General features: G+C 40.4%; 1 protein-coding gene across 1 annotated transcript; it reads right to left on the reverse strand.

Moving 5' to 3' along the window:
- Positions 1-11,240: 11,240 nt before the first annotated feature.
- On the reverse strand, positions 11,241-106,292 carry COL5A2 (collagen type V alpha 2 chain). The gene is made up of 54 exons (XM_077830400.1): positions 106,238-106,292; positions 98,572-98,799; positions 95,785-95,798; positions 94,090-94,122; positions 93,012-93,044; positions 88,688-88,741; positions 83,606-83,716; positions 81,179-81,256; positions 78,331-78,375; positions 77,551-77,604; positions 75,291-75,344; positions 73,679-73,732; positions 70,879-70,932; positions 70,084-70,137; positions 66,905-66,949; positions 65,544-65,597; positions 64,353-64,397; positions 60,136-60,189; positions 55,681-55,779; positions 55,178-55,222; positions 54,977-55,075; positions 53,878-53,931; positions 52,107-52,214; positions 51,343-51,396; positions 50,533-50,631; positions 49,542-49,595; positions 48,190-48,288; positions 48,016-48,069; positions 47,863-47,916; positions 46,328-46,381; positions 45,514-45,567; positions 45,075-45,119; positions 44,477-44,575; positions 43,380-43,487; positions 43,212-43,265; positions 38,289-38,342; positions 38,107-38,160; positions 36,866-36,919; positions 34,996-35,103; positions 34,838-34,891; positions 34,557-34,610; positions 33,081-33,242; positions 32,404-32,511; positions 31,127-31,234; positions 30,886-30,939; positions 30,422-30,529; positions 30,229-30,282; positions 28,467-28,574; positions 26,103-26,156; positions 24,362-24,469; positions 18,594-18,885; positions 17,319-17,506; positions 13,858-14,097; positions 11,241-11,387 (listed from the first exon to the last, which is right to left on the reverse strand). The coding sequence occupies exons 1-54, from the start codon at positions 106,290-106,292 to the stop codon at positions 11,241-11,243; spliced, it is 4,461 nt and encodes a 1,486-aa protein (XP_077686526.1).
- Positions 106,293-144,179: the final 37,887 nt, after the last annotated feature.

A 144,179-nucleotide genomic window follows, 5' to 3' on the forward strand; every position in this document is an offset into this window, starting at 1 on the left:
ATGACAGTTACCATTCCTTTTAACATCAAAAATAAATGGTCTGATAGACTGTGACTTGGATTAGGTGCCTGTGCAAGGAATAAGAACACCTTCCATACCTCTACATGTGTGTGTGGGAATCAGTGCGGCTACTCACCAGCTTTATTGCTTCCCTGGAGCAGGTGATGGCGGGGGATCCACCTTCCCCAAGGCAGACCAACTGAGTGGGTGCATCCGAACAGGATGGATAGTAATATGGCTTCTGGTATAGGTCAGCAGTAAGTTACTAGCCATCACTAGTAAAAGAGAACGCAAAGGAGGAAATGGGACATATAAGTAGGTCTCTGCATCACAGTAGTGCCTGGTGCACTTCCCTTTGCTCAGGGCTGCGCCTAAAGGGTGGGATTTTCTAAAGTGATGAGCATTAGCCTAACATAGCTCCATTAATTTCAATGGCCACAGAACTGAGGCAATGCGGGGTGCTTTTGAAAAGCCTGCTTTATAGGGTACTTTTAACATTTTCTGCAACTATTAAACCACTTATAAGGGAACCAACTTCTGCTCTGTGAAATTCCTTCAGTGGGTTGCACTGGCATAACTGATGGCCGTACTTGGACTATTACTGTTAAAAATGGTTGGTTAACATAAGAAATGTATTTGGCATACTCATTTGTCCCTATGAAACTACAAGTGACCAATTCCATTCAAAAAGGAAGACGATTTTGAATTAAAACAATTAGACAACCAAATAGGATAGCTTTGAAGGTGTGTAATTCATAGTTTTTAAAAGTGTAACCTTTTTTGAATGAGTAACCCCTGCATATATTGTTCTCTACTCAAATCATTTCAGTTTCTAGCAGTACCTGTCACCCTATATAGCAAACAATAATTGGCACATCAGAACAGAAGGAAAACACTAAAAGCAAAAATAGTAGTACCTGTGATTAATAGCAAATATAGGTCATCTCAGGAAAGCTGGACTGATTTTTGTCATTTGTGAAACATTTCGTTACATTTATTATACTATTGGAGTAGCACAAAAACACTAGTGTGCAAACCCAGTAGCCTTAGCCTATAGGGAAGGAATATGTTTTTGGAGCCTTAATCTCAGAGCTGGAATCTTGTGAACCTGGCTGGCAAGAATGGTGTCAGTAGGCCCTTGGCCTTTGTCATCACTACAGTCTGCTTGCTGCGCCTATATTCACTCCTAGTATGGTGCTAAGAAGACAGAACCAGGTCCGGCCAGCTAGAAGAATTAAGTAGTACAGTCACAGTGAAACAAAATATAAACTAGGGGACTGGTTCCTTGCCAGGGCAGAACCTGTGTTTTTGGAACTGAAGATGTATGGACCCTGTGCATGGGGGAAGCCTCGTACAGTGTAGTGGCAGGCCACCAGGGGCTTTTCTTACAGCCACAGCCTCCTGGGTGATGATGGGTGGAGGGGGGAGCAGGGCAGCAAGTAGCCCCTCCTCCCATGGGGCTGCCAGCAGGGGTTGGTCCCTGACCCTTTCTAGTGCCACAAACATTGTAGGAGCAGGCGCCAGTGAGAGTCAGTTCTCCACCTTCATGGGGTGGTGGGGCTTAGGCTTTGCGCTTCAGCCCTGGAGTGGTGGGCAGCAGGCTCTGGCCATGCAGTGGTGGATTTCAGCCCCTGAGCTCATTCCCCCTGGTCCCCCATCACCCCTGGTCCCTGCTGCCTGCTCCATCCCCCAGCCATGCAGCAGGGCCCCAGAATGCAGTCCTGGACTCACCTTGCCATTGCCCTGACCGCCGCGACCTCTTCCAGCCCCCACCCCCATCCCCCAGAACCTGGCCCTCCTTACAGACCTGCCCATCCACGTTTTAATTTGCCCTCCAGCTTGCTCAGGATGAGTAAGTCTGCTGTGGGAAGTGATATTAACAATCACTTTTCACTAGCTAGCAAATTAAAAAAAAAATCAACCAAAAAAGGCAAAACACACAAAGCACTTTATTTGTATTTCTTTTCTGTTTAGGTCCAGCAAAGATTAGAGACATCTATACATTATTTTTATTGACTCGGCAAAAAAACCCCGCCATAAATAAATTACAATGATCTGGTCATATATATGTGCATATTTATTTGTTTTTCCAAAAATTAAGTATTTTAGGAAAAATTGTCAGAACGGCCACCAGCAAGAGTTGGTAGCTGCACTCTGAGGCCACCAAAAATTTGTTGTGAGAACTCTTGCTTATGCAATCCACCTCATAGTCCCTAACATGCGGCGGGGGAGGAGGGAGGAGGCATGTAGGAAACAGGCTCCACATATGTCCCTTGATACTAGCTGCTAGGCCCAGCCCACTGGAAGCACTTGGAAGGATACATGACACCAAAAAAAAAAAAAAAAAGACTTACAGAACCACTAGCTTTCAGGCAGCATTGAGGCTGAACGAATAATTGGCAACAAATTCGTGTTTGTATGAACTGAAAATCTGGTTTGTGTGAACATGGACTGAAAATTCCAAAATAATTTCTCTCCTGAACCAAAGCATTTTGTGTTGATAGTGTCAAAACATTAAATATAAACTACTAAGATATTTACACAATTGGAGCTGACACTTTTAGTAATATACAAATAGGACCATAAAGAATTTTGTGGGAAATTGAAACTCGTATCATGAGCACTTAAGGTAAAGTAGCCAGCCATTGACGAGCGTGTTAAGGAATCATAATGCAAAAGCAAGTGTATACGTTAAGGGGAAGATTAGATAAAGGGCAACATTTAAACAGCTTATCTACCGAATTCATCTTGTACTTTCTGTTAAGAAGTAGATATTTTAGGACTAGATTCACAAAGGGACTTAGGCACCACTGGCAGTCATAAAACCCCCCACTGAGCGATCAGCCAATGCTGTAGGCATCGGGTGTGTCTACACTTCAAGCTGGAGAGGTAAATTGCAGCTAGAAGAGCCGTACCCCCACAAGCTCTGATTGAGTAGGAGCAGCTAGAGGTGCTAGCCACCTCAAGGACGTACCTGTCCAAGACGCTAGGCCCACATTTGAGGCAGCTAACTCCACTCGTGCTGCTATGGCTGCACCCTATTCTTAGCACACTCGCCCTATCAAAGCTAGCATGGGTATGTCTCCTCAAGCTGGAATTTACACCTCCAGGTCTAATGCTGACATACCCTACATTTCCACCGTTCAAGGCCCGAGGCACCTAAATTTCAGTGGCTGGGCTTGTGCGCAGCCACCTAAGTTCTGACATCACCCAGAATCTTGGCACCTAAGTCACACCTAAGCCCCTGCGGGAATCACAAACTAGGCATTCTCTGCCTCTCTTGTCTTCAGGGCCTGATCCAGCAGGCATGCTCTGAGCACCCCTAAACCCACACAAAAACAGGAGGTGGTGGTGGTGAGGCCGCCATCGCCACCAACACCGTCTGCTGCCGCCAGCTTTTGTGAATCCCATTCTTAGGTACCCAACTCTCCCAAGGCACCGTATAGGGAGCCCAGGCACCGAACGAAGGGTTTGGAAGTCCACTAAAAGTTAAGCGCAGCAATGTTGAGTATTGCAACACCAAAGTAAGTCCCTTTGTGAATCTAGCCCTTAGAGTCAATATTTTGCCTGAGTAAGGAAGGACTAAATGATCAAGCCCTTTGAACTTGAAAAGGAAAGATGGAATCAAAAGACAGAGTTTAAATTCTTTTAGACACCATAATAGAGGCTAATTTAAATGTAGACCCCATATTAAAAAACATAGTAAGAGGACCAAAAAAGTGCCACCGTAACTAAACAACAAAGTAAAAGACACAGTGAGAGGCAAAAAGGCATCCTTCAAAAGTGGAAGTTAAATCCTATTGAGGCAAATAGAAAGGTGCATGAACTCTGGCAAGTGAAGTGTAAAAATACAGTTAGGAAGGCCAAAAAAGAATCTGAAGAACAGCTAGCCAAAGACTCAAAAAGTAACAGCAAAAAAACTTTTAAGTACATCAGAAGCAGGAAACCTGCTAAACAACCAGTAGGGCCACTGGATGATGGAGATGTGCAGTGGCAGTCAAAAAAGCTAACAGGATGTTGGGAATCATTAGGAAAGGAATAGATAGTAAGACAGAAAATATCATATTGTCTCTATATAAATCCGCGGTAGGCCCACATCTTGATTACTGTGTGCAGGTCTGGTTGCCCAATTTCAAAAAAGATATATCGGAATTGGAAAAGGTTCAGAAAAGGGCAACAAAATGATCAGGGGTATGGAACAGCTTCCATATGAGGAGAGATTAATAAGACTGGGCCTTTTCAGCTTGGAAAAGAGATGACTCAATGGGGGAGCAGTGGTTCTCAAAACCAGTCCACCGCTTGTTCAGGGAAAGCGACGTGGGCCTAGGGATGTGCTGGCCGCCCTTCCGCAGATTCGGCCAGTGGGAGCCGCGATTGGCCGAACCTGCGGACGCAGCAGGTAAACAAATCAGTCCGGCGCGCCGGGGCGTTCCCTGAACAAGCAGCGGACCAGCTTTGAGAACCACTGCTCTATCATATCCCCCCCATTTAGTCATCTCTTTTCCAAGCTGAAAAGTCCCAGTCTTATTAATCTCTCCTCATATGGAAGCTATTCCATGTGCTGGCCGCCCTTCCCGCAGCCCCCATTGGCCTGGAGTGGCAAACCACGGCCAGTGGGAGCCACGATCAGCTGAGCCTGCAGACGCGGCAGGTAAACAAACCAGCCCGGCCTGCCAGGGGCTTTCCCTGAACAAGCGGCAGACTGGCTTTGAGAACCACTGTGATAGAGGTCTCTAAAATCATCACTGGTGTGGAGAAAGTAAATAAGGAAGTGTTATTTACTCCTCATAATACATGAACTAGGGGTCACCAAATGAAATTAATAGGCAGCAGGTTCAAAACAAACAAAAGGACATATTTCTTTACACAATGTACAATCAACCTGTGGAACTCCTTGCCAAAGTATGTTGTGAAGGTCGAGACAATAATAGCGTTCAAACTAGATAAATTCATGGAGGATAGGTCCATCAAAGGCTATTAGCCAGGCTGGGTAGGGATAGTGTCCCTAGTGTCTGTTTGCCAGAAGCTGGGAACGGGCAACAGGGATGGATCACTTGATGATTACCTGATCTGTTCATTCCCTCTGAAGCTCCTGGCATTGGCCACTGTTGAAAGACAGGAGACTGGGCTAGATGGATCATTGGCTGAGCCAGTATGGCCATTCTTATGTAGAATATTTTACTCTTCTCTAGTAAGCACAACTGCAATAAGGCAAGAAAGGGCCTTTTATCCTCAAATTATCTTGGCCTTTCTTTTCTTACATGTTTAAGTACATTTCAGTGCTTATGAAAGGAAAGTGATAAAGAGAAGTAGAGTATGCAATCTTCTACCCCTCAATGGCAGTGCAAATCAGGTGTCATTAACATTCCTCAACTGTGACCTAGTCAATGGTGAGAGCAGGTTGTCTCATTACTCATTCAGGTCTCAACTACTAGCTCTTTACAGACCAGTTCTCATAGCTGGGTTTTTGCCAAGTAACATGAAGCTCAATGACACGTGCTGCTATCCCCTTGTTGGGGCCACTGGGGCATGGCCACTAGGTAACTCGAGGGGATGGAAGCCCACGAGTGTCGATGAAGCCCCCTCGCACTAGGCCCAGGTGTCCTTGCCGCCCCCCCCCCCCCCCCCCCGGCCTGGAGGCACTCGCAGCAGCTCTGCGTACTAGGCCCAAGTGTCCTTGGCAACCCCCCTCCTCCCCCCCCGCCTGGAGGCACACACAGCAGTGATGCTGAGAATCTGCAACACTATGCTGCAGAGTCAGACTGCCTGAAACTAAGCAAGGCCAAACAGGGCAGATATGGAAGAACAATGCTGAATAAAGCAGCTTTATGTATAGTTTAACAAATGATACAGAGAACCAGGGAACTAGCTGGAAACTGGATTGGCTGGCTATATGGATACTTAGGGCAACTTGCTATTGGATAAGTATGCTGGGGAAAAGGATGTATAAAAGCCTGTGTAACTTCCTGCTCTCTGTACAGGATTTGAGATTCAAATCTCCCTGTACCTTTTTGAAGCTTCAAATAAACTTTTCTGCTTCCCCACCCCGTTGTGATTATTGGGTGTAGCACACCGGGTAGCGAACCAACTCAAGCTGTTGTTCAGCCTCTCGACACTGGGTGCCGGCAACACCCTCCATCTGCCATTCAACTGTAAAGAGTCCTTGGAACTTCTCCTCTCACAACAGGGAGCCCCCCCCCACACACACACACAAAGAAGGACCCAACTAAAATGGTCAAGGTTTTCACCAGGCAATTTGTCATTTTTAATAATTTTGAAATAATTTATATAACGTCATTATTGCACAGGAAATTATCAATGCCACATTTTCCCTCCCCAGAAGATCTATTAAAGGCTAGTGAGGGTTTCTCATTTACTGGACTGTGGTGTGACAAGTGTGGACAGGCCAGTCTCAGTCCTGGTTTGATAGAACAGTTGATCCATAGGGAACAAAAACATCTAAGGTTCATAACTTGGCTAATTATTCATAATTTGAGAGAGCCTCGTGTTTAATATATGCCAGCGCCACTCTCTACAATGCCAACAAGGTAGAGTTACAAAGTAGTACAACTATAGCCAATTCCAAAGGCAAAGAAAGAATAATAGTTCAAATGAAGTCTGAAATGAAACCCGCTGTATTTATGCATTTTGCTCCTGGGAGCATTCTGTGCCCCTACACATGTGCAGAATTCATGTCCTCCTACAGAAAATGACGGGGAAGCAAAGGGAAGCCACGTGGGGAGGACGGGACTGGGCTAGGGATGCTCATGGGGTGTAGTGTGGGGGAGACTTGGGGGAGTAGCCAGTTCCCCAGGAGTCTGAAAGTGCATCTTCTGCCTCCTGCCGTCCGGCCGGCCGGCCGGCACTCATGTCAATACTTCAGGATTGAGCCAGTGCCATGCAGGGCTTTACTCCATGCATTAGTCCTCACTTACCTCTGGGCAATCCCACGGTGCCTCCGCTTGTGGGGGTGCGGTGTCTTCTTGTGCCTGTGTTCTGGGCACAAACTATCCTGAGCGCCCTTTGCTTTAATGTACAGACTCCCCCCACACCTACCTTTCAGTCACCGAGTCCCTTTTCCTGGCAGGGCCTGGGCAGGCTGAAAACCAAACACAGCCGCCCTTCCCACTCTGCTGCTGCTGAGGCCATGACTCCGCTGTGGGATGCTCAACCAAGAGCATAGACATTCCCACAGCCAGGGAAGGTTCTCCCCAGCAAAGCCTGCTTTCCCCAGCAAAGCCTGCCAGGCGCTGCTCCCCACAGGCGGCACCTGGAGGCCAGGCTGCAACCACCCCTTAACAAGCTGCCCTGAGGGGGAGGGGCACTGAGCCAGAATTCATACAGGCCCTGTCTGTGCAGGAGAGAAGCGTTCCAGCAAACTCAGTGTCAGGTTGGAAAGCAAAGGAGAAAGGGTTAAAACTGTGATTTTTTTTTTCCATGTGGTTTGCTCATTACAAATCCAAATAGCTGCCTTACAAGGGGCACTTGCTTTTACCTTTTGAGGGATTTGGTATTTTGGCAAGATTTACCCTTTAGTAGGCTGGGAGGGTTCTCCTGGCTGTGGGATGCTCAACCAAGAGCATAGACATTCCCACAGCCAGGAGAACCTTCCCTGGCTGTGGGAATGTCTATGCTCTTGGTTGAGCATCCCACAGCGGAGTCATGGCCTCAGGCAGGGTTTGAGGCCCTGCATGCCTGTCTGACTCTCAGCCCATGCCTTGGCGGACTGCAAGGATTGGAAACTTGTGGCTGTAAAGCACAGCTCACCCTCTCAGAGCCCCATGTCCTGGCAGAAAGCGAGGTCAGTGGTTTGTGGTCGCAAGGCATAGCTTGTCCTCTCAAGCTCCATACCCTGGCAGAGTGCAAGGGTTGGATGGACTCTGAGTCTGCAGTTGGATCCAGACCCTTGTACTTGTACAGAGCCCCATGCCTGGGGAGAGGCGGGAGACACAGACTGGGCCTATACATATTATCAGCCTTATATTTATATATGTTTAATTGTGTATATATCTTTCCAGATCCAAAACTACATTGAACTGATGTTAAGGTGGAGAGTGCATGTCAGTAACATAAGGGTAAAAGCATTTCAGGAATGTTGTAATTAACCCAAGAACAAGCATTAGAAACCCAGGAAATTCAGGTTAGCTTAAATTTAAAAAAAATCCGAACATGCGAATGTATGGAAATGCAAGTGAAGGCACCCAAACGACCATTACTCCCTCCTGTAGTGATACTAGGCAATAGGCATACACTTATGATCTGTGCATAATAGTATTTGAAGTTCCAGATTAGATTTAACTGATTTCTGAAGACACATTAGAGTTTTCATTTTTCTGTTCCTCACACCATCACTACAGGATGGAGGTATCTAAAGTGTGCATTGCCATATAACATTTTACCATCACCTCTCGCTAAGGGAAACCAGGCTTTACTCCCATTGGGATCAATAGGTGGTAGTAGGTGGGCATTTGGAAAACAGAGACAAGGTGGGTGAGGTAATATCTTTTATTGGACCAATTTCTAATAAAGTTTGGACAAGCTTTTGACCCACACAGAGCTCTTCTTCAGGTCTGGGAAAGGTACTTCCAGTGTCACAAGAAAATGCAAGGTAGAACAGATTGTCTAGCATTAGTAGTTAGCACATATTGTAAGGGACCATTCAAGGTGGAATGGCTAACTACTTTTTGCTATGATGCTGGGACTCATAATACATCCTTTATACCTAAAAGCCATCTAATCTAAAACACAAGTATACTATTTCTGGATTATATTATCCCAGCAGATGAAAGTCAGAGATTAAAAGTATTTTAAATCTTGAAACAGAGTAAAAGATTCATCCTTAGCTTACTTTCTCCTTATTTTATGCCTCTGAATAAACCCCATACGACAAACTACTACCAGTTAGCAATATCTAAATTTGTGATAAAGCATTATGTACTAACCACTGTGCACCACAGTCATTCAGCCATGATTAGATTGCCCATCAGCTCTGACGGTGCCTATGCTGTAGACTTTAACCAGATTTTAATAGGAGTTTTGCCCTAGTGAAAATCGCAGAACTGAGCCTTTGTCATGTAGGAAGAACAGACTATACCCATGTGAACCTCTGGACACTCCTGTGGTTTCCTGTGTATATCTATTGTATACAAGTGTGCACATACAAACTTAAAATTTACAGAGCTAGAACGATTACAATTTAGGAATGACTGATTATTTGAACATTAATTTTTGATTATTTTGATCATTGCAAATATAACTTTGGAAATGGTCTATAAATTACATTTTATAACATCAGAGATTATTTAAACTGACATACTGCTTTGATCATCATATTTTATTCAATCATGAATAAAAATTCTGACATCCTGGAGTTCCAAAGAGTATTAGCTGGGCAGCTTTAATAGGATAGGTGATGATAATTTGATGTAATTTAACTTCCACCTTGTGAGATTTGCAACAAAAAAGGATATCACTGAAAATTTCCACTATAATCCAATATATAAAATATTTTAGGTGCACATTTTACAAACATCTAAATCATTTAAAACAGCAACAAAAATTATAAAATTCTGTTTCCCCCCAGCAATGAACTGAATGGGATATGTTGGAAGGAGTTCTACAAAAAGGAAACCACTGACATAACAAGAAGCATGTATTTAATTAAATGCTTTGCAAAGATACATGAATAAAGCTATGTGCATGGCTTTTCTTTGGGGATCGCCTCAGCTGTTTATTTTTTTATTTAAAGAGACACACAAAACATTGGCGAGCACAAATGCAATAAAGAAACAGAAAAAACCCCTCTAATAATGTTTGTACCCACATGCTTTAGGTAATAAAACATGTTGGTATTACAAAACATTCCATATAGTGTATGACCAACAGGTAAAATGCACTGTAACACTGTTCTTTCAAATACTGGAAATCTAACAGCTTTACTCTTCAAAACTATGTTGGTGGTAAGTATCTTTATTTTGTCAGGCTTTTACAGAAGTCATTTTAGCACCATCACTTAAAAAAATTATTATTTTTGCCCTGCCTATCTCCATACTTGGAATAATAACAGAAGCATATAGCACCTTTTAGTATCTAAAATAAAAACAAGAATATTAAATGCATCCCAGCTTTTAGAGATGAGGTAGCTCATGCTAAGAAATGGTGGATCATTTTTTACCCTGACAATTCAGGACTGATAGGTCAAAATGACTGGTGATGCATGACTGGTTGTCGACTAAAAAGTCATTTCTGCAACAGTGAGTTTCTGAACCCTTGGTCTGGTACACGTGAATGACTGATGACACACATAAGCTGAAAACAAACTTATGACATGGTCTATAAAATTTTATATGTAATGGTTTATTAGATTATGCAAGTACTAAAAAAAATCAATTGGGTATCAGGTTTCAGACATATTTAAGGGTACATACTCCTCCAAGTGAAAGCCTCATTAATAGTATGGAGTTATGTATGTACCTTGTCAGGAGGGAGAAGGACAGACCCTTAAAATTCAAATGTAGACCTACTCAAAGATTTACCCCTGAATTTTCTTATTTCATAAAAGTTTATGATGCTGAAGGGATTTCTTCTAGGCCTCATAAAATATAAGGCCATCCACTTCTGTGTAGACTAATATATTTACATAGAATTGTTAAGCATTTCACTAAGGACAATGCCAAGTAAGATGACCTCACTTAAAAAGCGTTATTCAATTAATGACATTGGGCTTTTTTTGACTGGCCGGGGAAAGAAAAACATTGGTTTCATTTAAACATGCTGTGGGAAAAGCATATTTGGTTGCAAATATTTTAAACCAGAGTTCACAAAAGTGCTCTACTTTTCTGCTATTCAATCTGCATCCAAGCAAAAGAAGTATTCCTTTGAATTTTACAAAGCTCCACTTTTAAACTATCTGTATAGAATACCTACAAATTTTGAATTACACTCAAAGAAGGTGAGCAAAAAAGCCCTACAATTATCATCCAGATTTTTTAAAAGGGTAATCATTGGTCCTTTTTAAATGGTACTGCTGCACTGAAAAGTTGGTTTAGATCATTTAAAACTGAAGGTTTGTAAGTAAAATAAATATTCTGAAGGAGGCCAGGCATTTAAAAAGAACTGTATGTACAATGCTGATGCAATATCAGCCATTACTTCAAGAGTCTCAGGATTAACTTCCATCAGTCTAAGTTCTTGTGTTTAGTTGTTGTTGGTGGTGGTGTGTTAATATTTTCCTCTTTCTTTTACACAAAACACACGGGCCCAATCTCAATGCCAAATTCCTGGTCTGTATTACCAATGTCCACTGGGGCGATATCTATGATAGGTAAGCGTGCCACTTTCTGTGTTCTGTATTCAAAGACAGTCTTGCCAACGTTCCCATTACGTTTCTGAAAAACAAGTGAGAGAAATGTTATGCCATGGTTCAAGCTCATTTGAAAAGCATCCTGAGGGCCAGCAGAAGCCAACAACACTATCAGAGACAGTCCAGATGGACCCTACTGTACATCTACTGCACAATGCATGTCCTCTTGTACTGCAATTGCTTACTGAAGCTTTTTCATTTAAAAAAAAAATGCTTGCCCATCTGATTCATCAGCTTCAGTCTTGAATCTTAAATAGCAACATTGCTGCCATAAAATTAGATTCATTTTGAAAGTAAAAGAAATTTCTTTTTGATGTATTAATAATGTACTGCTACATATAATAAACACTGGGGTAAACATCTGTGCAGAAACAAGCAGAAAGTGAAGCTGGAGATGGTGGGGGAGTATTCTCATTCATTCCAAAATAAAAACTCATTTTACATTACAAAAAATTATACAGAATTCCAGGATTTGGGCATGTAGGCTGAAAATGGTATGGTGCAGGGGGGAACTTAGAGCAGCACAAATATGATTCCAAGGAAACGAGGAATGACAGCAGCAGAATAAGGACAATGGAGTTCAAAAATGCAAACTTTAACAAACACAGAAAACTGGTAGGTAAGGTCCCATAGGAAGAAAATCTAAGGGAAAAAAGGCGTTCAGGAGAGCTGGTAGTTTCTCAAGGAGACAAGATTAGAGGCACAACTGTAAACTAACCTAATGAGAAGGAAAGTTGGAAAGACTAGTAAGAGGCTAATACAGCTCCATCTGAAAATCAAAAAGAAATCCTACGAAAAATGAAAACATGGACAAATTGCTAAGGAGTACACACACACAAAAAGCACAAGTACCTATGGACAAAATCTAAAAGGCTGAGGCACATAATGAGTTACACCTATCAAGGGACATAAAAGGTTATAAGATGAGGATCTTTAAATACATTAGGAGCAAGAGAAAGACAAAGGAAAGTGTAGGTCTGATATTTAGTGGGAAAGGTTTCAGAGTAACAGCCGTGTTAGTCTGTATTCGCAAAAAGAAAAGGAGTACTTGTGGCACCTTAGAGACTAACCAATTTATTTGAGCATGAGCTTTCATGAGCACTAACACCCCCCCGCTCCCAGACATTCTTGTTAAACCCTGGATTTGTGCTGGAAATGGCCCACCTTGATTATCGTACACATTGTAAGGAGAGTGGTCACTTTAGATAAGCTATTACCAGCAGAGAGTGGGGTGGGAGGAGGTATTTTTTCATGCTTTGTGTGTGTATAAAAAGATCTACACTTTCCACAGTATGCATATGATGAAGTGAGCTGTAGCTCACGAAAGCTTATGCTCAAATAAATTGGTTAGTCTCTAAGGTGCCACAAGTACTCCTTTTCTTTTAGTGGGAAAGGAGAGCTAATAATTAATGACATCTAAAGACTGAGGTGTTTATTGCCTATTTTGCTTCAGTCTTCATTAAAAAGACCAGATACTCAACACAATTACTATTAACAACAAGGGGAAATGAATGCATACCAAAATAGAGAAAGAACAGGTTAAAGAATATTCAGATAAATTGGCAGGGCCTGATTAAATTCCTGTTAGAGTATTAAGGAACTAGATGAAACAATCTCAGAACCTTCCAGCCCTACATTTCTATGATCTAAGCCAGTGGTTCTCAACTCTGGTCCACCGCTTGTTCAGGGAAAGCCCCTGGTGGGCTGGGACAGTTTGTTGACCTGCGCGTCCGCAGGTTCGGCCGATCGTGGCTCTCACTGGCCGCGGTTCGCTGCTCTAGGCCAATGGGGGCTGCAGAAAGTGGCGCGGGCCGAGGGATGTGCTGGCCGCCCTTCCCACAGCCCCCATTGGCCTGGAGCGGCGAACCGCGGCCAATTGGAGCTGCGATCGGCCGAACCTGCGGATGCGGCCAGTAAACAAACCGGCCCGGCACGCCAGGGGCTTTCCCTGAACAAGCGGTGGACAAGAGTTGAGAACCACTGATTTAAGCTGTTTCTTGTTTACACTGTGGACTTTCTCTATAGAAGATCCCTTCTTTCCAGTTCTAAGTAGAGGTACCAAAGCATTAGCAACTGTACACAGTATCTAAGGTCCTACTTACTTGGCACAGAAACATTTGATTTTGGACTTATCTGGATTCTTTGACTGATCACACACAGTAGCAAACGGGGATGGAGAGTGAAAGGAGGGAAGGAGAGACAGAGACCTTGTATAATAATAAATAATAGTAACTAGTAATTAATAATTCCTCTAAATTGTTCAGAGTTCAATTTTGTGTGTCCAGCTCTGAAAATCTGGACCAAAATGTCTTTTCCACCTGTAAATCCTATTATTCTGACACCCAGGAAGAATTTCTGTAGTATTATTACATTAGAAATGTTCAATTCTGTGGACTTTTTCCAACTTGAGAAAGATCTGAAAATATTAAAGGCCCCCAAAAAGTCATTTTTCTCTATAAACATGATGAAATCAGTTTTGAAAAGTTACAACTTACAGAGCAGCTGTCCTGAAGGACAGTATATCTAAATCGATTGTTTCCTTCTGCTTTGATCTCAAGGTCATTAGCCCCCTTAAGAATTACAGCTTTCTTCAGGTTCTTAGACTGGTCATCCATGTACCCTATACTGTTCTTACAATGGTATGTGATATTCTGGGAGGCTTCCTTTGACAGAAGGCGCAGGAAGGTCATTTGGGTGACAGCTGTATTTGGTGACTCACTGTCTCCATAGACAAACTGCAAAGATACAAGATAGATTATCTTAGGTTACATGAATTCATATAAAGTTTGTGGATATCAGTAATATTAATAAAAAGAAAAGGAGTACTTGTGGCACCTTAGAGACTAACAAATTTATTTGAGCATAAGCTTTCGTGAGCTACAGCTCACTTCATCGGATGCATTCAGCTGTAGCTCACGAAAGCTTATGCTTAAATAAATTCGTTAGTCTCTAAGGTGCCACAAGTCCTCCTTTTCTTTTTGCGGATACAGACTAACACGGCTGCTACTCTGAAACCAGTAATATTAATGATTTCCAGACACAGCAAGTCCAAGAATCATTAGAATTCTTTAATAATTTTCTACAAGCTGGGCACCCAGAAACTGAGGCCACTTTGGAAAATTTTGGCCATAACACATAGTACCTTTTTAGCTAAGGCCCCAGTCCTGCACTGAGAACCCATACACATCCCAATAGATCCCTACCAAAGTTAACAGGATTCCGAATTGGCACAAAGGTCCAACCTGAAGAAACTCAAAGCTGGGTCAATGCCTCTAACGTTAAATGTAATAGCTCACTAGAGCAGCAGCCAAATATATATAATAAATGTCAACCACAGAAAACATTTTAAAAATGTAATTATTTTACTGTAATTTTAGGATCTTATTTTACATACATTTTATTCAGTAATATCAATATTAACCAAAGAAGTTTGAATATATTATACTAACTACAGATTTTATCAGAACACATTACTTAGACTGGAGCTAGAAAGAATGCTTATATCTCGTGATCTTTATAGAACATTGTTAGCTATTTGCACTCTTCTCTGTGAATAATCAGAAATCAGACAAACATTTTGCTAATATTCTGCATTTTCCCTTCCTATATATTTTTAATTTTATTCATATAGTTTGAGTGACTGCGGTATAGAAAATGTAATTTAATATTGGCTGGAAAATGTATACTTCCCACAAACCAGATAGTGTACAGAGAATGAGGAAAATCTTCTCTATCTGCAACGTCTTCTTATAATATATGCTAGCTATAATCAGTCAAGTCTGAGAATTTCTTTTCAACTACCAGTCTCTAGAGTTTGCAAGTGAATATTACAAAGGCTATACTGGGTACTTATCAGACCTGACTGTGTTGTTAACATATTAATTATTTTTTTACAATTTTTCTTGGTGGTGAATTCCACCTCCTCTCCATCAGATCATGGATTAAATATTCTCAAATCTGTAAAATGCTAAACACCTACTGTGAGATGCTGGCACTCACAGCAACTACTGCCTTTAATGCCCCTCATAGGAATCCTTCATCGTGATCTTCAGTGGCCCAGGGGCTCAGAGTTCTGAAGCTCATTCTGGAAGCCTGGTATTTTTCAGGCTAAGTTTTTGACACGGATATTTTTAGGAAAAGCCACCAACAGGTCACAGGAAATAATGAAAAATTCACAGAAGCTCGTGATCTGTCCGTGACTTTTACTAAAAATACCCATGACAGAATGGGTAGCCTGGGGAGCTGGGAGAGGCAGCTGGGAGCTACACGGTCCCCCTCCATTGGCAGCTCCAAGCTGCAAGGGTCCCCCCTGCCTCCCATGGTGGCCCGGAGCTCTGGGGATCCTCCCTGCCGCCCGCCGTGGCAGGTGCCCCCTGCCACCGGGTCCCCCTTACCCCCCCGTGGAAGCCACCGACGGCAGCCAGGAGTGGCAGATCCCCCAGCTCCCTGCCTCCACAGGTGGCAGGGGACCCTGCAGCTTCAGGAGGCGCTGGCTGAAGTCACTGAGGCCTTTGGAAGTCACGGATGCCATGACTTCCATGACCTCCATAACTAAATTGCAGCCTTAAACATAATCACCAGGAGTTATGTCTGCATAGGGACTGCACAATTAGGCATACAGATTGCAACATTTTGTTCGTGAAACCAGATTTTTGGGAACTAAGTTAGGGATACAGAAGGAAGTTTTATATTTGTGAAGAGTAAACAATATATTTGAATCAAGTAAGTAACAACTTGAATGTCAGACAATCTGTCTACCAGTATTTATAAAGTTCTTATCTTGGCATGATCTGCTCAAAATAGTATTAAATATCCAAAAAGAAAAAGAAAGAATCTGGAGAAGAGCCTTCTCACAGGGCGGATTTAATTAAATCAAAGCAATTTAAATCAGCAAGTGGGAAACTGATTTAAATAATTGATTTTTCTCATGTTTTCCATTTGTATTTTTTAGTTATTTTCCTAAAGACAAGTTGATTTTCATTGGCTGGTAATCATTAAAACATGTTGATTTGCAACAAAATATAGCCTTCTCACTGGATTTGGTGCTGCTTTTTGCTAACCAGGAACATACACTATGTCTGTACACATTTATTTAAGCATGTAGCTTAACTTACATTTATTCATATTCTTAATTTTTACATTTTTATTCTGTTAGAAAATGGTGAATGATGCATTTATTTACTAGTTGATTGGTTTTTCACTTGTGATTTGTATCAAGCTCTATTTGGATGGAAATTCAAATTCAATTAAAATGTACAAAAACAGAATTGTATTCTATTTTATTAAATAAAACTGTCTTAAATGTGCTGCATATATAAGAAAAAAGTTTATCAAAAAGTTAATCAAAACATGTTTTGTATTTAAAATTAACTGATTTATTAACCAAAGGAAGTATCTATAATTAGTGAATTAAACTGATTGTTTCTGATCACTACGTCCTAACAAGATTTGAAACTAGTAGGCCTCATATTTTCACACCTAGTTTTTAATTCATATATTGAAAGAGGAAAACAAGTTTTCCTGCTTTTTCCACTCCCAATCATTTTCTTAACTTTGAATGAATTTTTCATTGAACTGATATAGTTGAACACACTTAAATAAAGAAAATATTCTCTCTGCATCTACAGAGATGCTTCTGTTGTCAAAAGGTGGTTTAGTACTTCAACAAACTATGGTTCCAGATGCTTATTCAGCGACTTCCAACAATCCATTGGTTTGATTTCCTTTAAAACTTGGCAGCAAACTTACTACTTACTACTTACTATTATTTTAATAGATTATAATAAGTTTGGGCTTTAACACAGGCTGTCAATTTCAAATTTAATTTTAAACGGCTTTATTTTTAAAAACAAATCTGTATTTAATTTAAATAAAAATACCTTATTTAAGTTTAAAAAAATCAATGTTTAAAAATTTTATCACCCCTTTTTTATCCCATTGAAATATATTTAGTTACCTGTGATCCCCTGTTCATATCAAGGCCATACCATACAGGCTTGAGGTCCGGTGATCTACTAGTCCACCACGTTTTGCGCGGAATGCTAGATGGGTTTGCAGAAATACAAGTCTCTCCAGTTTCCATATTGCAGTAGACTTTTACAGCATCTTCAACACAACCTTGGTTAGGGTCAACCCAATATTCTCCTGCAAAACACAAAAAATGTAATCTCTGCTATATTAGTAAGATTCCTGAATGAATTAGGGAGTTATAATTAGGAATCTCTCTAGATATTACAAAACACAAGTTCCACATTTACCTAATGTCTTTTATTTTGAGGCCTCAATGGCTAACCGGTTTAGCTGATCAATAAACAACTTGTGTAACTATATTGGGTATGATGTAACAACCCTCCACTTGTTTTAATGTACACTCCAGAGATAAGTTCAAGCACAATAGTTGGTTCCGTATTTTAAGCACTTTAAAATTGGGGGTAGTTAGATCCTGAATTTTGCTTATGCCCAGTTCTTAATTTGTAATGAAAGAGGTGCCAGGGGGCTTGAGCAATTTTTTTACTTTAATAACTGACGTGGCAAGCCCAGAGGTGCCGGGGCTATAAAATGCCAAGCCTAGAGGGGCCGGGGCTCTGCCCTGGCAGAAATTAAGCACTGCTTAAGCCCATTACAAAGCCCCTTGGCACTACTCTGATGGAACAAAGCAGCCAAGCCTGGCACCGGGGCATAGCTGCAGGAAAAGGAGAAAGGCTGGGGTTGCTCTCTCCCTAGCTAATCCTTAGCTGCCAGACAATTCTTATGGGGTGCTGGATGCCAGTGTAACTTAGAGTAATTCTAACACACTACTCAAAGAACAATGAGGTATACAAAATCAGGATGGGTAACCCATGTTATTTTAGCAACTGAATGGATTATGCATCCAAAGGCAGCATTTAGCCTTCAATGCTGAATTATTATTGCCTCAAACAGGCACTGTACCAGCTTATCACTGTGATCATACATACAGGAGTGGCGCTCCAGTGTGATCACACTTACAGGGGTGGCACTCCAGTGAAATACCCAAGTGCCTTACGCAATAAAATACTGAAGAATAAACAACATTTTTGCAAGAGGTTTTTGAGCTCCTTAATTCAAAAGACCTGGCATGAACGACAGCTATTACCACAACAACATATATCATGCATGTTTTCCCAGAGATCCTAAGACCAGAATGGCAGTACACCAGGACAATGGAGCATATGCAGATACTACAGTATTAAATGTTGCATTTTATACACACCGCTTTTCTTGGATGGATGACAGAGCTTTAGATCATCACAAGTGCGTGCTGGGTGTTTCTTGGAGCCATCGGGGCTGCGCATGGTTTCAATCTGGCTACTCAGTGACTTCAGTGTGGCATGGACTCCTGGATCAGTTTTATTGTTGTCATCAGGGGCTGCTTCATCTTCAGTGAATTCTGGCAGTGGATCTGCCATACTGTCATCAAAGTGGCCCATAATGTCACCGATGGCAGCTGTGAGGTGACCTGGGGGGCCTGGGGGACCTGGGGGACCAGGATCACCTGGAGGACCCTAAAAGTAAAAGTAGTAATAGAGATACACAAGATGCTTTCATAAGACAGAGTGGGGTTTGGGACAGTATAGTTATTAAAAAGACAAGCCTAGCCAAAATCTCAGCTCCAATCACCCTCAAACTTAGGGAAAGTTCCAGAGCAACACCTCACGGCTGACTCCTGCCTCTAAGGATAGAGATAAGAGGATAGGCCCACACATCTAAGGGCACGGACTGTCTCTAACTTTGTCTTGTACAGCTCTGAGCATTTTGGCCTGAAATTCGGAAAGCTTTTTAGCAAGTACATAGGGATACTGTACTAAATATGGGCCTTTGTTGGTGTTAAACAATGAATAACGCACTCCACAATGGATCAAACCAACACCTTGATCTGAAGAGCCTTGAGCTTTAGGATCTGAATTTTGTGGCTTCTAATTCTAAATCTGATGTTCTGGTACCACCATAGGCACACTGAGATTTAGCTGTGAAACTCCCTTTAATAGTAATTAACCAGAGTTCAAAACTAATGTTCCAATTGTCCAACCAGAAGCATGCCCATCAATCTAATGCATTTTGTGTCTAGGAATTATGGTAAGAAATGTATTTCGTAATATGTTATTGTGAATTTGTAACTGAGGTAAGTACTGAGAGAAAGTAAAACTAGAAATAATAGTCTGAGACATCCTACCTCACTGTCTCAACTACATATCTGATCTGTTTTAGATTCAAGGTATAATAAATACTTTACTCAAAATTCTGAATTCTGCATTCATTTCATGACACCTCAGTAGCAGTTGAAATATATTGATAATTTGGAGGGAATTCATATAACAGCAACAAAAATGAAAAACTGATTCAGATATGGGAACTGCCAAGAATTCTTGGGTATGAGACAGCAGTTCCCAATCTACCTGTACCGTTAAAGATATTTTATCATGTCTCATCTCTTCTTCAAAGTAAATAATCCCCATTTTTTCAATCTCTCATCATACACGAGTTTTTTTAAGCCTTTGATTGCCACTCTTTTCTGAACCCCCTTAAGTCTATCCTTTTTGATGGGGTGCCCAGTACCGCGCACAGAATTCCAATGAGGCTGCCCCACTGGTGTATATAAAGGCATTATAATTTTTTTTGTTACTATTCAGCATCCCATTCCTTATGCATTTAATATCTTGTTAGCTTTTTAACCACGGCTGCATATTGAGCAGAAGTTTTCATTTATCAGACTAAACCTGGTCCCTTTCCTGAATTGATACAGTTAATCTAGAACACCATAAGGTGTCTGAGTAGTTTAAATGTTTCCCTCCAATTAACAGTACTTTGCATTTATCAACATTGGATTTCATTTGCCATCATGTTGTCCATTCACATAGCTTCTTTACGTCTCTCTGAAGTTCCTCACTGTTCTGGTCCTAACTGACCTAGATAACTTTGTATCATTTCCAAATTTTACGTCTCTACTCACCCACTTTCCAGACTATGATAAATATATTGAACAACACAGGACCTTTTATGGAGCCTTGAGGTACCCCGCACTGTTAACCTTTGGCCATAATAAAAGTTTACCATTTAATCCTACTCTTTCCTTTTAATTAAAAGTAAAGTTTTTGATTCCACAACAATAATTTGCCTCTCACTTGAGGATTATTCAGCTTCTTTAGTAGCCTCTTGTGCAGGACCTTGTCAAAGTCTTTGGGAAGTCTTCATACATTACATCAAGCAGTTCTCCTTTATCCACTACTTTGTTATTACTCAAAGAATTCTAAGAGATTAGTGAGACAAGTTTTTCTTTTGCCAAAACCATTCTGGTTAGATCCTATGAGAGCATTACAAACCTAAAAGTGGCAATTCTTCAACAAAAAATCTTCAAAAACAGACTCCAATGAGAAACTGCTGAATTGGAATTAATTTGCAAACTGGATACAATTAACTTAGGCTTGAATAAAGACCGGGAGTGGATGTGTCATTACACAAAGTAAAAGTATTTCCCCATGTTTATTCCCCCCCACACCCCACTGTTCCTCACACGTTCCTATCAACTGCTGGAAATGGTCCACCTGGGTTATCACTACAAAAGGTTTTTTTCCCCCCCACTCTCCTGCTATTAATAGCTCACCTTACCCGATCACTCTCGTTACAGTGTGTATGGTAACATCCATTGTTTCATGTTCTCTGTGTATATAAATCTCCCCACTGTATTTTCCACTGAAGTGAGCTGTAGCTCACGAAAGCTTATGCTCAAATAAATTTGATAGTCTCTAAGGTGCCACAAATACTCCTTTTCTTTTTGCGGATACAGACTAACATGGCTGCTACTCTGAAACCTGAAATAATTCAGTTCACTTATGTTATTCTACATTTACAACTGCATAACTGAGCAGAACTTGGCCTTTAAATATCTGTGCCGGGCCTGATCAATAAGCAAGGATGTACAAAGGTAATTCTCTCAATTACTTGTAGTATCTGAACTCCAAGCAACAAGAGGAATTGTTGAGGATGGAATAAGGGGCTATAACTAGGCATAGCGGACTTAAATTCAAAACAGGAAAAAACGGTTACCTACCTTTCATAAGTGTTGTTCTTTGAGATGTGTTGCTCATGTCTACTCCATTCTAGGTGTGTGCACGCCCACGTGCGTGGTCGTCAGAGACTTTTGCCATAGCAGTATCCGTAGGGTCGGCTGTGGAGCCCCCCTTGAGTGCCATGCTCAGGCATCTCTATATGTCTACACCCTCTCAGTTCCTTCTTGCCAGCAACTCCAACAGAGAGGTAGGAGGGCAGGTAATGGAATGGACATGAGCAACACATCTCAAAGAACAACAGTTACGAAAATTAAGTAACCGTTTTTTCTGCTTCGAGTGCTTGCTCACATCGATTCCACTCTAGGTGACTCACAAAAAGTATCATCGGAGCTGGGCTCAGAGTTCACGGTGTTGCAGCTAGCCAGATCCTGAGGGAGGGACTCCTTGAACTTACAGAGGGAGTCCCATAAGTTAAAATTGTACCCACCCAAGATGACCTGGTGGTTCGCCACCCGGAATTGAAGGCTAGCCATTGAATAATTTTTTCTCCCAGAAAGGTCCAGTCTTTTGGCCTCTTTACTTTTGGGGGTTGAACTAATGTGCCCCCGCTTGTTCTTTTTGTTGGTCGCAGAGACAACCAGCGAGCCCAGAGGTGGGTGGGTAAATTCATACTCAATCCCTTTGGCCAAGATAAAGTACTTCTTTTCAGCCCTTTTGGAGGTGGGAGGGATGGACAACGGGGTTTGCCAGAGGGTCTTGGCAATTTTCAGGACCCCGTCATGCACTGGAAGTGCAACACATGCTGAGGTAGAGGCTGAGAGGACATTGAACAAGGTGTTCATCTTCTCAGCCATCTCCTCCACCTCTAGGACCAAGTTCTCGATCACCCATCAAAGCAGAGCCTGGTGTTCCTTAAAATTGCCTGGCAGGCTGGCCCTTGAAGGTCCCGCGACTACCTCATCCAGGGATGAGGACTGTACCACCAGGGGAGGCTCCAGAGCATTATCCCCCATGAGGGAGGGGTTTTTGGGGTGGGCGCTGTCTCCTCTACCCTGACCACCGAGCGGGTCTCACACAGCGATCCCAGTGCCGCCAGCTGTTGCTCCGAGGCAGTGGCAGATGAGCAGTGCAAAGGGGGCATCGTCATCACCAGCATGCCCCACGCACTCCAATAGGGCCATGGCACTGGCCACTGGCTGTGCTGCCAAGGTGGCGCTGTAGATGTTGATGCGGCCTCAGGTGCCCAATTGTGCCAGTGGGGTCTTGGCAAAGGGCTGAACTGCCCTTGTGTGCCAGAGGAATCCCCTTATGGAGACCACAGTGGGGCCATCAACGCCTGTGTTTGCCTGCTGACCGTCGCCACCAGAGACCAGTGTTTGGAGTGGCCGGATCGGCGCTCGTATTGAGAGGACCGGGGCTGGGGGGGGAACAAAATCATGATGGGGAGCGCTCCCACGTTGCAGGTGACCGAGATCTGCGCTGAGAGGACGACTAGCAGGAAGGCGAATGGTGCTGGTGGAACGGAGACTGGCGCCTCCCTCAAGGCGATCCGCATCAAGATGGCGGGGACCACAATCGCGGTGCCAGTGACAAGCACCAGAGAATCTGGGCTGCAACGCCAGAGATCTGCGGCGAGGAGATGGAGAGCACTGCCTTTCTCGGGGGATCGGTGGCTGGCTTGTCCTTGTAGGGAGCCTTTGGTGCTTCCTGCGGCGTGGGCAGAGGCCTCTGCTCTCTCAGTGCCGGGGGAGCTTTGGAAGGCATTGATGCCATCAGACATTTGGGTCCACTACCGCTCCTGGGAGTTGCTGGTGGATCCTTTAAGGGGCTAAGGGCCCTGACCAGAGAGGCATGTCCTCGTGGCTCCGGAGTGGCAGGGCGGCCCAAACTGGGTCCTTTGCCCGATGCCCCATGGTTTTTCTTGCCCGGTGCCGGAGAGCCGTGCTTCATTTTCTTTCTGGACACTGGAGCAGGGGGTGTGCTGGGCACCAAGGCCGAGGTACTAGGCGAGTCTTGGCAGGATGACTCGGAAGCTGGACAAAGGGCAACTTCCATGAGGAGAGCCCGCAAATGAATATCCTGCTCTTTCTGAGTCCTGGGTTGAAATTTTTTACAACTATGACACTTGTCCTTCACATATGATTCCCCCAAGCACTTGAGGCAGCTGCTACGGGAGTCAGTTACAGGCACAGGCCTGTTACAGTCCGCACAGGGCTCACACCCCAAAGAACTTCTAACTCCTAACTACGCTTAACAACTACTTAACACTAACTACTATAAACAACTATTTACAAGGCCCTAAGACTTGAAGTCAGAAGAGACGAAAACGCTAGCCCTTGCTATGCAAGGAAAAGTGCTCTGACTAACCACCATGTGTGGTAAGAAGGAACTGAGAGGGTGTAGGGCCGGTGGCTCCTGATATACTGACACATAACCGCGTCTCTCAAGGGGGCGCCACAGCTGGTCCTACGGATACCACTAAGGCAAAAATCTCCAATGGCCGCACAAGTGGGCGCTCACACACCTAGAATGGAATCAACATGAGCAAGCACTCAAAGAAGAACTATTAGAATCAATATCAGAAGAAATTCTCTAAGATTTATGAGGGTGTAGAATAGGCTCCCCGGGGAAGTGGTGAAAGTCCAATTTCTGGAGTCATTTGGAACTAGACAGGATAGCTCACTGGAAAGTGTATTCTAGAGACCTAACTAACTTAACTAGCACATCTTCTCTTTCTCTAACTTCCAGAGTAGCTTTTGATGGAAACACCTAACATATTATATTTCAGTTCACAAATGTCATGGCTAAAACCCTATCATACAGATTATTTGTGGAGTTATAAGCAGTTAAGAAACACTAATCTGTCATTAGGCATTACTCATAAATCTAAGATCAATTTTATAGAGTGCTCCTATGAATTTTAACATGAGAATACCAGAAGGCAGCTTATCTCCCCAAATTTCCATGAACTTACTTCAGGACCTGCTTCTCCTAGACTTCCTCTTACACCGGGAGGTCCCAGTGGCCCATGTGGTCCAGGACTTCCATCTTTGCCTGAAGGACCAACTGGACCTGGAGGGCCCTGAATAAAATTAGAGAATTAAAGATTGGTTTTAATAACAATCATATTAGCCAATTTACTAAAATGCCTTTTATATTAAATGTAAATAATATCTCCTCCTGAAGCAATCCCGTGATTTTTGAAAAGTAATTAATTTAAAAGTAGTAACTTGTCTTTTGTCTGAAGTTCAGAAGGTAGCTGAATTTTACCATATACTGGTACTTCTGAATTTCTCCAGCCTTATGCCATAGAGCCAGATAGGAGGGCTGAAGGCCAGAGAACAGCAGAGGGAGTTGCCTGCTGACTTCTATGATGGAGAGTCAGAACCAAGGGCCAGAAACGACTGAAGGCAGGGGACCAGCCAAGGGCTTACCTGCTGATGGCTCCACGTTGTAGGGTTGGACGCTGGGGAAGAGTGTGAGAGTGAGTGGGAGTGAGGGATGCTCCCCTGGTGAGAATGATCACCAAACAGGGAGGTTGTGGGGGCTATTGCTAGGAAGAGCAGAGTTGTGCTCCAGCTGTGAGGTGTGCAGTGGCTAGCCAGACAGAAGATGACTAACAAGTATATTTCTGTAAAAGTTTTTGCTACGTCAGTTATTAAACAATAGAATTTACCTCAGTGAAAGAGAATAAGATAACCATTACATGAAGCAAAGGAGTACTTGTGGCACCTTAGAGACTAACCAATTAATTTAAGCATAAGCTTTCATGAGCTACAGCTCACTTCATCGGATGCATAAAGTGGAAAATACAGTGAGGAGATTTATATACACACAGACCATGAAAAAATACACATTGTAAGGAGAGTGATCACTTAAGATGAGCTATTACCAGCAGGAGAGTGGGGTGGGGGGAGAGAAAACCTTTTGAAGTGATAATCAAGGTGGGCCATTTCCAGCACATTTCCAGGAGTTAACAAGAACGTCTGAGGAACAGTGGGGGGGGGGAGGAATAAACAAAGGGAAATATGCCATCATGTGCCAGCAATGCCCCTCTGCCATGTACATTGGGCAAACTGGACAGTCTCTACGTAAAAGAATAAATGGACACAAATCAGATGTCAAGAATTATAATATTCATAAACCAGTCGAAGAACACTTCAATCTCTCTGGTCACTTGATTTCTGATCTCAAAGGGACTATCCTTCAACAAAAAAACTTCAAAAACAGACTCCAACGAGAGACTGCTGAATTGGAATTAATTTGCAAATTGGATACAATTAACTTAGGCTTGAATAGAGACTGGGAGTGGTTGAGTTATTATACTAAGTAAAAATATTTCCCCTTGTTTCTTCCTCCCCCCCAACTCTCCTGCTGGTAATAGCTCATCTTAAGTGATCACTCTCCTTACAATGTGTATTTTTTCATGGTCTGTGTGTATATAAATCTCCTCACTGTATTTTCCACTTTATGCATCCGATGAAGTGAGCTGTAGCTCACGAAAGCTTATGCTCAAATAAATTGGTTAGTCTCTAAGGTGCCACAAGTACTCCTTTTCTTTCTGAGAATACAGACTAACATGGCTGCTACTCTGAAACCTGTCATTACATGAAGTTATTTTAGGCTAAGATCAACAAACGTTATCTGCCTAACAGTGAACTGTAAACAGAAATTTGATTGTTTTCATACACTTATATATAACACAATGTACTCACTCTAGGGCCAAAAGGACCTGGAACCCCAGAACTGCCTTGTTCACCAATGGGACCCTAAGCAGAAAAAATTATATTTTTATTATATTTTAAATTCAACATCAAATTATCTTTAAAGAAATGTTGTGTAAACTTATAAAGCTACAATTGTCAAAGTGAGCCAGGATGTGCCCAGGAAACATATGTAGCAATTTCCCTCTGAGTTCTCAATCATTGTGCACTTTTAAGTCTCAATGTATTATTCTCTTTTGCTACGGTGACACAAAAACAATGGTTATCAGTAAGATAAATAAAGTTTTTAACACTAGTACAAATCTACACACAAAATTATGTCTGAGGTTACATGCACAGAAAGTCCTTAGTTCAGTATTGTCCAATATTAATATGGTTGGCAAAACAATAAAAGGAAAAGAGGAACCAGCCAGAATCTTTATCCAAAGCTAAAACCAACTGATGCGATTCTGAATTGGGAAGAAGTTTCGGTTTGGTTGTTTTGCCTATTTGTTTTCCTTTTGCCTTTGGCTAGGACCAGGACATACCCTGCAGCTGAAATCAAAAAGTACTGCAAGTCCCGTATAAACAGAGTTTAATGAGAAAGACCATTCTCATCAGGATTTTATTATGATGCCTGTACCTTAAAGAGTTCAAATAGGATGTTTGAGAAGCATCTGAACTTCTGCGTGCCTATTTAAACAGCCAAAAAGAGTATCTATACTTCTGGACAGTGGTTCTTCTATCACTGGCTACAATATGGGTGATTACTGAAGAGGCACAGCTGCTACAACACCATTTGAAAGAGTATAGCATATGCTCCTGTGCTCCCCCAGGCACTGGGCCAGTGCACCCCCGGGTGGGTGGGGGTATCCATGGATCTTTCCTTTCTTTGGAGTTCATAGCCATTGGCAATCCAAGAATCGTATACTCATTCCCTATGCCTGAGCCCACGAGATGCTGAGCACTTTCAATTCCCATTTACATCTATTTTACCTGAACTAACTAATTTTTTTGTTTTATATATTATGAATCACAGTAATATTTAAGTGTCTTTTAGAAGAGTTTTAAGTTTCAGGGTAGTCTGTGCTCTCTGCTCCACAGGTTTGACGAGATGACGAGACCTGGGATATGTTGGCCAGAGAGTACAAGATCTAGGGCAGGTCTACACTATGGGACTAAGTCAACCTAAGTTACGCAACTCCAGCTATGTGAATAATGTAGCTGGAGCTGACGAACCTGAGGTCAACTTACTGCAGTGTCTACACCACGCTAGGTTGACGGGACAAACTCTCCCGTTGACTTACCTTATGCTTCTCATTCCGGTGGAGTACCGGAGTCGATGGGATAGCAATCGGTGGTCGATTTAGCAGGTCTTCACTAGACCCGCTAAATTGACCCCCAGTGGATTGATCGCTGCAATGTGAATCCATGTTAAATGAAGATAAGGACAAAGACCAGGAGGAAGACCCAGAAAAAGGTAGTTCAAGATGCTGAAGGAGGACACAAGAAAGGTCAGGGTCATCTTGGGAGAAACACTCAGTAGGAACGCTTGGAGATGAAGAACAAGAGCCACTGACTGCAACTAACAGAATAAGGTGAAGACAAAGAAGACAAAGGAAGTTTGTTGAGGAGGCAGAGAGGGTTGGAATATTTTGGGGAGCTGAGGGGGCGCAACATCTAACTACGAGATGCTGAGCACTTTGCTGGGTTTGCTTCCCTGATCACAAGAACTATGATTGCACTCAGCCTCTGCACAAGGACACTAAGAGTTGAGCCTCTGACAAATGCAGGGCCAGGTGCACACTGGTTCATGCTATATAATTTTGATAAAGCAGAACTGCTAACAAATGCACTAAAAATACTGTGGCATCAGCTGTGCATGGAACAAATATCACAAATTATTTATAATTACCAATATCAACAAAAACCACACAGATTTCTATCTTGTGTACAAAAGTTACTGCTTCTTAAATGGTAAGTTCTTTGGGGAAGAGAACCATGTTTTTCTATATGTTTGTACATTCCCGAGCATATTTTGTATGCTAACATTAATATTAATACCAATGCTTACAGCAGCAGCAGCAGCATGCAGACTGCTCAGGTTGACTCACATGAAGTTAGAATTTGCATAAATCTACTTGATGGATGGGGAACAAGAAGTAAATTTAACAATTTATTGCATTGATATTAGCAATGTATAATATATATATTGGAAACTACAGACAGCCAGGGCACCAGAGAGCAGCTGTCTGGAAAGCATATTTATTGTAATACACCGTGCAAATTTTCCCTTTGGTTCATTTTTAATATCAAAGTCTTAACAGATGTGTTATTATTCTTTTCTTTTCTTGCTAATTAACTAAAACAACTTACAGGAGGACCAGGAAGACCTTGAAGACCAGTGAAACCTCTATGACCCTTCTGGCCCCTGTCACCTCGGTCTCCATTGTCACCTTTGTCACCACGAGGACCTTGGGGACCCTATAGGTACAACAACAGTCAAATAGAGGATTCTAAACTAAGAACAAACCTTACTTTTCTCTGGACACTATTGTCTGACACTGTTCACTTCTAAAGGCAGAAAGCAGCAGGCCACGTCTACATATTAGAAAATGCCACATACCTAAATAAAATAGAGTTGGTTACAGTAAAATTAGTCTTTACTGTTTACCTATCTATTTCATACGTTCAAAAATATTGCTACTAAGAATAGTAAAGATATTATATAATATTATATACTTATATCAATATTCATTCCATGCTTGAAAGTGGGAAGCATTGTTATGGAGAGGACTGAAATGTTATGAGTAAAGATGACCTCCATATATTTGTATCTACAAGCCTGTTTTTTCACTATCAGGAAGAAAGTGTCTCCACTTCTCACAACTAGCTACATACCCAAAGGCTCCTGCAGTCTTTATTAAAGTAAACTTACATTTGAAACATCAATGGGATTTTTGCCTGAGTAGGCACTACAGTATTTAGACTCAAGATGCTCAAATGAGTTTGTTCCATAATTATTTAACTCCAAGATCTTGAAACGTTTACACTTTTTAAATTGGTTAAAATCATTCAAAATATTTCTTTGGCTTACACTTTTAATATTACATTTTCCAGTTTAAATCTCATGCTAGTCTAAGAACAGCATTTGAAATTTATAATAATTTTCAAAAGGAAAAGGAGGCCTTGTGGCACCTTAGAGACTAACAAATTTATTTGAGCATAAGTTTTCGTGAGCTACAGCTCACTTCATCGGATCCGATGAAGTGAGCTGTAGCTCACGAAAGCTTATGCTCAAATAAATTTGTTAGTCTCTAAGGTGCCACAAGGCCTCCTTTTCTTTTTGCGGATCCAGACTAACACGGCTGCTACTCTGAAACCTGTAATAATTTTCAGTGAGTTTTAGATACTGAACAATCTACATCTTGAAAACAGAGTGAACCTTTAGAAAAAGTCAAGCATTCTCTGCTTTTCCTTCTTCACCTATGTCTTCCGATTAGAAATGTCAAAACTGGATTCTCATATTTGAACCCCCTTTGAATTTTGGGGGTGAGAGCCTGAATCTTGGTTCCAAGCCTGAACTCCTATAACAACTTTGCCTATAATCAAAAACTGGAAGTCATATATTTTCAGCTCCAGTTCAGCTGCAGCAAAATTTCATGATATTAATAAGTTTGTTTCATGAGAACAGCCGATTTTGTAATATTTCTGCCATTTTAGTCTGAAATCTCGAGAACACCACATGATATTTCAGCATCATAAAATTCTAACCTGAATCCAAATCCTGATTTGACCTCAATCTGTGAAACACAAAGCCTAGACCTAAGCTAATTCAGGTCCAAATACCACCAGCTTGGCCACTCTCTGTTGCATCATGCAAGTAAAGAAAATTTGAAGCTTCTTGTTACCTCTGTTCAGTCATGTTTTACAGACAATTCACTGTCATAGTCAACCAGCTGGAGAATCTAAAAGGATTATATAACTCAGAAAATGTTCGCTATTCATTAGGAGTCAGCTCTCTAAAGCTCAAGTCATTATTCAGGCTTCTAAATCTAGCTTTCCTTGCCCTTTTGGTAACATTTAATGTAAAAATAATTTGGTTTGGGCAATAGTAAAGCAATCGCACAGAACTTACAGGCAAGCCTCGTTTTCCAGCACGACCAGATGGACCCACTGGACCCCGAGAGCCCTGCATGGAAATGCATGGACATGTTACAGGAAGCAATTCAGCATACCTTTATAGCACATCTTTTCATGGAATATGTCCAAAATCATAATACAACCATACATAAAACTAGTAAAAAAATCTGAAAGAAGTCCCTACTTACTGGTTCACCTCTTTGCCCTGCTTCTCCTGTAGGGCCAACTGGTCCTGGAGTTCCTGGGCCACCCTGCACACCTGGTAAACCTGCAGGTCCAGGTTCACCACGATCACCCTACAAATCACCACAATTTACTTACTGTGTATTTAAAAAATGGGATCAGACTACATCAACAGATTTTTCTATCTCTATGGTTTAGTAAAACTATTATGATTAGTTGGAATATTCTTGCTGTCAGCTCTCAAGAGTGAGCTCCCATGGGAAGGACGATTTTAGCTAGGGTTCCCCAGCTTTGAAATCTGTGTCCTCTTGCAGCCCATCAGAGTCCTGGTTTGGGATTAGAATATGGATTTACCACAAGCTCTCTGTTTGGGGAACCCTAGGAGCCATGCAAGGGAAAGAATATGCCACAGACCCAGAAAAGAATGGAGATTTACAGCAATGGCTTAACACTAATAATGTATTCTTACACGTTCTCCAACAGCTCCATCTCGTCCAGGAGTACCATCATTACCAGCAGGGCCCTAGAAGTGCGAAAGGTAAAAATAGGACCATGCTTAGTTAACTGTGTGAGTTGCAGGGAACAATGTTATATTTGCCCAAAGATGGACTAGAAACTAGCAGGTCTTTCTCAGCTCTAACTTCTATGTCTCTAGGCCATAATTACAGCAAGTCTGTTACTTTTGCCTGTTACTAGGCCACAATACTTACTTCTGGACCAGGTTCACCTACTGGACCAGTGGCACCTGCTTGACCAATAGGCCCTGAGGGACCTTTATCTCCTGGTGGCCCTGTTGAACCCTGTTTTCCTGGTGTACCCTAAAAAGATAAGAAATACCTTATTAACCATGTAATGTAATGAAACAAAGAGAACTCAATAGAAAAGACCGCCAGTTGTTAAATTTTATAGTTATGAATCCAGTCTTAAGCACTACCAATATTTGTAGCTTTCAAAACTTCAGGATGGAAGAATGTGATCTAACAGATTTTGAATATCCTTTTGATTTGTTGTACAGTACTAAGCAATTTAATTGCGCTTTTAAAATTAACTAACCAACCTAGTGGAGTAGTCTTTTATTGACTAGGAACTGTGCTTTGAGGTCAGCATTTCTGATTGGAGCTTTAAAAGGACCAGATCCTTTGTTATGTTATGCAAGTTCCATGGTGGACTAACGCTCCCTGGATTGTTGGACCAACTGGGAGCCTAACCAGCCTCCAGCATAACTTAAAGCAGCTTAAACACAACCGTTGGCTTGAACTTTCATTGAGCCAGATAATCCATCTCCAGACCAACATAATTTCTGATTAGTAACCTTGGGACAAGCTCCAGTTGCTTGTAAACTGCTTGTATAACTGCATAAGCAAGTTTCTCTTGAATGCCATCCCCTTTGATAATCACTACACTAAAGGAGATGCTTTTTTGCCCCCTCACCAAGCTTTCAAAATGTATGAATTCTACAAAGAAAAAAAACAGAACTTTTGGAAGTTCTAGAGTTCATTGACAATTGTAACTACTGATTACATGGTATGGGTCCATTGTTCACTGCTTAGCAGAATTTCAGCTTGCTCAAGCGACTTTGTTAGCCTGTAGTATCTGGGCTAGAAGACAAAAGTCAGAATGTTCAGACTTGAGTTCTTATTTGGGCACCTAAGTGAATGGTCTGATTTCTAAAGGTGCTGATGCCTAATAAGACGTTCCTGATTTGGAACATTTTGGCCAGAAGCTTCACTACAACTAAAGATTCCCTTTTAGCTCAGACGGACAAGGTGTTTGTCTGGTGGGTTCCATTCTCCATGCCATGTATGTGTGGTTTAGTTATTAACCATACCTGTAGACACAATGCCACTGATTCTTTACACAATTAAAACCCTCTAATATTGTCCTGTTTGAGTGTAGGAGTTAGGAAGAAGGCACATAGTATCACAAAGATGAGCAAAATACTTCAGACAGTGTTGCTAGGTGAAATATTGACTGCATTACTACTCACACCAGGGCCAGGCAGGCCAGGCATGCCTCTCTCACCTCGCTGACCTGGCATACCAACAATACCTCTCTGACCAGTAGTTCCAGCTGGACCTGGGGGGCCATCTGGGCCCTGAAATTGACAAAGAATACATACAACAGTGTTATCATAATTTTCAGAATCAATAACGATAATAATAAGGCAGAATCTCTAGAATTTAACTTAATCTAGAAGGAGTTACCACCACAGAAATCTCTTTTTTACATGAAGCAATATTATGACAATGTGCACAACTGGTCGGTGATGAGTTATATTTGCCATCAGGCCTAAAGTGTCCAGACAGGACAATGTGTAAAATTAACTCCAAAGGTCAAAGGAGTTAAAATGCAACTGGAAAATGCAGTTCAAAGAAAACATGAATAAAAATGAATGTTTGGGATCCACTAAGAGCTGTTACTTTTACATCTGAATTATGCATTGGGTGTGCGCGGAAGGTGCAAAAGGCGATATGAAGCAGAGTGTGGAAACTCAGTAGATGCTATAGAAAGTGAAAATGCATTTAAAGCTACATTCTGTATGGAACATATGCTGTGCACTTGTAGATTCACTTGTTTCAAGAAGGTACAAAGGCTGAGGATTTCAATAAATTTCATTAAAAAGCTGTGTGGCTAAAAAGCAAATATAAAGACAAAAGCACTTACAGGTTGCCCATCTTCCCCTGAGTCTCCTTTGTCTCCAGGGCCACCAGGTGGCCCAGCTGGTCCTCGATCTCCCACTCGACCATGAGCACCTGGATCACCACGAAGACCTGGAGGGCCTTCTTTTCCTGGGTCACCAATAGGCCCAGCAGGCCCCGGAGCTCCCTAGCAACATTAAAAGACCCCGATTACAATAGATTTCTGATCAAATCAGGACTGGGTTCTGATTAACTAAAAATAAATGAGTACAAAGGAAGGACCAGGGTGTGAACATAATGTTATCATATAACAGCTAACACAGTGCTTTCTCTTTAATAATGTGTGATAAATTCCCAAGACTTGCAAATGATCTCCAAGTTTCATACCTCACACACCATTTTGGATTCCCTCCTCTAAAGAAGGAATTATTCTACCTAGAGCTGGACAATTAGTGCCATAAAATTCCACAAATATTCATTCAAAATTTCTCCACTCACACCAGTGATAGCATTTTGTATCCATTTTTCACTCACTTTCCATAGACGGTAAATTATTTTGATGCCATTGAACATGACCAGTTCTCATTTTTTTAAAGTAATTTCTTACATTTATGTTATGTCTTTCATCCCAAAAGAGCCCAAAGTGACTTATACATAACAGGAATTAGATCAGTCCTGGGAATTTCCCTCTTTAAGAAGAAAATCTAAAATGGCAGTCATGTTATGGGAGGTCTGAGGGATAACATAAAATACTGTGTTTGTGCATGGATCCCTGACATTTCTTCAAAGGATGGCAAAGTACATTCCTGTTTATACAGAGCATGTGTTATATTAACAAATGTGCTTTGACATCACTTCACTTGTTCCACTGCATGTGACGGCCACAAAATGAACTTGAGCAAATTTGTTATTTGTCATTAATACACAGAGACAGATTTGTCAAGTCACACAGGGGGAAATTACATGTAATTCTTTAACCACAGTGTCACTGAGAAAAGTTTAAACATAAGATGCACTTTTTGCCTTCTCTGTCATTTTTAAAAAATCTACTGTATGAGCAATTTCACTAATGAGCTGGCACAAGAAAGGCCCTGTTGCTTGTACAGAAAATTCCCTCAACACCAAGAATTATAAGGAAGGACGAAGTGCATAACCTGGGATTTTTTTTTAAATTTAACTGCAAGTGAACAGTTCAACCAAGAACAGTTTTACTATCTCAGGGCCTGACCCAAAGTGCACTGAAATAAACTGAAAGACTTCCACTGACTTCAACAGGCATTGGATCAGACCCACAATTAAAAGGCTTTGTTTGATTTACCACCTAATCCTGCACACACTGAAGTCAAGGGAAGCACACTATTACTTTCAATGGGCACAAGATCAGGCCTTGAATACTGTAGGTCTTTACAAGTTCCAACGTTTATAATTCTCTGATTTGTTCAGGTTTCTAACTTCCATTTTATAAAATGTACCCATAAGAATAAGTCTCAAATTGACTTACAGTGGGTCCGGGAGGTCCAACTCGTCCAGCAGAGCCAGGGAATCCTGTCGCACCCTAGAAATACATTTTGATATAAGCACTAGAAAGAAATCTGGCACTGGTTACATGAAATGTTCTCAGCTCACTGAGCAATCAACTACAACTGATCTAATTATTGAATATGCAATACAACTCAGATTAAGAAAGATTTAAATATTTCCACCAAAATTAAACCTATGCCCCAATGTAAAATGGTGCTATTGCATTAATCCAACTAATTTACAAAAAACCAAAGTACTTACAGGTGGACCCTGAGTACCTCGACCACCTTTTAGACCAGGAACACCATGAGGACCCTAAAAATGGCAAACAGATGGGACATAATGAACAGCAAAGAACTTTTAAAATGAGAAAAATTGACACAGGTCATTGTTTTCCTTCACTTTGCTTTTTCACTTACTGGTGGGCCAGGAGAACCAGAAAGGCCCTGTGGTCCTGGGGATCCAGCATCCCCTTTCTGTCCAGGTTCCCCAGGTTCACCTTTCACACCTGGTTGACCATCAGGGCCCTATGAAAAATAATATAAAAAAGTCAGATCAGGTTCGAGAACATCACACCTTTCCTATTTGATAGTCAATATACACTATGGGAACCTTTGCCACATTAAAAGAGAGGTGAACAAATCAGTCCAGCACATTGACTAGAACCTTAGCTTAATGGGACAGCAAAAGTAAATTGTAATAGTTTGCCACTGACTTTATGAAGGGTTAAAATCCATTGCTGATGTAATAATCTGGTATATGGATTTGTGTACAGGCCCAAAGTCCAGAGTTTGGTCAAGGGGTCAGAGGCCTAGCAAATAGTGATTAGCTAAGAGAAAGCAGAATAACCAAAAGATAACCTTGCTTTTGCTAAGATATGCCTGGTCAGGAAAATGCCAGATGTTGGGGGAAATAATTGTGTCTTATTCAAAGTTGCAAATAGAACAAAGAAGCCCTGTTTCTGTTGTGTTAGTTTCTTCTGTAGGGAGATGTTCTTCCCACACATCCAACCTTGAGTTTATGAAAGGTTCAAGCATTTCAGTACAAGATATGGCCTCCTCCCACCTCCCTTTCCCAGGGACCAATGTCTGCCTTAAAACACAAATGAACAACTTGAAAGACAATCTTTATTGCCAAATCTTTCACTGTTTCTTTGCTTTTACCCCTAGATATGTACCTGTTGGACAATCAAAGGAGCTACTTTATTCCTATGGACCCCAAATCAGAATTCAACATATATATTTTATACTAATACATTTATTAAAGTACTAATTAAATATTAAATGTTAATTTGTCAACTTGAGACCATGGGCGGAGATATTATGTAACCTTTCACCATTGGTTAGTGTGCTGTCATGTCTTGTTGCTAGACCTATCCGGGGGTGTGGGACTGCCTACCCCGTCACTTTCCCCCGCCCACGGAAAATCCATATATTCCATTGTAATCAACTGATTGACAGTGTCTCTGAGCCTAATAAGCAAGGTGACACTCCGTCAGCGCTGTACGTAATAAACTCCTGTGCTTGACCTCTACACGGTGTGGATTTATGTCCTTCACTTTACTGGGTCAGAAGTGTTTTATGTGAAATTTTGTGGAGTCAGTTAACCATATTCCATAAAAAAGTTTTCTAACCTAGTTTATATTTCTCTCTTTTCTTAAAACCTTAGGATTTCTCTTCAGTCTTCATCTCCATGTCATACATGTCTAAAGATTTAAGGGATTAAACTCTCACTACCTGTTTTATTGCCTCTTTTCCAAGGGAAGTAGATGCCTACCTCTCTCTCCTGGAAGTTCAATACATTGTTTGGAGGAAAGGGGCCATTTCCCAGGTGCCCTGAAACTCACTAGGAGCCAGTGTCAGACTTGCAGGAAAGGTTGTTGCACTCTCAGATCTCCCAATTATTTTCATGAAGACCCTTGCCAATTTTCTCATGTATCACAAACTCCACTGCACGTCTCTACTACCTTTCAGTGGATGACACTCTGTGGTTTTCCTTTTTTAATCTCAAAAGAAACATTTTTGTACATTAAAAATACATGTAATCTAGTTAACAATGATATAATCTTGTCAGCAAAATAATTTTCAACTGTCTGTGGTATTTACTGTCTCACTATTTTATATGAAATAATCGGTGCGGGGGAAGGAAGAGTTCTTTTTGAAACAGAAATCTGACTTTGTTCCAGAAATACTTCCAAATGGTTTAGAATCCATTAAACAAGAGTGATTAAGCAGCATTTAAATGTAGTTTATGATGAAAGGAAATGGATTAGAATCATACGACACATACCGGAGGACCAGCAAAACCAACAGCACCAGTTGGACCATTTTCACCACGGGAACCCTGGTGAAGAAATTAAGAATGGTTATGTTTCAGGTGGTATAAAAGGCTTGTTGTATGGAGTATAACTTATACAGAAGTGCAGAAGAATGGTTCCTGTTATAATTATAATGACATACATACTATATTAACTATAATCACACAACTGGGTTTTTAAGAAGAGTCATGTGGTATAACTAGGAAGGCTAAGTAAAATACCTTTGGAAATACATCCTTCTAAAACTAACAAAATAGCCAGTTGAGGTACACATGTAACTAAATAACTCAGTAGGCCAAATTCAGCTCTCTGTTGTTGTGTAATTGATAGCAGAATTTGGCCTAATGTATACATTTTATGTGATCTATTATTCCATTTGGTTAGATTGGAATAAAAATAGATGTTAGTTTCAATACCCATGTGATTCCAAAATTATGGGGCCAAAGGGGCTGTAAAGTACCATAAGCACACAGCTGAGGATTCCTTACTATGTATGGCTAAGGGAGAAGGGGAGTGCCTGAATGTTGCTGACTGCCAGCACTCCCCAGGTGGTGTAATAATTGCTCTAATTTACACTTGTAATAATGTGCTATAATTTAAGATAGGGGCTGAATTAACCCGCAGCAGGATCAGGGACTGGGGAGTGCAAAGGTACCCCCTTTGCAGTGACACCTCCATGGCCAGACCCTGGGACTGGGACCATAATGCCCAGATAATCAAAAATAACCCCAGCCCTGAAATATGCTGAAATGGACAATATGACGTAATTGGAATTATTATACTTCTTTTCATCCCTCCTCCTCCTTAACATACATAAATATAGTAAAATGTTAGGGGTATGCTTTAAAAAAAGGCTCATGTAAATAAAATAATGAGCATATGGCACTAGGTTTTCAGATTTAAGAAAAGCCATAGTAGCTCTGTTGTCAGGTTACCCTGACATCTATGACCAGATGAATGAGATCTGAATGTCTGCAGCTGCAGTTAGTTTTATGGGTTCATGGTAGCAAGGCAAGAACTGCAGGTTATGTCTGAAGAGCCATTTGGTATTTTGAAGGGTGCAAGGAAAAGAGGAGAAGATGAAAGAATAAAAGCAGGAAAGAGAAATAACTAGAGACCGCATTCAATGAACAATGACAAATGCTGTTAAATATCAGCCCCATAATGAGATTTGGTAACACTGGGTACGAAGAAGACAGAGATGTTTACTCACAGGATTTCCACGGGAGCCTGGGGGGCCAACTAAGCCTCGAGGACCAGGTTCACCCTTTAAATAAAGTTAACAGGTTGTTATTTCCAAAATAAGTTAACAGAATAGCAGCAAACACAAAAATAACATGTGGTTTTATTAGGAGAATTCAAATGCCAACTAGCTCTGTATAAAAATCCTATTACCTTTTCACCAGTGGGACCTGCTGGACCCATTGGACCTATTGGACCTGGAAGACCCTGTTGAACACAACAATAGGAGATGTTTCAGTGAGAAGAGTAAAGATTCAGAATTCCCAGGGTCAAGACTTATTTTATTTTAATGTTTCCTTCTGCATTTTTGCATTCTTGAAATTCCTCCCCTTTACCCTTGAAATTCTGTTTGGTCTTTGCTTTAATTTAGTACTTGCAGCCTAAGTAACCCTGTTCTTTGAGACACACTTACTATCTTCCGTTTCATAGCCATACAGTCCACACTTAAAAACCCTGCTCTTTCTGGACTGACTTTATTTTTTTTCCTTTACATAGTATTTATGAAGAAGGCCTAATGATCAAAAAGTCCTTTCTTTATTTTCTCTTTTCAGGAGGACATGAAGAAAGACCTTTTGTCTCATTTGCACAGAGGCCAGCCAGACCGGTGCACTTCGTTGTTACCAAGTGCTTAACTCTTTAAAGAAAAAAAAGCCATTACTTATGAAGACTCATTCATTCCTATCAACCAACCTCTCCTGAAAAATGTCCTTTTTCCCTTTTGTATGACATGTAGGATAATTGATTTCAAGCTATTTCTCCACCCCGACCAATCTATTACCTACATTTAATGACCCTGCAACAATAGCCAGATATCCTTTATGAATACTTAGATACACCAATTATGATTTTCCTTCACTGGAAGCAGAATGTCAAATTATTTGTCTGTAATAAAAACTCCCTATACCACAATGCTTCACTGCTATCTGTGTCACATGATACGTAAGTACATTGAAAATTTAAAAATGAAAAGCTATTTGATCACTGTCAATGCTCCACTGACAGACCATCTGCAAAAGTGTTTCAGCAGAAGGATATAGAAGTTAGTTCATCATACTCACACTTACTTGATCACTGCCCCAAATAGGCGTGCAGCAATTCCCCAAAAAGGGCCCTACTTTTGGAGTTTAATGTACTCAGACAATACAAAAACCACATCATATATCATTTGAAAGCTTATTGTGTGTATGTTTAGATAAGATATGAAGTGGAGCTGTCAAATGATGTCATAAGCCTGTAGACAAGGTGAAACAATGGAACCCAAAATGAGAAAATGTCATTTTTTGCACAGTTCCAGAAACACTACAACATCACTATGACGATAGTTTTTACCGTTTAAGACCGTTTAAGACCATTTCAACACTGTAATGTGGCTTTTATTGGCCAAAGCTACCAAATGACAATGTATAAAAATATTTTAATTGGTTTTGTATGGGCAGGTATCTTTTTTCAGAAATGATGAATGTGTTTAACATGTGGCAGAATATCAACATTTTGCAATATACTAACATAAAATGTTTTCACACGACATATTCTTAATTGTCAAAGTATCTCACAAGTGTTTATACCAGTTTTCTACATTTTCAACTGAAATTTGCTGACCAGATCAGTCTCACACTGAAGGTTGCACACCAGTAGAAACAGATGCCCACGCCCAGAGCATGCCCACGGCTCGTATTGCTTAGTGAGTAGATACAAAATGTACGTAAATTCCTAATGTAAAGATGCTCCAGCTGTAAGCTTTTGTACATACAATGTAGCATCTAGTCTGCATGGTAGGCAATTGCCTATGTATGCAGTACCAGGCTTTGAAATATTCTAAAACCAGATTTAATTCAGTAAAAAGAAAAGGAGTACTTGTGGCACCTTAGAGACTAACCAATTTATTTGAGCATGAGCTTTCGTGAGCTACAGCAGAAGTTCCAAAATGATCACACCTTTATACATAAGCCTTCCTGCACAGCTGCACCATGAGTTTGGGTCTTGCAACTGAATTGACACACTACACCCTCATGGATTCTGTTTCAGTTATGATGAGGCATAACTAGGCAGCTGAGGCAGCTCATCACTAGTGCTGCAAAAACAGAAGTAGAAAGACACCCAGGAGGTGAGTTCATTCCAAACAGAATTGTACCACTTCATGCTGGTGCAAATCTCATCCATGAAGGAGATGATAATATAGACATCAGCATAGAGACTACTGATGGAAATAATACCTTCCATTCCATGGCAAATGTGGTATTTCAAGAACAGTCTGCAGATAGTCCAACATCACAAGAAATAACACATAAGTATGGGAAATAAAATGAACAATCTCCATGAACTCTCAGAGTCACTTATGCAGTGTGCAGCATTTGAAATACCTAGAACACATCCATGAAAAAGTACTTGAGAAAATTAACTCATCACCTACAAATGAATGCTGTCAAAGATCTCTCCTGGTGTCTTTGAAAACTACTGCCTTGATGATGTTGATATAGTTAATATTCAATGTTGGACCAGTTTCAATCACAAGCTTGCACCAAAGCATCTACATGAAAAGCATCTACATGACAGTTCCACAGGCACCTATTGTGGATGCCAAACTACCTGACATGGCCACAGTCTATACTACAATCATCAAATGAAAGGAAATACCAGCTGTTCTAGGAGAGCAGCATGCCACTCAGATCAAAAGTCGGCAGCTCTATGCTGTTGCTCAGCAAGTGAAATGGACTCTCCAAATGAACTTGGCACCAATATAATACATACCCTTTGCTGTTTTGTTGCATGTATTGGGAATTTTTGTGGAGATGTAGGGTTGCTAGACCTTGTTGAATCTCATGTGTATGCAGCTTGTACTGCAGATCAAATGCTTGCAGGTAAGTAATTCAACTGTGCTTTGCATGGCTGGACTCTCATACAAATGATGGCTTGAGACAATTTCCACAAATTCAATGAATCAGCTGCTGACTACTTGAGGCAGGTCCTAAAAGGATTTGATAAAGCTACATCTGTAATTAAAGTATTTGACAGATATGACAACAGTAACTCTGTGAAAACTGTAGAAAGCCAGTGCTGGACAGGCTCTATGATTGAATGCAAGAAATACCAGGTAACTAGTGGATGCCCTGTGCCCGTATGGAAAAATTTTCTAAATGTAGTATCCATTTAATCAATCATTTGTAAAATTCATCTATGAATATATGATTCAAATTGCACCTAGGAAGCAGACCCAACACAAACACTCCCTCTTGGTGGAGGTTTTTCCAATGGAGAAGTACCAAAGTCCATCACCAACAGAAGTGTTGAAGAAGCCCAAGACTTGTACTCAAAAGGAAGCAGACACAACGATGCTTCTGAACACTAGTAATTAAGTCACGTGATACAGATGGCTTGGTCCTTGCTGTGCACTATTTTCTAAAAGTGGAACACATACATAACGTGGATTGAAACAGGCCTCATTACCAACACAATTGACAAGCATCACATCAGGCCTCTGCATGCAATTTGTGACACACTTACTCCTGACTTCTGCAACATACTTCCTGCTGTACATGCATTAACAGGGAGTGACTCTGTGTCATCCCTGTTAATGATATTGGGGGGAAAAGATCTGTGTTTAATGTTGTTAAAACAAAGGGAACTTACTGCTTCAGAGACCTTGCCAAATTGGGAGAAAGTGATGAACAAGCCACCATTTCCGCAATAAGGAAGTTTGCAGCAGTGTTGCATGATCAGAGCAAGAAAGAAAAAGAGACCCACAGAGACTTGAATTGCTTGGGCCTACCCATCAAAAAGGACAAGTCACTGGCCAAACTCCCACTATGCAAGCAAAGTTTTGAAGACCATGACAAAAGAGCATAGTGGCAAACAAAGATTTGGAAGTCTCTGCACATAGGTAAATTGGATATTGGATCGCCATTGCAACATGGTGGAAAAACTGAATGATAAACTACTCCCTGTATTCTTCAAGGGCCCATGGCATCTGAGCTTCTACAAGACCTTATTTGATCCAGCAGCAGTTGCTGCACAATCAACAGGGTCCGGTAGTCATAACAATCTTCCCTGCACAGAACTGTGTACATGCCAACACAACGAAGACTGTAGTAATCCACGCACTCTGGACAGAGATCACACTGAGGAACAAGTTGATGATACTGATGTCACCAGCACTATTACATTCAAATGATATCTGTACAAATTTATTATTAGATTTTGTTTTACCCTTTAGATTGCTGTTATGATGCTTTGAGATCACAAAGAAATCCAATTTTATGTCTTGAAATAGTACATACAGTCATGAAACTAATAGAAAAGAACGCAAATATTTCCAAGCAGTCATTTAAATGTTTTGATGGTATCATTGTTTTTCCCCATTTCTATGGTAACAGCACCATGTGAGAGCGCCACGTCATACTGCATCTTGAAGTAGATATAATAAGCTTTCCAATGATGTGCCATGTGTGTGTGTGTGTAGAGCGAGTACATTAAGTCAACCACATCAGTGGTGTCTGCCGCTTGCTTAAAACTGTATGAGTGCCTTTTTAACAATTATTTATTATTATATACCTAAGGACTTTAACTATGTTTTAATTTTCTAAGGCCTACACCTTTCAGACTGCATGATGAAACTAGCATGAACTTCCTATTTGCTACTGCATCTCAATTTTGAAATGTACTCATCCTTAAATATCATGCATTTTTGCACTCTGTAAATGATAGTTCTATTTGTATGTGTAAATATATTAATGAGCAAAACTAGTTAAAAAAAAGACCGGCATGCACAAGTCTCACTGACTTCAAAAGTTTTTGCATAGGTATTGTCAAGGGTAAAAATGGGTCCCTAATCTTTCTAAACTGTGTCTTGCCTTTCTGCAGTATCTTTCAGTGGGGAAGACACTCCTGATAAGATAAGATGAGATAAAATTTGTTCTCACCTCTCCATTCCAAACATATATTCTAAATTCCTGGAATTAACTGATAACCCATATTGTCTAGATGCTGAATATAGTTTGTTTTGGGAGTTGAGAAACACTATCTTGCTTAGGAGCTCCCTTACTTGGAGCTATTTCTAAGAGGAGCAATGGGTTTACTTACTCTTGCACCATCATTGCCAGCTGTACCTTCAGAGCCTTTCTCCCCTACACCACCCTATGGAGAGTATCCAGAAAGTCCAAGTCATTTATATATCAGTGCAACTACAGAATTATCAAGAGAGATGTACTTCTGTTTAGTATTTAAAGGAGCAACGATAAACAGACTTACTCTGTCACCCTTGGGACCAGGAGTTCCAGCAATACCTCTTTCTCCAGGCATACCCTGAAGACCTGGAGGACCTGGATCACCAGGAGTCCCAGTGGGGCCTGGACTACCCTGAAATGAATAAAAAACAAATTACTTCCTATTAAGTTGAGGTCTCATTGTCTTTAGAGTGAAGAACCATCTATGCTTATGAGTATGCCTCTGGAGGACACTTGCAAGTAACAATTTTCTCTTAAACTTCTTTCTTGTTCATATCCAAACATTTTTCAGGAAACAAAGTTGCAGAGCTGAATTATTAAATGATTTTAGAATTTATCACCCACGTTTTGAAAAAACTATTCATGAATCTTGGTTGCATGAATGGATGGGGCTGTGGGAGTGTGGGATGGAGGAGGGATGCTGAAGTGGCTCTAGGCAACCTTCTCAAACTGAATCCTTGTATGGTGGACAGGTTCCATGGAATAAATAAGATCAGTATTCATTACACTAGTTGCCAATGGCCAATTATCGGACCTGGGGATTGTCCAGGGCAAGGATGTCCTGGTTGTGCTCTCTTTCCTCCAAGCTGTGCCTCTTATGTCCTCTGTAAAGAACATGGTGGTACAGGGTCTGCTATGGCAGCTCTATACTACCAAGGGATTCTCTCCTGGCCAACTACACCAGCCTCAGGGCTACTCTGTGTTGGTGGAACAGCACAAAGTATCCATAGCAACAATATGGGCTGCCCAGTTACTTACGGTAAATAGGCAAGATTCTCCGAACAAAGGCAGCACCACTGAGTGTGCTATATTACATAAATGGTTTCATACTGTTCTACTGAAACAGGCAAACCACACTGGTAGTTTTAAGAAATGTTTAGTCCTGTATTTTAAGGAGCTTTGTCTGTATACACTGAATGAAAATTCTGATTTCTCAACAATATTTTAGTGTCCTTCTTTATATTAGTGTTATTCTACTGGAATATCTTTGATTAACATTGCAAGACTATTGTCCTCCTGGAGCCTTCAGGAAAACAAGATGCCTCTCTCTTGAGAACATTGCAGCTGAACAAAATCTTAAATAAAATCACTAAATGAATACACATTTCCTGTGTAATTTACCTTTGGACCATCAGGACCATGACCTCCAGCCATACCCTTTTCACCCTGAAGTCCTGCTGCCCCTGGTTCTCCTCTCTCCCCTGGATTGCCACGTTCTCCCTATAAAACAGCTATATGTGAAATATCCGGCCGTACGCAGATCCATTCAGCAGAAACAAATCAATTACACATGCGGTACTATTGCACTAGAGAGCTTCTGCTCAGAAATGGCTTATGCTGAGCTGAACAAACAACAAACCAAGTATATTCTTTTAGCCATAATAAAAGACTCTTTTGAGGTGCATAAAATGGTACAGTACTATAATAAGTACATATGCAGCATAGAGTGCCTTCCATCCAAAGATCTCAAAATGCATTACAAACATTATTTAACAGAGCTTCACAAGAATACTGAGGACTATGAGCATATTGTTATTGATTAGCTGCATAGCACCAACTGTGGGTAAAAATGGATATATTTTTATAATCATTTTACTAACAGGCAAACTGAGGCACAAATGTGCTAAATTATATGTTTCAAGATTGCCCAGTGTATCAGCATCATAATGGAACCTGAGAGGCTTGCTAGGAATGGCCAATACTTGGGGAAAATACTTACTCTTGGACCTAATGGACCTCCAGCTCCAGGATCTCCAGGAACGCCCTGGTGAGAAAAGAAAGACAAGTTAGAAGGAAAACGTTATATACTACAAGCTGGTAGGTACAGAAAACAAGAGGATAACATTTTCATTCCAGCAGTTCTAAGCAGTCTGAATGTCAATGGCTGATTCTGAATGCAGATTTTCCATGCTGAAAAGAGATAATCTAATGCAGTCAGAGGACCAGATTCTGCTACCATTACTCATGCTGAGTAGGATCTTACTCAATGAGTAGTCATCACAGAGGTTTTGCGGATATTACTCATTATGTGTCAGAGTGGGAGAACCTAGCCCCTGGAGGACTGGAAAGTGAATACAACAAATAGGAGAAGAAGGTAAAATCATTTTATTAAGCAAGAAAAACTTGGCAAACACTCACTAAGTTACAAAAGAAGTTACCTGATCTCCAGGTTTTCCTGCCTCCCCTGGAGGACCTGGTGGCCCAGGCAAACCCTGAAAGAAAACAAATTGAAAGGTCATTGTGTATGTGGAAGAATTTAAATAGGACACCAAGAATAAGACCTGTGTCGTCATATATACACTGGATCATATCTTCAAAGATCCCAACAGAAGTAATTAGATAAGTACAGATACACAAGCATCAAACTGAAAATGAGTACTTGTGGCACCTTAGAGACTAACAAATTTATTTGAGCATAAGCTTTCGTGAGCGCTGCTGTAGCTCACAAAAGCTTATGCTCAAATAAATTTGTTAGTCTCTAAGGTGCCACAAGTACTCCTTTTCTTTTTGCGAATACAGACTAACACGGCTGCTACTCTGAAACCAAGCATCAAACTGTTTCCCTCCATAATAAAAGGAGAGGACAGCATCTCTTTATTTATACATGTAATAGGAGTGTACGGTGCAGATGTATAAGACCTTTCTATACAAAGAGGTAGTGGTTTGACTATCAAAGCCACTGATTTGTTCAACTCTTGGATACCAGTTGGCTTTGAAAATCTTCAATTCCGACAAACCTAAGTAGGCTCCTTGGGTGCCAATGATCCATGGCATACAGAAATGGTATTTAACCCTTTTTTAACAAAAACTAGTATAGCTAATAATGTAGCTGCTGATAGTGCGTGAGATGTGCTAATTAGTCTGAGAAATTCTGAAGACCTTTGCTTAACATCACTTTAACAAATCTCTGTAGATTAGAAGGAAAAAAAGGGGTGTGATTTATTTATGTAAAAGAACTCATGTTACACATACCTGAAAGCCTGTAGGACCTGGAGGGCCTTGTTCTCCTCTTTCTCCTGCTAGACCCTAGACAAAAGAAAAAAACTGTACAATGTAGGGACATGGCCAGATTCCACCTACATGTTCTCTGCCTGATTGTACTCATGGGAAAAGATTACGTTTCCTACTTCTTTCTTATTATTATTATTATTATTATTACTATTACTTATACCATTTCAATTGAAAAATGAAATTTAGTCAAGACCAGATAGTACCTTTGTAAGATCCTGAGCTCAATTAACTGCTGCTATAAATGAACTCAGTTCCACTGGACTCAAGACAGCTGCATCTATTTACATTAGCTGAGAATTTTGTCCCTTGCAATTTTTAAAATGCGTGGTAGTAGAAATTTTAATAGAGATATATACCTTTTTAGTGTACATAATAGAAAATTGATTCTTGAAATTGTATATTTTTTGTAAATTTTTAATATACTTGTGTCTTTGGAATCAACAGGTGTTAAACAAGACAACTGGAAGCCTATGCAAATGTAAACTGATAGATGGATAGATAGATAGATAAATAGATATTTTTTCATATTTACTTGAAGAGTACAATATGTTTTTCTTTGTAGGCATTTTTCACTTGTGAGGTTCATTAATCAACATTTCAACAACAGAAAAGCAGCTGGAGAAAATACACAGAATTCAATTGTAATATGCTGTATGCACATTTCTTTCTAGCACTAAAGAACACAGCAGAAAATGTTAACATATAGTCCTTTCTCAGGAGGTTAACAAAAATCTGAAGGTGTTTACATATTTGAAAAAAACAAATTCAAAAACTCTCTTAACTCTCTTTGACACATGCAACTAAACAGCTGGACAGATTATTCGAGTAATGTTTCATCTGGAATTTGAACTCTAATGGTGTGTTGTTATTCAGACCATTATTTTTATTTGATAAAGTAATTAAATATTCAACATTAAATTAATCCAGGGCCAGATTCCGCCACTCTTACTCACAGCAAACAGTACCTTACTGAACAAGTAGTCCCATTAGAACCAATACGACTAGCTAAGTGGTAATTTTTCATTAATACAGTAAGACGAGTATGGGTGGCAGAATCAATTATCCAAAATAGAGCATAAGGTGAGGGGAAAAAGGTGGGAGGGGTACAACATAAGTTCAAATGTTCTCTCTTTTCAATGTAAAAGTTTATTTAAGAAATATATACACCACTACTGGGGAAGAAAGGCAAAAGGATGAGAATATGTAGACTTTACAAAACCCTTGTATTTCTTCTAGGGATAATGTTAAACTGATTCGACCTTAATGAAGCTGAAATTAAAAATAAGTCAACAATTTACAGATTGCTTTAAAGAGCAACAGAATGAATTTTGACTTTATTTGGCAAAAATCAGTGCACAATGGCAATGGTCTCTAAATCAATAAAGAAAAACACTTTTACTGTCACTTTTACTCTTGGGGACTGCTCAGAAAGTACAATGATGGGTACAATATAAGAAGAAAGACAGATAATCCTGTATATTGCAAAACTGACTCACAGGTGGACCAACAGGACCAGAAGGACCAACTTCACCATCTTTGCCAGGAACACCCTACAGTGAAACAACAAATAAAAAGGAATTGTATAGTGCACACACGACAAATAAACATATTTTTGTGTAATCAATATAAAGAATAACAATGATACTCACTCTCTGCCCTGGGACACCAGCATTACCCGCTTCTCCAGGTTTTCCAGGATCACCCTGATTTGTGGGGAAAGTTGCTATAATTACCCAATATTTTCATGCATCTAAAAATATATTTAGCTCTGAAACTAAGGCAAGCTAGATAATTAGATACCGATTAGCAGACACTGTACTCACGCTGCTGCCTTTTGGCCCAGGAAGGCCCATGCTGCCTGGTTGACCTCTGATTCCTATTGAGCCTGCTGGGCCTGGACGTCCATCTTCTCCTGGCGCACCCTAGAAATATAAACCATTTATTACATCACATTATGAATATTCTTCACTATATTCCCATAAACTTTTGTTCACCAATAAAAAGCTAACTCCCACTTCTATCAGGGCCTGATCCAGAGCCTAATGAAGGCAACAGAAGTCTTTCACTTTATTTTAATAGGAGCTGGATTGGACCCTTAGGCTATATTGAGGGAATGATTGCCTTAAAATGGTATCAAAGTACTGAATAGGTCTATTCTGTTAGAGCTCAATAATTGGCTGGCTCTGTGCTGTTTGCCTGATAGTCATCTATGAAAAGGAAGGAACAGATAGGAAAGAGGACTTGTACAAGAGTATCGAAAAATGGATTACTTGAACTCTAGTAAAAGCGGCACAGAGTCCTGTGGCACCTTATAGACTAACAGACATATTGGAGAATAAGCTTACGTGGGTGAATACCCACTTCGTCAGATGCATGTAGTGGGCAGGTATTTATACCTGCCTCTAGAAATTTCCACTACATGCATCTGACGAAGTGGGTATTCACCCACGAAAGCTTATGCTCCAATACGTCTGTTAGTCTGTAAGGTGCCACAGGACTCTTTGCCGCTTTTACAGATCCAGACTAACACGGCTACCCCTCTGATACTTGAACTCTAGTGTATCCAACAGTGAAACTTAGTGCTAGAATTTTTCATTTTCAGGTTGGTTAATCCAATGTTAACCTAGCCTTTCAAATATTAAAATGTTCTAACCTTTAGCATTTGTACTGTTATTCACTTACAGTCATAATAGTACCTGAACAATATTTATATATTCTACTTTATTTCTTCTTTCTTTTATTTTTCCCATTGTGGATGTTCCATTAAAAATGTCTTTGAAGTATATGTCAAAGAGACAATTCTAGCTTTCAAACATCTTCAAAACAATTATAGACTCATTGGAGATAGCTAGTAATTATTGGAATTATGTAAAAAATATTTCTTTCCAACAAACCTGAGCTCACAAATGTTTAAATTCCTTGAGATAGCCAACTCTCAGCATATACTGCAACATACATAAAGCCTAATGAAAATGATTTGCACGGGCTCATTTAGATGTTAAATGCCTTCCAATTGCCTGCATTTAGAAGGACCTATGCACCTTGAGAGACTATGAAATCATGGATTAGTAAAAGGCTAATTTCAAGGAGAGCAGAATTTCAAATGAGTACAGTGTCAACTGAAGGGACCAATAATTATATACATCCTCCTCACTCCCAGTCACAAACTACTTACCAAAGGACCAAGTTTTCCTTCAGGACCTTGAACACCTGGATTTCCTGTGAGACCCTAAAAAAATAGGATAACATAACAATTGATATAACCTTGTACATGATCCTAAAATATGGCAAGGATTGTAAATGAGTTCAGAAAGTGTGCTCAGTAACGAAACATCACACTGCAATATTTTTCAGTCAGATGGTATGACCAATGAAAAGTCATTTAACTCGACCATGTTATTCTCCTCTCTGAGTCCCTCCAGGGGCTTCCCCTTACCTACTGCATCAAAGTCAAGCTCCTCATCCGCATCTTCAAAGTTTCTGCAGAATTTCATTTTTAATTGCATCTCTGCTCTTTTCCTCCTATTTACTCTCCCACTTGTTGTCTACACTCCTCTCAAGTGTCCCACCAGTTCATCTCCTTTATTTCTCCCACTCTCAACCATTTTTCCACGCCACTCCTTATGCTTGGAATTTCCTTTTTTATCTTGTATGGGACATTCCAAAACCTCCTCAAACATTTCTTCTGCAGGATCTTTCAATGACAGCTCACCATACACTACACAAATACATTAAAAACAATTAATCAATGTAACAAAGATTTGACTTTCAACCTATGTTTTCTGCACACCTCGTATTTTACATACCTGCATTCCTCTGGACTGCATTGTCTATGTCTAATTTAGCGCTAGACCTTGCTCCCTTTGAAGTTAATGGGACTCTTGCCTTTGACTTCAGGGGGAACAGAACCAGGTCCTTGGGCTCTGATCCTGCAAATACTCATGTGACTCACTTTGCACATGAGCAGAACCATTGAACTCAAGATCAGGTTTCATATTTCTCTTCCAAAGGTGAAGGCATTAGAGTGGTGGAAGAAGTGATCCCTGTATTTGGTTTCTATAAACAAAGCTTGTATAACAGTTTGCCTAAAAAGAACATTGCCATCCTCAGGAATGGAAGGTGCTATGCAAATTCATGACGTGATGTTGTTTTTATAATTTCCTTACCCTGGCACCTGGGAGGCCAGGTTCACCAGTGCGCCCAGGATCTCCCTGGCTTCCTTTAGGGCCTGAAGAACCTGCTGGACCACGCTCCCCTTGAGATCCCTGGAAAAGATATCAAAATACCATTAGTCAGACGTTAGATGTAATAGAGTAAGAGAAAGTAAATGCAAAATATACATCTTCCATCAAGAGCATCTATCGATATTTTTGAAAACTGGAGTTTCAAAGTATTCTGAACCAAATCCTTAATATTATTTAGAGATGGTCTCTTATATAGAGTTAATTAACATAAGGAATTCAGAATTCTTGCACTTCTATCTAGAACGTAATAATCGATGGACCTAATAAACTAAAACATCTTTGTGTCACTTGTCAGTAAGCGATATGGTTGTTAGGCAACACACAAGGGGATCGGTCTGGCTTCCCAGTGGAGACGTCAAGAAAGCTATTTTACAAGGAATGCTTCCCTCTCCAAATACTAACTTAATAGACATTGTAAAATGCAATGTAAGTAGTTACTGCTCAGTGGCTTTTACACATCATGATGCAAGCATGAGAGCATCAAGCTGGAGACATAAAAGGAGAGTGGAAGGCCTGAGACTCAGAGGAAGAGCAATGTTTTTTGCTTAAAACACTGGTCTCAGCATGTTTGGAAGACTTGACCCACTGTCATTTGGCATTTCCTTTGGCCCTGCCTCCAAACATTCAGCAGATCTCCTCACTTCCCACAGCAGCCTATCTTTTCAGTTACAATCTTCTTTTGCATATATTTTTTATGCATGAAAGGGAGGAAAAGGGCCCAAATCAGCTTACCTTTGGTCCAGGCAAGCCATCAGAACCTGGAAAGCCACGATTACCAGGAGCACCCTATGCAAAAATATCATAAATCATCATTAATAATCTGATGTTCAATAGGGTTTTGGAGTTCAGTTTATTTTCTTACAAAATCCTTGTCCTCCAACTGGCTACTGTGCCTTCAAAATGCTCTTTTGTAGTGACAAATATCTAAGGGCCTCTTTCCTATCCTGTCACTCATGCTGAGTGGTACACCTTAGCTTGGTGAGTAGCCCCACTGAAATCAACGACACTATTTCTGTAACAAGGTTCTAGTCAATGGAAAAGCTATCAATCTGTCATATTTCTGAAGTGCCTATTACTGTGATATCTAAACACCAAGTGCCCAAATGTTGTGCTGAGCTCCAAAGTAATACGTAACTACCAGGCTTCATTCTCCTTCCCCAAATAAAAAAACCCAAGACAAGAGTGGAGTAAATGACACTCAATATGAGGAAGGTATAATGCTACATTTTAATATTCTCACCCTCACATGGCCACTTCTGAAAAGAACCTACTGTGTATTACAAAAGAGAGCTATCACTTCAGAGAAATCAGGTTATAAAATCACTAGTGTAAGAAACAATGCTAAATCACAACTGTCAATATACCGTCATTAAAGACAAGTTTGTCTCTGCCCGCCCCAAACTATAAGGGAGCTCACATTCAGGTCCAGGTCAGATATGACTTTCATGAGAGAAGGCCACCTCTAACTAATATAATTATTTTTCTGGCTTCCTTACCCTTTCTCCAACAGGGCCTGGCGGACCTACTGACCCTGGATCACCACGAGGGCCTCTTTTCCCTTCTTCACCCACAGGGCCAATGGGACCCTGGGGACCATGTGGACCCTATTGAAAATATTTGCTTGTTTAGAATAAAGCAAATTAACCATTTTTAAGGCTCAATAAATTACTCTTTCTTCCAACGTTAACCATAAACATTTTCCCAAACAATGAAGAACAAAACTGGGTAGTTAGATTTTTTTTTAATTTCTTTTCGAATCACTTATAAAATGCAGTTATTCCCATTCAGATTTTCCTTTTTCTATGTTTATCAACTAGTATTTCAGCATGAAGTTATCCATAAATGGATGGTAATTCTGAAATTTGGCACTACATTGTGCCTCACAATCATCTGACTGCTTGTATAGGATCCAATTATTTGTCATTGTGGTATTTATTAATCGTTAGGCAAGTGGCATTAAGGAAATCAGTATTTAATTACCGTATTTAAAGAACCTGTATGATTATGGAATCCACACAACACAATAGTAAACTAAGGGTAACATTTTTCTGTCTGATTCACCCTGCAGATCTCTTCTCTGCAATCCATCTCTTTGGTGTAAATCCTGCACTTCTTCTGCACATGGAATCCTCATGCCATCGTCCCTGATGGACTTTGGCTAAATGACATAGACTCTCTGATACGGACACAATTTTCATTCTTGACAGATGGAATTGAGATTTACCAGCCCCACAGCTGACAGAAATTATCAATGCCTCTCTCTAAAAGGACATTCTTCCAGACACCCTCAAAAAAAATTGTAGTAAGTCCAGCCAATGTTCAAGAAAGGATTTGTCAATATTGACAACTTTGCTGACTACTATCCTCTCTCTAATAATTTACTAGAGCAAAAATATTAAGAATGTATTGCCAAATCAGCTACAACTGAACCTGGCTCTGCTAAAGCTAATAATCTTTTCATTCAGCCTTCATATGGCTCCGAGATGGTGCTGGCCATGTTGAGGACTGTCTTCTCATAGCTATGAATAGAGGCCAAACATCCATGCTAACACTATCAGGTCTACCAGCATCATTTGATTTTGCTGATCAAAAAGTGCTGCTGACTCAGCAATGGGACCCTGATGGGTGGACAGAGCTGACTTAAGCTAATTTTGCTCATTCCTTTTGGACATGGCTCAGAGTTTTCCGATGGACAGCTGCTACTTCCAGAGTTCTCATATGTGGACTCCCTTGGGGACTTGTCAAATGCAATATTTATATTACAACTTTGGAGTAGATTGTGAGATGCTGTGGTCTACATTGCTACCAACCTATGCTACATTCAGTTCTATTCAGCATATTTTTAATATCTTTCCTTAAAAGGTTTATTGTTGTTAGAGCACAACCCTGTGTCCATGAGCACCTGTGACCACTGATTTCCTTACAAGACCAAGAAGTTGGAGGAGATCCATTCCATGGCTGCTCATAAAGCATCAGGGAATGCTGTATTTCCTTGTTGTGCTGTGGTCTCCTCAAACTTGAGTTAACTGGATAACTGGCTGAAGGATTTACCTTGTCATGGATTCAAAGGACCTGTCCTGCCCCTTTTTGACAGCAGAACCTGACCAGGGTGTTCCATGGCCATTACTTGCAGGTCAAAACCAATAATGAGAGGTAATACTAGATATGTCTCAATGAATATAGTATTGTGGTCTGCACAGCAATGCACGTATCGTTCTTTTTTTTTTTTCTAATTTTGATTTGATTACAAAAAATTCAAAGACTTACTGGTTCCCCTTTGGGACCCGCTTCTCCTTTGAAACCTGGCACACCAGGGTCTCCCTGAAAACAAATACATTAATACCATTAATCTGCACAAACCATTCAACCAGCCTGACCTGAGTTACCTATGTACAGTGGTTTCAAATGAAAAATGTGACAGTGCTTCTGCTAATCTAGTCTATGGATAGGTTGTTCACACATGGAAACGCCAAATAGCTCCTGATCCTGACGTCCTTAATCAGTCCTCACTCAAGCATAAAGCCCATTGACTTCAGTAAGAATTTTTGCCTGAATAAAAACCTTAGAAGTTGATCCAAGCACTGTCATTTATTTTCCTGTCCAGTTTAAAAACCATCTCAGGCACGTTATGGCCAACAGCTGACATTCAGAAGCCCGAAGAGCCTGTCCCATATACTGCAGATTTTTGACATTTTGTAAATGACTATCTGTTTCACTGTGTAATTATATTCAGTGGCATTAAAACTGGTTTATTCCAAAATTGCTCAGCTGATAATGCTGTGAAAGAGTATATGCTGAAGATTAAACAAATCAGATTGCTAATGGTTAATTTGCAGAAGACTTCAGAGAGAAAGGATTTTTATAAAAGCATAAAGCATTTAAGCACAATTACTTCTTGAATAATTTTGGACTATGTTTGGCATCAGAAAACTACTACCTTCTATGAGACTAACTACAGTAACATTTTAATACATTTATGATAGTTTATGCTTTCTGTAAATATGTCTGTTTCTCTGTAATTACGTATTCATAATACTAATTAAGGCTCTGATTCTACAGGTGACTCCAAGCAAGTAGGCACATGAGCCTCTGACCACTGAAGCCAGTGAGGCTTTGTGCACAGGTCTCTGCCTCTCCACAGTCAAATTCAAGACTGGGACCTAAGAAAGAAAATTCTGTATTTCAGAATACACAAAAGGAATTAATGAGAACCAAGTCTTGGTATATTCACTCCTTTTCATTAGTCTACTGATTTCATCGTATTGCTTGGAAATGAAGAAGTCTCACTGCTAATCACTACATTAGCTTTCCTTAACTACATCGTTGCTAAATACTGTCATTTCCATGGTGACAAAGAAATTATTACCGCTTGGCCTCGGATGCCAGGAGGACCAGTACTGCCTTGTGGTCCTGGAGAACCAGGTGGACCTGCTAAGCCAGGTGGGCCAGAAGTACCTGGAGATCCCTACAAAAGAGACATTAGTGTGAAAAGGTATAGCATGAAACGCTGAAATTAAAAAAGGAATCCATCACCAAAATTCCTTATACAGTTGATTTGATTACTTACTGTTTGGCCTTTAGCACCAGGAGAACCGTCTGTCCCTATAGTCCCCTAAAAACAGCATACAGATCATTATAACAAATTCTAATGAGCATATCAATGGAGGAATGAAAATATATTGTCAATCACATATTTGTGCCTCCTCTCAGGAGCAGATAATAAAGGCTAGTATGTAGACAGTGCAAAAGTTCACTATTTGACCCTGATTCTGTAAACATGTGTGCTTAACTTTAAGCATGAAATTCCATGGAACTATTCACTTGCTTAAAGTTAAGCTGGAGCATAAGTGCTTGAAGGGTCACAGTTTCCATCAGCCTGTGTAACATTTAATTTGCAAGTGTTTTTTAGTTATCTATCTAAAAGATATTTTTAATACAAATAGCGTGAAGACAAGTATTTCCTTTCTAAAAATACTTCTGGAACTCTTACAATAGTAAGGTACCACTGGCTTCAGGTAGACAGTGTGCAGGCAAACAGTGAAACAAGCATCCAAAGTCTGATGAACTTACAGGAAGACCTTGTGACCCTGCTGGACCTGATGGCCCTGTTTCACCCCTTTGTCCCTGAGGACCTTCTGGGCCACGTGCACCCGTTGGACCTGCTTCACCCTAATGTTTCACAAGAGAAAACAATCAGTTATTGAATTATTTTTTTTAAAGGCAGCACATAATAACTAACAGGGAATAGTGCATGGAATAGATAGCAATGGGACCGAAGCTCACATATACTTCAATATTAGGAAAACATATTGCACATATAAGAACCTAATTCTGCCTGGATTTATAGCATTGAAACTGAAACCACAATTTGCCCCCTAGTCTATACATAAACAAAGTACCTTTCTTCTGAGCAGAAACAGCATGGTAGCCAGTATAATTTATCCAAAACACACCACCAACATATTACGGGGAAAAGCACAACAGAAAGAAACCCATACCAAAAAACCCCATCAACATGTCAATATTGGTTGATTTTATAGTCTTTGTTTGCACTGTTTGCAGGTGAGACTTAAAACTTTATGTAAATTAGAATTGATAAGAAGAAATGCTTCTTCTCACAGTATAAATTAACCCATGGAGCTCACTGCTACAGGACTATATTGATACAAACACTTAATATTAACAAAGAATTAAACACAGGAATATGGTATGCACTGATTGTGCTTGCTATAGTCAAAAGTGGTCAGATGTATTATGCAGTAATGACCACTATCAGAAAAAACCTGCGAGACTAAATGGACTACTGATCTATTCTGGTATGGCAATTCACTCTGGTATGTCCTCAATTTTATCCTTTTGTGGGCCAACTGCCTTTTTTAACTGATGCTACACTAAAATTGTATCTTCAGGACTGAAGGGCAGATCCTCAGCATGTGTAAATCCGCACAGCTTCATTGAGCTCAATGCAGCTTTACCAATTTACACAACCTGAGAATCCAATCCTGAAAGTAGCTCTGCCATTAAAAAAAAAAAATCCTATTGCTTCTTCCCTTGTCAGCTCTTTCAAACATTTATTTAGATGCTTTGTTTTGTTTAGCCATTGCTGTATTTTTTCTGCCATGCATTAAAAGGATTATAATTTAGTCTAATACATTATACAGATGGCTGTATTAGCCTTGTTTCCAGAGAATTGTTTTCTGACTGTTGCCAACAGTATAAACAACATATAACATCTGCTGAGCTTGGCTACCTAGCTAATAGAGAGAGATGTTTTTACTGAATAATAATATTCCTACCACTTGTGGGGATTCAGCATATAGGAGAGGAGCAGTTCTGGGGGAAAGGAGGATGGGGAGACTGCATGAGCCTGGGTCTTCTTCAAACCCAAGGCTAGGGGCAAAATATTGAGCAGTTCCTTGAATGCTGCCAAAGCAAGCTCACATACAGGGCTGGAGGCTCAGACAGTTATCCACTGACCCAAGTCTCCCTTTCCAGCTCAGCCATCAGAGCAAATGCAGCCCAACCCCACAAAGACTACAATGGCCATTTTGAGAAGCATGACAATAACTAAAATGGGAAGAAAACAAATCCAGAAAAAGAGTTTAAAAAAAACCCTTAAAACAATGAAGAAAAACATAGACAAGAAGAAACAAGCATAGAAGAGGGGAAAGAGAAAAAAGAGAGAAGGATGAGGTGAGGAAGAGAAAAAGAAATAAAGAGGGTCAGAAATTGAACAGGAAAAAAACAACAAGTGAGATGGTAGCAACTGTGTCAGAGCATGGTGTGAATTTCCATTGGAGCAGGAGATGACCATCCATCAATCCTTTGCAAAGGTTGTGAGGGTGACTTCAACACAGAACCCCTGGTGCGTCATGGCCCACCAAAATATTTATTACAATTTTAGTTTTACTATATTTCTGCAGAATTTTTAGATGTGAAGTATGAAGTTTTATATAGCCTTTTCGTTTTCCATGACACAGTGTTAGCACTTCATACAGGAGGATTTAAATGCCATTTGGTCAGTGTATATAAGACCCTTGCCTTTCTTTGACACTATAATTTGAATAGTTTCATAAAATATGGGGGATTCCAACTCTTAAGGTATTGTATTAAGGGATAGATTTTCTGTTCATGTACAGGATTAATTTCTAGTGGTGACAGGTAATAAGATATCAGACCTTAAAGTGAATTTGTCATTGTGAGGTCCCATGTTTATTGTCTCTCAATGATTTTCATATCAAATGTACTCACTTTACATGCAAAAAATTTGTTTTATTTTTCTGACAGTGCCTCAAACTCAGCCTAGGATCTGAGAGTCAAGCTGTATATTTCTAGCTTATGCATCACCAGCAATTATCTGTAGGCTATATTCTTCTCTCAGTTATAGCTGCAGAACTCCATTGTAAGAAAACATCTCAGGTATTCCTTTCACTATACCCTGCCTTCCACAAAAACTCACAAAGCAGATGGATTAGATTTGCTGGGGTAGGTTCTCAGATAAATGCAGGATCTCATAGCCTAAGTTCCCTATATGCTTCCCCTCCCCCGGTCCCAACCTAGCCCAGCCCCGCAACCTGTCGTGGCCCGAACCCAGCCCCAGCCCAGACCTGCCGGAGGAGAGGTGCCTATGCTGCGGCCCTAGCCCTGGAGCTGCTGCGGCGAGGAGAGGCGCCTCTCCCCCCAAACCCAGGAGCTGCTGCAGGGAGAGAGAGCTGGGGGGAGTCCCATCTCTCTGCTGTAGCCCCGGATCACCCTCCTGCACCCAAAGCCCATCCTCCCCAGTCCCACCCCAGAGCCCGCACCCCCACCAGGAGCCCTCTCACCCCTGTACTCTAACCCTCTGCCCCAGCCCTGGGGCCCTCACTCCCAGCTCCACCCCAGAGCCCGCAACACCAGCCGGAGCCCTCACACCCCTGTACTCCAACCCTCCGCCCCAGCCCTAAGCCCTCTCCCACACTCCTCGGCCCCACCCCCACCACATGAATTTTGTTATGTGCACCAATATGGAGGTGATGTGTCACACATCACCTTCACATTGGTGCACATAACAAAATTCATTCCGCACATGGTGGGAAAAATTAGAGGGGACACTGCTTATAGCCCCTCCTAAACAATCATGATCCAACTTAGTTTGGGGCCATGCAGTTAGTCATTACTCTGGCTCTAAAGAGCTCTCTGAGTAAGGAAACTGAGTCTACCATTTCCATTTAGGCTGAGCTGAAGGAGGAGTACAGGGCCATTCTGTCTCTCCTCCTACTGCAGCAAGATTTTCCCCTCTACCCACCCCTGACGATGGTGGAGCTTAGGGAAGTCATTGATCCTTTTCTTTAGGATATTGTAGTGGCATTCAGCAGTTGCTGATTGTAGAATTTGCCTTCAATCTGCCGGAATCACAATCTACCTTCCAATCTGCTTCTGTGGCAACACAACAACATTGTACCCCTCAACCAGGCTCATGGCAAATTCATGAGATAGTCCTACATTACTAATTTATCTCCTACATATTCCTTTTACAACGTTCATAAGAAAAACATACAGAAAGGGAAAGTAGCAACTCCTTGAAACTTCAAGTCACCAATCAGAGCTGAATCAAGACCAGCATATTAAAATTTCTACTGTGTCTAAATGTCATGCCATCAGCTGATTATAAATTATATGGAAAACAGAACAAGCACCACTAGGATAAGAAGAGAACAAGCAAAAATGAGGCTTAAAAAAACCCTAAACAATCTAAAATAAATGCTGATTTTTATTGTTACGTTAATGCTGTGATGGTAATCTAAATATCGTGTATGTTGGCCAAACTATAAGGAGTACCAGAAAATCATCACTCTTAACAAATGGAAGTTAAGAAAAGTTTTAATCTGTTCCCATTCTTTGAGCCAAAACACCTCTTTTATAGAGGTTTAAAGGATGTTTGGGGTGGTATGTGGGAAGAAGAGATGAGGCCAACCTTGCACAACTGCTTTACGACCTCTTTTCTTTGTATCATTCGTTCATTATTCTATGGCATGGTAACCGAGGTATATTGCCAATTCACATTAAAACTGCTACTTCCTGCAGGTGTCTAAGTTTCCTGGGGGATGGATCCACAGATCCAACTCTATCAAGCTAGTTGATTTCACAACCTTATGGTTTAACATAATATTCTAATGAAGAAGAGCTCTGTGTAGCTCAAAAGCTTGTCTCTTTCACCAACAGAAGTTGGTCAAATAAAAGATCTTGCCTCACCCACCTGGTCTCTCTAAGGGTTGCTTCAGCAGTTAAACCCATTTTTCACACTTATCTTTGAGTTTCTCACCTATGACCATGGCCGTATTCTGTCAAAGACTACTGCTTCATCACAGCTGCTCTTTCGAGCTTCTATCTCCAGATGTTAATTAAAAGTGAAATGCAGTCACCTCTTAAGGACCTTTTCATTTGTGAAGCTGAATGCCACATGCCAAAGGTAGTCTCTTCAAATGTGGGCATATGAAGATCTAATTAATAGAGTCAAACAGACTAAAAAAAATCAGCTTTTCCTACCTTTACACCAGGAGGACCCGGAAAACCAGGAGAACCAGTTATACCAAGTGGTCCCTACAAAAAAACAAACAAAATACATGAGTTGATATTTCCAAAGTCGGTATCACAAAACTAGTAGCCTAAACACTGATGAAGGCCTATGCAAATGGAATTCCTGGGTTTAAATGCAACACCAGTCACAATACATATTGCCTCATAAAAAAGAGGAAACCAGTTCTATAAATATTGTAGATGACGTAGGTGGTATGAACTGAATACCACTCATCAATGCAATGTTTTAATTAAGTTAATGATACTCGGACTGCGGTTCGCGAGCTGCAAGTGGCTCTTTAACGGGTCTCCTTGCAGCACATGATATTAAAACACTGTGTGATTTAATTATTAACCAATCAAAGTCTTTAATCAATCAGGATGCTTTTACTATGTTATTAACCAATTGTAGTTGATATAATAATATTCGATCAGTTGTTTTGCTATGAGAATAAAATATATATGAATTCACACTACTCTGGCTCTTTTGGGTACTGTTGATCGGTAGTTTGGCTCCCAAACTACTGAGGTCTGAGTACCACTGAATTAAGTACTTTTTTACTGACTTTATCGATGTTACAGCTCTTGGTTCATCTGTCAATCTCCAAACAATAATCAAGATTGAGTTTCAGTTTTCATTACAAATATACTATTTCCTCTTCATTATGCTCAAGCTACTGTTAAAAGGTACTAAAAAGAAAAGATAATAAAAAAATCACTGATTTTCCAATCAAACTTTCTATTTGTAAAATCTCTGCATATTGCGCAACAGATGATGATGTATCCGACAATATTACAAATAGCTAAACAAAACTTAGATATATACACTAATCAAAGATTAAATCTATTTTGTAACATTGCACTCCATCAGACTTGTCAACAAAACTATTCAGCCAGGGAATATATCATTAACAGAGCATTGTATCTTAATTATATTCTGATTTAGTACTAAGTTAATGATTGTATCAGAATCTCTGTCAATCATGATTAAGGATATGATTTGGTCACAGATCTCTGTGACTTCTTCAGCTTCAGCTCCAGCCTCTCACGTGGTGTGGCTCTGGCTTCAGCCTGGCACCTGAAAGCTCCAGCTGTCAGCCCAACACATGGCAGGGATCAGGCTTCCATGATTTATAGTTTATTGCCCACGTCCTGTCTGTGACTTTTACTAAAAATACCTGTGACAAAATATTAGCCTTAATCATGATACCCATAATCACTCAAATCACAAGCCCTTTATGATCAACAACTCCAATACTCCTGCCTTTATTTTCTATACAGGGGAAAACTCCTTTAGAACGTGCAGATTGGGCCCTTTATGGCTTTTGATCTGTTCATGCAAATCCAAATGTTTCCAAAACATATTCTAATTATGTTAATAGGCATCAAAATACTGAGGAAATCCCGCTCTTGCCCATGAAAGTTCTGTGTGAAGATCAGCGGAGGTATATGGTCCAAAATGAGTAAGATAGTTGACACATTTGCATCCAAAAATAACAGGTAAATCCACTGGGGACACACAAGTTCCATGGATGTCAAGTATAATGTAGAGTCAACCAAGCGGTGGACTAATACTGCTTTTTTGTTGCTATAGTGCTGGGTGGGCTGAACACATATGATATACTCTCACCTTCTAGATTATGTAGTCTTTGGATAGTAGTATACAGTGGTCATAAATATTGAGTACAGCTGTGTATTCACAAATGATTTCCCTTTCTTTGTCTTTGGCTGGATTTTCACCCTCTTTGGAGAACATGATGTATACTGAGAAAGAATGTTTTATATAACAAAGCTTTTACTGACAAACCCAGTAAGAACAATCTGTTCCAAAGGCTATTAATTATGGAGAACTTTTCTGCCAGTGACCTTGTAGTGAATTGCTAAAGCACTGCTGTAACAGCTAATTTAACGTATTTATGAAAAAGCTACATCCCAATTTATTGGGTCATGAACACTCGTCTGCCAAATCTCTCTCGTTGCAACGATAAGTTTAGCATTATGACTTATTTCTTTGTACTTACCCAATTCATCATATATTTGGATAGCACTTTCTCCAGAGAGATCATGTTTAAGCATTCTGCATCTCCCTATGAGATTGCTAGGGAATGTACCAGATATGCTAGCCAACCAGATGTCATGCCCAGTGGGTTTGAGCTCACGTTGGAAGTCCACTGAAATATTTATACTACATCTAGAATTTCAGAATTGTTTTGAGATTCAATTTTTTTCTGTTATAGAATTGTTTTACAATCATGAAAAATCTTTGAAATATTTTATTTTTAAAGTACTGTAATAGTTGTGGTATCCTTCTCTGTTGGATGTACCAGATAACTGAACTTGGCAGCTATCTACACTCTCAGCTTGAACTTCTATCATAGTAAATTATTGGTTAATGGAGTTTACAACAGTACAGTCTATTGTGTATCACATGGACAAATACTGTTTCCTCACAGCAGCATGTTGGGATTCCCTCTGAGACCTTTTTGCACTTGGCATATCCAGAACATCTCATCTAGTCCTGGAAGAACACCTTATCCAGTTCTCACGAATCCAAAAATTTTGGACTCATCCCTGGACTCATCCCAGAGTTTTCTTTATATAATGTCATAAAGCTACACCTGAGATGATCAGGCTCAGGTGTAGGGGGTTAGGTTAAGGTGCACCACATCTCCAACATACATAATCATGAATCAGCTTATGTATGCACTCAAACTTAATACTATAGGTTAAAATGTTGCATCACACACTTTATGATTGGCCTACTAATTTTTGTAACCAATCCCTCTACAGATCATGAACTGTCCATGAGCTGTAAGCAAAGCTCTGGCTGCAAGCTTATCACACATTACTCTTCTCACTACTTCTTAATCCACTAAGTGAATGTTATTTACAATGCCAATTGTGAGTTTATGCTTTGTCCACTGTTAATCTCAGCTTTGTTACTTCTTTTCCTTACTTCTTCTAGCACTGTTCATGCCAGGCCTACACAGTATCATTAGGGAAGAAAGACTATGTACTTAAATAGTGAAAATTGTAACTTTGGACTAGTGTGCCTCATACTGAACAAAGATTCAGCATACAGGCATATCACATTTTGTATCAATAAGCAATTACTTTGGCAGATGTTTTTGTCAAGTGACATGCGCAAAAAAAGAATAAAGTATATTTCTGGTGGAAATCCATCAAACATTATAGTGATGAAGTATAAATGAGTAAATAATACTATAGGACCTAAAACTGCAAACACTTATGCATGTGGTTAACTTTACACATACGAGTAATCTCATTGATTTCTAGATATTCTTCAGTGGGGTACTCAGATGCATTAAGTTAAACATTTGTCCATAAGTGTTTGTAGGATTGGGACCAGAGTCACTTGTTATATGAAAATCCTTAGTTTTAACTGCCACACTAACCTTTTAATATATTTAAACTGTATTTTCTTTATCTGAAAACTTTTTACAATACCTGTTCTGAGTAACAAAACTACGTGTAAATCATGAATTGAAAAGTTAAATTATTATTTTAAGTTTTGATAAACTTCTATATAAATGACATTAGTCTTTTGTAATAAATTGAACTTTCAAGGAGGCAGTTTATCAGCTGGTAATACATTTGTGTATGTCTCTGGTTCATCAGCTCAGTGTATGACTTCTTCTAAAAAAAGGGCTACATATCCTTATAAGTTTTGAAAATACATAGTCCTTATGGATTTGAGGTAGCAAATTCACATCTTTCTGTTATTAGTGAAATTCATTACTTCTTACTGAGAACTGGTATAAATTCCTTTGACATCTTTATGTGCAAAGAAAGACAACTTTTTATTAATGATTCTTTATTAAAATACGTATTTCTAAAATGCTTAACCTTTTTGCATCTAGATTCCATTGTATTAATGTAGCAGCACATCAGTTCCCTGAGGGACGATGAACAAAGCACCAGCCTACTCACTACTTAAAATCACTTACTTGAAAGGAAGCAAAATCTTAGTGATTTAGCTCTCAGAGCACACATCTCCACAGTTGTGATTAATAATTTTGAGGCATTATCAGGAATCATTCAAAGATATTGAGGAATTGCCTTCAATTACCAGACTAAAAAATGGCAACAGTTACTCATCTTTCTGGTTAAAGGATGTCTGGAGGCAAAGGAAGATCATAACACTGGAAACAAGGAAAGTAACTTACCACTGGCCCAGGCTTCCCAGGCATACCATGCGAACCCCGTCCACCCTAGACATAAAGATAGACAAGCCACAGTACATTTATAGGAATTCTTATTAAACTCTGTCCTTGAATATTAGTGATTGTAAAAGGAGCCAATTTACAACTGTCTTTAAATTATACCGGTCCATAAATCCATCACAGAATGGACACAGAAGAGTTTTAGAGTGAAATCACAGCCTGTTGAAGTCAATGGGACTTTTGCTAGTGATTTTAATGGGGCCAGGAGTTCATGTTTGTTATTGTGAAGAGTAGTACACACTAGACCAGTGATTCTCAACCCACGGGACACTTACAGCCCAATGAGCACACAGCTGCAGCCCATGTGACATCCTCAGGGCCATACAGGTAGTATATATAGTGTGTGGATGCAGCCCACATAACACACTGAGAGCTGTATATGTGGCCCAAAATGGTAAACAGATTGAGAACCACTGCACTAGACTCATAAATGCCATGAGTAGAGATGTGAAAAAAAACCTGAAACAAAATATAAAACTACATTTCTTTTGCATTTCTTTTCAGAGATGGTCCCATATCATGAAGTACTTAAGAAAGTTCACTTTTTTGTTTTTAGTGAGACCATTTTTTCTATTTTGAACTAAAAGAAGGTTACTTTTGAAATTTTCATTTTAAGGGGCTTTTTTTTCCCTGAAAATCAATTTGCATTAGAAACTTATACAATTTCAAATTTTGCAAGTTTTTGTGAAAATTGCTTTTCCACAGAAATTTTATAAACCAAAAATGTAATTTCTGGATCACAAAACTGATGAAAAACGTTGTGAACATATTTAACAATTTTGTACAGTTCTTCTCAGAGTCACCCCATGCATCCAGTTTATTCTTGGCACCTATGTTAATAAAATATAGCAATTAATGTCTGTAACTTACAGATATTGTTGCTTTTTTAAATGTAAATTATGGCTCTGATCTGCAAATCTGTACTCAGTTCTTGCAGTAGCCTTGGACTATAAAGGGATTACTTGTGGAGGGGGGGCCGTAAATGTGAGCATGAGAGTGAGTAAATTACTCACTCATTAGTAAATTTTTGCAAGCTCAAAACTTGAAAGAAGAAACGTGACTGTAATTTAGATAAAACAAGTAAAGCACAGCAGTAGGGCTAACGGACAGCAGCAAAACCTCAAATCCACTTACAGGAGCGCCTTGTGGTCCAATTCGCCCTCTTTCTCCTGACATTCCTCTAGGACCCTATGGAAAGAGAACAGAAAAACGCTTTAATTTAATACTTATTGTATGAGAATAATAAGAAGTGGAATGCAGGAGTTCACTGTTACTGTTTTTTTCAGAATAACCGTAGTATAGACATTTCTTCAGTTTTCTTTTAAACGTCTCTGATTTTTCCTTTTTCTTTCAATAAAAACTTTTCATTGCACTCCTACTCCAGAACTTATAGAGTAATGAAGTCTGACCTGACAAGCCTTACTCGTAAGAGGTATTCCACTGGGTTCAGTCTTGCTCCCACTGATGAAATTTGGTGCCAAACATTTCAAAGACAGCATGATTATAAGAATACAAGAATGACTAAGAACTACTCATGTGACTAAGTGTTACAGGATCAGACCACTGTTTTTTCTGCTAGTAATTACCCTGGTCTATGGTGCCCATAAAATTGAAGCAAATCTATGTCCTCGGTCAGCCTTACAAGTTTTGCCCAAGGGAACTGAATTGCTCTGTAATTTCTCTTTTCCATTTGTAGCTTTATTTCAAATTCAGCCACACAAAGACTAAATTCTCTACATATTAAATTCTCTCACTGAGGGTTAATACTCAATCCCATTTACTACGGCTGATTCACTAATTGAGATCCATTTCAGAGATATTACATTCTGCACCACACAGGATAATACATCAAAACCAGATGCCTTTATCTCCACTAATGCTTATAGTTTTACAGATGCCCTAAATACCAGCTAAGTAAAAGCATTCTGAGATTGCCAGAGAGAAGAGACTCCTCACCCCACATGTTTATTCTACACACAAACTCAAAAATCATCTGTCTGTAGTTTTCTTTGCTAATATTTTTCTAACTGAAATAATTTCAATTATTGACTCAAAGTGACCTACTTTGAGATTTTCATTATATTAAAATATTTTCATATAAAGAATCAGGATGGGCCTAAAGGGTATATAGGGGTTAATCACAATGGGGAAAAGATCATACCAAAACCTAATTCAGATTTGTATTAATTTTCTGATTTACTGCAGTTACTGGCAATGTACTTACATGGCCTCAGTTCTGGGGAACAATGGAACACAATGGGCCAGGTTCTCTGTTGGTATAAAACTAGCATAGCTCCACTGACTACAATGGAGTTGCACCCATTTACACCAGCACAGAATTTACCTCTGAAAGACATGGTTTTCAACAAAACTTAACTCCTAAATGCATTACAGGCTTCTTATGACAAAAAATAAGGGATCGGTGTTTGCAGTCTCATAGCTACACGTTAAGCAGAACAGAAAATCCAATTGCAAACATTGCAAATAACACTCACTAGAGGGCCTGTTGGACCCATTGGGCCAGTTGGTCCGGCTTCACCCTAAAAATGCAAATGAAAGCACACACAAAAAGTTAGAGGAAAATGAAACTCCATCTCTTATCACCACCACTTAAGTTTAATTTAGCTATACTAGGGACAAATTTGCATAGCAATGTGTGGGAAGTTACATAAATCAGTCCCATTGCTGATGGGAAGAGCCATGTTTCTGAGTTCCCACTGAAGAAGAATAAGCTCACCTCTACGAGATATGCTGAATAATGCACAAGTTTCCAAATACAGCAAGAAAATAGTACCTTCCACTCCTCCCCCAGATATATTCATGCCTGACCCACCAATCTGCTACAATGATGATGATTTATTATTGAGCACTGTCAGTGTGCCTGACTGCCAGAGAACCAGACTGTGGTCAGCTCTTTCATTGGCAGGATGGGTTGGGTGGGGAAATGTAAGAAGACAAAGACTGACCACAACAGCAGTGTGGATGAGCAAGAACTGTTAACATCCTACTCCCTAGAGCAGGGAGAGCAATCTAATCTACAGGATACATGGCTAAAATGCCAACCGACACTTGTGCCCTATATACACGGGTGTGCTTCTACTGTTGCTACTAATGGCAGAACTGAATGGTGGGAAATTTTAGAAAAATGTTTTGGTCTAGACAAGACAGATGCTACTAAGCTGTGGGGAGAGGTAGATATGCTAGAGGGTAGGGATAGGGTCCAGAGTGACCTAGACAAATTGGAGTATTGGGCCAAAAGAAATCTGATGAGGTTCAACAAGGACAAGTGCAGAGTCCTGTACTTAGGACGGAAGAATCCCATGCATCGCTACAAGCTTGGGACCAACTGGCTAAGCAGCAGTTCTGCAGAAAAGGACCTGGGGATTACAGTGGATGAGAAGCTGGATATGAGTCAGCAGTGTGCCCTTGTTGCCAAGAAGGCTAACAGCATATTGGGCTGCATTAGTAGGAGCATTGCCAGCAGATCAATGGAAGTGATTATTCCTCTCTATTTGGCACTGGTGAGGCCACATCTGGAGTACTGCGTCCAGTTTTGGGCCCCTCACTACAGAAAGGATGTGGACAAATTGGAGAGCATCCAGCGGAGGGCAACGAAATGATCAGGGGGCTGGGGCACATGACTTATGAGGAGAGGCTGAAGGAACTGGGCTTGTTTAGTCTGCAGAAGAGAAGAGTGAGGGGGGATTTGATAGCAGCCTTCAACTACCTGAAGGGGGGTTCCAAAGAGGATGGAACTCAGCTGTTCTCACTGGTGGTAGATGACAGAATAAGGAGCAATGGTCTCAAATTGCTGTGGGGAAGATCTAGGTTGGATATGAGGAAACACTATTTCACTAGGAGGGTGGTGAAGCACTGGAATGGGTTACCTAGAAAGGTGATGGAATCACCATTCTTAGAGGTTTTAAAGGCCTGGCTTGACAAAGCAAAGGCTGGGATGATTTAATTGGTGTTGGTCCTGCTTTGAGCAGGGGGTTGGACAGATGACCTCCTAAGGTCTCTTCCAACCCTAATCTTCTATGATTCTAAGACAAACCAACCTGCAGTGCTTTGATTTAATAAGTGATGATTTGTAAAAAGGCCCAACATGTTCAATTTTTTTAAATTGTTTTTTATTCTGGAAGTAACCAAAATTAGTTTTTCTATATCCACTTAATCTAAAGGTAACAGTTCCAAACCATCTGCAGTTTCTGCCTTCTGCAGGATAAAATAGTTTCAACACCATTTACTAGGCCAGTATGAATATGGCAGGGAAAAAAACCAATAAAGGAGTCTGGTACCCTTTTTAAAAGTGGCTTTAACACAACTTGTCGCAATCCATGCTAGCCGGCTAAACAGTGTTAAAACTACTTTAAACTAAATCCATTTACAGCTGACTGCAAAGGGGAAGAAGCAAGTTTGGGCCTGTTTTGCACATAAAGAATACCAGAAAAGTTTCCTTTCAGTTTGGTTATTTTACACTATAGATCGCTTGAAAGGATTCGATTTTTATCGGTCAATGTCGGTAAATTAGAGAGATACTACATACAATAATGTCAGTAAATGTCGATTGACACTGAAACGGAAGAAAAAATATTTTTATTGATAGTAATCGACATCTTCAGATAGGCAAAGTAAGAAAATGTTGCTTGAGAACTTATTAGAGTTTGATTTAAGGATATTTTCTTTGTAAATTTTGACATGTGATGTTGACAATTTGTGTTTTAATGGTTCTAAAGCTTCAACCTTTTGAATCTCAATGTCTACTGTCATAAAATAATTATTGTCTGACACCCCAATAACTTCCCTCAACTGTGAGAATTTAAATAGATCAAAATTTAAAAAGTTTAAAACCCATAATTTTGTGCAATTGTGAACATTTAAATTGCTACAAATTGAAGAAAATGCTTAAAAATAAAGATTGATATTATCTGTTGAAATTATTAAAAAAATCAAATTCTGCCATGCCTAATTATAGATGTAGGGCCTGTCCACACGCCCAAAATAGTGTAAGGCAAATGTACAAAGCATCTGTGCACCACAGGAAGTATCTCCATGCCAGTTCCACATGAGCCACTGAGCAGTGCAAACGTGGCCTGGGATCTAGCTAGAAGAGGACTAATGGGATCTAGTTTAACATGGATCCACTGATCCCAACACTTGCCAATGACACAAATAATCTACAGCCATTATGCTAACGCACAGACTACAGACCCAAGATGGGGGTGAGGATTTCATCTCCCCAATCCACTGGCACTCCTACATAAGGCCCAAATTCTTCAGCTTTAGGCAAGTAAAGTGGATTGCACAGATAGGGAAATTCCATTCAGTTCTGCTCAGGAACAATGAAATTCTGATCCAAGTAGCAGCCCCAAAAACAGACCAATCACACCTATGGAGCTATTTAATAAGTAAAATAAATAATCAGAGAAGTTGGTGACTGGCAGAGGAAGCAAAGTTTTTTTTCGTTTTAAAGATCTATTATCTTCAGCTGTTTTTAGCATTATAGAAAGCATGATTAATCAGTGTTCTTCCACAGGTTTTATTCTCTAGGCTTTAGGATCCTTTTGGATGAAAGACACTAAAATATATAAACATGAATCATTAGGACACTCCAAGAGCTAAACACTACAACTCCTTTGAAACCCAAAACCAAATTTCATAATGAAGATATTACCTTGGATCCAGTTGCTCCGACCTCACCTTTAGGACCATCAAGTCCTTTGTGTCCCTGTGAGGAGAAATATATAAGTATAAAGAGATACAGCCAAACAATAATTTATAATATTTATCATTGAAATAATCTTTTATTTAAATATTTTTATCAGGGTGGATCTGAGCTGGGGAGAAAAAGAAAGAATACACAGAAGAAAAGAGATGGGGAAAATGTTTTAAAATACTTTTCAAATGAAACAGCTGTTTGTGTGAGATACATTTCCTTGGGTTTGTTCCCTCTGAGAACAAGAATCTTGCAAATATATATATAAAGAACCTAAAAACAATGAAGAGAAAACTCTGAGCCACAGTAACCCTATTTATTCTCCCTGTAACCCTATTTATTGCTCCCTGAAGAGGAAACCTGGTCCCAAATCTTGGTAATTAATAACTGTTCTGTTTCATAAACATGTCCAACCTTAGAGTTCACCTTCCTAGTGCCAGACCTGCCAACATGATGGGAGAACAGTTAGCCAAAGGTCAGGTTTGTCCTCACTTGAGTTTAATACAGTATTTGCTTACTTTATTTCTTTCCAGTTGCCTGAGACATTTGAAACTAGAATGGAAAAAACACTAGAGATCAACCTGCACTTAAAGGAAGATGGACTAGGTTTTCTGGTAGGACTTTTCCATCTCTAACTTTCATGATTTTGCCATTACTAAATGGGTCAAATAGTCTACTAGCATCCAATAGGCTGACTGCAAAAACTCCAACGGTTGTAAAGATTATCTGTAAGACAGACAGGTTAATGCTTACCCTGTGGCCCTTTAGACCTGGAAGTCCTGGAGCACCAGGAAAGCCTCGAGATCCCTAAAATAGAAAAACACGAACACAGATAAAGTGACCTACAGCTGTACAGTCGATACTCTCCTTACACATCTGAGTAGATACACTTACTGTTAGTGCAGCTAAGACAGGTATGGGAACTAGGAACAAAGTAGTAGGTACATCCACTTCACTGATACATATCTAATACACCTTCACCTTGGGGATACAGCATTGCAAGACACACAGCATGTAACAATGAGGCCATGTGAGATGAATGTCCCTTTTATGGTCACCATAATGTCATAATAAAGTTTATAGGTCTCCTAGTAAATAAGGTTTCCCATTGACTTTACTGGTCCTTGGATCAAGCCTTAAATCCATAACAGAAGTAAGAGAGTAATAATCAACATCAGAGCTAGTTTTTTAACATAAGGAGAAGGGAACCTAACAAGTTAAGTGGGATCAGAAGACAGCAATAATTTAAATTAAAATAAAATCAATTGCCAAATTTTAATCTTTCTCACACTGTGATATGTTGAACCACAAAACACCACTAAAGCAGCCTAATAAGCAAACTGTTTCTGAAACTATCTTAGCAACTATTCAAAAGTGACCTGGGGTACTTTTACCTGTACAGGAAAATGGGGCAAAACACACAGATTTTTTTTTTTTTAAATAAAAGGCCTAAACAATTCCTAGTAAAAGAGGTAGCTAGGCCTGTGACAGTATATTGTGTTACTGTGTTGCCATATTGTTCACATATGTTTGAAACTTGGAGTACCTTCTGCTCTTGGGCCTCAGTTGAGCAAATTACTTATGCATGTGCCCAACTGATTATTCAATCACACTATGCACATGCTGAAAGTTAGGCACATGCTTTTAAGTACCTTGCTGAATCAGGCCTTGAACATTATGCCAGGGCTGTTATCATTTCAAAGATTACATTTTCTACTTCTACAGGACAAAGGGGCTCAGTTTCCCCCAAAATGCAAATAGGCAATGAAAGGTGTCATTGCAGTCTCTAAGGCTGGACACCAGGCTTCTCACCCATAGATCGGTGTGCTGCAATGAAGCCTCAGAATGTGTATGGAGAAAGAGCATTTAACAAGGGAAACTGAGGCGCAGAAAAAACAAAGGGGTAAAATCCCTATACTCCTTGCTCTGATTGAGTGTAAAATTGAATTGTCAACATTAGAGAAATGGGATCTCCTTCAACACAAAGCAGTTGGGATCAGATGATGAAGGGAAGCATTTTTGGATGCCTGTGACTTCCCCATCATAAATAAAATAACACTTTCATTTCCTCTTCATTGACTGGAATCGCTGTTGAACTGCTAACTATACTGTGGATGACAAACTGCTAAAATGAACTATTTAATACAAAGAGCAGCATTTTCTTTAGTATTGTCATATTATGTCATAGAGTTTGAAATGTCATGTACCAACATATACCACATCCAATCTAAAAAAACCAATAACCCCAGTTCCTCTCTATGTCTGAGTTGCACTCCAACTCAGTAGACAGCACTGGCAGCAAAGAGCTGACCACAGATCCCTGATCCCCAGCTACTCTCCCCCAGTGGAAGTTAGAGCAGCAGGGGATCTATTCTAACTTTTGCTGTTGGCATAAGCTCTATAGCAGACCTTTCACCAGACAGGGATCAGGCTCATTGATCCCCTGCTACACAATACCCTCCCACCCGCCCCAATCTCAACATGCCACCAGCAGGCACACCACATTCACTTAAACTGGAGATCGGAAGGGCATCTCGCCAACTTTACTTCAGCCAAAGATTCCTCCTAAAAAGTAGAATTCTCCAGAGGGAATCTCAGGCTGGTTTAAGGTCCCTTTGTGAGCTTAGGGAACCAGAGAAACCAGCCCAATGAATGCCATATGTCAGACATGAAACATACCGCAAACTCATCATCTTAAAATAATCTTTCCCCATCATTTATTTTATTAAGTATCTGATTTAATAACTAGTTGCTTTTTTTTTTTGAAAAGACAAAATACGTGAACAGTAAATAACATACAAAAGGAGAAAAATTTTAAAGTATATCAAATCTGGTTAGAGAAATCCATAAAAATGAGCAGCAGTGATAATTAAGAACCAAATTCTGGTACCCTTTACTTGCACTGAGAGTACCTGACTGTTGTAGGAGTACTGAAGTCGCCCTTACCCTACGCCTTGAGTTTTATTTACACCAGTGCAAAGTGGTGATCATTCTGATCTGGTACCACTTTATCCCACATTGGTGTAAATAACAACACAAGATGCTGGGAAATGGTGAATCACGCTCGATGGATTGTATTCATCAGTGGTGTGAATTCATTGCTGTCAAAAATGAATTTCACCATTTTGCAGCAGGTGAAAATGTTATTGGCTGCATGGGATGATATTCTGCATCCATGACATCATTCTAGCACAAGCATCCTGGCACAGTTGTTATACACTTATACTTTTTACATTTAGTTTTAGAGTTCTCTAAGATGGTGACCATAGATAAGAACATACGTCTATAAGAAGGTATACTGACCCCAATCTTAGATCTGGTCTCCTTTGAAGTCTTTTAGAGGCATTGTGGGACTGTAAAAGAATCCTCAGGGATAACCCAAGACAAACATTGCTAAAATGTAACATTGTATTAGTTCATTAAAGAAAACTGACTACAAGTGTATTGAAATAGTAACTGTAACTACTTTGCACCACTTTACTAAAAACAACAAATATATTTATTATTGCCACAAACTGTATGTCTACTAAACTATAAGTTATCATGGTCTTACTGGAGATCCTGGGAATCCAATCTCGCCAGGTTGTCCTGATCTTCCGGTCTCACCCTAAAAAACAAAAAAAAGTGAAGATAAAAGAAAGTCAAAAATAAGTTCTCTCTCTGTCCAAACTTCATGTCCTCATTCAACAAATCACCTCCATCAGTTTTCTCTCCACTAACATAAACTAACTACACTCATGTCCTATAATATGTATTTAATTGTGCTGACTACAGTAATAAACTTGATTGCTACATTTATTAATGTAACAAAATTCTTATGAAAACTCTGGAGTATTGGGTTTAAAGTGGGTCTCAAGTGTACTTCAGTGTCACTAGATGGCGCTGCAGAATAGTTTGTTCTGGCTTAGTAAAAATTTAACCTTTTGTAATGATAAAATTTAACTTTGTTCATGATCTAAAAATTTTTTGTGGTAATATTAACCTCCAGTGGTTTGGGCTTTAGCTTGATATCTTTCCTTGTCTCTGTGCAGAATTCTGAATAATTAAGCATAATTCAATGAAAGCATTTTCTGTGCAATTTGAAGGTGAAAGAAATCTGACTCGAATTGAGTAAGTGAACTTTAAAGAGGATTATTTACAGTTAGCCATAGCCACCAACCAATCCTTTATTTGCACGAATTAGTTATAAAGCATCCAGGGCTCTAGACTTAAAGAAGCTAAAAGGATTTAGGAAAAGGAAAATTCTAGACACAGGTGGTACGACATTCATTACAGATTATAAAGGAAACTAATGGACCTCTTTGGAGTCTGGAAATAGGAGCAACATGGGCTCTATTGGCTTCAGTGGATTAAGAGCTGATCCTTTCCTAAAATTCCTATTGTTTGAATTATTTGTACTGTATAATTGCCACTAAGGGAGTTCATTATGTCTTCACAAAATATGATATATTTCCATAACTTTAACTGACTTTTACTTTTAAATCTTTACAACTTGTTAAAATTCAATTTAAGGTGCAACAGTCCTGCTTTTACAAACACAGGATACATGTGCGCTACCAGAAAATCCTTCACCTAGTCGTATGAGGTTACAAATTGGTGGCAGAGGAATCATAGACGATAAGGGTTGGAAGAGACCTCAGGAGGTCATCTAGTCCAACCCCCTGTTCAAAGCAGGGATATGTTACTGTAACACATCACAGTTATAACTAACTCATTCCTTCATTTACAGATGTGGTTAAATTTTGAGGAACAAATCAAATGGTTTAAAAATAACAACACATCATAGATCCAGATCAATATTATTGTGGTTCTTTTTTCTCCCTAACTGACCATAGTGCTCCAAACAAGGCATCTCAAGCTGAGGGCTAGCAGGGCAAGAAACATTAGGAAGATGCTCCATTTAGCCCTGTGGGGGAGTAAGTACCTTGCATAGCTCACCACTGGCCCCACAAGGTAAAAAACGGAAACTGTTGACAAGACAGAAGTCTTGTCGTCTTTGCAGGAAGTTAGTAGCTATGACACTGGAGGTGAATAGTGAAGTTACAGTGAAAAGGAAATGGATAGAAATCATCAGAACACACACCTGCACTGGCCAGCAACTGTATATGAGAAGTATACATGTTTTATTAAAAGTAAAACAAGGTACTAAACAAAAAAAATCATACATCTTCACCAGGTTTGCCTGGAGGTCCTTCAGGGCCCCGAGCACCAACTGGACCCTAGTAATTAAATACATCATACATTAATCAATCAACAGTCCCCCAGAAAATAAATATATTTCATTCTGAAAGGTCATTTTATAAAGACAACATACAGTAGTGAAGAGGATTTTTATTTTCAGCACCATCATAATTCTTATCCCTTCTCAACCATTCTATTCCATAATGCCCTAGGAAAGCGACACTAGGCTTTGAATAAAATGTGGGATGAATTCTATGATGGCAAAAGTGTATTTTAGTTATACCAGAGTCTTAGTCAGGATCATGAGCAGAGGCCTTTCAGAGACCTTACACACTGCAGACAAGTGAAACTAATAGCAATATCCACTCTCTTGGCAGGCAGCGAGGGCTAGCGATTACAGCAGAGTTCTTGGAGTCTGGGCTGTAGTCCTGATTCTGCCCATGACTTGCTGTGTGACCTTGGGACCATCATTCTAATCTTTCTTTTTTAAAATCACCCCACCAGCCATGCAGGGATACTAATGTTTACTCACCTTCAAGTATTTTGAGATCAGTGGATGAAAAGCGCTAATCATGAGAATCATAGGGATATAAGGGACCGCAAGGGTCGTCTAGTCCACCCTGCCAGGATGTAGGATTTGTTGTGCCTAAGCCAGGGGTGGGCAACCTGCGGCCCATCAGGGTAAGCTGATTGTGGGCCACGAGACTTTTTGCTGACACTGACCATCTGCAGGCACAGCCCCCCACAGCTCCCAGTGGCCGCAGTTCGCTGCTCACAGCCAATGGGAGCTGTGGGAAGCAGCAGTCAGCATGTCTCTGCAACCCGCTGCTTCCCGCAGCTCCCATTGGCCAGGAACGGTGAACCGCAGCCACTGGGAGCTGCGGGGGGCCGTGCCTGCAGATGGTCAACATCAGCAAAATGTCTCATGGCCCACAATCAGATTACCCTGATGGGCCACATGTGGCTATGCTGTAATTTGAACCCATTGCCTCTCGTTCTGCCCTCTGTGGCAAGAGACAATTTTTCTCCATCTTTTTTATGGCATCCTTTCAAGTATTTGAAGACCACTATCATGTGCCCCCCAATTTCCTCTTCCATCCAAGACTGATGGCTATCCAGCCTCTTTTTGAAAACCTCTACTGAAGGAACTTCCATGACTTCCTGAGGTAGTCTGTTTCATTGTCCTCCTGTTCTTACAGTTCGGAAGTTTTTCCTGAAATTTAATCTAAATCTGCTATGCTGTAATTTGAACCCATTGCCTCTCGTCCTGCCCTCTGTGGCAAGAGACAATTTTTCTCCATCTTTTTTATGGCATCCTTTCAAGTATTTGAAGACCACTATCATGTGCCCCCCAATCTCCTCTTTTCCAAACTAAACATGCCCAGTTCCTTCAGCCTTTGCTCACATGGCTTGTGTTCCATCCCTTTGATCATCTTTGTCACTCACCTCTGGATCCTTTCTAGTTTCTCTACATCCTTTCTATACAAGTGGTGACCAAAACTGGACACAGTGCTCCAGATGAGACCTAACCAATGCCAAACAGAGCAGTACTATCACCTCCTGTAACTTGCATGCTGTGCCCCTGTTAATACATTTGCTTTTTTTGCAACAGCATTACATTGTTGATTCCTGTTGAGGTTGTGATCCACCACAACTCCCACCTCCTTCTGAGCACTGCTGCTGACAAGCCAGTTTTCCCCCAATCTGTATTTGTGCATTTGGTTTTTCCTCCCTATGGGTAGCACCTTACATCTGTCTTTGTTGAATTTCATATTGTTATCTATAGACCAGTTCTCCAATGTATCATATCCCTTTGAATTTTAGCTCTATCCTCCAAAGTGTTTGCAACCCTAGCTTTGTGTCATCTGCAAATCTGATCAGCATGTTCTCTAGTCCTACATCCAGGTCTTTAATAAAGACATTAAATAACACTGGACTCAGAACAGATCCCTGTGGAGCCCCACTTGAAACCTCCCTCCAATCTGAGATTGGACTGTTATTTATTAATAAAAGTTGACACCCTTTCAAGTTCAGGTGTGGACCATCACTGCCATTCAAAGCAATTAAAACTCAGTGAACCAGTGGAAAAATATCATTACCAGTCCTGACTGCAGCCCTTCTCACATGGTCACTTTGGTGCATGCAGCAAGAGAGGAGCCTATGGTATGGTGAGAATTTAGAATAGTCTCTACTGTTACAGTCTGCAATATTACACTGGGAAGATGCACATATATTTGACCTTACCATTGGTCCTGGATCCCCAGATTCACCTGGTGGGCCTCTGGGGCCAATACCACCCTAAAATTGACCCAAAAAAAGATAAATATAGAGTAGATTAGAACCAAAGGTAGTGGTCTGGAAAACTCTTACAAATAGTAAAAACTATACAGGCACAAATTAGCAACCTAGATCGGAATAATGACTGTTCTTGAGACAGTTCAGATCCAGATTTGAACTCATGTCATGACAATGGAATAAATGAATACCCTGGATCCTAATACCCCTGAAACTTCAGAAGAGTCCTGAGCCACATGCACATTTTGCAGCTCAGCATATCTTTACCCCATCTGAAGCCCGCTCAGTGCTGATACTGAAGCCAGAGTAAGTTAATAGCCACCATTTTCTGTTATTTAAGAGTGCCATAATTAAAACATGTGTTGAGTAAAAAGACCTCTTATGGACCTGATAGCAAATTGGTCTCTCTGGATTAACATGACTGTCTTCTGAAACCTGATAAACCGTCACTGGACTTATGTTGGCACCAAGATTCCTGACTATCGGTGCAGAAGGTAACTCTGTAGAATGCAGTATTTAATGTGTGCACTACATCTTTATGGCTTTAAATCAGGAAAGCACTTAACTGCATGCTTAAGTACATCCCTAACTAGTAAAGGACTTACACCTTTGATGAGGGATACTTTCCAGAAACAGGGCCTACATGAAAACTTTAGATACCATGCACTCTGCCTGTTCTTATTCCTTTTGTGTACATCTATGTTAAATACCATGGAACAAATCACTTACTTGTTGTCCTTGTAGACCCTGAGGACCTCTTGGACCCACTGGACCCTATTAAAAACACAAGGGCTTGTTAAACAGTCTTAAAATAAATGAAATAAAATCATCTCACCATGTAAACCAAGCAGAAGGGCATGTCTGATGGTGACCTTCAAGCTAATACTTCTATGGTCAAAGCCTCTGGAAGCATAATCAGCTGATACTCAGTAGACACTGGGCTGTTAGGTGCAGAAGGGAGTCAAAAGGGGAAGGGAAGAAGAGGAAGGGAGTTGAAGAAGAATCAGAAAATTGGGAGGCATGTAATTCAGAAGGGGCTGAAAACCTTGGATTGCTTTCTCTCTGTAGAGTCACTAAATGTGAGAGGAGAGAAACTCTCTTCTTAGTTATGCCACAAGCTTGGAATGTGTGGTGAGGCCTTAGGTCCTGTGAGGCTTTGAGGCCTGCATCATGTTAGGATATAGATATTCAGGCCTGTCTCTATAAAGACTCTATGTCTCTATAAAGGCCTATACTCTAAGAATTTAGGTGTATTCTTATCACTTGGCTAATTATAGAGGTATAAAAGAAAGAATCAAAATCACTGTCTGCTGGTGTAAGGGCCTTCTCTTACTGTGACAGTCTGAGGCCCTGTTCTTAGGCTCAGGCCTTTGGCTAAGCAACAGAGGCAGCCATAAGCTGGGAAGCGAACGGTCACATCCTCACATTCCAAACTAGTCACATTGAAATAAGGTGCTATTGGGCTGTCAGGCACTATCAGGACAGGATTGTATTCCTATCACCTCCAGAGAAAGGGAAGTGCCTAGAAAATGTAAAAGGAAACTTAGTTTGATAGCATCCTGTCTGGCAAGAACTCACTTATCAATAGCTGGGATGTGAAATCCTCACTTCTGTATTGTCTTGTCATTATAGTTCCCACTTTGCGATTGTTTGTCTGTATAATCTCTGTCTGGTTCTGTGATTGTTCCTGTCTGCTGTATAATTAATTTTACTGGGTGTAAACTAATTAAGGTGGTGGGATATAATTGGTTACATAATCATGTTAAAATATGTTAGGATTGGTTAGTTAAATTTCAGAAAAATGATTGGTTAAGGTATAGCTAAGCAGAACTCAAGTTTTACTATATAATCTGTAGTCAATGAGGAAGTGAGTGGGTGGGAGGGGGTGGGGGAAATGGGAGCAGGGAATGGGGGTAAGAAAATTGGAATCATGTTTTGCTAAAGGGGAAAATGGGAACAGGGAATGGGAGTAAGGAAGTTGGAATCATGTTTGGCTAAGGGTAGGAATGGGAACAGGGACACAGGTGTAAGGCTCTGTGGTGTCAGAGCTGGGAAGGAGGACACTAAGGAAGGAAACTGGAATCATGCTTGCTGGAAGTTCACCCCAATAAACATCAAATTGTTTGCACCTTTGGACTTTGGGTATTGTTGCTCTCTGTTCATGCGAGAAGGACCAGGGAAGTAAGTGGGTGAAGGAATAAGCCCCCTAACACATCACTCTACAACAAAAATGTAACAATCAAAAATAAACTTGTCAAGTACAATGTAGCCAAATGTCATGTTTAATTAATTCCAAGCCCAAACTCAAATCTCTGCCTCATTATTCAAATGAGTAGAACTGCAGGACCAGTGCTGTACTGTGCCTATCCTGCTACACTAAATGTATGGGAGAGGGCCTCAGTAGTGTTTTGAATATGTGAAATCTTAACAACTATTTTTAAAGGGTCGAGTTTCACAATACATTTTTTCAGAATTTCATGAAATTTTCCTCCCTTAAAAAGGAGGGAAATTTAAGAAAAATAACTTATTGAATTGAAACCTCAACTCTGAGAGCAATAACAATTTTGTTTGAAAGCAATTCTCACCCGGCTTCTAGGAACACTAGGGAAATAAGAGAGAATACTACAGGAGAGCAGAATTTGCGTTTTGACAAAGTCACAAAGAACTGGTATCAAACAAGTTTCATGTTCCGTCTTAAACACAGAACTCATGGTTTTCAAGTGGGTTCCATATTACATTTCCAGTACAAGGAGCGGGTAAGAGAAGGAAACAGCAACAGACCAATAAAAAATATAGGAACAAACAAGTAAACCACTGGGTGAGAATCAAATGTTGGGTTGAAAAGAAAAGAAAAAGGAAGATACAAAATTTCTAATCCATGGCCCAATAAAGTCAATGTAAAGCTCCAATTGACATCAGTTGACTTTAAATCAGGCCCTAGATGAAGCAGCATTTTAAAAAGCGAAAAAAGAGCAGTTTTGAAATGAGATTTAAATTTTTGAAAAGGGCTAGAAAAATAAAGCAAGGGGAGCTGTAAAGAGCTTGGGCTAGAAGGGAAAAAGCATCATATTTAGAAATGGGAATGGAAGAAAAGGCAATATCCATGGAGACAATACTGTGACAAAGTGAGTGAAGGGAATAAAGAAAACACTGAGAGCAATAAACTAAGGAGGACAGGTTTGGGCAACAGAATTATTAAATTTAAGAGTGACAATTTCAAGTCACTTAAAGTTGGGAATTTATTTATTTTACTACGTTTCAAAGAACTTGCAAAAACACAAGCAGTAAGAAAAGTGGAGGTCTTTCATACCATATCGCGTGGTAACAGCTAATATATTGAGAGTAAGAGAGCAAGAGAAACAAGAGCGCTTACACGCTCCCTTCAGCTAAAAGAATACTTTTTTCATCTCTTTTACATAAACATTTAAAACGATACTAAAGCATTCTGTGTTAAGTGCATTTAGATAAAGGGAGCATATGGCATTTGGGTGGATGTCTTTGCTATTCATTCATTTCTTGCATACATATTCTACTTCAGATCTGTTCTACCATACAGAGGTACTCAATGTGTTCTCACCACTGAACCGGGCATGAATCCCATTTGACTACTGAGTCCAGATTTCTCATCCAATCCTGCCATCTGAGCTGAAAACGGCTGTAAAAATGAGAAGCCCAATTTTAGCTGGCAATTGTGTTCACGATGCAAAAGTCAGAAAACTACACAACTCCCTTTTCATTATTTATATTGGCTCTGCAGTGCTAAAGAGGAAAATCTTACTTTTGTCATGAAAAGAAAAACCTTCATTCACTTAAACAGAAGTTGGATCAAGACCTCAAAGAGCAGCTGAGTTAGGTAATTCACAATTTGCATGCTTGCTTTTCAAACCATACTGCACTTTAATCCAAAAAAGATTTTTTATTATTATTATTACAGGAAAGATCTTCCTTGAAATGAGATAAATTTCTCTTTCACTGACTTTAAAGTTATACCCATCTTAATCTTGGCTGCAGACACTTTTCAGAGTATTCTGAGCTTCACATGTTTTGTTTTGTTTTTACATAAATGTCCCTAACATTCAGAAATATCGAAGCTAAGTCAAAAACTAGCTGATTTTTTCTTCCATCTTAAATAGCTTTGACTGGATTTCCCTTAGTCAGCAAAGCTGAAGAGCAACTGCTGTTCTTGTGATCCTGTGCCAGCCCACAAAACAAATTAATTAAAGCAGGGAGGGTTTTCAACAAACACGAACCCCTCTCTTGCCTACTTGCTTGTTGATATGGTTGAACAACCAAGCCTTTTTATTTTATTTAGGGCCAGCTCCTCAGTTGTGACTGAGGAACATTCATTGCCCTTTGCACTCCTCTGACCCAATAGGTGCACCATATCAGACTGGTCCCCTACCACAGTGCGCAGGTGCCCGAAGGCTGCCCTGTCCTGTTCCTACCATGGGACCATTACACAAGCCAGGATTCTCTTGGAAGCAGGGGAGCTGTGGCCATACTTCTTCCTTCTACACTTTCTAGGCCAGCTGCCACAAAAGATGGGCGGTGTAGCAACCACTACAGCAGTTCTGTACCACAATGCTGGGGATATCACTGGAGGGCTGGATCAGCTGCGTTTAGGGTCACTTAGAGTAACATAAAGAGCCAACATGCTGCCCAGCATTATCAGGGCTTGATTCACCACTACATTACTCCAGTTTTACATCGGTCATCAGTGTAATTCCCTTGGTTTCAATAGCATTATAGTGCTACAAAGCCAGTCAATCAAGACATATATGTTTAGAACAGCAACAAATGATGTAATTTACAAAATATGAAAAGGAACAATTTTATTTCAGATTAACCCGTGATCAATCCTACACTTCATAGAATCTTGGTAAAGAAATGTCTTGCAGATCACCTAATCCACATCCATGCTGTGCAGGATTGCTTCCTACAGAACATCCCTGAATGCTTCATCTAGCTTTAGGTCTGAATAGTTCCAGAGAAGGGGAATCCACTGCTTCACCAAGAAGTGGGCTCCATCATATTTCAGATAACTTAATAACAAATTGACTCATTGTCCAGCCTAAATTTCCCTTTGCTAAATTCCATCCCATCATTTCTCTTCATTTCTTCATGAACCATCACACTATTTCTCTTCAATCCCTTGGGGCCTGGAAGGACTCCTATTGACTCCAGTGCACATTGTTTTGGGATTTTTGTAAGTGCTAAAATATACATACTAAATTCTTTCAGAACTTCCTCAAAAGTCAGACCTTCCAAATCATTAATCCTCTTGTTGCCACCATTTGCATCTTCGACAGGCACTTTCCACCCTTTCCATTAGCTTCTTATTTGATCAGTTTGTTTCCAAAGGTTGGTTCAGTTTAATTAAAAGGAAAGAATTTCTTTCTCTCACACCTCCTCCAGCCATTTACTATAGAGCAGAAGTAATTCAGGGGGTGGATTAAATTACCTGGATGGTCTTTTCCAAGCCTACTATCTATAAGCACATGAAGGTAGAAGGTTAACATCCCCATGCTCCCAGAGATGCAACAGAAATTGAGAGCAAGAATCATCTTAACTATTCATAAAAAGTATCTAGTCACTAATTAAACCTGTGCTGGTTAGAAAACTTAAAGTTAGAAGACACTGAAATAAATACCAACATATGTAAATACTTAAATCTTGATTTACTGCATGTACAAAACACAACCACACTGACACTCTGAAATTTGATCACTTACCATTGGCTGGCACCACACGCACTGTGCTTCTTCACCCATGGCCCCAGGTATCAAAGAGAAAATCATTCATTTTAATGAGAATGGGTGGTAGAGATTAATGACCGGATTGGAATCATAGCCACAACACCCCAACCTTAAGACATCTTTCTATGGCCGGTTTTGCATCTCTGAAAGGCAGATCCTGGTAAATGGGAATTGGGGGCATTTGGCACATTGATTGATCCAGTCCATCATCCATCTGGGTCCCATTCTTATGCATCTATAAAACTTACCGCACTCCTCCCATCTGGTCCTGAGTGAGTTGGATGTCCTGGGGGTCCAGGATCACCAGGCTGTCCAGGGATACCAGGTTCCCCATCAATCCCTTGAGGACCACGAGGACCCTTGAAAGAAAGTCAGCAGAAAGTTAGTACAGATACATACCAAATATATTAATGAGCTTCTTTAGACTTTACAAATGCTTGCCTAGTTTTTATTAAAACCAAGGGAAATGGTAATGTTTCTGCTGAAAAGGTCTGCAAGCAGACAGCATCCCCCATAAGTACTCAAGCTAGTTAAGTCCAAAGCTGACTGCAAACAGTTACAAAGGGATCTCACAAAACTAAATAAAATGGCAGCTGAAATTCAGTGTTGATAAGTGCAAAGTAATGCACCTTGGAAACATAATCCCAACTATACATACAAAATGATGGGGTCTAATTTAGCTGTTACCACTCAAGAAAGAGATCTTGGAGTCATCGTGCATACTTCTCTGAACACATTACTCAGTGTGCAGTGGCAATCAAAAAAGTTAACAGAATGGGGGGAACTATTTGGAAAGGGATAGATAATAAGTCAGAAAATATCATAATGCCATTATGTTAATTTGTGGTATGCTAACACTTGGAATACGGACAGCAGTTCTGGTTGCTCCATCTCAAAAAAGATGTATTAGAATTGAAAAATGTACAGAGAAGGGCAACAAAAAAGATTACAAGTATGGAATAGCTTCCATATGAGGAGAAATTAATAAGAGTGAGACCATTCAGCTTGGAAAAGAGACGACTAAGGAGGGATATGATAAAGGTCTATAAAATCATGAATGGTGTGGAGAAAGTGAACAGGGAAGAATTACCCCTCACATAACACAAGAACCAGGGGTCACACAGTGAAATTAATATGCAGCAGATTTAAAACACACAAAAAAGGAAGTATTTCTTCACACAATGCACAGTCAACCTGTTAAGGCGAAAACTTAACCAGGTTCAAAAAAGAATGCAATAAGTTCATGGAAGATAAGTCCATCAGTGGCTATTAGTCAAGACTGTCAGGGACGCAACCCCATGTCCTGGGTATTCCTAAACCCCTGACTGCAAGAATCTGGAACTGGACAACAGGGGATGGATCACTCAATGATTGCCCTGTTCAGTTTATTCCCTCTGAAGCATCTGATACTGGCCACTATCAGAAGACAGGATACTGGGCTAGATGGACCATTAGTCTGACCCAACATGACCATTCTTATGATCATTCCTGGTCCTCAGACAAGAAGCACTGGCTGGAAGTAACAGCAGCCATCAAGTATAGAGATAAATTAGACGGTCTTCTTTAAAAATATTCTTTTAGGGGCCCAGGAACAGTTCATATCATTCCCAAAAGCTGTTTATTGTGGCTTTAGAAATGCTTAGCCTTGCACACAGTGTAAGTGTAGCAAGAATTATTTTTCTAAAAATAGAATGTTTGATTAGAAGATATACAGAGTAGATTTCAATGAAGCTGAATGTTTGCAGACTGCTATCAGAGACAGACCTCCAACTATCATGAATTTGCTGCACAAATGACACACAAGAACAGGGCTTGCCTAATCTTGAAATGCTAGAGCAGAGCAACTGTGCACTGCAAGGCTTCAGTAGACACTACCTATACTGATGGGAGGGTTTCTCCTGTCAGCACAGGTAATCCACCTCCCTTAGATGTGGTAGCTAGGTCAAAAGAGAAGAATTCTTCTGTCAGCCTAGCACTGTCTACGTTGGCTCACCTACACCGCTTTTTCACACTCCTGAGCAATGTAGTTAAGCTGACTTAATTTTCTAGTGTACACCAGGCCTCAGAATGTGATCTATACCAGTGCAAATACGAGGTTAACTGATGCCAAGGAGTTACCTCAGATTAGCAGTGGCATAAATTAGACCAGAATCTATCTCATAGCTTCTCTGAGTGACTACAGTCACATAGTCATTCTAATGAATTCCATATTGTCCCCTTTCCCCTGCATACAGCTTGTATGAGAAGAAGAACTAAATAAAGAAGCAGCTGGCAAGACATCAATGGAGTTAAACAGCTAAAAATCAATAGAAATATTTCTTGGACACGTAAAAATCCATTTTTAAATGAATAAACACTTTGAAGTATTTGCTCCGACCACCACTTTCACTTCTACCTACACATAGAGAGATATGTTTGATTATAGTGAAGGAAACATTTTATGAGCCTCTGAACCTTGCTAAATCTCTATAAAGAGCCCGCGAACATAAAACTTATGAAGTCTTCTTTAATGAGCCATCATTACAAACACATGCTGTACTACTATAACAATCTGGCTTGCTTTTATTTCTATTTGATAAGGACTGTAATCATCTGAGGGTTTATTGTGCACTGGAATGAGTCCCCTGGGAGTTTGGGAACTGCGTTAGGATACCCCATGCCTACTAGTGACCGTAGGACCATATCAGCTACTAAAGAACTCCTGAAAACTCCCAGGGGACAAGTTAATGCTTTCTTTCATAATTCTAGCTATATCATTTTTATGGTCAGAAGTCATGTGTCCCTAGCAATATGGGAGAAAAGCAGCCTTTTCCCTTAACATACACATACACACTGTTTGAATTTCAGTTCTAGTTGCTGACTGGACAGGAGCTACGGACTATGAGTTCATCCCTGCAGGATGGATGTGCACAGAGGGTAAGTCTACTAGAGTCTCCTCAGGTACCTGAACTTTGCAAGAAATCCTGCATTATTATTTAATATGTAAATTATAGTAGCACCCACAGGCCCCAGACAATATTATGCCCCATTATACTAGGTCTTATACAAACAGAGGTAGACATAATGCCAGCCTCAAAAATCTTACAATCTAAAAAACAGGAACAGTGTGTTTTTCTATTTTCATTTCTTTGTTCTGGAATGAAACAGACAGAATCCACTCATTGGAAGGAAAATATCTATGCCAATGAACAATGGGACAAGCTTTTCTAAAATTACAAGTGATTTTGGATGTCCAACTTGAGACACCTTAAACCAGCCTGATTTAAGAGAAGGTGAGGAACGCCTGTCACCTGGGAATCAAGCCTCTTTAAAATGTCTCAGGTTGAGCACCCAAAAAATTGAGGCACCCAAAATTACTAGTCACGTTTGAAAATCATGGCCAATAGTATATATTTGTTGTTTCCAGATGTTTTATTTTGTTTTGACTGGCCTACAAGCACTGAACCCTCCATGCTAAATGGAGTTTGAGGGCAACAATGCACTAGCCTTATACCAAAACAGTCTTTTAGACACATACTTTGTAGAAGGAAAAAATATAATGTGAAATTCATCAGCTGCAACATCAACACTGTGGAATGAAAACTAGCAAATTGTGTGTTTATATTTATTTGGAGAGGAAAACTAATTAGCTGGAGTTAGCTCATATTGAATGTTTTAGTTTTGTAAAACCATTTTGTTCATCCCTGTTCATCTTTTAGTAACTCAGCAAACATGGGGAGATTTTAAGTAAGAGATATTCCATCTAGGCCACAAGGTGGCATCCTTTGAACATGCACACAGTTTACTGCAAATACAGTAATACTGTGGTCATTTGTCATTGGTCTTCAGAAAACAAAAGATTAAAGTTTTGCCTTTGATATTATAGTGAAAGAAAATAGTCCACGGTAAAACAGTTTCAAACCACAGTTTGTCATACTATTAAGGCACTCATATAATTAATACCTACTATACCAGTATACTAAGTGAAACTAGAGCACCCTGAACAAGATTTAGTTTATTTTCAATCATGTAAAAACATTACTTGTAAAAACTAAGAATAATAATGTTTGAATTCAAAGAAGTAACTGGTTCAATCCCAGGAGGCAGATTGCGGAAACGAAGGTTGCTGTTGCTAAACAGACAGCTACATTGATTCTTATTTCAAAACTCCTCCTCCCACAATGCAATGTATTTTATAAACCTACAGCTGCTAAACTCAACCACCAAGTGGCATTTCTTCACATTACATGATTAACAAATAATCTGATGCCTAAAATAAAAGTAGAAAAATATGACACTGCTTCATTTACATCTAAACGTTTTTTGTTTTCCTTAAACGCAGGTCCATAAGGAAATAGAAAGTCAGCATTAGCATGGAGGCCCCCCTTTCCAAAAGCAGCCTCAAAACTTTTGGTGGGAGGAGTGGGGGTGGAATGGAGTAAAGTATTCTTATGGGTCTAAGAGGTCTGGCCTTTAGTCAGGGCCAGAGGCAGTCAATGAGAACTTCTTCTGTATTAAGGGATGAGAGTATATCCAAGATAAACTGACATAATCTTGCTGTTTAAAATCTAAAAACCTGTTTAAAGCAGCACCTGCATTTTTGCTATGGTTCTGTTTCAGTAAGGCACATGTTGGAGAAGCAGTCTACCATTATAAAGCATAATCCTATTTCAAAGGCTCCATACTAGAACATTATGGAGCACAGAAGAGAATTCTGAGATTGAAAGGATCCTTTTTAGACCCACTTGAAAGAACCTCAATTCCTTTGATATCTTCACCATTCCCTTTCAGCAGTTCATACTACCACCAATCATGCAGATGCTGAAATTCCTTTATTAAGCATTTATTTCTGCAGTGCAGTCTTAATAATATTATTCACTAGTATACTTCCATGTTCTGCCCACGCATTGACTCCTACTTATTTCTTGAGCTCTCCCTTCCATTTTGAAATACTCTAAGCAGTTAATATCACCTCTGATACAAAGTTGTCGCCATTAAAAAGTCAACATTTACCTTTAGTTGCCTTACAAAGGCATGAGATACTTTGTGTCTCATTTTGAGTATCATTTTGTATAAGTGCTGGCAAATGATGACTTGTGAGTGGCAATGCCTCTAGACATTGGTCAATTGTTTCAAAGGTAAAATTCATGTTTCAAACTATTCAGAGAACCAGTGGATACAAAATCCTCAGGCCTTGTGATCTGTGTTTTGGGAGGTAGGTGGAAAGGAACAGGAATGTTTATAAGGCACTGGATCTTAGAGCAGATGTAAGACGATTTAGCACTTTGAGGTCAGCCCTGCATGTGAATACTGATTGCGTGAGCTTCTAGGAACAGCATTTAGCAACTTACAGGTCTCCCCTTAGGTCCTCGTTCTCCTCTTGGTCCTTGTGAGCCTGGAGGTCCCTAAAGGAATAAATAAAACCATTAAATACATTGAGCTAATGATTTACAGAATTTTGAAAATGTAAAATGAAATAATTATTTAAAAAGTAATTTTATAAAAACAGCCCTTCTCAGGAAAGCATACACTCAATGTGAGGCCAGTACTTTGGTTTGTTTGCCTTTTAAAAAAGTGGACTCACTTCAAATCACTTCTTACAGATTCAGGAGAGCAATGTTAGACAGCAATATCATAAATATCACAAAGACCCTCAAATGCTCCCCATTTTTTCCTCAAACATATAGGTCCTTAGAGGTAGTAGAACCAGTGCTATTCCACTGCAAACAGGCTACAAGATTTGGGCAGTCTACAAAAGAGGTGCTTGTCCCCTGTGCAGAGACTCCCTGTGCCAGAACAATGAAGATCTGCACCATTGATGAGGCTGGAGGATCCACCAGTACGTGTTGCCTCCAGTCCTTCCACCCTCTGAAGATAAGGAGGCCACTTTGGCCATGAGGCGGGAAGCACTGACCTCAGAGTGGCTCCTCTATCAAAAAAGAATTCTCCACTCTGTCATATTGGCGGTAGCCTTTTACATCCACTTTGCTCTCACTTTGTGCAGGTGGAAGGCAATGGAAAATCACACCCAAGGGATAAAATCCTGGCCCTACTGAAGTCCATACCAAAACTACCATTGACTTGAATGGGGGTGGAATTCCACCCAACATCTGTCATTTATTTCTGGGGGTGGGGAAAAGAAGAGAGACATTCATTTTAGTTGTGAATGTGTTACTCTTGAAGAGCATCTTCATCCAAGGGGTGCAGGAAAGAGTGCATGCAAGAAAATTTCAGCTTAAAAAGGTACAGAAAAAGAAGAATTCAGCATACGTGCAATCCTCTCCCGGGGAATGGATACCCATCTGAATGGGCAAGCACCAGAGGGTAGACACAAGAAGGGAAATTATAGGAAAGGCCCCACACACAGCAGCCAAAGTAGCAAACAAAGAGGGAAAAACGTAAAAACATAATCACAAAGCAGCAACACAAGGCACTAGCCAAAAAGGATAGAAAGAAAAAAGAGATCAGAACACTGCCCTGGGTCAGATGAGGTGACAGCAACTTTAACGAAGCAAGGAGCATTACAGAGAGGTGCTAGATGCAGAACTGGAAAATAAGAAAGAAATGAATCCTTAAGGACATGGTTCACACTGAAGAACAAGTTTCAGAGTAACAGCCGTGTTAGTCTGTATTCGCAAAAAGAAAAGGAGTACTTGTGGCACCTTAGAGACTAACCAATTTATTTGAGCATGAGCTTTCGTGAGCTACAGCTCACTTCATCAGTGAGCTGTAGCTCACGAAAGCTCATGCTCAAATAAATTGGTTAGTCTCTAAGGTGCCACAAGTACTCCTTTTCTTTTTACTGAAGAACAAAGGATTCTCCAAAGGATACTAGGACAGGACCTGATGCCCTGGATCTCAGCAGGCACATGCAAGGGTGGAATTAGGCATCAAACCCTTCAAATAGATCAATAGATTCAGTATTCACAAGGCACACCTGATGGCCAAAAGCACTCACACAAGTGCTATGGCACTGTCCATTTGTTTTAGTGCCAGAAATCCCCTAGCAACCTGCTTTCCATTTCTTAAGTGCTCCATCCCTTTCTCCTGTCCTATGATCCCAAGACCACTGCTGTCCTTTCCTGATGTCACTGTGCATGCTCAGCAGAACAATTGCATTCTGCCACAGATTTTACAGCAGCTTAGGGCTGTTTCATGCTCTCTTTTCTGTGGTTTCATAACTCCTGCTGCCACGTTCATTGGACCTCAGGGCAGTATACCAGAATTCCTGGCTGTATGTAATTCATTCCCTTGTGAGTTGTTTCTTACATCTTATTGTTGTAGTTGTTTTGTACCTTTTTTCATTTGTAGACCCCTAAAAAATTTTGAATGGAGGTACAGACTCCTTTGGAAATCTTAGACATAGTCTGCAGACCCTCAGAGGTCCATGGACCATAGATGGAAAACCACTGTTGTAGACTACCTAACAGAAGGACAATATGTTCCCTGAAGTTTAGTGCCTCTCCCCACACCTCTCTTTCAGTATTTATGGCTTTCATGGATAAGCATATCCTACCCCAGCCCAGTACCGTTTCCTGCATAGGAGGGTGAGAAATGCAACCTTCCATCCCCACCAGGTCACATACTGGTAGTAAAGACAATATGTGGCTTCTATTGCAACTTCCAACATACAGTACCAGGAGGTTCACTGGTTGTTGGACCCACAGGACTCTGCCCCTTCTCAACCCACCTCTGCATGCTGTACCTCAATTAGCCTTCAATGAGCTGTTCTCTGCAGCATACTAATGGGTTTAAACACCAGCACAGGGTCCCCAGTCCTGTTCCTCCCCTGCTCAGTGGAGCCATTGCAGCTACATTGAAGGCAGGGCCCTCCACAACCACGGAAGTTCAGACAAGATTTGCCCCTTTATTATTATTATTATTATTATTTATTAATATTTATATTATTGTAGTGCATAAGATTCCCAGTCATGCACCAGGACCCCATTTTAATAGGTGCTGTACAAACAGATCAGAAACACAATCCTTGCCCAAAGAGCTTACAGTCAATTAACAGTTACTGTCAGGACGCTGATATTGAACCCAGGCATGCCAGATCCTTAGGCAGCATCTTTAGCCACTGCAACAAACTGCTGCCACTGACCAACAGCCTTAGTGCTAGAAGCCTACAGACACACAGCAGCCATGCCCGATGCCCCTGATTGGCTGGACAGACAGCACTTTCATTGGGTACCTGAACTATATAACAGACCCAATGGAAGGGGAAGCTGTCTGAGCAACAGGCCACTGCCTGCTGGTTGCTGCCTAGACGCTTGGCCTTGCTGCTTTGCATGACTGTCATTACTCCGGCTGGAATTCTGTGCCAAAAAATTAAAAATTCTGCGCACAATATTTTAAAATTCTGCAAAATTCTGCATATTTTATTTGTCAAAATAACTCAATATAATCACACCAGTTTCAATTATGTGTGGTCATTTATTTCAAAATACCAGTCAGCAAGTATGTCTGTAACAACACAGACACAAAAAAGATTCAGGAAATGTTTTTTGACAAATAGATTCCTTACTAGGCATATTAATACAGAACTCTGAGTAATAATTCATTTCAACTACAATATAGAACTGTATTTCCTGCACCCCTCAGAAGCAGTGCAAAGGCTTGGGGGAATAGGGGTAACGGAAGAGCTGAGGCAGAGGGAAGTAAATACTGGGAAGGAGCCTGGGTGTGAACTTGGAGGGCTGTTGGGTATGGACGGGAAAAGTATGGAACAGGTTTTTTTTTTTTGGGGGGAGGGGGGCAGGGAGGGATTGTTAGGGAGCTTCCCCATGCAGACCCTGGCTGACCCCTAGCCTCTCCCATTCAATCAGGCACATCTGCCCATGTCCCCATGTGTCTCTGTGCCCTCACCCAGCTACCCTCTGTTCCTATATAACTCTGCACCCCTCCCCCTGCCCCATGTGTCTCTGTGCCCTCACCCAGCTCCCCCCTTCCCCATCACCATGTGTCCCTGTACCCCTCCCCCCATCACCATGTGTCTCTGTGCCTTCACCCAGCTACCCCCTGTCCCCATGTGTCCCTGTACCCCTCCCCCATCCCCATGTGTCCCTGTGCCCTCCCTCCCTCTGGAGCCCTGTGCCTCACTCCCATTCAGCCCCTACCCCAGTCTGTCCTCCCCCACTAACCCTTACAAGCCCCTGTCTGACCCCCCCCAGCACCTCACAGCCCCTGTCTCCCGAACTGGCCTGACAAGCGCTGCTAAGGCAGCTCTCTCTCTTCCCTCCCTGGCACGGCGCTATCACCACAGTGCCCTCTGTGGGGCAAAAGGCAGAACTGCAGCAACATTTTGGGAGAAATCTGCAGGGCTCATTGAATATGTGCACACGCAGTGGCACAAAATCCCCCAGGAGTAATGACTTGACTTTGTTGCCTGGCCACCTCTCCTGACCTCGCCTGCCCAGCCCACTGACCCAGCCCCATGGATTGGCTCTCCCAGCTACCGACCCCTGAGAGAACTCAGACCATTGCCCCGGACTGCCTCTGATCCCAGTGAACTTCCTGGCTGCCCAACCACCTGCACACACTTGACTACTGCTCTGGAATTCCCCCAGCCCTCCTCACCCACTGGGTTTTACAGTCATTTTCACAGTAAAAAATGGAAATGGAAGAGACTGAAAATAATATAATCAGAAGAACAGAAGCACAGACGCTACTTACTGACGGTCCTGGGCGGCCTCGTATTCCTATAACCTAAACAAAGAGAAGACATGAGCTAAAGCTTTCACAAAACACTAGGAATGCATTTGTCATGACTGCTCTTATGAAAACTGCTCACTGAACAATGAAGATTTGTATAGGAAATTAAGCTACTTGACAACTTTTATGATTTTGTAACCCCTTTTAAATTTCAGTATCTTTTCAGAATAACATAACAAGAACTTTGGAAATATGATGATAATTTTATGCTGACTTTTTTCTACTAGAAAAGTGTGAATGAAGATTTTAAAAAGTGAGGGTGTTACTTTCTCTCTCTTTTTAGTTTTTCCACTTTTCCAATAGAAAAAGTTTTTAAAAGTGTAAAAAAGTGTTTTTCCACCACTTTTTCTTTTTTTACAAAAAATTGTATTGTCAACTTTTTCCAGGATGAAAAAGTAAATGTGAGAGAAACTGAATTATTCTGACTTTCTCTAATATTTTTACTTTCCCCCATATTTTTCCTGTGAAGGGGAGGGGAAAAATAAATAACTGATAGAAAGTTGCAATGGTCACACAATTATTAAAAAATATTTTGAATTCTTAATTTTGAGCATTTTTGAAAAATAAATAATGTCAAAAACAAATGGTTTTCAATTAAAAAATTGCTGATTTTGTTTACCAGCTCTACTTATGAGTTCTAGACCCTTCTAATATTAACCTATTGCCCATTACACTATGTAAAGATTCTAACTACGAAGAAGAAAGTCACTATGTACAGGTTTAATTCTGCAGAATTTTTTCCAAAAATACAATTGACAGTTTTCAATGGTACATATGAAATATTAGCCATCAAAAACTACTGTCGGTTATATTTTAGGAAGAAGTTCTCCTTAGGCTTAATTTTATTCCTCCCAAATAAATGCAACTATTACAAATATTGTTGTGGCAGTTGCTGGTGTTAAATAATTTACACATTTTCATTGGATAAATGCTACAATTCTGTTATATGGGTGATTAATTTTCTTATATCTCTTAAATTACAGCATGAGACGTGTATACTTCCAAAAAGTACTGGTAAACGAAGAAGAAATTAACTTACAATTGGCACCACTCCAGGCTCTCCTTTTTGTCCCTGCAGGGTGCAGTAACAAAAATAGCTCAGATGGCAGTTAAAGTTCATAAATACTGTTATTTATTAATAGTCTGCTTTCTCCAACATTATTACTGACACATGATGCACACTGTGACATTAAACTTCCTTGCATGGTTTACCAACAACCTACGTACCTTCAATTTAGTTCCACAGAGAAAGGTATAAAGATATTATCCTCTAATACTGCTATTGCATTTACTTAGAAGTGAATGTTTAGCATTACTGAATATCTACAACCTATCACTTTAAAAATATAAATGAATGTTAAATACTTATTTGAGGCTAGTTCCCCTCTTAATAGGTTATTTATTGGAGGTAAGTATTTAAATTTGCATTTTTTCTAAGAGATCTCACTACCACCACATTTTCTCCCTGCTTATCCTCACACAATGTGGTATGTTACAGACATTCGCACATCAAGAAATGACAAAAGTATCTTACCAGGAGAGAATGCCTTTTACCTATAGTAACATACCATTCAGGCTGCTCAATAATGGGTCAAAATGAACATTCAGATCCAAACACTCTTGAACTTTGGAAGGCGGAAAAGATGGAAACTGAGCGATTTTTTTCTGTTCAGGACCATCTCCACTTATAACTAGCATATTACTGCAGTGTACACTCAGATAAGGGTTGCTAACCCTGTGGGAATTGAGTACCTCAGTTTCAATTTTGCTTTGCTCTTTCTCTGATGAGATTTAGTGTTGAGTGTTGAATTAAGTAATGCTGTTAGCTGAGCTCTGTTGTGTCAGTTGAACTATTACAGTAGTGAAAGAGGAAGGATGCTGGAAAGATGTTTATTTTTTAAAATATGTATTCATGACACACAGTGAACAAATAGGTGCATAACTGAAATAGAGCTAAAGAGCACTTGTATGTTGACTCTTGTATGCAATCTCTAGTAATTAACTCAAAGATCTAATTGATCCAGGGTCAACTCCATGAATTAATTAAATATAACAGCAAATGTAAGACACACAGAATTCTTGACAGTACAGTATCATTTAGGTAGTACGACGCTGTTATAATAACCCTGCTTATTAAACAGGTCTCCATGTTGGGACTCATTACATCAGCGCTCCAGGATATGAACTAACTACTAATTAGTTTAAGTGTGGCATACAAGGTGCTGAAGCTGGGATTTTCAGGGACCTAAGGGGATCAGAAGGCATTGGGCACCTAACTCCCTTACAAAATCCCAGCATAAAGTCTTAAATGATCTGGACCCTTTTTATCCCTGGGTGATGCTGCTAGAGATGAAGCCAGCTTAGGTACTACAGCTGAAACTTCCTTGATAAAAGGGAGGAGGTTTTTGTGAGGGTGCTCTCCATAAGGGAACGTAGGTTGTGGGCCCGCCCTCCCCAAGATTTGATAACCTTCCAGCCAGGCTGCAATCTCCCCAGGCATTAGGAAGAAGGTTCAGTGAGAACAAAGAGGTTTCATTATTAAGATGCTAGCTGTGGGAGGTTAATTATTTTCTGACGTCTGCTGGGACATGTTGATCTATCCACTAGCCAGAGCGAGAAGAGCAGTGTTTGTGATATTTAACTGTATAATTTAAATTTTCTAAGTGCTGCAAGTAAAGAACTGGAGCCTTTTTAGGGCTTTAATACACTTAAAAAGATAAAAAGTAAAACTTACCTTCCTTCCTCTACCTATAAAAGGAGCAAAAAAGGAAACAAATTAGTTTACTCAGAGAGGCATAACATTCTAAGGAGTGAATGGATGTCTGTACAGACAGAATGGTGTAACATGGAGGCCTAGGAGATGGTCAGATTGCCAGTGGGGAGCTTGAGAAGTGCCCAGAGGTACACATGCCCCACCTTCCTGAATGGGGATCAGTAAGGTTTGGAAGAGTTCCCTAGATCAGTGGTTCTCAAAGCCGGTCCGCCACTTGTTCAAGGAAAGACCCTGGCGTGCCGGACCAATTTGTTTATTTGCCGCGTCCGCAGGTTCGGCCGATCGCGGCTCCCACTGCCTGCGGTTCGCCGCTCCAGGCCAATGGGGGCTGCAGGAAGCAGCACAGGCCAAGGGACGTGCTGGCCGCCCTTCCCACAGCCCCCATTGGCCCGGAGCGGTGAACCGCGGCCAGTGGGAGCCGCGATCAGCCGAACCTGTGGACGTGGCAGGTAAACAAACCAGTCCAGCATGCCAGGAGCTTTCCCTGAACAAGCAGCAGACCAGCTTTGAGAACCACTGCCCTAGATGCCCAGCCTCTCTGAGTGTTGGACAGAATAGGAAATAGCATGTTTAATACAAAAAGAACAGGAGTACTTGTGGCACCTTAGAGTCTAAAAAATTTATTTGAGCAAAAGCTTTCATGGGCTACAGCCCACTTCATCAGATGCATAGAATGGAACATATAGTAAGAAGATATATATACATACAGAGAACATGAAAAGGTGGAAGTTGCCATACCAACTCTAAGAGGCTAATTAATTAAGATGAGCTATTATCAGCAGGAGAAAAAAAAACTTTTGTAGTCTAATCAAGATGGCCCATTTCAGACAGTTGACAAGAAGGTGTGAGGATACTTAACATGGGGAAATAGATTCAATTTGTGTAATGACCAAGCCACTCCCAGTCTCTATGCAAGCCCAAGTTAATGGTATCTAGTTTGCAAATTAATTCTACTTCAGCAGTTTCTCGTTGAAGTCTGTTCTTGATGCTTTTCTATTGCAAAATTGCCACCTTTAAGTCTGTTACTGAGTGACCAGAGAGGTTGAAGTGTTCTCCTACTGGTTTTTGAATGTTATGATTCTTGATGTCTGATTTGTGTCCATTTATTCTTTTGTGTAGAGACTGTCTGGTTTGGCCAATGTACATGGCAGAGGGGCATTGCTGGCACATGATGGCATATATCACATTGGTAGATGTGCAGGTGAACGAGCCTCTGATGGCGTGGCTGATGTGATTAGGTCCTATGATGGTGCCACTTGAATAGATATGTGGACAGAGTTGGCATCGGGCTTTGTTGCAAGGATAGGTTCCTGGGTTAGTGGTTTTGTTGTATGGTGTGTGGTTGCTGGTGAGTATTTGCTTCAGTTTGGGGGGCTGTCTATAAGCAAGGACTGGTCTGTCTCCCAAGATCTGTGAGAGTGATGGGTCATCCTTCAGGACACCATCAGGAGCTCATTCACCTGCACATGAAATTTTAATGGTGTCCCACTGTATATCCACACTAGTTTCCCGCTCTCTGGGCTTTTTTCCAGAAGTGAATACATCTGGCTCCCAGACTCTTTAAGAATACTTAACACTATGGTGGGATTTTCAACAGCACTCAACACGGGCTTAACTCTGCTCCGATTCAAGTCAATGGTGATATTCCCATCAACTTCACTGGGAACAGAAAGACCAGCACTTTTGACAATCCCACCCAATATCACGGTATCTGACACTGATATTTTTCAAAAGCTACAGACGACTGATTGATCTTTGAGTTTTTTGTCAAGTACGTGCAATACTCATGTACAGTTCCCCTGGCAGTGAATTCACAGCTCTGAGGTCAAAGTCATAACAAAAATCTTTAGGAGGGATATTTATTAATATCTTTAATAGCATCAACACATTCCAGAATGTATCCATAATGTTCTCCTTCCTTGAAGACACTCATCCATGGCCTAATGCCTCCTAATGCACAGCAAGTATGCACCATCTGCTTATTAATGCATGCCATGTCTTGTCTTATTGCTTAATTATACAACTCCCTACTATGTTCCCTTTACCATTACTCTACATTATTTACACTAATATAATCAGCAATATTTCCCTTTTAAAAATGTCTTTAGATGATTATATGGTTCAAATAACATAATACACAGTGTTAAGGAGTGTAGAATGAAAAGTTTAGAGATTTTTGTTCAGAAAGTTACCCAATCGTTTTTTTATTAAACAATTTTTATATGTATACATATACAATTTTAGTAGGGAAAATAGGAGGTGTGTATGGAATGTAACTCTCAACATGATATGTTTTTTATAAAACTGGATCCAAACAAGAACCTGAAATCAAAACCTCATCAAGATTCCAAAAGGGGGATTAAGATCAAACCTCTGGCTATGAACGCGCCTCAACAGTATTGGGTGTGTGTAAGAACTACAGCCAGAAAGGAACTCTCTTTCAGATCCAGCTCAGATACAACTCAAGACAGCAAAAATCTCACTGGAATAACCATTCTATTGAGATTTGAGTCGAAGTCTGTGGAAATCTCGTGAGAATAGCTGATCTCACAAGTTTGCTTGTGAGAGTTTGCTGAACCTGAACTTTAGTCCTATTTTTGCATCACATCCAAACCCCAAACCCTGGGCAGATCTGGATCTGAACACCATCTCCTTTGCTCATCTCAAATTACCATATCAGAGATGACATTGTTCAAAATGTCAGCTTAACAGGCTTCACGCAAAATAAGGAATGTAAAGCAGCCTTACCAGTATTGCCTTCAAAATCAACACGTGCCGTGTTGGGGCACACAGGACAGCATTCTCCTGGGGGAATCTGAGGGCTCTCACATTCTAACACATCCTGACACAGAATCTCGTCACAGAGAATGGCTCCATTATCACAGACACAAATCTGGCATGGTGAGGGCTTCCAGATATCCCTGTTCAGATACATCTGATCATTTTGAGTGCAGGCTATTTCTTCAGCATCCTCTTCTAAAAAAGAACAGAAAACACTTTTTAGGCACTTGCAAACTGCTAAACCACAGGAGGAGTGTTAACTGGGAACAGTATGTTATGGGTCCAAAAAGCACATGACAGATGAAGCCAACAGCCCAACCATGGAGTAGAAACTAATCCTTGGGACTTTAAAATGCTAACTCTTTAACCTCTTTGAGTCATAAATTTCAAACCAGAAGGGACCATTGGTGATCATCTACTCTGACTGCCTATATAACAGAGGACATAGAACTTCCCCCAAATAATTCTTAGAGTATATCTTTTAGAAAAATCTTTTTAAAAAATTATCAGTTATGGAGATGCCACCATGACTCTTGGTAAGTTGTTCCAGTGATTAATTACTCTCACTGTTAAAAAATTACACCTTATTTCCAATCTGAATTTGTTTAGCTTCAACTACCAGCCATTAGATCATGTCATACCTTATCTCTGAAGAGATAATTGTTAAATATTTTTCCCCATGTAGGTACTTACAGATTATAATAAAGTTACCCCTTATAATAAAGTTAGTTTGACAGGATCTATTTTCCACAAACCTGTGTTGATTGGCATTACTTATATTACCTTCCTTTAATTCTTTATTGAGTCCTGTATTGGTAACATTTTGCTATTTTACCACTTTATTTCTTGGTAAGGAAAAGGGGAGCAAGAGTCATCAAGGACTGCACAAATCAACTATAGTTTATGGCTCAACTCACAGCTGCTTTAACCTTTCAATGTCAATCTGTTGGCTTAAAAGGGCTGTAAAACTGCTCTAACCATCACTGGGAAATTGCACTTAATAGCATAGAGGGACTATTGGGAGTATTACTAGGGAAAAGAGCCAGTGTAACAATATGCTGCAGCTATTCCCTGCTGCTGGGGCCACAGGCAACCAGATTCAAGTTAGGATTGCCACTGAGACAGCTGTAACTTGGCTGAAAGGGGCGAAACCTCAGAATGGGGAGCTATGAAAGTGGTGCAAATCCATGTTTGCCCTTCTCCAATCGGATCTAGTGCCAAGCTCAGCTTGGGTGCAGGATGAATCAAGCCTTTAAAACACAAGAAATGAATGGGGGCAAAATATATAGAAAAATGTTAAAGGCAAACAGGTATACAGGAAAATCTAAGACTTTCATAGTAGATAAAAATAAGGCTATCAGAAAAAAAATATCTTTTTCAACTCTGGGTTTCACAGCTCCTTTCATCCTTCCTCCTAATACTTAGAACAGTCTAGTGCTTCCCATCCACCAAAGCCTTCCCTATCCTTAAACTATTCCTTCCTTAATCCTACTCTTGAAACTCTTTCCTATACTGACCTCTACAGCATTATAATCTTCACGCCCTCCTATGACCAATTTGTTGCCTGTATTTTGTTTTTGTCTCTATCAATTCATAGTCTCACTGGGACAAGGACCTCCTTGTCCTGTTTATTTTCTAAAGTGATGAGTACATTTACAAAACTATGGGTGCAATTCTGAACAGACTTCAACAGGAGTTTTGCCACTGTCTTCAAGGGAGCCAGGTTTCCACCCTATGTATCTAAAATAGTCAATAACATTTAACTGTAAGCAAAAAGGTGTAACAATGAAAAACATTGATTCCTATTTTATGCACATGTCCTTACTATTGTACATGCAGTACCTGTATAAGAAGAAATACAGTATACATATTTGAAGTTCAAAATTTTTGGTGTCTCCAGTTTTATATGGGAAAAAGGAGACAAAGGGATTGAACTAAGAGAGAAGGAAAAATGAATTCAGCCACGAGCATACAGCTTTGTACACAGAGATCTTATTAAGTAAGTATTATTATTATTGCATGAAGATAAAAATTAGCAGCACAAATCATGGTGCAATTTCAGTCAAACTGTTCTCTGCATTTCTGTTAAAATTAAAGCCAGATGCAAAGAGAGAAACACAAAACAATACATGTGAGAGACTTAGGGATTTAAAGTTTGTGCCCTTACTCAAGTCATTTTATCATTGTCAAAGCTAGGAGAAATGGAACAGATGTATCATTAACTAATACCCACCAGCACTGACTTTTGCACCTTGCTAACAGAAACTGAAATCGGATTTGTGCACAGCTCAACCAGTGTTTTTAATTGGTTTATCACGTAGGCTGACAACATGACTCCAACTGTTGATGCAAATGCTCAGGAGCAAATGTTGTCACTGTGAAGTAAACACATCACTGATGTATCCTGTACAGTCCATTTCTGACACAGTGTAAACCATTTTCTACACTGTATAGTGTCCTCTGGATCGCATTCTTTTCACTTCTCCCATATGTCAGAGCATTATGTCATGCAAACAGTGTGCATGACATAATGCTCTAACATTTTGAGCCTTTTTCCCCAGATATGGTCTGGCATATGGACCACGTCTTCCTTAATGGGTTACCATTAGAACTGGTGGCCTAGTTCAGATGAGAAGATAAATGAGATTTCTAAGTCACTGAACCCAAGTCAGCATACTGTCATAACTTCAAATAAACCACACAGCAATTGCTTTGGCATACCAGAGAAGGGCCAGATTGAGACCAGCAAATGCAGAAGTTTCTCTTTCTCATACTCTGGTTTTTTTCTCTCTCTATCTCTCTATCTCAGACACACACACAGAGAGCTAACTTTCTGGAAAATATAAGATGAAACACCATGCCTGTTACTCTGTACTTCTGCAGGTTTGCTGAAAAAAAAAAGACCACGGCACCATTTAGCACCATTTCATCATGTTCTCTGTTCACCCTCTTCTCTTCTCATATTTGTCCTTCATCTTGTGGCAGCAGTACTATATGAGGAGATAACGGGACATGTAATATACATCCTAAGAGAAAAATTGTTAATCTGCTTCAAATACCACCAACCTAGCAGAAAAATTTGTTATCACCTATTGTCTGACTGATGCGAGAGGGAGAAACCTGAAAGAAGCAGTCATTCCAACTCTGACTCATCTCTGCTACTAAACATCACATACACATTTTCCCATAGTTCATCATTATACTGTACTTTACTATCAGGCCTAAATTATAGTCACTTTATCCAGTCATATCCAAACTAAAGGGCAATGAGGGTTGTTACAGTCTGTCTATTCCCTAGTTTGGAAATTAACACATAGTGTTTGTTTATACAGTACAATTCATGCACTCTTTGGGTCACTTGGCCTTTTTACCGTAGTGACTATTACGCAGGGTGCTGAAACTTGAAAAGCAGCTTTGGAATGTCTAGAAATGACAAAGTGATGAAATAACAGATTAACTACATTCTTTCTTCCCAACCCAAAACAGATACTGGCCCTGAGTCTCTTCTCACATACACTGGGTAACTCAACAGTAACACCATTTAAATCAACTGGGGATGAGGCACAAATCATTATGTAGATATAAAAGACAAATGTACAACAGACACAATGTGTTGTATTTTAGGTAATCATTTATCCTATGGGAGACCCATTTTTGTCTTAAAACATTATCAAAACCAAAGCAAAACAGCTAGCAATGGTTTATATATTAAAATATCATATTCAGAAACTGCATGCTGTTTTGAATCAATATCTAAAGTCATTAACTAAATGCTCTGAGATAGCTTAGTAGATTTCTAAATGCCTCTGTCTATTATCTGCCCTGAACACTTCCTGAGCTAGATTCCCCTTCCATTGAAGTCAATGAAACTTTTGCTGTGAAAACAGAGTTGGGCCCTGTATTGTAAAACTTCAGGATGAACGCTGATATTAACAAAAAATAAAATTCTTCAGCCACTAGGAGGCAGCCAAAACCCATCACTCACTAACAGCAATTGTCATAATAAAGATGTGTGTGCAGCAAATAAGCACAGCCGCTCCCAGTCTCAGTCATCTTACAATTGGGTTTTGATTTTCCTCCAAATGGATTTCTCTCAAGCTTTTTATTATCACATTTCTCCTCCACATCTCAGCAACAGGGGAATATTTTAAGAGAGAGAAAATGTGACAAAACTTCACACTAGAGCTACCCAATTACTTGCATTTTGGAAGGCAACATCTGAAAATTTAGCCACCCATTTGCTCTCTTCACCCATATTTGGAGGTTGCTCTGTTCCTCTTTCCAAAGGATCCTATTGCAATGGAGAACAGGTGTAGCACAGCAAAACCAGGAAAGGGGATGCCTCTGCCAGTTACACATCAGCAGGGAGTTCTCTTGTCCCAAGGAAATACCCTATTGCCAGACTGTGGCCAGAATCCAACCCCTTTGTGCTGACTGAATAGCACAAACAGGTCAGAATAGCAGGATAGGTCATAAGTAATGTACTTGTACTTTGATTCGCAGGGATTAGAAATTACAGCTCCTGCAGGTTGCTCCTCCTCCTATCTTTTTCGTCCTGTGGCTAGTTTATGAAAGGGCTGAAGCAATCTTAGCATTGCTATCTGATAGAATAAATATACTGTAGTCCCATTACATTAGTAAAGGATACCAATATACACGGCTGGTTTAGTTGTATTTAATACTATATTTGCTGTATTGCAGTTACAACAACAACAACAAAAAAGCTTCCAGGGTGAGAATGGAATGGCCACCCATAATCACACGAGCACATAATCTGTTAAAAATACAAATATGGAAACTGCATATGCCTTGAAAGCACAGTAAATGAATGTTCTGATGTGGTAGTGGAATGTAATAGTGCTAAAGAGGTTATGGACTGGCAAAATGTTCCAGTTTAATGGGAATTTTCTGAAACTGGTGAATGCCCTGCACATCACTAAGTACCATGTACACTGATCCAATCTAATTAATGATGAGAGTGGACATAACTCTACCAAAATTCACATTTGCTGGAGGGAAGAGAATGTATTTTTCAAATGCATTAAGGCATTCCATCACTATTTACTGTCTTTTCCTTAAAAAACCCTGAAGTTTTCCTGAGTTTGATATTGTGAGCTGCAGGGAATTAATCCTTGTTATTCACAAAGCAGAGATGCAGAAATAAATCATAGCGAAAAACGATATGTGCTAGCAACCATCTTGCAAATGTGCTGTATATGCCTATATACTAAATCTCAATAAATGCACAGAAGTAGCACAGTGCACACTTGATAATACTGTTGCCAATCTACTGCATTAGGCCTGCTCCAGCTCTCACTGAAATCAATGGAAAGAACCTCATTCACTTCAATAGGAGTTAGATTGAATCATAGCTATGTAGTTATCAACAACCAGCTAGTTGAGCTGTATTCTGAATTCATTTTACACGGAATCTCTGTCACCTTACTTTTTAACTTTCAGACATTTCAGTTTGAGGTTCAGTTCATGTCCCAGTTGGCCTCAGATGGAGTGACTAGACATTTACAGTGCAAGGATGCAGATGAAATCCAAATTTCACACAATCTGGCCACAATTTCATTATAACTACTGTCATTGCACTTTATCATTTTGTTACACATTAGACATTATCATCACTCCTGGAAGATCTGAGCTCTCTGAAAGGCTTGAAATTCCATTTTAATCCTTCTGCCTATTCAAAAACTAAAGTAGGGAGGGAGTGTGGAACCATGATGTGACACACAAACATCGCTGAAGACCAGAATCCAAAAGGTTAGTTCTCTATGGAAAAGTCCTACAGAATTTAATAGACAATTATAATTAGCAAGATCCCTGGCTGGTGTAAATTAGGATACCCCCATTGAAGTCAATTGATCTATGCTGATTTATACCAGCAGTGGGTCTGGCCAAACATTTATCTTAGTACTTTTTAAAACATGTCCTATAGAATTTAATAAAGAATTATATCCCTGCTATAGAATTCTACAGGATAGTTAGAAAAACCTAGAGTAAGGATATGATGTTCTTTATAAAATGTAACAGGGTTGTAGAGTAATTTCTATACAACCCTACAACTCTCATGCCTGTTAAATTCCACAGGTTTTCCATATGGGATTTTTGGTGGATCATTCAGATGTGGAGATGTGATGTCAATATACTAATGTCCTTGTTTTAGAGGGATAAGAGCTTTCCCAAATCAGGTATTTTAAAAACAAATGTAATTTTAGGGCTGGGGGAAATATGGACTGTATGTATATTCATGCACTGCCCATTGCCAGAGCACTGACCACAATAATAATCATTAAAATAGGCAGGATAAAAATAGTCTCTCAATAAGACACTGAATTAATAGGCTGCAGGAGCTACCTTAAGAGTTAACTAAAGGCCTTGCATTTTGCCTGGAAGTTTACCAACCTCAGGTTCTAGTAGGCCTTAGGGGGAGGGAGCTCCAGGTATGAAGTTCATCAACTGAGAACCTCCAGCCCTAGACAAAGATACTCCAGGAGCAGAAAGCAAGAGCAACCCAGCAGACTGTGCACTCCACAAGAGGTTGAAGAGGAAAAGGTAATCTCCCAGGTGAATAGTTCCTAGGATCAGATTTGCCAGCTGTGGCATTGTCCCTTTAAGACTGTTGTGCCAATATCTCTATTGCCAATAGTATTTGTATTACTGTAGCATCTAAGAGTCCTAGTCATGAACAAAGACCCCTTTAGCACCATAAATTGTTCCAGATTTAGCTGCACAGGGGGCAATAAAAGGAAGAATGACATGTCGGATACTGTTAGCCTCATTTGATGGAATTCTAATTTCATATTTTATGTATGCTCCCATGGCTTCCTTAAGCAGAAGGAAACAGTATTACCTTACATTTTGGCTATTTTCTGTTCTGTTCGTGTTCCCAGTACCCCAGATACACACAGCATCTATCATGATGGCTCCATACTTGTGATAGTAGAAATCAGACTTGTTTTTTTATGGCTAATGTTAGTGTCATGTGCAAGGCAGCCAAAAGTAAGTTTTCAATATCAGTGTTCAACTCATGCTGGTTATGGTGGCAGGAGATACAGTATAAACACATTTGGGGGCCATTTAGGGATCTGGGGCAAAAATTGGGGATTGGTCCTGCTTTGAGCAGGGGATTGGACTAGATGACCTCCTGAGGTCCCTTCCAACCCTGATATTCTATGATTCTATGACACCTTCCAGAACAAAAGATTTTTGGAGGCCTCAGGTATGGCAAGTAACTCCTGATGTCATCTCTTATACAAATGGCCCAATTCATTCCTAGCTTCTAATGATTTACTGTACATAAATATTAACACCATCATTGCTGAGCTAATGATCACAAGATTAAATCTCACCTGAAAGAGACCCCATCTTATGGCTCTCTGTGAGGATGGGGCAGGGAATTATGTAGCAATCCAAAGGTCGGGTGGGTAAGGGAGTCAGTTGAAGTCAGAAGCATGAAGTGTGCTGCAGTTGCAAGTTTAAGAGTGTGATGGAGTGGGAATGAGAAGGGAGAACGGGAGCAGTGGCTGGCAGGAAGCGAAGGCTCGGTTGGAGGTAGGGAGCACAGCTACAAATATGGAGACATTTGTATTCTTCCCTCATCCCCTTTTTTCCTAAACCCACTTACCATCACAGGCTATGGGTTTTCCCTTTTTTTCCATGGCAAAAGCCAAGATATTCATCATAGACCTAGATGCACAGTTGCGACATCACAAAAAAGAACCAAATCAGAGTCAACCATTTGGTGCCCAAAGCCACACTCCTAACCACTCCCTTCTTTCAGGTAGTAACTAGTTTATCCCTAGGTTCTTCCACCAGAATAGCTGATATTTTATCATTTTTCACCACTCACTCATGGGATGGAAGCCTTTGCTGATAGACTTGTTAAGAGCAGGCAAATTCATCTAATCCTTTTCGGGCCTGTGCAGTTTGACAACACTTCCTTCACCCCTTTCTCTTCATGCTGTGACACGGACGCTACTCCATTATCAAGGAAGGATGTAGAGTGAGGCTTGTTCAATTTTATGTGTGCGTGCATGCATATGTGTGTGCATATTAACTAGCCAAATACTGCAGCCATTGCTCATGTGAATAGCTCCAGACAATTACAGGGCCAAGCCACCTGCTTACAAAATGGGAAATGGTACAATAATTATTTTCAAATGTATAAGACTGTGTTTCACATGGGGAATGTTTAATGTTCAGAGATGTGTGTATTATACCATTTGATTTTCTCAGGGAAGAGTTTGATCATTTAGTTAACTCTAGAATGGAATTTGGAGTTCTCTTATAAATAACTTGTGTGAGAACACACAAGACTCAAAACCAGCAATTCAACAGTGAACTTACATAGATAGACTGGAGTAAACATTAGGATGTGTTTAGTGCTGGCCTAATTCTGCTCTCAGTGGAAGCAGAGTTAGGCCAATACTCAGCGCTGCTGAAAATCCCATCCTTAATTTTCATAGGACAACTGTTGTAATACATGGATTTTCTTTAAAATTGAAACTGGTTTTTAGTAGAACTAAACACATTATAACTACTTTTAAGATGGCAAGTTATGTTTAATTTTAGAATCACTACTGATATGGTAAAACACAATTGCAGAAATTCTTAAGATTCTTGTTGGTTAATTTGTATTTATTAAAATATCAACACTGCAATCAGAAAGGAAAACAGAAAAGGTTGTAGCAAGTCAAATTCATCAAATAGCTAGGCTACCAAAAATGTAACATTCTCTTTCCCTAATTAAATATACATATAGGGGTCTAAAGGCCACAGTGAGTAGACAGACAGCTAGGGTAAGTGACTGTCAAAAACTAGAAGATAGGGGTTGTTGCTCTTGATTTTGGTTGGTTTGTTTATGGCTGGAAGCCAGTACCAATCCATGTAATACTATCCTGCATGATCTTCCTCACTGTGAGATAATTTCATTTAATAAAAAATATCAGGAGATAAAGTGGAAGGAATGAAAACTGTTAAATTGTGACCAAAAGGCTGAAAGCAAGTGTGTTTCAGGTGCTATAAAGTGTTCCTTTGTACCTTTTCTGTACTGCTCAATCCTACCTTATGTTTTGTCTCTCACGACTTTTTCTGCTTAAAATTGCCTGTCTGCTTTGCAGTTCAGCATTCTATGAGTTCCACCACATTTTTAATTCTTTCTGAGCACTGCTATCATTCTTTCCAGATACCACAAGTCAACAAATGCACTATAGTAGAGAATTTTCTTATGAAGAAATTAGAACAATGTGGAAAAAATCCCATTTTTCAGATAAGAAAGGAAGCTAAGGCCATTCAGCATGACTGTCATCTGTGGTGACTGGTCACATGGATGTCCAAACTATTTGGTTTATTGCATCAGCTAAACGATAGAGAGAGAAATGATTGAGGGGACTTGTTGTATTATGCTTCCTTCTGAAAGCCAAAACTCCAGAACATGGTGTTATTGGGGATTCTGTCCAAACTGCTGTTAAGAAGTCTTATTAATCTTACAAGGACCATAAGGAAACTTGCTTAACATGTTTAAATCTGCGAAGTCTAAAATAGTAACTCTATATAGTGAACATGTGATGCTCTTCTACTGTCTGCTTTGGAATACCCGCCTGGAGTCTGTTAATGTATTTGATTTTGGTTTCTCCAAAGACCGATCTTAGACTGCTGTACATCTGCAAAAAATAATACATTTTGGCTGTGAGGAAAGTTCTCTAAACAGGGCTTCCTGTGCCAGTATCAGAGAGACATAGTTTCCACTCCCAATCCATTTGGATGCCTGCATTAAATCTACCAGCAATCTGCAAATGGCCAGTCTGCTATTCCAATCAGCAATTTGCAAGCCTGGCCTCACCAGCAACATGCTGGGCAGTATGAATTACATTATTTCACTGGAGCGACAAACCTTTATGCCACCATGACAGGGCTACATGTTGCAAAGCAGTGCGGACGTCTTATGCTATTTTAAATTTTTGTCACCTTATGTCAAATTTAATATCTTACCAAAATCCTTCACCCTTGCTTATGTGTCCTCTCCCTAGCTCCACCCAACACACAACAAGTAGTGTCAGGCTTTATGAGTTCCTATATGTCAGTATGATGTCATATGATCTTGTTTGGTTATATTTTATAGCATCAGCAATTATAGTCTATGTCAATTAAAACAGACAAAAAAGAGCATCCTGAATTCCCACCTTACGATACACAATGATGAAAGGATCTGGGAGATTTTACAGGAGAACTGTTTATTCTAATCTTACCTAAATCATATTTCACTCTAATGCTCTAAGAAATCTAACTGGCTACATCACAAGGTTCACTTGCCCATTAACACTTTAAAGTGTGTGCTTAATAAAAAAAAAAAGCATATTTTCCTGAATATCTAATTCAAAAAAGTATGCCAGGCCTGTAATGTGTTTCAAGGAATAGAATATTATATGTGGTCCACTGTGCTTAACTTCCCTACAGTCAGATAAGAGAGTGAAACTCTGTCTGTAGTGATTCTCTGCTGACATTGAAGCTGTTCTGTGAAAACACTACTTCTCAGTGGGTTAAATCCTGCACCCAACATTCAGCCTGAGTAGCCAAATAGTGTATTAGGCAGAAGCTAGGGAGAGAGTGTCAAGGTTCCTCCCCCACTCTGAACTCTAGGGTACAGATGTGGGGACCTGCATGAAAAACCTCCTAAGCTTATCTTTACCAGCTTAGGTCAAAACTTCCCCAAGGTACAAAATATTCCACCCGTTGTCCTTGGATTGGCCGCTACCACCACCAAACTAATACTGGTTACTGGGGAAGAGCTGTTTGGATGCGTCTTTCCCCCCAAAATACTTCCCAAAACCTTGCTCCCCACTTCCTGGACAAGGTTTGGTAAAAAGCCTCACCAATTTGCCTAGGTGACTACAGACCCAGACCCTTGGATCTTAAGAACAATGAACAATCCTCCTAACACTTGCACCCCCCCTTTCCTGGGAAATGTTGGATAAAAAGCCTCACCAATTTGCATAGGTGACCACAGACCCAAACCCTTGGATCTGAGAACAATGAAAAAGCATTCAGTTTCTTACAAGAAGACTTTTAATAAAAATAGAAGTAAATAGAAATAAAGAAATCCCCCCTGTAAAATCAGGATGGTAGATATCTTACAGGGTAATTAGATTCAAAAAACATAGAGAACCCCTCTAGGCAAAACCTTAAGTTACAAAAAAGATACACAGACAGAAATAGTTATTCTATTCAGCACAATTCTTTTCTCAGCCATTTAAAGAAATCATAATCTAACACATACCTAGCTAGATTACTTACTAAAAGTTCTAAGACTCCATTCCTGGTCTATCCCCGGCAGAAAACCAGCATATAGACAGACACACAGACCCTTTGTTTCTCTCCCTCCTCCCAGCTTTTGAAAGTATCTTGTCTCCTCATTGGTCATTTTGGTCAGGTGCCAGCGAGGTTACCTTTAGCTTCTTAACCCTTTACAGGTGAGAGGAGCTTTCCCCTGGCCAGGAGGGATTTCAAAGGGGTTTACCCTTCCCTTTATATTTATGACAGAGAGTGAGGTAAGAAATCCTCCTCTGCCCCAGAGTCATAGAGCAACATGCTGGTTGAAGAAGGCTCCAAAGCCCATTATGGGCTCTTCCAACCCAAGGACGGGTGGGGAGATTCATGCACCAGCTCCACTTTGACCCTGTCTCCTATACGTCCCCGCCCATCCCATGTGCACTGCCATCATATTGGGCACCCTGTGGGGTTGAGCTCAGCACCATTCAGGGGATGTACAGCCCCCCCACAATCTCCATGCACTTATGAAGAGGAACCTCACAAGGGCATCTCCACTGTCATGGCTGTAGGGGTAGGATAAGACCTAAGGAGGAAGGGGGAGAACACATGAATATATATTGTTTAAATCAGTAGGTGCAAAAGAACAGTAACATTTTATATCCCAGTTGGTAGCTGCATGTGAGTAAGATGGATTGTTTGAAGTTGCTGATGATTTTGTACCTTATTGTTTTGTAAAATATCTTTGTATGCAGTCACTGCACCAGCTCCTCAGCTGAAGTCAGTGGAATTATGTCAATTTACATCCACTGGGAAACTAGCCCACTATGTTTCTGGGTTTCTTGTACTCTACATCTTCAATAAATCTGTGTGCGCCATAGGTACAGTAGTAATAGTCATCCTTATTCAGTCTCATTTTCTGAAGGTCAAGGAATCTCTACAGGCTCTTTAATGCCCTAGTTTTAATCTATCAATTGGAGTGGTTTAGATCTTGCTTGCTCCCTGCCTCTTATTCTTTCTCATTTTAGCACTTTACAGTGACAGCAGCAGTGCATGGCACCATTTTATCCTCATTCGCTGGGAATATCAGCTGGGATCCCATCACTGCTTCTAACACTGGTCCAGAATAACCATTGCTTATTCCTTCCTTTATAATACAGACTCCTGTGACACAGCAACATACTCTTTGAATTTATGTACTTCCCTTTGGCTCTTTTGCACACAGATGACACCTCGGGCACCCTGCCATGCTAGCTCATGGTTGAGAGAAGTTCCAGAGTTCCACCGCAGGAACCAAAGACACCCACTGTCTCCAAGTGTAAAGGAGCAGGCTACAAAGGGCTGTGGTATTCCAGTACAAAAGAGGGGAACTTCACAATAGCACAAACCCAGAACATCCTATTTTATCAGAAAAAAAGAGAACAACTACAACTGATACTGAACAGAGAACAGTTCTGGAGAAAGACTAAGGTTTCAGCACTCGAGTCTCATCTTCAGAGCCAAAGATACCCATTAACTTGATATGGCAAAACCTTTTGTTTCCTGCATAGGAAATAAACCGCAACACAATCACTAACACCAATAAGTGTCAAACATTTATGTCATGTAAGTAATTGCTATAAAGCAGCTGAAGGATAATAAATCAAGCAGAAGCTACAGGGACACATTTCCAGCTATGCTGGGGAAGGTTTATACCACTCCACAGCTATAAATCTGTCCTAAAGCTGCTTTAACTGCCCACCCCTTTTCCTTTAACTACCCACTCCCTAGTGTTATGCTCCTTGCTTCACCACACTCCCTGCAGCTGATTTAGAGCATCCCTGTAACTCGCTGATCCCTCTCTACCCCTTGGGTCATTGGCAGCTAGCACAGCTCAGAGTAGCTGTCATGCCCAACGCAGGTCAGCCCAGGATCAGGGGAGTGCAACCCCTGTATTCTACCTCCTGAGATGGAGAGGATGCTTCTCAGCCACAGGTCAGGATCTGGTCCACAGTATTTTAAAAGAACCAGTCATCACCTTTGAACCAAACACATAACCAGTTGCATCTGAACACAATTCTTGCTTTATGTTCATCCTAATTTAATCAGTAAATATTCGTAAAGGGGGAACCATTAACTGAGGAGTCACAGCTGAACAACAGCACGTATCAGAGGAAGGAAGAATGGGGAGGACATAAAAGGTTGGTTTATAGGCCTCTTGTGTGACTTGCTGCTTTGTATCTGCAGCAGCACATGGGGTTTTTAGGGCTCTGACTGTTGAGAGCACCCGTGTTAATAAAATATTGTTCTATAAATATTTTCCAGTAGGCATTAAATATCTTTGTAAGGCAGTAATTTACATTTGCCTAACCCCAAATATCCATTCGCTTTCTCTTAGGAAACACTTGAAGCCTGTGTTTCGGTAGATAGGACAATTTTTTTTTAAAGAATTACCAGCAGATTGGTTTAGTCAGAGCACAAAAGCATGTGTTAACGCAGAATGACACCACCTGGGCTGAACATTCTCAAGATGCTTCGGACAAAACATTTAAAGTGCACATGACTGAACATATTTCAAGTTGAAGAAGCTAGGCCTGCTACTGTCTACTAGCTCATTCATTCCAGGATCCAAAATGCTGAATTACTCAAAATAAATGGGACTTTTGCCAATATCTGATGGCGTAAGGGTTTTTTTTTAGATCTTGCAAGTGTCTGACTGTGAATCTGTATAAACAGAGCTATTTGTTTACATTAACGATCACAGAATCATAGAATATCAGGGTTGGAAGGGACCTCAGGAGGTCATCTAGTCCAACCCCCTGCTCAAAAGCAGGACCAATCCCCAATTAAATCATCCCAGCCAGGGCTTTGTCAAGCCTGACCTTAAAAACTTCTAAGGAAGGAGATTCCACCACCTCCCTAGGCAACGCATTCCAGTGTTTCACCACCCTCCTAGTGAAAAAGTTTTTCCTAATATCCAACCTAAACCTCCCGCACTGCAACTTGAGACCATTAGAATCATAGAATCATAGAATATCAAGGTTGGAAGGGACCCCTGAAGGTCATCTAGTCCAACCCCCTGCTTGAAGCAGGACCAATTCCCAGTTAAATCATCCCAGCCAGGGCTTTGTCAAGCCTGACCTTAAAAACTTCCAAGGAAGGAGATTCCACCACCTCCCTAGGCAACGCATTCCAGTGTTTCACCACCCTCTTAGTGAAAAAGTTTTTCCTAATATCCAATCTAAACCTCCCCCACTGCAACTTGAGACCATTACTCCTCGTTCTGTCATCTGCTACCACTGAGAACAGTCTAGAGCCATCCTCTTTGGAACCCCCTTTCAGGTAGTTGAAAGCAGCTATCAAATCCCCCCTCATTCTTCTCTTCTGCAGGCTAAACAATCCCAGCTCCCTCAGCCTCTCCTCATAAGTCATGTGTTCTAGACCCCTAATCATTTTTGTTGCCCTTCGCTGGACTCTCTCCAATTTATCCACATCCTTCTTGTAGTGTGGGGCCCAAAACTGGACACAGTACTCCAGATGAGGCCTCACCAATGTCGAATAGAGGGGGACGATCACGTCCCTCGATCTGCTCGCTATGCCCCTAAGTATACATCCCAAAATGCCATTGGCCTTCTTGGCAACAAGGGCACACTGCTGACTCATATCCAGCTTCTCGTCCACTGTCACCCCTAGGTCCTTTTCCGCAGAACTGCTGCCTAGCCATTCGGTCCCTAGTCTGTAGCGGTGCATTGGATTCTTCCGTCCTAAGTGCAGGACCCTGCACTTATCCTTATTGAACCTCATCAGATTTCTTTTGGCCCAATCCTCCAATTTGTCTAGGTCCTTCTGTATCCTATCCCTCCCCTTCAGCGTATCTACCACTCCTCCCAGTTTAGTATCGTCCGCAAATTTGCTGAGAGTGCAATCCACACCATCCTCCAGATCATTTATGAAGATATTGAACAAAACCGAATTTGAACCAAAATTGAACATTACTCCTTCTCCTGTCCTCTTCTACCACTGAGAATAGTCTAGAACCATCCTCTTTGGAACCACCTCTCAGGTAGTTGAAAGCAGCTATCAAATCCCCCCTCATTCTTCTCTTCTGCAGACTAAACAATCCCAGTTCCCTCAGCCTCTCCTCATAAGTCATGTGTTCCAGACCCCTAATCATTTTTGTTGCCCTTCGCTGGACTCTTTCCAATTTATCCACATCCTTCTTGTAGTGTGGGGCCCAAAACTGGACACAGTACTCCAGATGAGGCCTCACCAATGTCGAATAGAGGGGGACGATCATGTCCCTCGATCTGCTCGCTATGCCCCTACTTATACATCCCAAAATGCCATTGGCCTTCTTGGCAACAAGGGCACACTGCTGACTCATATCCAGCTTCTCGTCCACTGTCACCCCTAGGTCCTTTTCTGCAGAACTGCTGCCTAGCCATTCGGTCCCTAGTCTGTAGCTGTGCATCGGGTTCTTCCATCCTAAGTGCAGGACCCTGCACTTATCCTTATTCAACCACATCAGATTTCTTTTGGCCCAATCCTCCAATTTGTCTAGGTCCCTCTGTATCCTATCCCTGCCCTCCAGCATATCTACCACTCCTCCCAGTTTAGTATCATCTGCAAATTTGCTGAGAGTGCAATCCACACCATCCTCCAGATCATTTATGAAGATATTGAACAAAACCGGCCCCAGGACCGACCCCTGGGGCACTCCACTTGACACCGGCTGCCAACTAGACATGGAGCCATTGATTGCTACCCGTTGAGCCCGACAATCTAGCCAACTTTCTACCCACCTTATAGTGCATTCATCCAGCCCATACTTCTTTAACTTGCTGACAAGAATACTGTGGGAGACAGTGTCAAAAGCTTTGCTAAAGTCAAGAAACAATACATCCACTGCTTTCCCTTCATCCACAGAACCAGTAATGTCATCATAGAAGGTGATTAGATTAGTCAGGCATGACCTTCCCTTGGTGAATCCATGCTGACTGTTCCTGATCACTTTCCTCTCGTGTAAGTGCTTCAGGATTGATTCTTTGAGGACCTGCTCCATGATTTTTCCGGGGACTGAAGTGAGGCTGACTGGCCTGTAGTTCCCAGGATCCTCCTTCTTCCCTTTTTTAAAGATTGGCACTACATTAGCCTTTTTCCAGTCATCCGGGACTTCCCCCGTTCTCCACGAGTTTTCAAAGATAATGGCCAATGGCTCTGCAATCACAGCTGCCAATTCCTTTAGCACTCTCGGATGCAACTCATCCGGCCCCATGGACTTGTGCACGTCCAGCTTTTCTAAATAGTCCCTAACCACCTCTTTCTCCACAGAGGGCTGGCCATCTATTCCCCATGTTGTGATGCCCAGCGCAGCAGTCTGGGAGCTGACCTTGTTAGGGAAGACAGAGGCAAAAAAAGCATTGAGTACATTAGCTTTTTCCACATCCTCTGTCACTAGGTTGCCTCCCTCATTCATTAAGGGGCCCACACTTTCCTTGTCTTTCTTCTTGTTGCCAACATACCTGAAGAAACCCTTCTTGTTACTCTTAACATCTCTCGCTAGCTGCAGCTCCAGGTGCAATTTAGCCCTCCTGATTTCATTCCTACATGCCCGAGCAATATTTTTATATTCTTCCCTGGTCATATGTCCAACCTTCCACTTCTTGTAAGCTTCTTTTTTATGTTTAAGATCCGCTAGGATTTCACCGTTAAGCCAAGCTGGTCGCCTGCCATATTTACTATTCTTTCGACACATCGGGATGGTTTGTCCCTGTAACCTCAACAGGGATTCCTTGAAATACAGCCAGCTCTCCTGGACTCCTTTCCCCTTCATGTTAGTCCCCCAGGGGATCCTACCCATCCGTTCCTTGAGGGAGTCGAAGTCTGCTTTCCTGAAGTCCAGGGTCCGTATCCTGCTGCTTACCTTTCTTCCCTGTGTCAGGATCCTGAACTCAACCAACTCATGGTCACTGCCTCCCAGATTTCCATCCACTTTTGCTTCCCCTACTAATTCTTCCCGGTTTGTGAGCAGCAGGTCAAGGAAAGCTCCCCAGCTTGTTGGCTCCTCTAGCACTTGCACCAGGAAAGTGTCCCCTACGCTTCCAAAAACTTCCTGGATTGTCTATGCACCACTGTATTGCTCTCCCAGCAGATATCAGGAAAATTAAAGTCACCCATGAGAACCAGGGCGTGCGATCTAGTAGTTTCTGCGAGCTGCCGGAAGAAAGCCTCATCCACCTCATCCCCCTGGTCCAGTGGTCTATAGCAGACTCATACCACTACATCACTCTTGTTGCTCACACTTCTAAACTTAATCCAGAGACACTCAGGTTTTTCTGCAGTTTCGTACCGGAGCTCTGAGCAGCCATACTGCTCCCTTACATACAGTGCTACTCCCCCACCTTTTCTGCCCTGCCTGTCCTTCCTGAACAGTTTATAACCATCCATGACAGTACTCCAGTCATGTGAGTTATCCCACCAAGTCTCTGTACGATACACATGACAAGGAACCATAAAGCTCACCAAAATACCCTGCTTAAATGCAAAATGTTTCACCTGAAATTAAATTCCTAACTAAGCAACTTTAAACATTTTTTTCCCAGATCCTCAGTAAATCAGTGTAGCTGCATTGATTTCAAAGGAGTTACGCCAGTCGACAGCAGCTTAGGATCTGCTCTCCTGTTCTCACATGTTTTATGATATTCCTAGAAATCTGTTTGATAAAATAACTACTTTGCACTATAAAAGAACAGAATTTTCCTCCCTCCCTCTGCTTTGAAGGCAGGGACATGGTTTCTCAGGAATTCTAAGAGGAACTAATAGACAAAATCTGTTTGCTGCCTTCTCTGGTACCTTCATTCTGTACACATCAAAGTTCAACAGAAACCTACCATTACACTCAGCCTTTTCAAGAAAGCATTTCCACATAGTGGGTTACAAAGTAGGTTCATGTAATCTCCTTAATGCAGACTCCTTTGACCAAGATTCCCCCCCGCCCCCTAAAAATAAGGGCTCATAATTAGAAAGAAACTTCAATTCAATAATTAGAAAGGTTTTGATTCCAACATTTTCAGCATTTCAGGCTGAAGAGAAATCCGCTCAGATGTTTGGGAGGAGTAGGAAGGCATTGTTTTGGCTTTAGGGGGAAAGTTGAATACATAATGTGCTGACTGTAGAGCTAAACTACTCATCCAGTGAAATTCTGTGCCTCTGAGTAATAAAAAAAAGAACAACAAACAAGAAACTGCAACACTGCCAGCAATAAAGACTACTCCCATCTGCCTTTACCATACTTAGATAAGTCAATCGGCAAATTCTGGTGTCAAGATGACATGGAGAAGGCTTTTGGCAGCCCATTGGAAACTCCTTGCTGCAGTAATGAAAGTTGTAAAGGAGAAGCTTGGTTTTTAATTTAATGTAAAATAAATCAGGTGTGTGTGTGTTGTGAGAGAGAGAGAGAGCGAGAGAGAGATTTGGGTGGGGCTCACAACCAAGGGCTTTTTCTGTTATTGCAAGATGCATGGTAGGAGAAATTTGAAATTCTTTGTACACTACAATTAAAACTCAAAATACAATGTAAAAGTGCACTAAGGCCTCAATCTTGCATGGAGTAGCTTTGGAATGTTGCCTGTAGGAGAGCAAAGTAAAAGTGATGAACAGGACCCAGGGCAATCCTCTCCAATACTGCATTACTGAGAACACATCTGCTGTTAGGCAGGAGTAAAGCCTAAAAATCTTTAAGTGGTAAGTGCTGGGAACCCTCGACTCCTATTAAATGTAATGGGAGCCAAGGGCACTCAGAACTGCTCAGAATCCTTAGAGGTTTTTAAGGCCCGGTTTGACAAAGCCCTGGCTGGGATAATTTAGTTGGTGTTGGTCTTGCTTTGAGCGGGGGATTGAACTAGATGACCTCCTGAGGTCTCTTCCAACCCTAATATGATTCTATAATTCTAATAGGCTTCAGGAATACCTTTTTAGCATGATTAATTACCTTGGGCAAGCTACTTTCTGTCCTGTAAAACGGGGGGCAGGGGGAGATAACAATTTCTTACCTCTGTAAGGAGCTTAGAGACCTAGGTAAATGTTAGGTATTAATACATTATTATTAGTTGTTGATGGAAAGAGCCATATGCCTTCTATGAGTCTCAACCAATTTTCCCCCATGAGGTGATGAGTATGCAGGGGAGGAATTTTTTCCCTCCATGGTGAAAGGTGACTGAACGTGAAAGTAGCCCAGTCTAAAAAACTTGCAGCCTGGAATTCCCAGTCTGTCTTAAATTGGGGTCTTCCATTGAGCAAACCAATGTAATTTCATCCTTAAAACAGCAGGAATAAGGCCAACTCGCAGAACGAATATTCTTTTCCCCCTCCTCTCCTTTTTTTCCCCCGGAGTGGTGCATGACACCAAAATGCACTCAAGCACCTTTACATACTTTCCCACTAAGCTTAGGGAAGCAGCTGATACTAGATTTCTTATTTCACTTGTATCTACTCTCCTGGACAAAGTACCATTATTATTATACTGTTGATTCTATTTGAAGCCAAGGTTAGTCATCATAAGAAATTGACTGGGAACACAGAAACTCCAGGAGACATAGAGAATCTCCAGATATGCAATGTCTGTTATCCTGTCCTGCATTTGAGTAAAGTCATCATCATTTTAATTTGCTTCCTGGTACTCTCTCATCATGCCCAGCTCCCACTGAAATGGACACTCAATTCCTATTGAAATGGGCTCCTAGCTCTCTTAGGCTCCTTTAAAGATCCGAGCCCTAGAGTTCAATTGAATACTAACAGGAAAATATTTCCCAAGGAGTAAAAAGGAGCAGCCTGGTCAATCCAATATAAGGATTAGTGATGAGCATAAAACCAGGACAGTGAATAAAAAAAGAGAGTCAGCAAGAAAGGAATCTGATCCCCCCAAGTCATTTAGATGCACAAGGTTGACAAATGTTCCGCAACAAACACATACCAATCATTATTTTGCTCTCCTTCAGGATTACAGTTTCTGGGACAACAGGAAATTGAAAGCTTTTCTGCAGGCTATCCAGCTCTGGGTCTTGGATGTGGCTATGCACTTTGGGGATGGGACATTATGATCTTCTACACTATTTAAAACATATAGTCCACACTAAGAAGGCTTTGTATGAATTAAAATTCAAGCAAAGATATGCACTTTAAAACAAACCAGTAGTTATCACCTCCAGCTATTGTCTGCTTTGAACCTCATCTATTCTGTTTTCCTGAGTTTTTCCTCTGAAGACTACATGATCTCTTTTAGTATCTTTAATTTTCTCCTTGCATTGTTTCTTTGACTCAAGCCTTTAAAAACCACAAGAATCATGCAGCTAAAACTGCAAGAACATTGCTTCTTCACTGCCAAACCGTACAAATGCTCTCTGTGTAGGCTCAGAAGCTTGTCTCTTTCACCAACAGAAGATGGTCCAATAAAAGACATCCCCTCCTCCACTCCTTGCTTCTCTAATACCCTGGGGCCCTCATGGCTATAACAACACTGCAAACACAATTTTCCAAAAGTTAAACCTGACAACTCACCCAGAGTGGAATTATGAACAGCGACCAGGTGTCCATAGACAAAACAAAGACTATACAGTACCATTTTTATAAGAAAATGAAAGACAATATGACCAACCTTGTATGTGGTAAAGTGGTCAGAGTCAGTAACAGGATGTCAGGACTCCCAGATTCCACTCCAGGCTCAGTCAGTAGGTCACAGTGTAACACTGGGCAAAAATCTGTGCCTCAGTTTAACCATCTCTAAAATGCATATCATGATACTTACTCCTGGGGGAATTCTGTGGGACTGCACACCTGCAGAAAACACCCCCCGCAGAACTCCTGCGCTTCCCTGCAGGGAAGCAAAGGGAAGCCATGCAGGAGTCAAGGACAACCATGGGCGCAGTTTTGAGGGGGGAACTGCTCCCCCAAACAGAGGCAAGGCATGGGGGGCACACAGGGTTACATGCCACTGCCACCCCCCTCATTTCTGCAAGTGCAGAGCTACCCTGCTGAAGGAGGCTGCATCTTGGCTCTGCTGACTCTTCAGCTGAACACCACCTCCTGGGTTCTAGTATCAGTCGTGCTCCCCTTCTGTGTTCTGGGAGTCTTCCTGTTTTCTGTGCAACGGTGAGTGCCTGCGGTGGGGCTGGGTATGGGGGTGGGGAAAATGACGGAAGGTGGGGCTTGACGGGATGGGGGGAAAAGGTAGTGGGAAAGAAAGCGGGAGTGGAATAGGGCAGGGGAGGGGAATATGAGAGTCTGGGGAAGGGGACGGGGCAGTGGGATGAGATCGGGAAGAATCAGGGATAGGGGAATCATGGGGGGAAGCGGGAGCCTGACATGGGGCATCCCCTCGGCAGCAGCTGCGGTTCCCCTGTTAAGCAGGCCCATTGAACCCTAACCCTGACAAACCCTAACCCCCTACACCTGGACGCCCTGATGATCCCTCCCAACCAGACCCCCACTCCATTGAGACCCAACCAGCTACATCTGGACCCCCACCCCATCAAGCCCCACTCCCCCAGCACCCAGATCCCCCCACTGAGCCCCTACACCCAGAACCCTCCCCACCAAGCCCTAACCACCTTCACCTGGATCCCCTACAGAGCCCCATTGCCCCTGCACCCAGAACACCCCAATGAGCCCCTGTGCATCCAGATCCCCCACTGAGCCGCCCACACCCAGAATGCCCCATACAGAAACCTCTCCCCACACTTGAATCCCCCCACACTAAGCCTCTCCAGACTTGGAACCTGCTGGGCTGAGCCTGCCCACCCACACCTGGTGCATCTGGCACAGAGGGGAAGGGCCCCAGGGTGTTTCTGGGGCAGGCCCGGCCCTTGCACTGTGTCAGGGTCGGGTGCAGCCTCACTGCCAAGTCCCTGTACCGGGGCTGGTGGAGGCTTCAGGGTGATTTCCCACCTCAATGCAACCAGTAGCCTGTGCTCCCCACTGCCATGCTGGAGCCACATTTACTTATTGACAAATAAAATTTGCAAAATTTTGCAGAATTTTAAAATATTGTGCACATAATTTTTCTTTTTTTGGTGCAGTATTTTTAATTTTTTGGCACAGAATTCTCTCAGGAGTAGATACTATCTGACTACCTGGGAAAGATGCTGTGTGGTTTAGTTACTTAGTGTTTGGAGAAGGTTTTTTAATTGTTAAATGAATGGCATAAAGACCCATAGACTTTAACAGGCTTTGGATCAACGAATAGACTCCCACTGACTTTAATGGGCTTCAGATCAGGTGCTGAATAAAACCAGAGTATTACCATATTACTTCTAGGGGCACTGAATTTCCACTGAATAAAGACAGACAATGGATATGATATCTTAACTCACCTGTGCACCACTAACAATGTTTTGCCTCTTGGGGTCCAAATAAGAGATGAATAAAAAGATTTGTAGTGGGCCAGGACAAAACTAAGGTTAACATGAAGTATCAGTGGATCTAATGTTAGTGTCTGTAGTATAAATAACAAATGAACACAGCTTATTTTCTTCAAAAGATACAGGGTAGAATTGATTTAATTTTTCATGACTTTAAGAAATTAAGTAGAAGCAAGTTTGGGATTACCTCTGCCTGAGCAGGGAATTACTACAGGTTATATGTTTAGAAACATAAATAATGCCAGGTGAACAAAAAAAAAACAACAGAATACAAGCACAATAAAAAGTGTCTCGCTGACCCGCTCCAATTGTTTAAAATGACACCAGGCAGCATTTCAAAGATGTTTGGTTTGGTTTTAGGTAAGCCTACCAAAATTCTGATGCTTATCTCACGCTCAAATTAACCTTCTGAGATCTCATTTTTCCCAAACTCCTCCTCATCTACTCTAGAACCCAACCTTTCCTTTTATCTCCCCACATCCATCTGTTTCATGATTCCTAATTCCAACAGGCCCACAAGTCCAAAATTCCTTCTTTACAATTCTAAAGTCCACCCCTGCCAACAGTGATCCCTCTTCCTAACTCCAATCCTCCCCCTTCCTTTGGTAGTATCACATCAAGAGAATGTTTTGAGTACTGGCCAACTGTTTTATCAGAATTTTGTGAGCTTCAGTACTTCCCTAGGTCAGAAATGTTCCAGAATCCATCAACATCTACCCCAGGTCCTGTGAAAGCTTTAGAACTCCTGAACTTAGAAATATGCAGCCATTTGGCATTGATATTATATGTTTAGAAACACACCTCTAAAATCACCAGAGACTTCTAAACCTGAAGAAACACCAGCATGACATTGACAAAGTCAGGAGACCTACTAGGGTCAAGAGAGGGGAGAGGAGATTGTTACCAGGGCTCTTTAAAACCTAAATACATTTTAGGTTCCATTTACCGCTAGATGTGTGTGAAACCCTCAAGTCTTTTATCTCATGAACTAGTCTCTCCATCCCATTTGAAATATGGTCATGATTTCAACATGCACGTTTTCTTTCCAAAAATCAAGGTCTAAAATGAGATTCTACAAAAATCAAATTAGCAGTTATACAAATGAGAATTCAAACAAATAATGGCTTTAAAACAAAGATAGTGTTTTGGCCCTGTCACATTTGTACTTGTATCAGTAACACCCATGATTATGCATCTACTGTACTCCTTAGAAGATGCATTTACAGAAAAAGGCTGACCCTTTACGGGCCAAATCCTCAACTGGTTTAAACAGGCATAGCACCAGTGAAGCCAATGACTTCCACTAAGCTTACTATTTTAGACATCTCAATTCACTTCAAGCAATGTATTTATGAGGCAATAAGTACTTTCCAGAGGATTAGAGATGGATGTTTGCCATCCATAAAACACACTTAAGGCATACAATAATCTCCTATCGCTTAATTTAGTCACAGAAGTGAATATAATTCTACTTTCCCATTCACAGAGCACTTCCTCTTTCTGTTCTACCAATGCACCAAGTATAAGACCAACACCCATGCAGCTAAACTCACAGTAATATTTTATGAAAACAAGATCCAGTAGAATCACCCATATATCATTTGAATAATATTATTGCTCTTACTCCAGGTAATTGAGTCCTTCTGGACTAAAGCCCTGTAATATTTTGTTAGGATGAATGCATTTTTCTATAATGAAATATTCCATTTGACAAATAAAATGCCCTACAGGACATACAGAACTTTATTACTTTAGAAATTAAGGCTATTTGAGGCCAATTCTTTATCTTGCCTCAAGCATAACTAACTTCTGCCTTTAAGACAACAACAGACAAAAGTAAATTACTGACACACCAGTACTGCTTGGTACAGTACTTTCTAGCTTGGCTCTTTTACACAGAAATGAAAGATTTAGAACTTTCGGTAATATTACAAAATATACTGGACAGGCATAATAAGCCACTTCTATTTCATGCTTTTAGAACACCACAATAGAAATATTTTCCCTATATCTGTCAGGTCTCCAGAACTGAATGCAAGCACTTTGTGAATTAACTCCCTCTAGCTTCTATATAACTGCCTTTTTAAAGGCATTTACATTTGCAAGGGAAATTCTTCATAGCCTACAGTCTGTTACCCACAAGTGATCGTCATAAGCCTAAATATCACATATTTGACAAACAATGAACAATTGATAGAATCTGATTCTCTGGACAAAACTAGTGTCAACTGACTAAACAGTCATGACCAGATCATCAGCTAGTGTAAATCAGCATACCAACACTGAAGTTAATTGCGCTACACCAATTGAGGATCTGGCCCACCATTCACAGTATGTTGAACTCTTAACCAAAGACATCTGGTACATTGTTCTGCAACAAAATGTGTATTATATGGCAATTGCTATAGCTGCAATATATAGAACCCTCCTTACTTTTGCAGTATACTACCCCTGAAGAACTACAAAGACTCAAGTGATTAATTGTGGCAGCATAAGGAGAGGAAGCTTTCTGCCCCTGGAGAACACACAACATTAAATTGATACCTTATCTATATGATATCAAGAGAGGCTATCTTTCATAAAGGCCATTCTTGCCATTCCAGTGACCATACCTCTGTATGTTACAGACACAGAAAGATGGAGAATAATACTTTCATAGAGATAAGTAGACAAGAAAAGACAGCCATCACCTTACAGAAAACAGATGCTTTGTGGTGCTATGCTGTTGATAAAGCTGTGTCAGCTTTTCTGCAATAAAGCTCCCTGTTTTCAATGTTTTTCAAGCTGGCACAAGAAATTCCTACCACTCATGGAAAAACACTCTCTGTAAATATTATCCAGTTTTGGCATATGATAAAATAAAAGGACTGAGGAGCTCTTTGGGTCACAATGGGATCGTGTTAAGAGTGTGGGCAAAAAGCCAGTCAATATTTATTATTTTATCATGTTTGGATTAAATGATAATCTCAGCGCATAATGATTTGTGTAGAAAAGCAATCTAAAAACCAGTACCAAGAGAGGTTAGAAATGTAGTTGCTATATGAACAATCCAGATTTATTTCAGCCTATAAAAATACCTTCTGTTGACATTAGTGATTTTAGCTACCATTATAGGTGCCAGACTGATGTTATAGTAACTGCTTGTGTGCATTTTGATCCTAATCAAGAATTCAGAACTTTTGTGGGAAAGAAGTAGGGGAGGTACCATTCTCTGAGCCCAGGTGGGCTGAGCCAGGCTGGACCCGCACCTCCCACCAGAAGTTAAGAGGTGGGATAAGAAGTATATATGCATAATAACTAAACTAAACTAAGCAACGAGCTATGGTGGCGTGTAAGCATGTGTGAGGCTTCCTCCCAAATTCAGTAAGAGAAAGTGTGAAATCAAGATGTAAATATGATTTCTTTGGTTTGATTCAAATGGTGTCTATTTTTGGTCGCTGAGTTGAGTTTTTCACATATATACACTCTAGGAGGAACGGCAACAGCCCTAATTCTTTGTTGAGCTGCACCCCATTGTGCATAGCTGCTGGGAGACTGCAATATACATTTCTCCCCATTGTATGAACTGGCCTGTTTGGTTTGTTTTCTGTATAGCTTTTATATCCTATTGATATAATATTTTGTTCAGGGCAATTTTATGCCTGGAACAAATTTCACAATTCATATGAAAAAAACCAGCAACACATTTTCCCTGCCAATTCATGTTCCTAATTACGACAGATTCATTGGAACAAGTTTAAACTAGAGAAGTAATATATTGTGGGTTTATTGAGCATTTGCCATGAGTGGGTTTAGTTTTTGTAAAATACTTAACAATCCATGAATTTAGTGATATTGTGGAAAATATTTTTGTAATATTTCTCTAAGGATTAATTATTTTGAACAATTTTCAAATATATTATGTGTAATTATACATTCCACATTAGGGGTGTAATCCTGGTCCTACCTTTTTCCACCTGTTTCCTTGAAAAAAACTGAATCATAATCTGTAGAATTTGAAGTTCATTGGGCTGATTGAAATGGCAAGGTTTCTACTGACATCAATAGAACCATTATTTATTTTTATTCTGATACTTTCTATGAATCATTTTTGTAATATTACATCACAATGATGCAATACAGAAGTCTATGGTTACTTTGGATCAAGTTTTTTGGATCGACTTCCAATGTTTTGGTGCCATTGAGACACTGACAGAGTTTAATGACCCTCTTAACTGTAATGCTACTTGATTCTTCTTAGTCTTACCCAATGGAAACATTTTGCCACTTCATCAGGATGTGTGGAGAGGAACCAGCAATACGTGATATGGAGATTATTTAAAGCCTTCACAAAAGGATCAGTATTATAGACAGGAGTAGACTATAGTATGACAATCCTAAATTTCCCTCTGCCATTATCCACTTCTTTTTGTGCTATGTACTAAGACTGTGGATTTGTCTTCACAACGAATAAAAGGGCTTTTTTCATCATGGGATAACCAATGCATATTAGCTATCCCACTGTAAAATCATAATGGAGACAAGGCACTGTAGTTTTACTGTAAGGTAACTTAGGCAAGGTCAGCCACAGGTGGAGGTATACTGTTGACCTTGCCAAACTACCTGACAATAAAAACTACAGATTTGTCTCTACTAGGACTTTACAAAGGGATAGCTAATGTGTGTTAGTTATTCTGCAATAAAGAGGACAACCTGTTTTGCAATGAAGACACAGCCTGTATTAGTACAGTGGAATAAGATATGAAGTACATAGATGATATTAGGTTTTAGGAATCCATAGGCCAAAATTGGGTATGCAAAATTAAATACTTGGGGGTGGGAAAATGGCTCAGGAAAGTGTAATCCCAACTCTGCTGAACTTTGTGGCTAGAACATGAACCAGAACTTCTTTGGATTTGTCAGCCACTACCAAATATATTTTCAGTCACTTTTCACTCACTCCCCAGTTCTGCAAAGTACTTCAGCACATGCTTTCACTCTAAATATGAGAGTGGTCCCATTCACACATCTGCCTAACTTCAGTGGAACCATTCACATGTGCTGAAGTGCTTTGCAGAATCAAGGCCTCCAATTCCAGGGTTACCTCTTCTGATGTCTGTGGACAACATACAGAGAGATCAAAATAAATGAATATAATATACTGAAGTAAATCGAGCTATGAACATTTACACCAGCTGAGAGTCTGCCCCTTACTATACACAATATACACATTCATTCTGTTATTTACGTTAGCACACACTGATTCAGGAGCCTATACCTGCTTGTATCAAAAAGGTGTGTGCTTCATTTTAAAATGTTTCTTTCAACATACTAATTTATTTATTTTAAATAATTTATTTAAATAATTAATGCTAAGTAACTGCAGGACATCCATTGGCCCAGAATGCACACTCGTTCTGCCACATTTAATTAGGTCTCACTACCTTGGAAACTTCATGGTAAATGGAACTCAGTCACAAATAATTGTAACTTGTGTCCAGAAGTCCCCCTCCTCCCCATTTCAAGGCATTTCCTTGGATGTCAACACCTGGAGCAAATAAGGAACCTGATGGCTTCAGGGCTCAGAATGTTCTTGATATTATGCAGAGCAAGGCAATTTACAGATATAGTCTAATTCAAACATAGTGCCTTACAAAAACATCTAGCTCAGAGTTCTTTCTTTGTGCTCTAGAACTACTTTCCATCTCTGAGAGGGGTACCCTAACTATTTCTAAACTCCAATATTACTAGATTATTTGTTAATTATTTTAAATAAGCCAATATTTAATCAAAAGTTCTGCTTTTGGCTGAGACACGCAAAATATTTTAAAAACCTCTCTCGTTCTCTGGGGAAAAGATTTAATCAATTTTAATCCTGTAAATAGGGTTTCAGGGCTGTAATTAAGGGCAGAATTTAGTCCACTGTGTCAAGGAGTTTAATTTAAGTTACTCAAGTTAATGTTCAGGAAAAATAGAAAGATAATTTATTCTAAAATAATGTTTACATTCTAATTTCCCACTGCTAAAATGTGCAGATTATTATCATATGCTATTGTACAATGTTTATCAAAATTTGCTACAGTAAGGGTTCCTGCCACACTTACTCCCTGAGGTCGTTGAACTTCACTGTTGTTTGAAGTGATTCTGATATACTTTGTAAGTCATGGTGAAAAGCACTTCGGAGCCTTCTAGAGCATAAATATTTTTACTTGTGAGGATATCTCCTCCATATTTCTGACCAATACTTTGTAACAACCAAAAAAATAGACACCACTCAGGAATTCTTCCCTGGTTTTATACTGAGATAGGGCTTTGGAAGATTAATCAGCGAATACTGATAAGATATAACGATCAAAAAACTTTTAGTTATGTAGCTCACTATTGCATCTCAGTACTTTGATTTAATGAGTTTTCAGGAAACTGCAACACAACAGTGCAATATAAAAATATTGTCATCATTGCAATGATAAAATTCATTTTTATAGTAGAAATGGAACATTGGATGAAACCCTTGGTTGTCACCGTTTGTGACAAACAGAAATGAGAAATAATACATTCTTCATTTCTTTATAATAGACCAGTGGCTCCCAAACTTGTTCCGCCGCTTGTGCAGGGAAAGCCCCTGGCGGGCTGGGCCGGTTTGTTTACCAGCCGTATCTGCAGGTTCGGCTGATCACGGATCCCAGTGGCCACAGTTCACTGCTCCAGGCCAATGGGAGCTGCTGGAAGCAGCGGCCAGTACATTCCTCGGCCCGCACTGCTTCCAGCAGCTCCCATTAGCCTGGAGCAGCAAAGGACGGCCACTGGGAGCAGTGATCGGCCAAACCTGCGGACGCGGCTGGTAAACAAACCGGCCCAGCTCACCAGCGACTTTCCCTGCACAAGCAGCGGAACAAGCTTGGGAACCACTGCAATAGACTAAACCCTGAAGTCCCTATTCAGTTTTTACTCCTTACTCAGACAAAGCTCCCACTGTATCTAATGACATCCAAAAATAACAATATAACAAAAGGGGACTTTGTTGGGAAGAGGAAAATAAGATCTGGGGAAGGACAGAATTAGGGTTAATAAGTACTAAACATTAACAACTCAACAAATTTCCTACCTCCCAACATTCACAATGTATCCCTCCCCCCACCTTCCTCCCTGGCACCTTCCCAGGCAGATGGTACACTGAGGATGAGTCCATAGGCAAGTGCTGCAGCACTGTGATCACTGGCCAGCTTAAACAAAGCTTACAATGGTGCAGGGTCCTCTCCTGGCTCCCTGGTTTGGATTCCGGGGGCGGGAGGTTTTGGTCTTGGCTGGCTATTGGTAGCCAGCATCAGGTTGGATCTCTGCCACTCTGGACACTAGTCTCTGCGAGGCTGGAACACCTGACTCATGCACTGGTCCCAACAGCAGTTCAAAGATTCCCTTTGTGGGGAGGGGGAGTTAATCAGCATCTCCCTGAGCTGTTCTCTTCTCTCTCAGCTCCCAACTCAGAACTTGAAACTGAAACTAAAACTAGTCTCTGAGTGAAACTGTCCATTCCCACTGAGGTGCTGATCAGCCCTGGCCCAGCAAACTCCTTGTACAGACCACACCATGCAGAAACCTCTCTATGGCCTCAGTAGGAGTTTCTAGTCCATTCTGCCCCGGTCCTGACTCCAAACATGCTGGGAAATGTTGTCAAAGGACTCTGGTAACCTTTATTGTTGTCCTCCATAGGGTATGACTCCGTAGATGCTCAGCCTCAAGTTCCAGCAGCTGGCAAACTCCCGATGGGGGTTACATATGATAGGGTTGCCAGGTGTCCAGTTTTCAACCGGAAAGCGCAGTCGAAAAGGGACCCTGGCAGCTCCAGTCAGCAGCACCGACCAGGCTGTTAAAAGTCCAATCGGCAGCTCAGCAGGGCTAAGGCAGGCTCCCTGCCTGCCATGGCTCCTCCCTGCTCCTGGAAGCAGCGGCATGTCCCCCTCCGGCTCCTAGGCACGGGGTAGCCAGGGGGCTCCATGCACTGCCTCCACCCCAATCACCAGATCCATAGCTCCCATTGGCCAGAAACCACAGCCAGTGGGAGCTGCGGGACGGTGCCTGTGGATGGGGCAGCGTTCAGAGCCCCCTGACCAGGCCTCCATGTAAGAGCCGGAAGGGGACATACCGCTGCTTCCAGAAGCTGCTTGAGGTACGTGCTGCCCAGAGCCTGCGCCCCAACCCCCTGCCCCAGCCCTGATCCTCCTCCCACCCTCCAAACCACTCAGTCCCAACCTGAAGCACCCTCCTACACCCTAAACCTCTCATACCCAGCCCCACCCCAGAGCCTGCATCCCCAGCCAGAGTCCTCACATGCACCCCAGACTCCAACCCCCTGCACGAGTCCAGAGCCCCCTCCTGCACCCCAAACCTCTCATCCTGGCCCCACACTAGAGCCCGCACCCCCTGTTGGAGCCCTCACCCCTTCCCACATTCCAACCCACTGCCTCAGCCCGGAGCCCCCTCCCACACCCTGAACACCTCATTTCTGGTCCCAACCTGGAGCCTGCACCCCCAGCCAGAGCCCTCACCCCCTCCTACACCCCAGCTCCCTGAGCCAACCTGCTGAAAATAAGCGAGTGAGGGTACAGTGAGCAAATGACAGAGGGAGAGGGGATGGAATGAGTTGGGGGTGGAACCTTGGAGAATGAGCGGGGCCCCAGAGGAGGGGTGGGACAGGAGCAGGGTAAGGGTGTTTGGTTTTGGGGTGCAAGTAGAAAGTTGGCAACCCTATTCTATGATGTCCCATATAAAACTAAGTTATGTACTGTGCTCAAATTTCCTGCAGCATAGCTCTGATTTCCTATGCTATTGTACAAAATGTACACACTTCCAACCCCCAATGCCTAGTAAATTCTGGCCTAATACATTCATTAAAAAAAAAATTAAAAAAAGCCCATTATGCGCTCTTGAAGATCATTTTTTAAAGCCTTGCAAGGACTTATTTTAATTGTCTCTAATTAAGAATTACTAAGAAGCAACAGAGCCAGTTAAAACAGCATAACTGTGCTTTTCCATAAGGGGCAAGATTAGCTTTATATACTGTACCACTGAATTTTTGTTTAATAATTGCTGACATGCCTTTGCTCCAAAATTCCTATTGCTTCAAAAGCCACTGTAGATTTAGTACTCTGGTTTCCCTTTCAGTGAGTGGCTGGTACATCTCCAGTCAATACCTTTAATTAACTTTTCTATGTGATTTTCCATCTTCACAGCAATCCCTGCCAGCCTCAAGAGACAAAAAGGCTTTTGTGCCACGTTTCATGTGTATTTTTATATCATAGGAGCTCATTTTTCTAGGATATAAGTGGTAGCTTCCTGCCGCATCCACCCACTCATACTGAAACTTCTTATGGTAAAATCTTCAGAAAACCAGAGGAAGAATTATGGTTTACTTGAACAATCATAGCCCTTTGCATGTGAAAGCTATTGATCTAACAATTATAAGACTTTTCTAATCTAGCATTATAGCATCCAGCACATTGCCTTCTTCAACATGAGTTGTTCAGATCAACATACATGATAGGAGACTTTTATGGATTATTTTAGCGAATACTATCATTTTTTTCTGATTATAACAGGCCCTCATGTCCTCTTTACATTTTACAAGTTATTGTCATTTTGTAAGAAGAAAGAAATAACCATAATAATAATACATTGGCATTCTGCCAGTTGCAACTGGTAAGAATCAGATGGGAAAGAGAAAAATTTTAATAGCACTGGTTTCAAAACAGCATTAGTTTCAAAATACATACTTATGTGCCATTTAGCTTAAAAATTAAAAATTCATTAAAGTCCTTTCTAGTTTATGAAAACATAAAAACAAAAAAGTACTACTTACACTATCCACCAGACAGTATCTTCTTCTGTGATATCTGCTTTACAATTGTTAGGGAAAGTTTTCTATGTAATATACATTTTCTTATGATTCAATCCATTCATTAATTGATTTTTCTAAATGTGTCCTTGTAAAGCTATGCAAATGTTTTGCAACGAAACTGAAAATACTCAGAATTTAAATACTTTTTTACATTTCACTGCAAAAAGAAAGTTATTTCTTGGTATTCCAGTAAGGTTAGAGGCCCCAGTCAACACATTATAAAACAGAATATCTATCTTGAAAAGCTTGCTCTATTTTCACCAAAAAAATGTGAATTTTAGTATTTATTAGTTTTAAAGTTGACTATTTAAGTGACAATGGGCCCATCTTTGAATAAATATTAATGAAATGTCACTTGGAAAAATAGATTATTTTAAAGTAAAACTAAGCCCATTTCCAAGCAAAGGATGGATTTATAACAAAAATATGGGGAAATTCAGGGTTTTGTATCCTTTGTTCAATGAAGCTTTCCCATCAAAAGTTGCAGAATTGCCCCAAATGAAACTGCAAACATTTTTGCACATTTTCCCCCCACAATTTAACACAACTTTGAGGGCTGATCCTACATTCCTTATTCTGGTAAAACTGCAATGTATGCAATGGAAATTATTCAGGAGTATGGTAAGTAGGATGTGATTTGCACAAAATGATCTATATGCTTTTCTTCCTCTATGCAACGGAGAAAGAAGCAGAAAACCCATAAACCGGACTATATGGAAAGGAAGGGCAGATAACTATACATACCTACTTCCCATTGTGTACTCTTATTCAAGTCTCTTTACCTCCTTTGCCACCATGCTGGGGAGAGGGGTTGCTGATCTCCACCTGACCAACAAGAGCAGCTACAGAGAAGAGTTTGGAAACAGCTTTTTAAGGTGCAATTTTCCCTTGCATCATAAGTAACTCTGAGCTGCATTCTCTTCCTCTCCCCAGTTTTAACACACCACAGGGAGGATGGCAACCATCAGCCAGCCAGCCAGTGACAAAATGTTGGGACAGTACCAAGAGGGAGGAGTGATATCCATGATAGCTTGTCTTGTTTCCAGTGCCTCCAGAGCTCCCAAGCCCATATGTCTCTAGTTGTTACGATTGTGAAGAAAATCTTGAAAATGTGACTCGAGTCAGTGATGTCTGGCTGAGTTTTCAGAGAGCCTGAAACAACAGCTCTGAGGTGGGAACTGTCTCCTTCTTTCATTGATTGCTAACTCCGATACCAATGAAGACACTTTAAATGTCAACATAGTTAACTATTTCATTGAGGCATATAAGGAAGGAGAGGAAGGATCATATTATGGAGAGCTACACAATCTACTCTGAGGGACTGACATTTTGAGTAGGCCATTAACACCACATTATAAGGTTGGAGAATGGGCATAATGGGTTTACTTATGGGTTTGCCAAGATCTTACAAGAGCTCTTGGAGTCATTGTGGATAGTTCTCTGAAAACACCCACGCAGCGTGCAGCGGCAGTCAAAAAAGCAAACAGAATGTTGGGCATCATTAAGAAAGGGATACGTAACAAGACAGAAAATATAATATTGCCTCTATATAGATCTATGGTATGCCCACATCTTGAATAGTGTGTGGATAGATGTCGTCGCCCCATCTCAAAAAAGATATATTGGAATTGGAAAAGGTTCAGAAAAGGGCAACAAAATGATCAGGGGCATGGAACGGCTTCCATATGAGGAGAGATTAATAAGACTGGAACTCTTCAGCTCAGAAAAGAGACAACTAAGGCGGGATATGATAGAGGTCTATAAAATCATGACTTGTGTGGAGAAAGTAAATAAGGAAGTGTCATTTACTCCTTCTCATAACACAAGAACTAGGGGTCACCAAATGAAATTAATAGATAAGTTCATGGAGGATAGGCTCCATCAATGGCTATTAGCCAGGATGCGCAGGGATGGTGTCCCTAGACTCTGTTTGCCAGAAGCTGGAAATAGGCGACAGGGGATGGATCACTTGATGATTACCTGTTCTGTTCATTCCCTCTGGGGTGCCTGGCATTGGCTACTGTCAGAAGACAGCATACTGGGCTAGATGGACCTTTGATCTGACCCAGTATGGCCGTTCTTATGTACTTTTCCTAAAGGCATGGTTCAGTTTTTAAAAGTTTGGAATCAGCTAGTTAAAGGAATCTGAGTAGCAGCCTGAATTATGAATTTCCCATCTTTTTTTTCCCTTCAGTTAAACCCTTCTATGCAATTTTAGCCTACACCATTTGCATTCAATTAATTTTGATAATCAAGCACCCTATACTGGGTAGCAAAAAAGTAATAAATGAAAATCATATACCATTATTGTGGGATTCCATCCATTCTGAGTTTTCAAGTAATTTATATTGACAGAATTTATTTTCAGTCATCTAAATGGTTAATTTTTGGAACCATGCTATGTTACTAAATACTGCATTTAAAAGATACTTAATACACCTTCACATCAAGTGAAAAAGTTGTGGAGCCTGGAACAAATTTGCCTGATAGCACAAGTCTGGTATGATAGATCTTGTAGTTAAGAACAAACTTTTAAGCAGGGAAGCAAATTCATTTTAGAGCCTGCATCACGCCAAAAATGTCAATATTAAGGGTAGTCAACGCTAATTACCCAAAACACACTCATTTTTCATGTATTTTTGGAGTAATGCATCATCATAGTGTGACCCTCTGTAATGCATCTTCATAGTACTGCAATTAATTAGAAGAGTGAAACAAATATCAGGTTAATATACCATAAGAATCAGACATATTAAGTGGTGCTCTCTAGGGAAAAAATCTCCAGGAACAGATTGGAATTAGCCAATGTACAGCAGATTGGAAATGACTTTCCTGGAACTAAGTGGGAATTCTGGAAACTAAGTATCTTTTTTTCTGACTTTGATTTCATTATCACTATGGCTAACAAATCAACAACAGTCTATTCGACACAGATCTTGTTTTAAACATGTAAATCTTTTTCCACTTAGCTTTTCATTTGGATTTCTACAGCCACTATAAAACTGCCTATCAATAGTCTTCACAAAACTTGTCTTCACAACAATAAGTTTACTACTGCAAACGACATACAAATAATCTGAACAGCTTGATTTTTATATTCATTAAGAAGATAAATTTAACATGAACCTGCTTTGAAAATTAGATTATTTACATTTGCTTCTTAGAAATATACTTCCAATGGATTCCTTTTTATCCCCCCCTCATATACCACCCCAGATCAATACCAAAGCTTATAGCATAGTACACATGAGTAACAGCTGGCCACTCCTTGTCACACTCTATCTTCCAGCCTGCTCCAGGAGCAATGCAACAACGTCTTGCCCCTTGCTCAGAACTTGTGACAAGGCCACAATTGAGCCTGTACGTAGTAGAGTCTACATAGTACATATATGCTATTATCAAAATATATTAATCCCAGTGGACTCCTCGTGTACATAAAATTAAGCGTATGCATGTTGCAATATCAGGGCCTTATATATTATCTTGTACTCCTGTGTTTTATACCACACAATGGTATACCATTGTTCCTACATCTGGAGCTGATTTAAGCCTTCCAAATATGCTGCTATTTTTCACACCAAATTCAGGATTCTTCCAATATGGAAAATAAACCTCCTTTTTTCTTGTCCTTCTTGATAAGGCAAGGTATGTACAGTACAACTGACTTAATTAATGAATTAATGAAAAATGTACAGTACTTAGTGCAGATCACAATATTTTTTAAGTATAATTTTATAAGTATCTCCATCCACATGACACCCCAGCATTAATTTCACAAAGAAGACAGATTCAATTAATTATGAACAGACATATTTTGAGACATTAACTTAATGCCAAAGTATCTCCATATGTCTGAAACAGGGACAAACATTTGGTTCTAATTTCCTAATATGGCAAGAGATCCAAGACTCAGGATCCTTTTGTTCTGTTATCTGCAGTGAGGTCAAATCATTTTAGAACATTCTCTGTTCTTGAAGCAAACAACATATTAGCTCAGTGATTGTGTACGTGACAGCTTAGAAAGCACCAGGAAAAGACAAGGTGTTTGGTGTATGTGATACTTACAAAGCACAAGGACCAAACTTAAATGAACTGTATAAACAGTCTTGCATCATCTCACCATGCAGAGTATACCTAGCTGCCATCCTGCAGTATTTATCCTCTTCCTTTATGGATACTATGTTGGACCTGTTACATCTGGACTCAGAAGCTTGTCAGTTAAGACAGGGACAGAGAGCTAAGCAACCTGCTTGTTTACAAAGCTTCTGTGTTGCTTCTTGCTCTGCCACACTATGCTGCTCCATTACTTGGGATATAATACATACAGAGGCTCTCTAGTGGTTGGGCATGGGACATGCACAATTACATATTACTCCCCATGAATGACAGATTACCATCTTTCTGGCCGTTGGTTTATTTATTTAGCAGTGGGTTATTCACTTCTCCCTATGCTCACATAACTAGTGCGGCTCTAATGGTTTAGCTGCCCTAGACCAATCAGGAATGATCCACCCCTCAACTCTACCAGCCTACAGTCATCTCATACACACAAAGAGTTACCAAATATTTTGCAACTCCAAATGACTGAGAGTTCTGGCTGGGAGAGCTGTGTCTGATTATAACTCCCATTAATGTCAATTAGAGCTAGATGCACAGTGAGAAGAGACCGAGTGGACCAGAATCCTGGCAGTGAAGGTTCCTGATCCAGTGAATGAAAGAACAGAACTAGGTTTCATTTGCCTCTATTTGTGTTGAGAGCCCAGACCAGCACACTACTATGAAACAGAAGCTCTCATTCCAGTATTTTTATATATATGGGAACTCAAGATATACCCTTAGGAGTATTTCATAATACAATAGCCTTGGTCCTCCTTGGACCTCAGAAAATTATTTCTTTTCATAGGATATATGAAAAAAATATGTGAAATAAAAAACTTTGAAGGCCCTGGTCTATTGGGGTTTAAGAAAGTGGATGCACAAAGCCTGAAAAGTTCAAAAGCAATTCTCAAGACTCAAGCAGAGCTCATTTTTCTTATTTATACTCAACAAATCACCCTTCAATTTTTTTCCACTTCACTTTATTATTCTTGCTGGCTCAGTCAAAATAAAGCAAAAGTTCTGATTCAAGTAATGGCACTTGAAATTGGATCTGGGTCATCTAACGCAAAGGATCTAACAGAGAAACTCATTATTCAGCTACAGCATTACCTCAGCTGCCTGCTTGCCACTATTCTTTCTTACTCTCAGATATTTTAGCAAATTAGAGTTATGGAGACTATAGGTTATAGTCTGCCAAACAGGTGGTGATAGACACCGCTTTCGTTGATATATGGGGTTAAATGACACAATTCATAGAGCAGATTACTCATGCACCATAGGAAAAAGGCACATAGGTGCCAGATGTCTGTAGAAACCTACTCTGGAATATAAGGAGCACAGCAGCTGGTTTTGCAGCAAGGGGATCCAATGAGCCTTTAATAAGGTATGTTTCAGTATTTCCTAAATGTGTTGCATGTATGCTCACCATGGAGAGTGTTTGGAAAATGAAAAACTGCCATGTGTGGAGCTTTTTCCTTTCAAAAAATGATGCCCCACAGGCTGCTAGCTGTTAAATTTCCCCTGCTTCAACTTTTCAAAATGGAGAGGCCTAAATCTTTACACACTGTAGTTTACAACACTACAGATCATTCTTAGATTGTCTATAAGACTAGCCAAATTTAATCTTTGGGGTTGTATTGAAATGCCCATAAGGAAATTATTCAATTTCTTTATATATATAGGGCACACTTCCAAAGAACTTTATGAGGCATTACCCACATATCTCCCATTGACTTAAAAGGAAGTTCCAAAAAATTCCAAAACATTATTTTGCAAATGTACCTCGCCTTATTTAACTGGATTTTGCTGAACAAACAAATCCATCCCCTGGAGTTGAAAGGGGACAACTTAAGATCCGGGTAGCTCCCCACCACAGGCATAGGCCTTAATACTATTAATAATTTGGATAGGTCTAACTTCCAGATTTAGCAATTGTTAAGGTACTTAAATTACAATGTACTTAATGAGTGAGTCAGGGGTGGGGCTGGCACTCCCTCCACAAATCCCACCTCACAGGGCTGGCCCAAGCTGACTGGAGTCACCACTCTCCTCCTCCCCCCACATCCTCACCCCCAAATATATACCAGGGTTTTTCAAACTGTGAGCCATGTCCCCCTAATGTTTGGGAGGGCAAGCGACAACCCAGGCAGCTTTGGCCAGCCCCGCATGGCGGAGCTCACATCCCCTCCCCCCCAAACATTCCTCTGCACCCCCAAGAAGGTGCTCCCCAGAGTTTGAAAACCTCTGGTATACACTTTGAAGGGGCATTGCCCCTACCTGCCCCCCATTTCCACCCATGCTCCACACCTTTCCTGACTGGTTCAGTTTAAAGCAGAGGCGGGCAAACTTTTGGCCTGAGGGGCACATCGGGTTTCAGGGGGTACAGCAGGGGAGGGGCCGGGGGCTAGCCTCCTGGGCCAGGAGCTCAGGGGCCGGGCCGGAGGGTCCTGTGGGCCAGATGTGGCCCACGGGCTGTAGTTTGCCAACCTCTGGTTTAAAGCAATAAAACTTAACAGGGAGTGAACTGGATTGCACACCCATTTTTTCATGTTCTCGGTGTGTATATATCTATCTTCCTACTGTATTTTCCACTGAATGCATCCGATGAAGTGGGTTTTAGCCCACAAAAGCTTATGCTCACATAAATTTGTTAGTCTCTAAGGTCCCACAAGTACTTGTCACACTTTAGAATGTATAATTTAAATCTTGTTTGCTGTAAGGCGCAAAGTCAATGGATGCATGGCATTGACACAACTAGGGATGAATTCATACAATTCACATGGTGGTGTACCCTTATGATCTGTTCGAACATATTACAAAGTATCTTTATTTTGAAGATGTATCTGTCTTTCTTTAAAGGAACTGATCTGTTGTATAATCTGAAAGCCCCAGCACTGATTATTATGGTGGTTTTCCAAGAGCTGTTACATTCTGAAACTTGGCTAGCAATACAGTATTAATCCCAGACCTGTGTATGTGCCTGGATTTACCTTTTACAAAACAGTACATTGCTTATATGTGCCAAGCCCACTTGTTTATTACTGTTTGTCTGTACTGTCTATTTAAAATACAGGCTCTACAAGGCAGGGTCTGTCTCATACTCTGTATTTGTATAGTACCTAACACAATGGGGTCTTGATCCTTGATTGGGGTCTTCAGGAACTACCCTAATATAAATAATAAAGAAAAAGCCTCCCCGCTAATTGGGCTGCATTTTGACTCTCTGCTCTCAGAATTCTGATTATACGATTAAATATCTCCATTTCTATAGCCTACATTTTTTTAACTTCATGATATTTATCAATTCCAAGCCTCTGTAAATAGTGGTGTGTGACAGCCATTTGGATAACTTACTGCTAAATCACATGAGGTAGGATAAAGGTCATCCAAAAATGCATTCCGGTTTGGGCCTTTTTGTTGCTGTCATGCACCCATTTAAGATCTCATGTATAACACAGATATGACATCATTACAGTTCTTATGGGACCAGTCTATTTACATATCAGCTAACAATGGACCAAATGCTTCAGTTTTGACTAAGTTCAAATATTTACTCAGTCAGAATGCCTAATAAAATTAATATGAGTAAATTAACAGAAAAAGGGAGTATTTAGTACACTTTATATTATGTTTATAAAGAGTTAGTAAATGGTTAATCAACTGTTAGAGTTCAACAAGTTACTTATCATTATGACTTCTAACCATCTATTACATATACTGGTCACATGTGTAACACACTTATAACATCCACTAATAATACAGGTCCATATTTGTAAAGGTTTATGGATACTGCTTCACTCAGCACTGCAAGGCCTAAGTGATTTGAATGGCTATGTTTCATTTCCAAAGATGACACTGGTGGCTATGTCTCACTGAAAGTCAATTAAAATTAGGTTCCTAAGTTCCTAAATTTCTTTTGAAAATGGGACTTAGCCATATTGTGACACTGAGCTGAGCCACATCTAAATACATTTAAAAATCTGGGCCATAATCCTTTACAAAGGATTTATAAATGTAACCTTAATATAAAATGTGATCACCATGGACCTGATCCTGCATTCCTAATACATCCAGATTTCCCAAAGACTTCAGCAGGAATTTATGAATGGAGAATGGACTGCTATATGTTAGTGTTTTCTACTCTCGTGATTTTATCATACGTATTGTGATATTTGGTGTTCTTCATTAAAAATAAAAAGCCCTTGTGCCGAGGACAGCTTAAAAATGTGAACCCCAAAGGTTCAAAAACCAGAAGGCAAATAAAAAGAACCCCTAACTTATCATTTTTAAGTCAACGTTGTAATTTTTGGGGCCTGATTCAAGAATTTTGAATGCTGGGGGTTGGCATTACTGATTTCTGTTCTCATAAAAGTTAAGAGCCTGTATTCACATTACTTCTTGCATCCTTTCTTCCCAAATCCCAACACCTTCTTCTGTCTTTTCAATTTTTCTATGGGAAAATTTTTTTGCCTGCATTATTTATGGTCCGTTTAAGGTTTTTATTCTCATTTATGATGACACCAACTTCTAAAAGCTCTCAATTCCATTTTCAGAAGTGAAGGTAAAACCTCAAACTCTGCTACCACCCCCTGTTCACCTTTCTATGCTGTCAAAGTTCACACAGCAATGCTGCACTGTTCATTTTCCTTGCCTGCTGGGTCATACTGATGGAAGATAGGCTATGTCTTCACTGCAAAAGAGGTGTTAGTTATTCCACTGTACAACCCTAGTGGAGACAAGGCATTGTAGTTTTAACCATGAGGTCAACCACTGGCAACGGAATGGTGTTGACCTCCCTTACCTACCTCACAGTAAAATCTAGTGAAGACAAAGTGACAGTCTTGTTGACACTGGCATTAAAGGAAAATGAGTTTCCAAATGATTGCAAACTACATTAGTGAAACACTTTCCAAAACTGGTTTGGAGTGTCTAAATAACCACGTTGCAAACAATACAATTTTTGTTGGTGGTAGACAATGACCAAAAATACCCTTTTAGCAAAGCTGGGCTACAGTTCTGTTACTACATTAAAACATCATTTAAAATTTGGTTGCATGGTCCCAAACTGTGCTGTCCAATTTTAAAACATTACACTTAAAAACGGTTAAAACTAACTAGCACGGACAAGGCACATGAATAAGTGTGGTAACACTACCATTCTGCATAGGTTGATTTGAGAATTTGGTGTTGTAAATGGAGCTTTTTTTATGCTAATGACTGTGATGTACTCAGTTACTAGGATCCACCTTGGATGCCAGTAATTCCCAGCGTCAATCTGTATGAAAGCCAAGAAATTATGGACAAATGATAGTGACTCAACATATAAGTTTGTAATTGAATTTTCATTGTATTTCTAACTTTGGCCCCTACTCTGACATCTACCAACAAGTTATCTTGACCTCAGAATTGATAAGTTAGTTTGGCAAATGTTTTCTGCAAAAATTTGAGGTGACTGTACATAGGGGAATTATGCACAGCCAACTTGGAGGAACACAACCTTAACCGTGCATTTTCTATGCTTCTAACAATTGAGGGGTTTGTTTTGGTGTTTTTTATTAACCTTTGCCATTCTTGAAAGATGCATCTGAAGAAGTGGTTTTTTACCCACGAAAGCTTATGCCCAAATAAATCTGTTAGTCTTTAAGGTGCCACCGGACTCCTTGTTGTTTTTGTGGATACAGACTAACACGGCTACTCGCTGATACTTGAAAGATAACATGCACTCAAACCACTGATATGTCCCTGAAACCTTCACCTACATGAATTTTGTATGTGTATGAGAATGTACATCAAGAAGAAGGTAACTAGTTTAATCCAATAAGTGCACATTGTCCTTTTCACTGTAGATATTTGTAATCCATCCTGTCTCTATGTGGCCTCATTGATGAAACCATCAAGTATAGGTCATATTTTCAAGTCACTGCACAAAACAGTAAAATTTGGAATAAATCCTGGTTACTACAGAATGCAATTAAAATTCTGTTCCTTGTTACCATGGATATGAAAACTTACTGTCATACATCAGAACCTAAAGACACATATTACAACCATGTTAAATGTGCAAGGCTAACAAAAGGGATCAAAGAGCCTTTTCTTTCCTGCTTGTGCCCTGGAATCCCTGGGACATGAGAGAACACCTTCCGTTTCTCTTCCAAAAGATGGCCCCTGAATTAAATGTGATATGGACCTCATTCTCCAAAAGTATTTTCTCTCTCAGCTCAAACTGTCTCTTTTTTTAATTTTAACTGTTTTATTCTATCCATGCTGCAATGGGAATCAGTCATTACTTTAATTAACATGATCTGCCACTTTCTCCCATTTTTATGTTCCCACATTGTGTGATCACAGAAAGTAAGGACAGAGAGGGCTGTAATTCAGATCAGAGATAGCAATCTGTACACACCGCACACTAAGCAATCTGTTTATCTCAACTACAATCAATTAAGCTAGACAATCCATTCCACATAACTTGATCACTATCATAACAGCTAGAGATAGCAAAGTGTTTGTTCAGACAAAACATAATGAAGAACAAAGATACACCTGCCAGTTGTTGTAAATGATGTTGCCTTAGGTTAAATGATGTCATAGTAGATAGAATGTAACAAGTTAAGTATGAAGTGGTAGTGAATTTCTCCTCTTTTGATGATTTAAGCCAAACACTTAGATCGGGCCTACATACAGCTTTTGTACCAGTGTATAACTGTTTTGGTTTTGGTGTGTGATTCTTTTTTTTAACCAAAATAGTTATATCAGTTTAACCCTTGGTGCGGATGCTGTTATATTAGTAGAAATATAGGCCCACATTAGGTTTGGGTGAACTATGATTTAAAACTGAGTTGGGATAGTAGCATAAGCAACAGGACCAACGCATGTGACCAAAAAGAATGAGATCATGAGCAAGAAGATTTGTTGTGTTGAACCTGTAGGGACCCTTCACTAACATAAGATCAGTGTTATCTTATTTAAGGTTTGGGCTGAACTAATAGAAATAAAACCCAGTTTACTGGGTACCAGGTGCAATAAATAATTGGCTATACAGGAAGCTACTATCTAGCCTTAGCTAAGGTCCGATAATTGGCAATGGCATCACTTGTTTGTTGTAGGGTATAAAAAAGTAAACTCTTAAAGAGTTCACTGCTAACACCCACCTAACCAAGTTAGAGCAGACCAATATAGGTCTAAGCACCCCTGGGTTTAGCCTGTATATAAGTATCTTAATTAAATGCTTGTAAATGTTTTGTTACTGTTTGGATGTAGTAAGTTGCTTATTATTTAGGCTTTTTAGGCATGTTTAGAGCAATTGTATAAATACCATTTAGTCTTTGGATTTAACGAAGGAATTTATGTTTAAATTAGTGTCATGGTAATACACCACATAAATTCTAGTACATCAACTCAGTATATCTCATCTCTCTTCCCATATGGGACTAAGCTATGCCAGTATAAGGCACCTTTGTACAGGTATAACTGCATCCACACTAGGAGTGTTGTTATTAAAGTAATACAATTTTTGTGCATAGATAAGGCATTAGAGACAAATTTTCAGAAGGAACCTCTAAAGTTTCCTCTGCAAAGTTGCATACACATGTGCTTGTTGTACACAAAACCCTCACTTGTACATGGAAATGAAAATTAATATGTACAGATAATGTAACTGAGGGTCTGTCTGAACTGCTTGTGCAAAATGTGGGTCTCATACCCATAACAGGCTGTGCACATAAAACTTGCCTGAGTAAATTTAGAGGCCAATTTGTAACAGATTGGAACATTTACTACAATAGAACGTGTTTGTCAACAGTCATACTGCATATTTAAGGCTGCCTGCTTCCACAGCATTATCAGCAGCAAGAGGACAATACATAATAAACATTGGGGTTCATTCTCTTTTCCTTACTTGCACTTAACTCTCATGTTTGCTTTGTGTGCACATAGAGAGAGAACAACCTCCCCCACTTTAGCTGGATTTAATCTACTGTTCCCAGGAGTTTAAATCTACAAATATATTAAAATATGGTCTCAATAATAGTCACTTTGGCATATGCTGCCTCAACCAGACATGATTCTAACTTCATAACAGCTGTCATAAAACTGAAGTCTGATTTTTCATAAAAGTACCCTAACATAAATCTCTCATTAGCAATTGACCATCAATCAGTAATAGTACATCAACCAAACCTCCAGTGCTATCAGCAACATCAAATTGTTCCTTCTTTTTGTTTAGTTCAAGATTCCACTGTCACTTTCAAATGTTCTCTTATTGGTAACCAAGCTTTAATTGACAATACATGTATCTCCATAGTTACCAGTAAACAGCTAATGACATCACAGCATTCTGTGTATCAGCAATCTATAAATGGTTTCCAAGTCCCATCTTTTCTCCCTCATCCTCTCAAAACATTGTTGGGAAACATTTTTTTTTTAGTGATTGCACAGTAAACTCCTGTTCACGCAGCTTTCTGAAATAGTAATACATTTAATCTTATTCACACATTAAAAAAGATAGAAAGTCGATGTTCCTTTTTGAATTATTCAAGCAGTTTCATCTCATCTTACTTTGAAAATTATTGTTGTGGTTCAGGGAATTCATAATGAGATCTTTTACGTCTAGATCACCAAAACTGATACCCACACATTACAGACAAAAAGATCCTTACTCTCTCCCCCTCCCCCATCCTCTTCCGGGCATGGCAGAGCATAGTGTTCAGCAGCAGCTCTGCCTACCCCTTTCTCCTTGCTGTCCAACGCTGTTTGCAGACATTGTTTTATCTATGCCTTGTTTTCTATCATGTGGTAGTAGCTACACCATTGTTATCAATCATACAATATTCAAGGTTTTATTTTGATAAATTTGGGTTAGACATGTGGGTGAAATACATGCTACAGTCAAGCAATTTCTGAATGTTTTAGGTTTTAAATTATTCCATCAAATTAAG

This window comes from Eretmochelys imbricata, chromosome 11 (assembly GCF_965152235.1).
Source record: "Eretmochelys imbricata isolate rEreImb1 chromosome 11, rEreImb1.hap1, whole genome shotgun sequence".
NCBI lineage: Eukaryota > Metazoa > Chordata > Testudines > Cheloniidae > Eretmochelys > Eretmochelys imbricata.

What these genes read in the sequence shown, in the direction of transcription:
- COL5A2 (XM_077830400.1), bottom strand. Translation starts at nt 106,292, where the DNA reads ATGAATATCTTGGCTTTTGCCATGGAAAAAAAGGGAAAACCCATAGCC. An exon ending in CAGGTCTAAAGGGCCACAGG is followed by an intron (nt 70,138 to 70,878) that starts GTAAGCATTAAC and finishes TTCTCCTCACAG; the next exon opens with GGACACAAAGGACTTGATGG. An exon ending in TGGGTCCAACAGGCCCTCTA is followed by an intron (nt 65,598 to 66,904) that starts GTGAGTGTTATT and finishes CTCTTTCCATAG; the next exon opens with GGTCCTAGAGGAATGTCAGG.